At 41.1% G+C, this 130,571-nt stretch overlaps 7 protein-coding genes across 20 annotated transcripts; 5 read left to right on the forward strand and 2 right to left on the reverse strand.

The window, feature by feature from the left end:
* Nucleotides 1-2,793: 2,793 nt before the first annotated feature.
* Nucleotides 2,794-31,126, reverse strand: trip12 (thyroid hormone receptor interactor 12). 7 transcript variants are annotated; one of them, XM_085131231.1, is made up of 42 exons: nt 31,103-31,126; nt 27,435-27,581; nt 26,893-27,018; nt 25,921-26,705; nt 20,745-20,850; nt 18,564-18,700; nt 18,067-18,150; nt 17,887-17,982; nt 17,645-17,796; nt 17,396-17,431; nt 17,176-17,271; nt 16,989-17,081; nt 16,731-16,892; nt 16,514-16,582; nt 16,221-16,386; nt 15,596-15,713; nt 15,167-15,323; nt 14,773-14,926; nt 13,828-14,056; nt 13,542-13,660; nt 12,904-13,111; nt 12,460-12,560; nt 10,462-10,636; nt 10,199-10,340; nt 9,809-10,000; nt 9,472-9,623; nt 9,216-9,373; nt 8,985-9,058; nt 8,677-8,876; nt 7,945-8,072; nt 7,533-7,684; nt 7,200-7,342; nt 6,933-7,089; nt 6,717-6,815; nt 6,517-6,631; nt 6,080-6,234; nt 5,806-5,970; nt 5,425-5,589; nt 5,218-5,331; nt 4,884-4,978; nt 4,505-4,608; nt 2,794-4,341 (listed from the first exon to the last, which is right to left on the reverse strand). In XM_085131231.1, the coding sequence occupies exons 2-42, from the start codon at nt 27,530-27,532 to the stop codon at nt 4,145-4,147; spliced, it is 6,174 nt and encodes a 2,057-aa protein (XP_084987357.1). In that variant the 5' UTR covers nt 27,533-27,581; nt 31,103-31,126; the 3' UTR covers nt 2,794-4,144. The 7 variants fall into 7 exon arrangements, with proteins under 7 accessions (XP_084987357.1, XP_084987352.1, XP_084987353.1 ...); XM_085131226.1 differs by lacking the exon at nt 31,103-31,126 and adding an exon at nt 30,671-30,790; XM_085131227.1 differs by lacking the exon at nt 31,103-31,126 and adding an exon at nt 30,650-30,766.
* A 63-nt stretch (nt 31,127-31,189) lies between these two features.
* Nucleotides 31,190-32,342, forward strand: fbxo36a (F-box protein 36a). Of its 2 annotated transcripts, none has more exons than XM_085131260.1 (4): nt 31,190-31,298; nt 31,603-31,711; nt 31,872-32,056; nt 32,176-32,342. In XM_085131260.1, exons 1-4 carry the CDS (start codon nt 31,203-31,205, stop codon nt 32,320-32,322), a joined length of 537 nt encoding a protein of 178 aa, XP_084987386.1. In that variant the 5' UTR covers nt 31,190-31,202; the 3' UTR covers nt 32,323-32,342. The 2 variants fall into 2 exon arrangements, with proteins under 2 accessions (XP_084987386.1, XP_084987387.1); XM_085131261.1 differs by having other exon boundaries at nt 31,872-32,044.
* A 226-nt stretch (nt 32,343-32,568) lies between these two features.
* zbtb38 (zinc finger and BTB domain containing 38) lies at nt 32,569-44,489 on the forward strand. 3 transcript variants are annotated; one of them, XM_085131237.1, is made up of 3 exons: nt 32,569-33,078; nt 33,620-37,469; nt 40,141-44,489. In XM_085131237.1, exon 3 carries the CDS (start codon nt 40,141-40,143, stop codon nt 43,801-43,803), a length of 3,663 nt encoding a protein of 1,220 aa, XP_084987363.1. In that variant the 5' UTR covers nt 32,569-33,078; nt 33,620-37,469; the 3' UTR covers nt 43,804-44,489. The 3 variants fall into 3 exon arrangements, with proteins under 3 accessions (XP_084987363.1, XP_084987365.1, XP_084987364.1); XM_085131239.1 differs by having other exon boundaries at nt 33,620-33,885; XM_085131238.1 differs by having other exon boundaries at nt 32,569-32,899; nt 32,984-33,078; nt 33,620-44,489.
* Nucleotides 44,490-45,771: 1,282 nt separating this feature from the next.
* Nucleotides 45,772-81,557, forward strand: rasa2 (RAS p21 protein activator 2). 5 transcript variants are annotated; one of them, XM_085131243.1, is made up of 25 exons: nt 45,772-46,730; nt 49,561-49,684; nt 57,884-57,987; nt 58,093-58,187; nt 60,037-60,113; nt 61,927-62,010; nt 64,126-64,198; nt 64,298-64,368; nt 64,943-65,044; nt 68,847-69,000; nt 69,118-69,266; nt 69,570-69,684; nt 70,312-70,386; nt 70,552-70,675; nt 71,147-71,253; nt 71,375-71,458; nt 71,596-71,673; nt 71,755-71,828; nt 72,004-72,110; nt 72,799-72,881; nt 73,194-73,402; nt 74,014-74,117; nt 74,332-74,385; nt 75,728-75,905; nt 76,588-81,557. In XM_085131243.1, the coding sequence occupies exons 1-25, from the start codon at nt 46,673-46,675 to the stop codon at nt 76,616-76,618; spliced, it is 2,514 nt and encodes an 837-aa protein (XP_084987369.1). In that variant the 5' UTR covers nt 45,772-46,672; the 3' UTR covers nt 76,619-81,557. The 5 variants fall into 5 exon arrangements, with proteins under 5 accessions (XP_084987369.1, XP_084987371.1, XP_084987370.1 ...); XM_085131245.1 differs by having other exon boundaries at nt 45,773-46,730; nt 74,332-74,370; XM_085131244.1 differs by having other exon boundaries at nt 45,773-46,730; nt 74,335-74,385.
* A 427-nt stretch (nt 81,558-81,984) lies between these two features.
* LOC146504265 (transmembrane protein 255B) lies at nt 81,985-96,869 on the reverse strand. Its single transcript, XM_085184390.1, has 11 exons — nt 96,032-96,869; nt 93,689-95,985; nt 92,713-92,852; nt 92,327-92,389; nt 90,278-90,367; nt 89,688-89,768; nt 89,457-89,542; nt 88,632-88,791; nt 85,201-85,281; nt 84,927-85,037; nt 81,985-82,107 (listed from the first exon to the last, which is right to left on the reverse strand). Exons 2-11 carry the CDS (start codon nt 93,750-93,752, stop codon nt 81,985-81,987), a joined length of 999 nt encoding a protein of 332 aa, XP_085040516.1. The 5' UTR covers nt 93,753-95,985; nt 96,032-96,869.
* A 68-nt stretch (nt 96,870-96,937) lies between these two features.
* On the forward strand, nt 96,938-98,213 carry rnf7 (ring finger protein 7). The gene is made up of 3 exons (XM_085131263.1): nt 96,938-97,205; nt 97,307-97,354; nt 97,740-98,213. The coding sequence occupies exons 1-3, from the start codon at nt 97,040-97,042 to the stop codon at nt 97,856-97,858; spliced, it is 333 nt and encodes a 110-aa protein (XP_084987389.1). The 5' UTR covers nt 96,938-97,039; the 3' UTR covers nt 97,859-98,213.
* Nucleotides 98,214-98,315: 102 nt separating this feature from the next.
* grk7b (G protein-coupled receptor kinase 7b) lies at nt 98,316-111,586 on the forward strand. The gene is made up of 4 exons (XM_085131252.1): nt 98,316-99,951; nt 100,427-100,864; nt 103,479-103,750; nt 105,347-111,586. Exons 1-4 carry the CDS (start codon nt 99,352-99,354, stop codon nt 105,672-105,674), a joined length of 1,638 nt encoding a protein of 545 aa, XP_084987378.1. The 5' UTR covers nt 98,316-99,351; the 3' UTR covers nt 105,675-111,586.
* The last annotated feature ends 18,985 nt before the right edge of the window (nt 111,587-130,571 follow it).

The following is a 130,571-nucleotide window of genomic DNA, read 5'->3' on the forward strand; positions in this document are numbered from 1 at the left end:
CAGGCGGTATTACCATAAGGGAGATAATGCACTCTGGGCTTGAATACTGCAAAATCATGCTGATCAAGTTTGGCTGGCATGCTCCGAAAACTTAATCCATAAAGTTCTGTAACAAAAAAGTGTGCATAGATAAAACCGAAAGCAAGGGTTATTTAGGCCTCCCAAATCACAACAGCACAGAAATGTTTTGAGCTGTTTTAAAATGAATTCAAATCCCTTGCTTTTTAGCTTTAAGAGCATCAGTGAATTATGCCAAGAAATGTGTTTAAAATGTTGCCATCAGTTCTCTTTTGGGGTAGATTTTCCTTTGAGCAGACATGGTTTTTAATACGATGCAGTTCTTTGTTGTTCAAAATCCTGCAGTAGGCGATTACAGTTGATCACGTTCACGTAGCAGTCGATGTCAAAGCCAATATATTGATTACAGGAAGTATGACAACCTGACAGCTGTGGACATAACAAAAAGATTACCCACGTCACCGCACCTGAGCGAGCTATAGTTAGGGTCAGGACATAGACTGTAAATAAAAAACGGACAGCACCTCAATGACATCACAGTCCAGCTGTTTCCATCTCTTTGAAGACAGACATCGGCGGGTCTCACTGAGACCATTCGTTTCACTTTAAATTAAATTATAAATCGCAGAATCTGAAGCACCTGCTTTAAAAATAAGACTTCAAATGTAAACTCGAAAAAAGGAAAAGTTTACCGAGGTCATCAATCACGTGGAAGCGAGGCGGTCTTCAATTCAATTCAGTGTCCCGAATACCTCTCAATTTGCTCAGGTCCAGTCAAGGTTTACAGGACATGGGGAGCTGCAGTCTCATATGAGACTAAAATAAGAGACTGCAGTCTTCAGAGACAATAGCTGACTGCGACCACAAGATGGCAATAATCTACAGGCTGGACGCTGCGTGCTTAGAGTCAGTGTGCTGTTAGAAGATGAACGTTTGCCCCAGTCCAGAGGTCGAGAGCACTCTGGAGCAAGTTATCGTCAAGGATGTCTCTGTATAATATTGCATTCATCCTTCCCTCGACCCAGTCTAGTCTCTCAGTTTCTCTGCCATCACCATGCCACACTGTAGGGACGGTAATGGTCAGGTGACGATTGGTGCCTGGTTTCCTCCAGATCTGACGCTTGGCATTCAGGCTAAAGAGTTTTTGTTTCTAATGGTCTGAGAGTCCTTCAGGTACCCTTCGGTAAACTCCCTGCAGACTGCCATGTGGCGGCTTCTGTTTGAAGAATCCTGGTGGTTACATAAACTTTAATTTATGGATGATGTTGCCACCGTGCTTATCGGCACCTTCAGTGGTGCAAAAACTTTTCTGTACTCTTCCCCAGATCTGTGCCTCGGTACAATCCTGTCTCTGAGGTTTACACACAACTCATTGGTCCTCTTGTGCTCTTATGGGGATGCTCCAGAGATCCATTTTGAGTGTCATGACAAAGGCTGTGAATACTTATGTACATGTTATATTTTTTATAAATTTGCAAGAATGTTAAGCAAACTTATTTCTACTTTGTTATTACGGGCTCAAGTGTCAAAGTTTGAAGTGAAAAACAAGTTTCATCTATTTTGGAATAAGACTCTAACATGACAGAATATGGAACAAATGAAGCATTGATGCACTGTACATCCAAAACTTTAGTATGAGGAACAAGAGATCGATACCTGCCTTTACCATGTACTCAAACTCTAGACCTTACCAGGGGTGGGCAACTCCAGGCCTCGAGGGCCGGTGTCCCAGCAGGTTTTAGATGTGTCCTTGAACCAACACAGCTGATTTAAATGGCTAAATTAGCTCCTCAACATGTCCTGAAGTTCTCCAGAGGCCTGGTAAGGAACTAATCATGTGATTCAGGTGTGTTGACCCAAGGTGAGATCTAAGACCTGCAGGACACCGGCCCTTGGGGCCTGGAATTGCCCACCCCTGCAACTATACTGGCAACTCAAGTCAGGCTTTGAAAGAGACAAATATCCTAAGTGTCAGGGTTACCTTTAAATTTGAGCAGATCTCTTTTATTTATTACAAATATAAGTATTTTTTATTCAGCAAAACTAATAACATGGAAAGTGTAATTCAGGAGAAATATTAAAGCACACATCCGTTTCCTATGCCGTGAAATCAAAAGTTGTAACAGTCCTTGACCTTGTCCATAATATAAGATTGATGCCCTCAGTCATTTAAAACAGCTGCAGGTTGTTGCAGCATGCTCATTGTGATCAATACAAAACCTTTCTGCTGTCTATGTCATCCTGGCCTCAACCTTCCCCATTTCCATAATGAATGTCCACTGGTGCCACGTGGTGCAGTGTGAAGTGAACATTTTCACCTCACACTGCACCGAGTGGCTCTGAACACTGGCATTGCTGCAGACAGAGCTCGTGAAGCAAGGTTGACGTTTAAACATCAGTCCACGGAGATGTTCGTCAGATGAAACCAACATGTTTTGTTTTTACATTTTTAATCAATGAAACCATTTTCTACAAACAGAGGTCCAAAATGGAAAATGGTTTTGTGTTCCAAACACACATCTTATGCAACGTTAAATCTAAAGCTAAGCTCTTTTCTTGTCAAACCGTGCCCAACGGGCGACCTGTAAATGGTTACCGTCTCCACAGCAAATCATTTCCACCAGGACACCGTGGAGTCCTGTGATCCAGAATGACAGGTGTTGAAAAACATTTCGAGCTTTGGGGGAACCTCTGAAAACTGTTCAAGAACTATGAAATAACCCAGCTGGTTCCAACATGCCAAAACAATGGCAAAGAGCATTAGTCAAACGGTAATATGAGTCAAACAGTTACTTTATTTATGTTCAGGTAAAAACATGAACCTGATGCAGTAAATTATTGCAGATCTTAGAAACCAGCACATGAACGTTGGGGCCAGGAGAGCATACAGTGGCGCCCTCCCCTGGCAACAGACTGCAGGTGCACACCACAGTTTGTTCCAAGCCAGCAGTGCAAAGAAAAAAAAGAAAAAAAAAAACTACAGCAAGAAATAAAGACAATATAGAAAATTAAAAAAAAAAGAAAAAAAAAAAGAGGTAAAGCAGACATTCCCACTTCAAACGGGGTGTGAAACTGCATATATATTTTATTCCAGAAAATGAACTTGAAATGCTAATCTGGCTATGAAACGATAAAAATGAGACCAGCCAAACTTTGTGCCCAGCTACATTATGTGTTGAGGGTTGCTCAGAGCTTGGTCTACCAAGATAACCCTACGCGTCCGGTAGGATCCAACAGAAAGACGCCAACTCTATTAAAATAAGAGCAAAAAAAATTTACCTGGTCAACACATTAGTTACAACTCTTCATTTGAGCTGAAGCTCTCGGAAATGAGGCCAGAACACAATCTCAGAAGGAGCAGAGGGAGAGAGCGCGAGAGGAGAAAAAAAAAAAAAAAGATAATATGAGCTCATCACTACCCGCATTCAACCAACTGCAACTTTCATTTCCACAACTTGAAGCAAAGACACACTGGGGGGAGGGGGAAGCCGAACCAAATCAAAATAAAAAATAATAATAACAATAATGCAACACACGAACTGGGGGCGAATATAATACAGAACAGAATGCGAACAGTCGAACTGAGGGGGAGACGTGAAAACAAAGAGCTATTCTATCAAATGTGTAGAATGAGCAAAGTCTGCAAATTTGTCTGTACAAATGATCTTTGGAGCTAAAGTAAACCTAGCTTGCTCAATGGAACCCGCCCTCCCCGCTCCCCTTCCTCCCCCGTCACCCAGTGATGCTGTCCACCACTCTGGAGAGGAGACATCCCTTTTTTTTTTCTTTTTTGTCTTGTTTAAATATCACATAGCAATTTAAAATGTCACCCAGATGTTTTCATCTTTTTTAACATTACTCAACTACTGATATAAGATTTTACTCTCTTTATATTTTAAGTTCTGCGTCATGGAACACCCTTCCATTTTTCTTTTTTTCCCTCCTTTTTTTGAGAGACAGGGGCAGCAAATATATATTTAGAGTCTTAATTTTTCTGCAAGCTGCTTTCTCTAACAAGAAGGCTGTACATGTAGCCTTAATGTGTGTGATTACAAAAAAACTAAGAAGGAAGTCATGATTTCATCGGTTGCTGTAGAAGGCATTTGAATGTTGAGATGTGGCGAGATCAGGAAAGGTGGAAAGACTGCTGGCCCTCGCGAGCCGCAATCAACAGTTTCTCTCGCATGATCTCTATGCTGGAGTAGTCAGGCAGCTTCAGGTAGTTGACGCATGTCATGACTGAGGGGAGGAAGTCGTCTGGATTCTCCGTCGACTCAAACGTCTTCCTCACAATCGTCAGAGGTGGGTTCAGGCTCCGGAAACCTGGCGTGCAAGGGCAACAGCGGGTGAGCGCGGGGCAGACTTGCAGTACAAACACATCCGAGTTTATTTGATTAAGAGTCACATGTCAGGCTCATTAAATGGTGTGTGTGTGTGTGTGTGTGTGTGTGTGTGTGTGTGTGTGTGTGTGTATGATGCGCCTCACCTCCGACGGGCAGTCTTGGGCTTCCTGTGACAAACTGCAGAAACAGTCTTTGCTGCTCGGCATCGAAGCTGCTCAACACCTCAAACAGGAACCGAACTGCACGGCTGCAAAAACGGGATGAAATGGTTGAGAAACGTTACTGTGTTACTAAAATGATCAAAAATACTCCTCTGCTTTGCAATGATGGTAAAACTGGTGCAACCAGATGACTGCACTGTGGGTTCTGTTTACTAGAAACGAGAGTCACAATATTTCCAGTAAGAGCCAGGAATGTGGAATTGATCATGCTTTGCCACCATCAGCCAAATTCTTCGCATAAATACTGAAGAATGCTGAGATTTACAACGATCTAAAACTTAAGAGCCACAGACTGTCTCACCTGTCATGTGTGTATCCGTGATCCGGTCGACAACACTCCATCAGCGTCTTGACATCCCACGTCTCTGATTTACTGCCACACAGCAACTGGTCAAGCTAAATGTTAAAGTGAGAACGGAAGGAGAAAATCCAAACTATGAGCACAGGATCTACTTGACCAAAAGTGTAAACAACTCATGTCTATATGTGACCCATTTTTGTCTACCCTGCATTCCTAAAAACACACCGAGTGCTGCTGTAAGCAATGCTGACACACTGTTGAAAACTGCTGAATTTCATCATTACAGATAGATTTAAAATGACTACCAGGCAATAAACAAAACAAAGTTTCTTACCTCCTCTGGGTAGAAATACTGCAGGTGATGTAAGGGGAAGACCGACTCAAACCCTTCCCTAAACGACTCAAATTGTCTGGACACTCCTTCATTTAGAGTCCAGTACACCACCAACTACAGGGACAAAGCAAAACATTAACAACAGTGGGGACACGGGGGGGTTGGGGGGATTGATAAAAGCGTGGGTTGTTAGAAAAACTCAAATACCCTGAGGTACTCCTCCAGGTTGTAGATTGTGACTGGGACGTCTTTGCCGCCCTTTTTCAGCTCAATATTTGGGAATCCTGGAAGGGTGAAGTCCAAACCCAGGTCCTCCACTGAGCAGCCATTCATGTTCAGGCTCTCGAGAGCCTGCTGTAGCGTCTCCCTCGTCTGATGGAAACGAACGAGGACAAACAGGTTAGCAGAGAAAAGTGAGGGAGAACTGCTCTGGGTATAAAGTATGACCTAAAGGTAAGAGACACCAATATATGTACAAAGAAGGGGGAGCACTACCAACAGCAGTATCTCAAAGTAAGTTTAGAGGCATCGTTCCACAGAACAATACTCTGGGCTAATTTCATTAAACACAAGCTCTCTGCGCTCTACCTGTGATCGGTCTTGCTCCAGCCTCTTCTTTTGGCGGATAATATCCTCCAAGTGCTGGATTGACTTGGCAACACCAGGATCAATGTTCACCAGGTCGTGGGAGCTTATAGACATCTCATGCCGTAGCATCCACTTATAAAATGGCAGCCCCAAGGGCAGATCCAGCTAAAGACGAGGAGGACAGGATCAGGTCAGAAAGTTTGTTTTAACATGTAAATGTTTACACACCGTTTAGCATGCGGAGGCTGTAAGAGATGAAAATGGAGGCCGTTACCAGTCTGAAGTCCATTATGGCTTTAGCCATTAGCTTTCCTAAGAAACGGAACTTCATTTTGATTTTGGCTATGTGCGCTGGTTTGGTCGTCCTGCCGAAGGGAACGGCAAACAGTCCTCTGGAGCTGAACATGTACTTGGTTCCCTCTTGGTTTCCTGCAAAACAAGAAGGCGGTCACTGAAAGTTAATACAAGATACTGTAACATTAAATATGAATTCCAGACATGTCTTCTTGGGAAAACTGATCAATTAAAATCAGTGGCCCCTAAATAACGACATCCTTCAAAAACCAAACTTAAGCACTTTCATTAACGCCTGACTAATGAGATGAAGACTACCTCGATAATGAGTTTTGTATTAACAGACTCGCGTCATTTAACAACACTTTTCATCATTTCCCGCACGTCTGTTCACAGTTGCAGGATATAAGCTGGTACCTTTAGGATTGGCCAGAGTAACCTCTTCGCCTCTCCAAAGACCAAGATCGGCGCGCTGAAGCTCCTGAGACACCAGAGCGTAGAACTCCTGAGTGGGACCGAGACCTGTGCCCACCTGAAATGAGAGGGAAAACAAAGTCCAAACTTTCCACCTATTTTCTTTCAGAGTTTGAGTATTCAGATACGAGAAACTTAAATACCTCATTCTCATACTGAATCTCGAGCATTGCCCTGGAGCTGCCGAGATCCTGCATCACAGACTCTGCCTGTTTTAGGAGCTCGTCGCGGTTTATTGTCCTCTGAAAACACAGCATAACAGAAGGAATCACATGATCACATTTAGCAGGTCACACGACACAAGATGTGGATTCCAAGATAGAAAAAGTACAGCACAATGCTTCGAAGTAACACTGCACCTTTTTCCTGTCGAGACGTGGTGCAACTCTGCTGTCCTGAGAATCTGACTGGTTGATCTCAGGGTTTGTGTCCAACAAGCGCTGCATTGCTCTGTCACGGTCAAAGGCGGTTACATAGAATAACATCTGCCGAGTGTCAAAGGGGAAGAAGAAGGGGCTGCAGAGGAAAAGAGAGAGAAATGTGTGTTACTACAGCCAGGCAACAACCCCAACAAATGTAATCTTGGCGTTGTAAAACAGATCACAGACTATTCTTGTGAAACTTACCAGGACTTTCCAAGCTCAATGAGCCACGTGGGGATGTTCCCAGTCATGATGACCAGAGGGTCTTGCAGCTGACGATTGGCTTTGGCTGTCAGTTTACTGTTAATGAACTCATTGGTAGAGATAATTTCCTTACACGCAGCGTTCTGTACAACAAAATAAAATATTAAAGTCAATGTTACTGGAATATTTTATGTCACAACACAATGAACAATCCTAATTGTGTAAAGGCCTGTGAAAACATTTTCTTAAGGACGATATTTGGTGTTCAAAACTATCAGAAACAAACACACACTAACTTCCTCACTGTCATAATCCTGTCCAAAGGAGACTTACATCATACAGGTAGAACCAGTATCTACTGATGGAGTGCAGGACCCTCAGCAGCAGGATGACCTCTAAAGAAGGGTCATCAAAAGTTATGGTCTCTGGTGGCTCCGAAGTGAGGTATGTCTCTAAGGGATTGATGACGCTGGGACATACACCATCTGGAAGCAATGGGAATAGTTTTAATCAAAACATACAAATTTAGATTCAGTGGAAACTGAACAATAAGGCCACCGATCCGCTCACTCTCTTTTTGATTTCACAGTTAAACTTTGCAAAGGTGACATCAAACGTCAGATGTACAAGTGTGTGGCCTGTTTGACATTTCAATGTCAGTGACATCAAGTATTTCATAGCCAACAGGTGAAGTTTTAATGTAAAACGAACAAAGCCTTACTCTTGAGATATCCAAAATTCTCACCATGCCACAGCTCATCCTGCTTCTTGGCGTTGCGGGGTGAGGTTTTGGTGGGAGCAGTCTGAGCTCGGCCTCTCTTGCCACCCACAGCATCTTTGCTTCCATCCTCGTCCTCCCTCACAGGCTTATACCTGTTTAAAGGATAAAAGAGAAAATGGTCTCCATGCTTTAAGAAAAACAAAACAAAAACATGTACAGTCCCAGTTTTACTTCTAAAAGGCCACATATTGAATAATAGAGAAGAATACGTCTTTGAAAAGCGGGGCATCCTGGTGTGTTGCAAGTCTCTGTAAAGGATCTTCAATGGTTTTAAGTGGCTGTTTCATGCCTTTTCCCTGTTACTCTGACCTAGAAGATCCTAGAGCAACTAAAGCAATATACTCCAATATTTAAAACAACAAGCGCTTTTCAAGGCACCCAAAGCGCTTTACAATGCCACTATTCATTCACTCTCACATTCACACACTGGTGGAGGCAAGCTACGGTTGTAGCCACAGCTGGCCTGGGGCAGACTGACAGAAGCGAGGCTGCCATATCGCGCCATCGGCCCCTCTGGCCAACACCAGTAGGCGGTAGAGTAAAGTGTCTTGCCCAAGGACACAACGACCAGGACAGAGAGCCCGGGGATCGAACCAGCGACGTTCCAGTTACAGATGCGCTTCCCAACCCCCTGAGCCATGGTCTCCCCCCCCCCCAAACCCTTTAAGAGTTGGTATAAAAAGTGGTTATTTATACCATATTGTGTGCGTTTTGGTCCAGATGCCAGCTCGGCCAAGTGGGTTTGCCTCATCATCTGTTGACTCCCGTTCTTCTTCTGCCTGCAGACTGTACTGCCGCACAGCCTGGTACACCGTCATGTTGTACGGTAGCAGGTGGTCACCAATGTAGAACTGCAGTCTGTGACGTACGCTGCCTGAATTCAAAAACTGAGCCGCCTAAGTAATCAAGAAATCACATAGGAGGGATTAAAAAGATGCATATCTACAGAGGATTATATAGAAGCACACGCACAACCATTATTTGGCATGAATGGAATCGCATACCAGTGATTCGTCTATTTCATCATCTGAGCCATCATCATCACTGTCTTCGTCTTCTTCCCTGATTCGGCCGTATCCTGTAGAGATGAGATTTTAAATTTACAATGCAACCTAACAGCGAGTTCTGAAAAATGGCTAACAGCTGAAAAAAGTTTGGTCTCTTGGACAATGCAAACGGCCCTGCAGTGGGGTTGAAGCACAAGTTGACGTAAACATTCTGCAAATGTCTCTCACCTCTGACGACAAGATACCGCTCAATGGCTTGCACTAGAGCCAGAGGGTCGATCTTTACAGGTCCCCCTTTCCACTGTTTAACATTAGTGCAATCTGGGTGTCTCTGCAGCTGACACTTAAGCTGATGTGTGTTGAAGAACTTGAGTGCCTGAGATCCCCTGAGGAGAGAGTGGGAGATTCATATCAATTAACACGAGTACACCACACCAAAATGTGCACAAACAGCTGGAAACAAAATGTATGTAAAGCCACAGACCTGCTGCCATTGCCGTTGCCACTGGGGAAATCGTGCACCTTGACAGGAAATTGCTCCATTTGGCTCAGACAGCTGTTCATCTTGTGCACCATGGCCAAGTAAGGTGCATTCTCAGCTAGATCCAGGCGACCTATGGGCTCCATTCCTGGAGGCTGAGACAAAATGAGGGAATTAAAAAAAAAAAGAAGTTAGAAACAAACCCAGCAAACATGCTTCCACCATCTTCCTGTAAAACACATTAGAGGAAACTGTTGATTGTAAAAACAGATCACTGCAGAACTTTCAGACTTGAGCAGAATAAGATAATTTAACAATAATATAGGTTTTAGTCTCTCACCGGACAGCCACCGAACACATGGAGGAACCTTTTGAGCCGCACATCACGACTCAGCAATTCTCTGTCTGTGTTGGCGGTCAGGTAGACCAACAGCTGCTTCACCAGCCCACTGTGCTGGATCTCAAAAGACGACACATCAGATTCTGACACAATACTGGAGATCTCCACTAAGCACTCCATACCACCGTCCACCTGTGAAATGCATCAGATGATAAAATATTTCAGGTATGGGGTGTAACTACTGATAGTTACTTTGTACTCAACAAGTACAACTACCATCTTCTTCTTGGAATACATCTTATAACTTTAAAACCTCAAACAAACAAACCTTGTACAAGGTGTTGCTAGCTGTTCAATAACTTCTTTTTCGAGGTAGCGCTCATGTTTTACCTGGAGGTTGAGTTGCTCGGTGGCTGTGCAAAGTCTCTGGAGGACATTCAGTGCAGGGTTGCTGCCATCCACATTTTCAGAGTTGAAGTAGCGCTCCACAAACTTAGTCGCTTGGTCTTTGATCCAGGCCTTAATTTTGTCTCTACAAATGACAAAATAAATAATTCACTTGTTAAGGACGATGGTTCAGCCCACGACGGGAGATTTGGATAATATAGGAGTAAAGACAATGCTAAGCTGTCTTCGTTAACTCACAACCGTACCGGTTATTTGAAATTGAGTCCTTGGGAGGGGCCCTTGCGAGGCCACTCACTCCTGCTGTGCGCGAGGGCTCAGAGTTGGCATTGTTGGTCTGAGCACCCAGCTTGCCCCATGTCTTGGGATTGAGACTGGCCAAGAAGGATGATTTGGGTGACTGAGTACTGGTAGGGCTCTTAGCTGAAAGGAAGAACAGGAGAATTATCAACTAATAACATAAAAAATATTTGATTATTATAGATTTAGATCATTTGGGGTTGGTTTTGGGGTTTTTTTTAAATACAAAAAGAATTATGACTAAACAATTCAGTGTACCACAAGTTACTGTACACCAACAGGTTCTGATCAACACTGTAAATATTAGCTGGCAGGTATTACTTAAACACAGGGATGTCAAACGTACAGCCCTACAATTATATCCGACCCGCTAGATAATTTCATGTGTCAGTTATTAATGGTCCGTTTGTACGTAGGAGCCGAAACTTCAGCCCTGCTGAGAATCCATGCAGGCAGGGAGTGGGACTTTATTTTGATGGGCAATCCAGCCAATCAAATGCAAAGACAGACTGGGATGATCCCATTGAGTGAAAAGGAGGAAGGGAGGTAGATGTTCCAAGACAGCAAGTGTAGTGGTACAGACCAGGTACACAGAGAGACAGGGGAGCCCAATTTAAATGCCAGCGTGTCAGGAAATGAAGAAACGAGCACAGGCTGCATGACATTAGGAGCTGGATAAAGTGATACACGCTTTTATTTTCTGCCATTTTCCATTGTGGAGGACAAAAGGTTTCAACTCTCCAGGAATTAAACCTCATTTGCAGAAGAAAAATCCATAAAAATAAGGCTTTTTGAAAACATGGAACGAAAAAACTTTGCTTTCTTAAAAAGTATTACATTTACAGTTCAGTGTTAATTACATAAAATAAATTATATAAAGTGTCTTTGAATGGATGAGATGCAGAAATGTCTGCATGTGGCACAGAGCCATGGCTCAGTGTTTAAATGAGTCTCACAGCCAAGGAAGTCATTTATAATTCTTAACTTCTACTTGTGCTTGTTTGTGGTGAGCAGTAGATCAAAGAAGTTCTAGACTTGACTTTATTTTCAAAAGTTTTACAACTTTTCCTACTGATAAAAAACCTCCCTCATGGCTATTCATACTATACAAAGTAATTAAGCAATAAACAATTAACCTGTTGAACCCCAATGCCCCCAGAGGTGAAAGGGAGAACATCTGGTTTTACTCCCAGATCTGTAATTTAATACAGACATGTGTGGTAGTCACAGAAAGGTCAGAATCTCAGATAAAAGCCCACAAAACGGATTCAAAACCACTAAACAGCTAAAAAAAACCAAATGATCAAAGAGCAGGTAAACTGATTCCACAAAAAGATGCAAACACAAAGTGGGCTCGTTCACCCGACAGCACGTACACGGATGTGCCCCCAGGAGCTGAAAACCGACATTTCAGAGATTCTGAAACCGCAAGTTTCGCACCCTCTGACAAAAATTCACTGAACCAGCAGCAGAAGAAGACTTTTATTTTTTATCTTACCCTTGTACTAACAGGGGAAAAAAATAAACAAACACAAAAACAACCAATCAAAACAAACAAAAGAAAAATCCACACCACACTTCCTGCACAGCTCTCTTGCTCTCAGTGTGCTTCCAGATCAGTTTCCCATCAAAAATTGATGATGATATTTTTCTGCCTATTTGCTTGCTTGTTACACACCATTCTGCATTGTGTACAGTGTTGACAGCACCTAAGATCAAAGTGAGCTGCATGTGGCCTGCAAATGTTTGACACCCCTGCTTTAACATATGCATCAAAACAGTAACAAATGTACAAAATACACATTCAAATAATATTGTCAATCAGTTGTTAATCTGTATAATATAATTAGTCTCATACTGATCTGAGTTCAAGAGTATGGTTCAGAACTTTTTCAACAAAATTATTATAACATATGTGTGTCTCAAAGTGTGTCTGGGACACTCACCCTGATTGTCTACTTTATCATCATCTCTTGGTGGCGAGTACTTGGGCCTTCTAGGTCCTCTTTTAGGTAGTCGTTTCCTTTTTAAGACATCACTTAACCGCCTATGTACAAGGGAAAGTTATTTATTTCATGCTCTTGTGGTTATTTTTAAAGATATTTGCTCTTCCATTAACTACAGACATACATACATACCCTATAATGCTTTGATAAATAGTAGCATGTATTAATTGCAGACAATATACATTATCTGTGCTCCGTTTACATTTTTTAAGTAGTTGAACAACTATTTGACAACAACATTTGCTCTTAATGACTTAATTATTTTGTGTTTATGAGTTTTTCTTCCAAATACACACTGGATGTTTGGCTTTGCTAAAAAAAAAAAAAAATTTATATCGTTTCCTTAGATAGCCAAACCAAAGCCACATATGGCCTCAAACTCACCCTTGAGGGCTGAGGTCCAGTGAGTCGTCCATGCTGTGCTGGAAGCTGGGTGAGCCCAGGTCAGGAGTTGTATTATTAGCAGATGTGGTGGATGCAGTGCTGATGGTGGTAGTGCAGAGACTGGCGGTGCCACTAGGGCAAGCCTTTGGAGGACTAGTGACCAAAAAGCTCTCAGACTCTGCCAAATTCTTCACTTGGTGCATGACACCTTGAAGACAAAAAGAAAGTATTGCAAAAAAAAAAAAAACCTTAAAAGAAGCACAATACAGAGCTCCATGCCAGCACAGAGCTCTGGCTGAGGACTGTGACTCAATTCACATTTCAGGCAATTCAACGAATAATGCATCAGGGAAAAAAATGCAAAGGAAACCATTAGCATCAATGCACCATTGCAATATAGTAAGGTTTTAGGTAAAGTCAGCCTTAACCGTCACATTTTACTATCTTATTAAAAAAATCTTTGCATTTAAAGCTTTAACAATTTGCATTCACAAACATTAATTTAGCTATGACATCATACAAAAAACTAACACAAAGTGACAGCTTCAGAGCATACTTCTTTTACAAAACGCTTATACTGTCTTAATGCTGTGATGAACAGATAAGAATCCACAGTTCTCCATGGGATCATACACTACCTTCTCTTCTGAAATAAACACTGAAAACATCTGGGAGCTTCTGCATGAGGATCTCAGCCATCTGCAGTGAACCCACTACAATCTTCAAGTCCTGACTAGATAGCATGGAGGCAATGTGACTGTAGAAATAAACACAAGACAAAGGTCATTTTAATTTAAAATCCCAACACTGGCCCTGTTGTTTCTTTAAAATTCTTCCTTTCCAACATCTTTAACCTACTGTAAGACCACAACCAGATTTAATATCAGTGCTAACAGGAGCCAGTAGCCTGGCCTGGACTCTTACCTGGACACAGCATGGTTCCTCAGCACATCCTTCAGCAGCTCTGCATCAGCAAAGTAGATGATCCTGAGGATGGCTCTAAGGCACTTGTGTCTGACAGCTGGGCCAGCTGATGAGCTGTACACCTCATACAAGACCCCGAACAGAGTTTTGATAAAGCACTTTGCCAGCTCAGGGTCCTCCTTCATCAACTGGGCTCGTGCATCTTCACGACGGACCTCTTGGTGGCTGCCTAATGATAGACATGGAACGGGTCAGATTAATGCCATTAACCATATGCACTCAGTAACTGCATAATGATAAAATGAAATATTTCAGGGGTCTGTAGTAGAGAATAGTAGTTGTTTAGTATATACCTCACTGTTTGGGTCATAGTTTAGTTCTCTTTTTGCTGTGGCCAATTAGGAAGCTGTAAAGCTCCCCCCCACACACACTATCCTTAAGCTATAATAACAGCAGTAGCTACAAAATTTAAGTTTAGCTAATGTGTCCGACCATACTAGCATTGGCTGAAATATTGTTATTGCCATTTTTTTGAGTAACTGTTAAGCTTACTGTGTGTACTGAAGCAAACAAATTCAATTTCAATGAAGCATACCAAACAATCTGGGGCAAATGCTCGTGCTGCTGCACCACTAAAACATGGCATTTAACAACGAAGGAATTGTTTCAGGGGATTTTTTTGCTTTTATTTTTTGGGGCCGTTAACCTGTCACTGTTAGAAATATAGCTGTGTGACTCCAAGCTGATTATAGCTACCACCCTCACAAGAAAAAAAGAAAATAAATCTTCATTCATTAGGCACTGAGAGCTTATTTGGATTTTCAAAGGACTTTTCCTTTTACAAGCCTAAAATAAGTCAACCCAAGGAGTTTGTTCCCATTCCATTCTCTGCTAAAATACACTCCTCTTCACACATATCTTTGTCACATATCATTAGTAAAATACCTGTGTTGGGGTTAGCAAGAGGGTTAGGTTTCCTCTGGATACCACGTGCTGTTCCTGTGTCTTCATTGATCTGCTGCATAGAGTTGAAGTCAATTGTGTATACGCGGCCGAGGGTTGACAAGCTGATCTCATCTTCCCCGTTCTGGTGGGCTGTCTGCAGAGCAAGACAACCACACCCAATATCAGTGAGAGATATACAGATCTATACCCACACATGATCCTAACACATTAAATATTCTGACACAGGGTTTAAAAGTCGATCCATTATTCATTCTTTAGTTATCCTTTATTGTAGCATCCTACTAAATCATTATAATATATTACAAAATAAAGAAAATTTCAACAATGACTAAACTGATATGACATAACATAATAATAACACAGTAATGTGTACCTCAATAATGCGGCTGTCAATGCGGTTGTAAGGATGCCACAGTCCGCGGTCATCCCTCCACTGCCAGATTGCTCCCTCTGTTGTCTGGACACTGCCCTTCTTAAGCATTACATCAACTGCAAAGATGCCTTCTCTGGGCAAGCAGGGCATTAGCTCACTGAAAGGGAAAATACAGAGGTTACCCAATGCTACAAAACTGTTATAGACAAAAATGCCACAAAGTAATAAGCTGTTGTTTTAAGGAAGATTCCTTAAATTACATGAGAAAGATATGCACGTTTAGTAACACACACACACACACACACACACACACACACACACACACACACACACAATGTGCAGCAGACAAAATAAAAACATTGCACAGGTGTCTGTATGTCTGCTAGTCTTTAATTTTTGCCACACTGCCCAGTGTGACCTTAACAATACCATATGAGTGAGGTCAGCTCATAGAGCTCCTGGGGGCTCCGGGGTACCAGTTCAATCTGTTCCTGGCAGCTGCCATTTGACGCTCCACACAAAAGGAAACGCAGAGTTTCGGCTATGTCTAATTAGAAGAAGAAAAAAAAAGATAAAAACAAGTGTTAAGTTTCAAGTTCATACACACCATAATAACACTACTGATAAAAATAAATCAATGGGTTGCGCAATGAATAAAATAAATTAATTTCAAGACATGGCAATTCTTTGTAAATCATTTACTGCAAACATTCACAAAAATAGCATTAAGTACATGTTTAGTGTCACATCTGTTTGGTTTGCTGGCAAATAAAGACTGCAAGTTCACAAGATGAGAAACAGCAAATGAAAAGCTTTATCATGTAGGTTGATGTAGCTGTTAGCAGGATCACTATTGACAGGCAGTCATAATTTGGATTTCAGTAATTTGGTGGGGGGGAAACAAGTTACCAGACTGTATCTAGTAACTAGCAACTCTTAAATCTATTAAAAATATCCTATCCCGTAAAGTAAACACACTGTAAAACCAAAAAGGAAAAAGCCAATACTGTCAGAGGGCCTACTAATGTGTGACCTATGTGCAAATGTTACTCACTCTGTTTCATAAGCTGGACCGCCAGGCATGGACAGTTGGAGCACATAAGTGAAAACATGCGCACAACCATGATGAACATCCCTGAGCTGAGCACAGGAGGAGTCACTACCAACAGCTGCTGGATGTTTGTCAACAGGTCCCTTGATGCCACCTCCTGCAACAGGTTCTGTTGATTTGAACGGAGATGCATAAATGTACATTAAGTGGGCATGTGGACTACAAATCTCTAAATGGCAAGAAACAACTGCTGAAACAGCAAACATGGTCTACCAAAAACAAACTGAGGTACAGACCTCTTCATGCTGAAAGTTGTCCACCAGTCTGGCGAAACAGAGACAAGTACTTTCAACTGACTTCTTATCCTAAGAAAGGCAAGGGAATAAACGGTGGATAAGTAACAGATTTACCACATTAAACTAAATAAATTACCTCACTGCTTGACCCAAATCACAGACGTAATGTACCGTTGTTGCTAATGTTAGATCAGTATCCTTTATATGAAAACTGTACCTGATGAGTAAGTCTCTGAGTCAACAGTGGCAGAGAGTCAGCAACAAAGTGGAACTCATCTGGAGTAATGCTCTGGCAGCAGTTGGCTGCAATAGCCAAGGCATTCCTCTGAGCATTAATGCTAAAGAACTCCAGGTACAGGAGGCAGTCAGCAAGCCCACCCTATAAGGGATGACAGGTGAGGATCATTATGACTAAATGCGGCTTGCAGAGAAAAGACAAATTAATGGCACAACAAAAAGACAGCGTATCACTTACGGCCTGCAAAATGGCTTTGCTGTGTCGCCTTGACAACATCTCCAAGGCAGTCAGGGCCTGCTCTGCTACGTCAATGAACTGAATCACCTGAAGCTGCAGACAAGAAAGCCGAACAATCCATTAGCATATGAGAAGGTCGCCGTTATGAATTAACAAGTGATTACTGACAGAAAGTGCCATGCTTTACCTTCTCCAGGAAGACAGGAATGGCATCGACCACCACAGCAGAAGATCGAGGGAGTGCCTCCATCATGTAAGTGAGTGCACGCGAGGCATGGTTCATCTGTGTGCACAGAGCAATGATGTGAATATAATCAGTTGCATGCCCCCCCCCATGAGCCCACCCAGCCAAACAAAAAGTAAATAAACCAATGACATTTACAATAACAGAAGCCAGTCATACTCACAATATCAAAGTTATGCTCCATTTGTAACAGTGTAATCTGCGAAAGAGCAAGCAGTTACATGGAATTAAATAGCATACATGTGAAAAAACAAAAAGTAACTGATTTTCTGTCAACCAATATTTACATTACACATAACTGTGGGAGGAATTTTTCCCTGTAAAATAATGAATAGGTGAGACACTGCTTCAAAACCAGGAAACAGGGCTGTGCAGTACAGGAAGGTAAACAGCCAAAGAAAATAGGACTTACCAAGGCAGGCACCACACTTTTCACAGGAAATCCACCAAGTGTTTCCTCATTGCCCATCACCAGCAACTGGCACATTTCTATTGCGGCTTGGAGTTGCTGAGACTCGTCACCTGTGGCCTGGAGGCCTTGCAGTAGCTGTTGAGCCTTGGAACCTGAAAACAAGGAGGGGATTTTTTCTTTTTTATTAAAATATTTTGAGTGTAACAAGAATGCTGATGTCAGTGTCAGAAGACATTACTCACTGGCTCCACTGCCTATGGTCCTGTGAAAGAGTTGAGACATGCGGGGTCCCAGGGGCCCAAAAAGATGTGGAGGGAGACCTCTAGCCTCTAGTAGAGCTAAAGGACATACAAAGCTTTATGTATTACAAGGTCAAATACTTTTTTGTAATATGAGAAATCTGTAAGGTGGTTTTAACATACCTTGAAGCCTTCCCATTTCAGAATCATCAGACTCACTCTCACCAGAGGTGGTCATGCCCACTGCTCCAGCAACCGAGCTTGACGCTGGAAATAAACCGAAAAATTCATATTTTTATTTTTTTATTGAAGTGAAAACAATCTATCAAATGGCCATAATTGTGTTAACTTTTTCATCTTCACATAAATGAATGGAAATCAGAATCATCTTCCTAATAAAGTTAGGAAGCTTATTTGAATAATGAAGTGAATAATTAACTGACATTTTCAAACTGCAATGTGAGTTATTATAAAAACATGATGAGTATACATTTGTGTTGTTAGTCCGACTTTCCTAGTCTATAATTATGAGAAAGATCGGAGCAGAAATCTTAGTAGTTCACCTTTTACTTTAGAAAAACCTCTTAGTACATGTTCATCTACACCCCAATCACACATAATTCCAACATTTGAGTCATTTCTGGTTGCAATAAGTAATCTTAATTTGTTAGCGAAAGTACCTGAAGCCCCTTGTGACGCATCATCGGTGCGAGCAGCTGATGAGTTGGCCCCATCTTGGTTGTTGTCGGAGTCGGCCATTTTCTCCTGTCGGCGAGCGTCGGCTGCCCCGCGCTTGCCCAGGCCTGAGCCCCGCCGACTGTTACATGCGTACAAAGAGACTGATTATTATACTTTTATAGTGTCAAACTGCAATGCATTCTGTATCATACGAATACACAGCAGTGGTTCCCTTGGCTAGTGATTCTACTATGGTAAATTTGGATCATGCAAAAGCAGGAGAATATAAACTGAAACAGAGGCTTCCATGCATAGTTATTGCCCTTTTATCAAATGCACGTTAGAAGTTTTCAAGTTAAACTCATGGGCATACTGCCAACCATGTACATTGTGCAGGGTTGTTGTGCCACCTCATGTTGTAAAGGGTGGTAAAATCAATTGGGGTCAGTTGGTCTGACCTATAAACACAATGAAATACCAGTTTGTACCTTCTGTGATGGAGACATTTTTCCCCAAAATGCCAATTTGCAGACCTAAATATTGATTATTTAAGGTCACTCAGCTGATACAAGCTGCTAACCCGCTCAGCTTAAATGAACTGGAAACAAACACAATGATAGCATTTGTACAAAATCGTTTCAGCCTTGATGTTTGTTGTTGTTTTGTTTTTTTTACTGAAACCGTAACAGACTTTGAGTAGTTTTTTCTGTTTTGATGAGAAGTGGCTTCACATCCAGTTCAGTCTGGGTGGAGCTCTGCTACTGACAGACACTGGAGCTGATGAGGCGTGTGCTTTAAAATAAAATATCATTAGACCAAGCAGATTTTAAAATGGCAACATTGGTGTAACATCATGAAATAAAGCAAGTGATCTTTAAGTTTTCATCTTTTGTTATTTAAAAGTTTTAATATGCAAACTGATAAAAAGTTTAAACTCAACCTTTTGGCCATCCATCTGAATAAAGCAGTCACACTAGCAACAAGGCATCAGTTAGGTCACAGTAGACTACAACTAAGAGTTTAATATATATAAGCTAAGGTGTTTGGGTGAGTTGAGTCCAATGAATGAAAAAATAGTTTAGCAACTACTTACTATGATTATTCATTACAGTAATATAGTAAACCTTCCAACCTTAAAGAGGACATGAAACACTACACATATAAAGGCTAATTTACATCATGGAGCCCTGCTCTCAAAAACTGAAATAGATACAACGTAGACCTAGCTATAACATAACATAGATACACTGTCTGTGAAACTGTTACCATAGAACTGATTGCATCATCTAGGGGCTGTACAAGTGATTTTTTTTTTTAGTGTCCTTATTCTCACTAAGTTTCTGTCTCTGGTTAGCTAACATAAACTAATAGAAGTCTATTAGCAGCAAACCAGCCAACCAACCACATGACTTAACGTTCTGTCCTGACAGAACATGGTACTACACGTGTTCTCAAATCTTTAAGCGCTTATTTCTTAAATCCAGCTTCACAGACAGCATCACATTTGTCAATTTTTGAGAGCAGGACTCCAGGATGTAAATTAGCTTTTATAATTTTAAGAATTTAATGTCCTATTGGGGAAATAGAAAAGAAACAGGCGGTAGGAGAAATGGCATAAACTAGCAGATGTGTAATTTTTTTTAGTTTTTTTTTTTTAGTAAAGCCTATTCTGAAATGCCAACTACTGTTGGCGTTTGGCACCTTAGCCTCTGTGAGAGTTCTGCAGGTGCAGACAGAGGCACAAAGAGGTCCAAGCAGCAACACAATCCTTGGTCTGCTTTGGGCGATCTACAGGAAGAACTTTCTGTGAAGCTGTGAAGGACCAAAGGTACCAACCAACACTTGACCATAAGTGGACCAGGTGAGGGACCCTCAGAGACAAAGGCACATAAAGGCCACCACTAATGATCTGTCTACAGATAACCTTTATAGACCAACATCTAGACAGATATTCCTGACCAAAAGTCTCTTTTTTTTTTTTTTTATCATTCTGGCTTAAGAGAAAAGACTGACAGCACAGCACTAGGTCTCATTATTAAAGTTAGACTGCAATCATTTTAGATGCTGAATAAATCATGAATATGCATTTCTTAACTTTAGTATAGTTTCAATGATGTCCACATTCCTCAAAAATAAATATCCAGAAGTAACATGCATTTTTGTTTTTTGTCACTGTAGTGTACCTGGTGCTGGCACAGGAGCCCGTGGTCTTCTGGCGTGTGCTCCGCCGAAAGTTGGGGAGCTCTGCTGGAGGAGACTCGCTGCGCTTCTTAGTGGATTTTCTCAAACCTAAAATAGAAAACAGTGATTATAACTTTTGGGCTGGACCCCAACTGTGGCATCAAATTCTTTCAATTAAAAACATATTCTACAGAAGGTGAATCAAATTTTTAATTAATTATTCCATAGTAAAACATGTAAGAAGTTTGGGCTGTGGAAGAAAACAGAAAACATGCCACATCATTATGTTTATGGTTAAAAATCTGTGAAAACACAGTCAACATATAAAAGCAAAGACTGATGCTATAGTAAAGGCCCACTGGTGTTGCCTGTGTAGAGCCCTGCACCACAGACCAGTGAGTATTAATAGCAACACCTATGGCACTATGACAAGACAACCTTCATGCTAGGTCTGTGACTCATAATTCAGTAGTATAAAAATAAATATTAACAGAGTTAAAACCAAATGAATTAAACATTAAAAATTGACTTCTGGACTTCATTTGACCTCATCTTCATGTCCCACTTGCTACTGATTTACAACATGTCAAACAAAAAGGTCCATCAGACTTATTTCAGTAAAAGTCTTCCAGGGGGGGTAATTCACTAAAAGCACATACTTGTCCTATGACACAGGCTGCTGTAACGTGACTAATTTAATATGATCAAAATGTTCTTTCACACTGACAAGCACACAAAAACATGCTGCAGCACTGTACATGCTTACTCACCATTACAGCATAAAGTAACAGAATCTGCGTATTAAAAGGCAGAGACAGACAGATATGGATATGGCAGGAGAGATGAAGTACTTTCCTTTTGACAGAACCAGCTCATGATTCCTTCCCTGCCCTCAAACATAACTCTGGTCAGCTGGTGGGCCAACACACCAAAGCCTACGAAGGAGGGGTCTCTATTTGGGTCATAGCCCATGGAACAGAGCTGACTTCAGTTACTATCCTTTCACCCATCTAGAACAGACTGACCCCACACTGACCCCTCTGAGTTCAAACTCACTTCACCAGACATACCAGATTTTCACTAATACATTTGTGCAAATGGTCTATATAGGCTATCAGACAAGCTGGATACTAGAGCCAATGTCTTCCTAGAAGCAACTCTTGCAACTCTGTGGCCATTTTGGCAACACCTCGAGGCAGTTAAATGAAGTCCTTATATAAATGATTGGAGAGAAAGCCTCAGTATAAATTTTGATGGTCACCGGAACACAAAAACTCACCAAATATAATTACTAGCTAAACCTCATTGAAGTAGTACTTTTACTACATATACACAACATGGTTGTCACGGTACTGGAATTTCAAACTTGTCAATACCCAGAAAGATACGCAAAGCCATTTTTGGTGCCATGGGGGCCGGGGCTGCTCCTGTATCTAAGTACTAGGAAGTTAGATGCCTTTGGTTTGCTAACAAGGTAAAGCTATACCACACCAGCAGCAATAATATGCAAGGCCCATTTATCTTTAGCTTTGAACCACTCCTGCAGCACTTACAGGTAGATTTGTCAGTACTGTATGTGACTCATTAATCGAGTCACAAATACACAACAGTTCACAGGGGTCTAGAATGAGACCAAATTTGTCAATGGTGCAACTAAAAAAAAATAAAAAAAATCTTAGGTCGCACTGGTGCGACCAACTGTTCAAGTAACAAAAAAAAAAAAAAAAAAGTCTTCGCAACTCTGAAAGTCTCCGTGTGGTCAACAGCAGACACACATTATGCCCCTATCGTGGTCTAAACCAATCAGAAATAGTTAGGGGCGGTACCTCTCTGATTGGTTGTGGTCCAGATATTCAAACGTGTGTACGTTTGAAAGTGCAGGGAGATAGAGAGATGTGAGTAGCTTGAATAAAACGATGTCGATTAATTAAATCCTGAATCGACTTTTAAATATAAATGTATTTTGCCAGAATCTCAGGTTAAGGCTCACAAAACTATTTCAAAAACCACCAGCAAATGAGAGCAGGTAAACGGATTCCACGCAAAGACGTAAACGCAGAGCGCGGACCCGACGCATCAGAATCAGCTTTCTCTTTCTTGGCTTTCTCACCCGACGACACGTACATGGCATCGGGGCTGAAAGCCGACAGCTCACTGAGTCTGATGAGTCGGGTCCGTGCTGTGTTTACGTGTTTTTTGCGCTAGATTCTGAGCTGCAGGTTTTATCTCTCTCCAACCAAAATTCACCGAGCCAACAGCAAAAGAAGATCCAAACTACGATTCACATTTGATAAACATCATCATGGACTCTCTGACTTTTGCTATTTTGTTTCCACCATGATTTTTAAAAAAAATAAAAAAAATAAAAAATACTTCATGCACAGCTCTCTCTCTTTTAAGAACAGTTTCCTTCTCAAATCTGTTTTTGGCATTATTCATTCGCTTATTACCCACCAGTCTACCTTTGTTTACAGCACTGTCGGCCGCTGTGGTTTATTTATTTTTTTTACTTACATGTCCTCGGACAGGAAAGCCTAATTTCTGCTGCCCAATACTGAAGAAATTTAAAGAAATTATGCAAAATTGCAGAATATTTTTAAGATTATCTGCTATAAAAAGCCAGGCCAGGAAAATCTCCTTCATGTTTTTCTGAGTTTTATTCTCAGTAAATTTGACACAAAGGCATCTGCTGTGATGCTCACAATTCTGATGAAGTCTCACATGCATCAGTACTGATATAATATTTCTGACTGTCTGAGGCAAAATTGAATTGAATCAAAACCTTGTGAATCGGAATCGTATGGATTATAGAAATCAGTGATGATACCCAGTCCTAGTGAGTAGCCTAGGCCCGACAGAAGTGAATGTAGAGCTATGGGTAATAAGAAAAGAACTATTGATAACTTTTTAAGTTAAGTTAAAGCCTGATCCGTCTGAAATTTATAGCCAGTGCTCTGACACGGAGTCATCAATCTCTGAACGCTGAAAAAGCACAGTGTATCCAGAAAATACATTATATGTCATGATAAATGCACTGCCCAAGTGTCACCTCTAACCCACTGCCTTTCAGCGGCAGGCAGCAGCAAACAGGTCGTCAGAGGAGGCCGCTGGGATCATCAAGTTTAACATTGTCTACAATATTGCCAAAGAGTGCCAAAGCACTTCAAGCACAAGCACAATATTGTTATTTAATCAATTACAAATGAATATTGTCTGTATGGACCGCAATTTACCCCCCCAAAAAGTGCACATGTAAAACTGCGGTGTTAAGCAATGCGGTTGAAAAATTTGGGTGTGCCTTACTTTTGTGCTGGTGCGCCTAAGAAAAAAATTTAGGCACACCAGTGCAATCGTGGCAAAACATTAGTCTAGAGCCCTGGTTCAGGACAGAGTACATGTTTTACAGTTTTACTACACTGCTGCCATGTTGAATTGTTAAGTCAGGATTGACAGGCCTGTTCCAAGTTTCAGAAATATAAATCCAAACTGAGGCAGTATTCCAGCTGAAAATTCAAATTTGGAATACGGGATTTTTGACTTCCCACTTGAAATAAAACGCAGCAAGAAGGGCATCCGTTGTGCCCTTCTTTATCTGGCCTTGTGACCCTCGACTCTTTGTGTCTACCTAACGTTAATGTGTGCGCCAACGTTAGCTCCAATATTCATGATAACCGTTTTTAATACTGTTGTTGAAACTACTGACCTCTTGAAGTGCTGTTCTGTGTTGTGAATGTCAATTGAGGAGAAAAAACTTCATGCAGATTCATGTTATAGATATGATAAGCCACAAAAAGTAAAAAAATAATAACAATACACTGACCTCTCTCTCTCTTCTATGATAACTAAAGACATGTTTGCCACAATATAGCTGAAACTGTTGTGAACTTCTGCAGCACACATGCAAAGGTGGAGCAATGTGTTTCCCATTTCAGATACTTGCTCTTTTGGGGGAGGGGCAAGAGAACCACCATCTCTACAGTTACAAAATTCCTACATAGCTTTCTTAAAAGAATTAACATTAAATTAAAAAAAAAAAAATTATAGAAGAGATTTCTGTCTGGTTTTAGTTTCTAACAGATGTTCTGACATTTAGAAACAATATTTAAATGCTTTGCCTATCAGGAAAAAAATATAGATTTCCTTACAACACAACAACAGTAATTGGCTCAAAATGTGTAGCAGGTGTTGCAGTTGCCCAGGCTCTGCTCCATTTCTACTACACTAAACAGAAAAACAATAAATGCTTAAGTTTCAACACAATTAAAAGCAAATATGCAAAAATAAGCCTTACGATCTGGTGACTAGTATTCCTTACAAAAGCAGAAAATATATTCAGTATGCTACCAACCAGCTTTAGTGTACTGTGCTAAAACTCAAAAAATCTGCATTCATAGTAATTTACAGAGCAGTAACTGACTATACTAAAGTCACAGGACTACCACGATATAGACCATGTTACAAAAAGTGTTGTTTACTGCTGATTGAGCCTGCCATACCTGTGAAATCACTGACAACTGAATGACCAGCAGTATTTATACATCTCCGGTTTCAGGCTACTGGTACTTATGCCTGAAATATGAACCAGCTCTGTGCAGTCCACACTCAACATGTGTACATGAGACATCCTAGTCAAAACACAAACTTTTTTATACACACTGTGTTACAGTGTCACCAACTGTACTTATAAATCATAAATATATGAATTACACTAATGTTTGCATATGGGCCTTTTTGAATGTTTTCTCTGCACAATTTTATCTGAAGTTAAAATCATGTGTATGCTTTACCAGTTATGCTGGAATATGTCTAATACAAAAACAAATACATTTATTCCCAGCAGTTCAGAATAAGGTTTTGTATCTCATGATGTAACACTTAATCCCTGGAATATAACACCTCAATTCAAATATCAAAGACCAATGTGCCAAAAGATAAAAACAAACAAATAAGAAAAATAAACCCACAAGCCAAATCCTAACCCTCTTTATAGTATTAAGTTCAATGGGAAGAAAAATTAAAGGAGAGCTCTATAAAAAAAAAAAAAAATCCCTCCGTGATAGTCAACTATTCTGAACAATAGAAAAAATATAAAAACAAATATGAAAGAAAAATTTCTGAAGTACAAATGCTGTCCTCATAGAGCTAATATTGCAGACGTACACAGTAAATGTAACTTACTTGCTAGCTTAGCTTGTAATCCTGATGGCCCAGGTTTGGAGGTCTCAGTTTTGGATGATCCAGGCAAGGACAGTTTGGGTTTTGGCAGATTGACTTTGGGGTTGAAGCGTGCTGCCCACTCAAATTTTGAAGAGCTGGCAGCTTTGGCCTGCTCTTTGTCACGTGTACTACGGCGTGGAGAGGGGCTAGATGCTGAGCGGGAGCGACGTGCCTTGGACTGGTCTTTTCCTTGTTTGACTCGGGCGCCTTGGGTGGTGGTGCTGTTGGTGCCTGTGGTAGAGGAAGAGGTGGAGGCAGAGGAGGAGGAGGAGTCTGTCACGTTGCTACACCCAGCTTTGGCTGAGGCGGCCGATTTAGACGCCAGCTTGGTGGGTTTTGCAGTTCTGCCCTCGGTACGATTGGGGAGGGACCCAGCGGTGCTACTAAGACCGGGGAGAGAGTCTGCTTTTTTCCGTTTTTGGATTGGCGAGGCCCCAGCGGCCACACTCTTCTTGCTCTGGCCTCGACCTGACGATGCAGGCAATTCTGAAGTAAGTGATCTCTTCTTGGACTTAACTGGGCCTTTCTTGGTCTCTGAGGTATTGTCTCGGGGTGACGGGAGCGATTTCGGCTTCTTGGCAGGGGTTGGGCCAAAGGTACTTATTTGGTCAGGAGCTTCACTTCGCTTCAGCCCTCGGTTGCCTTCACTCTTAGATTGGTGGCCTGGTCGCTCTTGTTCAGATGTTCCTGCAGCCTCTGGGTCGTCTTGCAATACAAATGAAGCCACGGACAGAGTAAGACCGCTTCTGTTAGGGTGGAAAAGACACAGAAGTCCATCTTAGAAGATTTATGAATCCTAAAAAGCAGAGCATTGCAATGCCACATTCACTGCCCTTTTTTTCAGATTTTGATCAAAGTCCAAAAGGACAAAAAAATGCATGACCCTATTTACACACACATACACACTAAGCACCAAGTAGAAAACACGGGTACCTTCTTGAGCTGTGCCCTCTGGACTGGCCAGTGGCTGAGCTGGCTGTGGCTTTGGGAGCCTTAGAATTAGGTCTTCTACTTTCAGGTGGGGAATTTGCTTTATGTTTTACCTGCTCTGACTGCAACCTGTAAGGTTGGAAATTAAAGAGCACGTAACAGTGTGGGTGTCTGTGATTAAGTTACTTATAAAGAGACTTGATCAATCTCCAAATCATTTTGCCTATCTCCATCTGCATATAATCTGGCCATTATCACGTCTGGAGATTCATGAAAAATAAAGCTAAAAGAGGGTTAATCACCGACTATGACAAAAGAACAAAGATAAGCTTTTCCTTTGATTACATAGGACAATTTTACCATTCAGCAAGTTAAAATACCAATTAACTACAAAGAGACACAACCCAAATACAAATTCCCCTCTACGAAACATCATTTCATCTATTGCTCTTTCAAGAAAGGTTCAGCAACTGCTGCCCACAAACTACGGCTGCCTTTTAAATATTCTGATTTTAACTGGACAGCAAGGATGCAGATACACTCACCTTCCAGCGACTGTGTGGTCTTGTGGCTGGGCCGCAGCAGTGTTCCTCTGTGAACGGCGCAGTGACCCCCCTGGATTGGAATTAGGCCGGTTGGACATTGGCACCTCTCTCCTGAAGGGACATACCCTTTCTAGACACTACCATTCACTGTAATAAAGGAAAAAGAGACCACAAAAGAACATTAACAAAATACAAAGACCACCCTTAAACCTGCACAGTCTCACCACCACCAAGTTGTCTGTGGTTTAAAATAAGCTGCCGTCTATTGAGATTGCGTATCACTGAACTACAGGTTCACCACTCTGGCCCCTTTGAGATGATCAGTGGCAAAACATTCTCAAGAGTGTACATGAAGATACAACATCTGGGTGGGGGTTGGCAGCAACACCACATGCTAGTAACTACATCCCCTCATAGCTGAAAATCAAAAACAGGGAACTAAGAACTTTTAAACACTTTATGCTAACTATATTATTATGGCCCAATATGACCCGTTAAAAATAACTAAATCATAGCACAGAGCACAGTTCATGTTCCTAATCTCTCAATAACAGTCACAACAAAATGTATACTTCTCTGAATAACATTCAGTAAAATACAGCAGTGCTGTTAATATTAAACCTTACTGCCAATATCAAATTTTACTGAAATGTTTTAGTTTTTCCCCCTCCCTGTGCACCATGAATATAAAGCTATCACCAAGTACCCTACTTACGCACAGTATAATACATTTTTACACATTGGTACCTTCAAATCTTTGTCAGAAAGCACTACTGGAACCTTTTCACATAATTAAAATCATCAAAAGGATCATTTTACAATTTTCTTACAACAGCGAAAGATTCCTTTGTGTATTATTAACCAAGGTCACAGCCTAATTAAAATAAACATACAATACGGTAGACTATAAATTAATATTTTTTTGGTTTCAGTTTAAGTCCTAAACTAACTGCCAACAGCAATTATGCTTCAAAATGACTACAGCATTGTATAAAATTTATATATCTGATCCAGTGTGCTTAGCGTTAGGGGTGCAGTACAATCTTAACAGTTTAATTGATCAGAATAGTACAGAAGTTTTCTTTTTAACATTAGAAGTGAATGCATGTATCTAACTCACAGGAGTCAATAAAGTGACAGTACTGATAAGACAATTGATTAACTTGATCTAAACACATACAGGAAGATGATTTCATTATTTGCTAGACAAAAACCATTGAATCCCTAAATAAATTTTTTTTACATTTTTTTTCAAAAGCATCTGACTATTTAAGTCACAAGTTTAACTATGATATCACGGATACTGATGATAAAAATACGCCACACTTGCCAAGCTCACTGGGCCATGTTAGGCCTGCACTGACAGTGCATCCTAGTCTTTGTTATTCGTCCATTCTGACAACTGGTGTTCCCCACTAGAGTATAATGGTATTAGTTAAGCTCATCAAATGATTTACAGCCTCACATAGACCATCGACCCAGTTTATTTTACCACATAACTAAAACAAGAACTCAAGTGTCCGATTTTTTATACCCATGATTTACAGAGGCCTATATTTCTGACGTAGTTGTCCACCACCACCGACTAACGCTAGCATGTTTAGCCACTTAATATCCTAGCAAGCCCTGTACATTTTAACAATACCTCCATCGTATCGGTTTATTTATACAGAAAAGCTTCACACATCCAAAAGCGAAGCTTGTGGCGTTTACATCTTGAATCTACAAAAGAGAAAACGCTAGAAGACTTGCTAACTGCAGACCAGCAGTTAGTTAAAGTTACGCTGGCTAACGTAGCAACGGTTACACTGAAATGCGTAGTTGGCGTGCCGGTGTGTCAACCTATTCAGCTAGTACCCTAGCCAAACAAATTGTCACATTTGAGAAGCTAGCTTGTTTGTGTTACGAAACGACATAATGCTTACTAAATGGCAAATACGCCCCTCCAACTGGCGAATAACGATCGGGTTCATCCGAGATTAGCTTCCCGTCGAAAAAAGGCAACATCGACAAGACCCGTCTTTCGACAGCGGTTTAATGTAATAAAGCTAGCAGGCTACAAGTAAACTAACGCAAGCTAAGTTTGCAGTCGGATTGCCAGGACACACAGTTCTGTGTGCGTGTGTGTGTGGTGGGGGGGCTGACAATCAAGTTTAGAGAAAAGAGAAATACGTTTGTGTTTCGTAAGCAAGCTCACCGTCTACGATTGATGGGGGTAAATAAATCCAAAATACACAACTGTCACCTAGACGGGTAACGACGCTGATACAGTTCTACACTCTCCTTGCAATTGTCAGCGCGAATTGTTATGTACAGATAGACTCCAAACTAATATTGGTAAGCTATAAGGATGGCTAACAATATTTTCTGAGCTGACTTAAGGCCAGTGCCTCCCTCTCACTACTACAGCGCTGGCTAGCCTTTTAGCTACTGTTAGCCAGGAAGACAAGTTGACCACTAACAAACAGCGTGCCAACACAGCGCATGGTTCTTGTTAAGACTTGGGTAAATGGGACACATAACGCCAAACATCTCATTCAACTACCGTTAAAGTACCTTGCTCAGAATTCAAAGCGTCACGGCTAGGTTATCATTAGCAAGCTAATACTAGCCTAGCCACAGCGAGGGTTTCTTCAATGACCGTTCTCTCGCAAACAGTAAGCTGACAAAAAAAATAAACAGCCGGCTATTGGCTTTAAAATACCTCGCTGTTTTCAATTAAGCTGGGAGCCGAGGTAACACCACATTACTAACCCCGTCGAGACCGAATTAGCAGCTACAGGACTGTCGCGCAGCTTACGATGTTTAATCAAACAAGAGCGTTATAGCTGTTACCAGCTAACCTTGGCATGCCAGCTAATTGACGTTAGCGAGCCTTGTTGTCGATGGCTAACATTTTGCCAGCTCGACAGGATGGTTAAAAGGATTTGTGTTGAAAACAGCGTTTTTGGCAACACCGCACCAATTCAGTGTTTATGATAAAGTTTTGATCAAAATTTCCCAAACATTAACAAGTTGTCTAGCTAGCAGTTAGCAAGTAAACGCTAACTAGCAAAAAGAAATGGCCCCTGATACCTTTAGACACAAAAAAAACAGGAAAGCAGGACCGGGATTCGAGTTATTTTCGCAACACCCATTCTTCCGATGTATTTCGAGGTTGAATACTGTCAAAATCCCAAAAGACTACAGGTTTAAATGTCAGTGAAAATGTCTACCTTTTGGTATAATGTTGTTACCTATTTGTTCCAGTGTTGTAGTTGTAACAGACAGTGCACCAGCTCCTCTTTTCTCTCTACCACTGCTAGTTTCACATCAGCTGAGGGGCCTACAACCGCAATATACCTCCGCGTGATTCATCCGCTCCGGGACTAGTTTGCTCCTTATTTTCTGTATCTGCTTGCTTTGAGTCAACAAAGCGAGCGCGAGCACTGGATCGGCTGCTCTTTCGAAACAAAGCTACGGGTTTCTAATGAAGACAATTCAACTATTTTTGTAGGCATCCAGAGACAGTCGCTGAATCACTGAAGTCATTGGTAACATTAGCTTGTCACAAATATTAAGTATCAATCCGCTGGGTCGTGACCCCCCCTCCTCCCCCCTTCAACAGACATATATGAAACAAGCATATCTGTAAAATTAATATGCCCCGGATAACTTTTTGTTATTACCCAACATCAATGATAAAGCAATCGGTCCGTTTCATGAGTCGTTGTGCAAAGACAGTTTTAGTTGCTTTTTAGTTGTCATGGCAACATATTTGCGTCCAAAATGGCGTCTTTGCTTGGGGAGAGACTGTTTGAAATTAGTGGTCAGGGTCCGCCGCCTCAAAAGGATTTTTTTCAACTTGTCATTACCAAAAACGAGGTTATGTATTAGGACGTCTTTTTATATAACAGACTTTCGAGGAGTAACTGTATAAAGCGTGCTTATAAAAACAATCCCTCTATTTGAGGCTAGCTTAATTTTCACGTCGTTTAGCTTTAAATATGGCTTTGCTACTATTTTCTAATATTTATGCTTAACAAATAACAAGCTAATAGTAAGATGTTTTAGTAAAATCATTCGCCCTGTTCCAGTAGCATATCGGCATCTTGTAGCTACTACTTCAAGAGAGTCTCCTGGATTAAAGTCTCGAAGTCCCATCTTTGTTTTTTCCCTCTAAATTTAGGTAATACTAACCACATGGAGGATTTCTTTGCGACTTGAATGCAGAGGTCTTCCCCCAAATCAGCAGAAGATATCTCATCAGGACTTCCAAAATGATAAAACTCTACAGTGTAAGTTTTCTTCATCGAAATTATCACTCCCACTTCCATGAAGTTCTTGATAATATTCTTTTCTAACCTATTTCTGAATCTTGTTTGGGTTTATAATTTGACATAGAAACTTTTCAAGGATCTAACCGCAGGGCTGTGTTTGTCGACTTATCATCTGCAGATGAAGTCGGTGCTGTTTTTGGGCAAAGGATCCTGGATTACACAGCAGCACTGTGTCAAGGAAAGTTTGATTACCTGGAGCGTTTACCTGATGACATCATGCTCCGAATCATGTACTGCCTCGAGCTGAAAGACATGGCACTGCTGGCACAGACGTCACGCAGATTCAAAACGGTGAGGACAATGGTAAAGTACTGGATTTGTTCGATGATACAGAAATAATGCTTTAGTGTCTATTGTGTTTTTCTTGTGTTCAAATTCATTTGTATTCACGTGTATGTTGTGCTCTAACCGGATTGTACCAGCTCTTCAGCTCTGAGAAGTTTTGGGAGCAGACTGTGAGGAACTGCGTTGGGTTTAACAGGGACATTGAGGACATAGCCAATGCCATGGGCTGGAAGCGCACCTTTCTAACTTTTTTCCACAACAGTGATGATAAAAAACAGCAGTAAAATATATATTTAAAAACAAACCCTTTTATTATTGTTCCAAAACAAGTAAAATCACACTGGCTCATTAGCAAACTAAAAAAGACTTCAGTAATGAATGATGAGGGCTTTTTGTGTGTGTGTGTGTGTGTGTGTGTGTGTGCGTGTGTGTGTGTGTGTAAAAAATGTTGTGAATATTCTCCAAAGCAAATCAGTACTTTTGCATTACAAAGGAAAATCTTGCTCGCAAGTTTTGTTTTGTTTCAAAGAGTGTGCGTTGTGTAAGATTCCTTGTAAATGACATTAAATTGGCACTTCATGTCTGGATGACAACCTGGTGAAGTTAAAACATAAACAAATACGTAAGCAACTGAAGTCCTGCTGACATCATGTCATACTTCCTGTTTACATTTGCTGGTGAACTGCTGGCTGCGCCCTCTGCTGAAAGCCCTCAACCGGCCTCCGCTGTCTTTGCATACACAAGGCAGCCTGGCTTTCTGTGGGATCACTGAAGCAGCCAGCAGAGGGAGCAATGTCACAATGAAAACATCAAAATGAGTCAGATGACAGGAGGAGGAGGAGGGAACTCAAGTATGTAAAGGTAACGTGTGCAAAACAAGTGCTGTAGTTCTGGTTACCATATCAAGGCCTAAAAGACTCCAACTAACTTATTCTGGATTAAAAGCTTGTGCATATACGTGTGTAAGGACATCTGACACAGCAGTCCTACCTACCTCTCCTGAAACCTGTACCAGCAAGCTACAGTAACATAAGACAAAGGTATGCACTGTTTTTCTCTGTTTACAGGTACTTTAGAATCAGAGCTGGCATGTTATAGTAAATGTTAAAAGAATAACATAATACAGTCCTACTGTCATGTAAGAATGCCAAAAAAAAAGAAACAAAAACTAAGTAAGCCCTTGTGTTATAACAAAAAGAAGAACACGTGTTAAACTGCAGGTAGTTTAACATAAATGACCGTGCCTCCCTGCAATATCAAATATTTCTGTGGCCAAATGATAGCTGTGTGCTGGAGTGATCTGACATGACAGCATACAGCCCTGAATGGTGGGTACCATGACCTATTATTAGCCCCTGACACCGCCTTCTCAGCTGAGTCTGGTCTAGGAAAAATATTCATTACGTAACAATAAAGAATCTGTCTCCCAGACCCACTTCCCGAATACCACAGCAACAGCTAGGCCTCACTCTGAGGCATCAGCCACATCCATTTGATTACTGACGTGGTCTAGGGCTGTGTGGGTTTTTTCATGCTTATCCATCTACTGCACACATTCACAACACCACCCCTCCTTCTCAGTTCCTCTTTGTGGGTCAGTGATGCAGCGGGAGTGACGCAGCAGTAGCAGCAGCCTCCAGAAGGCAACTTCGCACAGCAGGAACCGGGAACCTCTGCCAGAGCCATAGTCCACAGACGGCAGTGACGAAGGGAAAGTGGTAATGGCCTGATCCAGGCTAGAGGAAGAATGGGAGCCGGGTAGTCGCTCTCCTCCTTCTAAACAAACACCAGAGAGGCTTCCACAGCGAAGGGACAGGCCCGGCAAGACCTTCCACACAAACGTTTTGGTAGGCATCTCAAAGTACGAGTGCTTGTTGCGGCAGCAACATAAGTTGTCCAAGGGATGAATGTCTGTGTATGCTAAAGAGTGTGAATGCTTTGAGAATGAGAATGAGGCCTACTCAGCCTTCTGCTGCAGTCTTTCCCTCTCAGCCTTTTCCTCGAAGAGCGTCCCTGCAGGCCGCAGCTGAGCTCACTGAGCATCAGAGGCGAAGAGGCCTGTTAACTTTGTCCTATGGTTTTAAACACATCCTAGCTGTAATGTCAGGGTTATGTTTACAAAATACCAATATGAGCACAGAACTTCCAGTTAGGACAGTTATTTTCTTTCTTATCATTTGCAGGCCTCTTTAAGCTTTAGCTTGAGACCTAACCTCGTAAATCCCAAAGCAACTGTGCCAAGCAATAAAAAAAAATCAGCCTAAATACCCTAATAAGGGTATCTAGGCTGTTCATACAGATGAGTTATTATTTAGGTTAAAACAATAAGAAGACTACAAAATGGGCTTTTTCTCATAAATAAGAAATGATTCGTTTTTCCAGCATCAGAATCTGCTGTCAGGTTTTTACGTTGGAGAAAACCTGAAATTAGACACAGACTACTAATATATACTGAAACCAGGGTTTTAATTTGACTTCTAATATCTCTTTGCTATGAGTTCGAGAACCACACAGGCGCTAACTAAAACAACAGGTGGCTGCTATGATTGGACAGAGCTGTCACACCAGGAAGGAAAATATAAATACATATATGTATATATGTCTTGAAAGTTCAAGGCAATCGTGATCAAGAATGATCTGTTTGATGTACCGCCCACTTTGTGACGTGCAAATCTCGATAAGCTTATTTAAAAAAGCTTATAAACTTGTCTGACTAGTAAAAAATGATGCTGTTCTTCCTCTTTTCAATATCTTGCAGTCTATAAATATTAATTAAATGCAGCTTACTGAAAAAGAGCTCTTAATGGTTTCTGCACACAGTGGAATCACACATGTATTTTTAAAAAAGATGGTGGCAAACAACAACCTAAATGGTCTACATGGATTAGGTTTAATGTTTTACAAAGCAATAAATGTCTAGCCATTCTAATCTCCATCTTTTTATCATCAAGTTATTTCTTACTCTCAGTATGGGGACTTACTGATACACTACAGTGATGCAAAAAATGCCTTCATGGCAGCGATCATTACTCCAGTTTTAGCACGTTATGGGCCGGATTAAACGCTCCTAGCTTTCTTAGTCCAGAAGAAGGCTTAAGTAGTGGTGAGAGTCTAAAAACAAATGTATTAAACCACATTCCCTCCCAGAAATGATGCCAAATGAAAGTGAAATGAGTGTTCACTGCATTTTCATTACACTCTGGTGCTTTCCAAGAGCAGCCTCCGCAAACCGTTAACTTTATTTCATTTTCATTTTTTGTACATGTGTTTTTGTGACCACCTTATTCTGTTTAAATGTTACTTTGACATGTAGTAGTTTTACTGTACGGTGTAAGGCACAGACAATCAAAGCGAAACAAGGTTACTGTGCAGACTTATTTAAATGCATCCATGCACACAAATTAACTTCTTCCAACCAAAGCAGGGTTCTCTCATTCACATGCGTGAGAGCGAGTAGATAAGAACTTCTCACAGAATGGGCGGATATTTTGACGCTGCATGATGAAGGTCAAACGAACCTGTAGGCTGACTCTACTGAGAGTCAGACCAGAGAGTACAAAGTAAACTTTACAGTAACACACGCTGTAATTATGGCGTTTTCACCACAAAGCATTGTTCAAAAGCCTTAAAGGATCAGTCTGATCCAAGCATGAACTAAAAAGTGTCCAACCAATACCACTGTCATGTAGGGTTTTTTTTTTCCTTTTGGTGTCAGGCAGTTTGTGTCTTTATATACATAAACTTTACTTTCTTTGCTTTACAAAGGTTAAAAGAAAACATCATTCCGCTGTCACTCTCAAACTGACTGCTTTTCTCATTTTTACTCTGAATCAAACAACTAATCCAAGTTTTAATGTTTGCTGCTACAGTAAAAATATGTTTAATCTGTCTTTTTGTTGCTTTACACTGTAAGTTCACACAAGCAGATATGTAGATGATGATATTTGAAAAGAAAACTGAACAGCGATGAGCGGAGGGCTGCGTGCCACGCCACCCAGAAATGGTGGCTATTGTGTGCATTCATCAAACCAAATTAATGTCATACAGCAAACACAAAAAAGGGGGCAGCAGTCACAGCTGTTAAGATTTTAAAGTTGGGTCTTTTAAGTGTGGAAAGCACAAACACTTAATGAAGAAAACATTCCCCCCTTCAGGGCGATGAGTAAGTGCATGCATGGTGATATAGCACCTGCCTCATTTCTGTCTTTTGAACTAAATAGTGCCATAAAAATGAAAGCTTTGATGCTTGCTGTTTGTTAAAGTGGATCTCAGTCAGGATGAGGAGGGCACAGTCATATGACTCCACTCTCAGCCACGTAAATAAAACAGTGCTTCCGTCCTTAGAGGCTAGTGAGAAGCTCACAGAGCAATGTCGTGTTTAGCTTCCTCCCCTCCCCCTCCTCGTCTGCATTGCTGACGCATCTGCTGCCGGTGCATCAATCAGCAGCTTCTATGTAGGTATAAGCAGAGTCTCCGCTGAAAGCGGGACTCTCTCTTAGCTTTGCATCCGGTTTGCATGCTCGATGCAACTGTGAGAAAAAGCATTGATGAACATCTGTCCGCTGACTAACAAAGCTACACAAATAGGACAGTGCCATCTTCTCTTAGCTTGTGCATTACCTAACCACAGTGACTGCGTAAGCACAGACGAAAACCTTTGGTGTAATGTATTGCTGCACTGGCAAAGACAGACAGATAGTGTAGCGTCATGCATTTAAGGTGCATGCTCTTTCTAAGTGGGCTGGAGATGATTTTATGTCATGCATTTTTGGTCAACATCGAGCTGCATCGAGATCCCGCTGGTGCGGTGCTGGGGAGATTTAATAGATCGTCTGCTGTACAGCAGAGGAACCCTTCACTCTATGCTGCTAATAGCAATGCAGCTCAGCGTTTTCTCTGGCGGTGCATTCGAGTACAGAGCTGGTGTGTGATGTAGCACCCTGCATCTCTCCGCTCTCCCTACAACCCTCTGCCATGCTTAATAAAAGTTGCCGCTTCCTGCTCAGTGGCTCCAGAACGAAAGCTTCAGTTGCCCAGCCAGCACAAAAGCAGACCAATACTCCGATTTAGCTACACGCTGCTTAAACCGTGAGTTATTCCTATAGCTTGTAGCAGGACAGAAGAGGGACAGCCAGAGGAGGGCAGGGCAGATCTAGCCCAGGACTTGGGCTGCATGGATAGAGGCGAAGGACGTTGGAGCCGGAGTCATCTTCATACAGAGAGGGAGGGAGAGGAAGAAAGACGTCAGAAAAAGCTCTGCTTCTGACAACACCACTGTTCAGCGACCATCATAGAAAAAGAAAACTACTTTCGCCTTGGTCTCACGAAACTGTTTTTCATGTATAGTTTGGTATACACGGGGCTGTAGAAAAGGGATACTGCATGACACTGCTTCCTGTTCGCCCTGCATCACTTTCTCTGATTTACTAAGGTATGTTTTGCATGATTTTTTAACCGTTTTTCTTTCTCTTTTTTTGTTTGGGGTTTTTATTTTTTATTTGCGGAAGTTCGCTTTGCACAGATGAGTGAAGTGTCTTTTGCTTTGATATTTCGCTCTTTGATTGACAATGCTGTCTGTATGCTGTACTGTCATTTCTTGGTTTGTGGTTTAGTGTGTGGGGACTTTTTCATTACAGATGTAACAAAATTAATTTCACTTTGTCTTTGAAGGTAAACTAAAGTTGGGGTGTGGCAAATTCATAAGCCCTGATGAGAAATTCTAATTTCCGCTCAGCATGTGGTGGGAATAAATCCGAGAAAACTGATAGAAAATGTGGAAAAAATGAATGCGGTGAAGTAGAATAACGATGCAGAGGAAAGGATGAAATGCTTCTGATGAAGCACAAAGTACGAAATTAAAACAAATGCGTGGCACATCACTTGCGCTAGGTGAGAAAGTCCATTTTTTTGCTGCAGACAAAGACACACAGACCAATACACAGACACAAAGTACATTCAAGCCGAGACAAAGGCAAACCTCGATTGCTCTGCAGACTGCTGCGCGGTGCAGGTTCTCAGAGAGGGCAGCTTGTTTGTGGGAGAGAGAGGGGACCGAATACTCGGACGGCTAATACAGTCACTTGCCATCCAGCTGAATCCCAATAAGAGCTGCGCCATAGCATGTTGCCATGACAACAGAGGCCTGTCTGAGAAAGACGGCAGCAGGGTGGCTGTGTTTCATCAGTCTGGGATGCTTTAAAGACTGGCGGCCATATTTGTTGCACGAGAATTCAAAAACAAAACAAAACGTAAACACAAAATACCTTCGGTGATAAATCACCTGCAGTCCCGGGAGTAAAGAATACTGGTCGTTCACAACAGCAGGCTGCCAAATGGCGCGCACCACTGGCAGACATTAACAAAACGTGACACAATATCAGATATCAAACTGAACTGTGAATATAAAAGAGAGATAACTGATAAAGATGACTGGCGTGTAGATAAAAACATATTAAACTCCTAAAAAAAAAGGATCTAATGCTAATTTGTACAATCATCACTGCGCAACTTTCAATGCAGCCACGAAGATGAAAATAGCAACAATGTAAAGTGGTGACCTCTGAGCTTGACTTGCAAAAGAACTGATAAAGGCGTGATGATTCAGCACTGGCAAGTGTAAGCTGCGTGTGTTTTAGTAGATACAGTCAGCGCACTGTGTAACACATGCTAAATGCCTCAGTAACGACTCATCCCTAACTGACTCTATATGAGTAGGCCACAGTTAACCCGTCATCCTCTTTCAAAGTCAGAATTAGCTTCATCTAGGGTTTGCAGATTGCGTTAAGTCATTATCAGAATCAAATGAATCCATAAATGCTGGATTGCCAGCATTCAAAAATACCAGTCTGTACAATCAAGGCCGCCATTAGCTCCAGTATGCGGAAACTGAAAGGCATTTCCTCAAGAGTAACTACCGCATTACTATTATCAATGCATTATCAATTTTATATACTAATACATGCAATAAATAAGCTTTTCATAGCATTGTTTATGTTAGTTGCCCTTAAACGAGGTATTGATGAATAGTTAGGAATTAAAAGCAACCTTTGGTGCCTGCACGACAAACTGAAAAACAAAATGGGAGCATATGACTCATAACTCTATGGGTAACATTCATATATTAACTTTAAAACCAAAGCAAAACAAACCAAAATCAACAGGCAGTCATGATGACTGTACAACTGGTCTTTGTGTTGTGCACCCTGTGGCATCACACTGACTGGATTACCATTCAATTTATTCATCGTTAATTACAACTAAAAACAAAAAGGGCCGACTGTTTGAGAATGCCAGGTGCACCAGCTGTCAACCATTAGGTCACTATAATTTCAGGATTTTTTTTAACTGCAGCCATTCCGGTAAATTATTAAGCTGGTCTCTTTGGTTTTAGCTCATATTTAAACGCAGCCTTTGAATAAAAATGCTCGCTCACAGTACTTCTACGCGGTTGCGTGACACACTCCCACCAGAGCACTTTCTAGTACAAACTATAAGCCACAAAGCAGCTACTCTGCAGCCTTTGCTGTAGTAGCTTACATTTGTCACTTAAAGCTCAAATTTCCATTCCTTAAAGTAATTACTCACACCCTCCCTATTGCTGCACCGTCTAATGATTCACAGCCTGAAATATCAAAGTGCATTAACAGTTATGTGTGCCCGACATAAAAAGGGAGATTAACTTTTAAAAATGTGAGATTAAAGAGCTCTTCTACAGACGAGAAGCACATCTGGGATTAAGCAGAAGTGATTTCAGACAGCAACACAGTCTTAAGACAGTTCAGCCACAGTTTATAGGTCTGATATTTCAATGAGCCTACAGTTTGCATTAAAGTCATTGTGTAAGCCATTTTTGAATTGTTAAAAAATTACATTTTATGCAAAATGCAAGTGAAAACATAGTTTCTTGAGTCAGAAGTGTTCACCAGCTTGTTGACATTAGAGCTCATGTGCCAGAACATTACTGCCATCTAGTGTTAAATCACACAAAGAGCTTGATAGCTTCAAATACTACATGTACACACTTCACTCCTGAGTCTTCTTTTGGAATTCAGATTCTCTGTTTCGCAAAACTCTAATGTGATTATTTCTCGTCCTATGTTTAGATGACTGTGGTGTCTCCATGCCCTCACAACCTGATGGATAACGCTCACCCTCAAACTGTGCTTAGCAAGCTTAATGAACAGCGTTTACAGGGCCTCTTCTGTGATGTTACCATTGTGGTGGAGGATGTAAAGTTTCGGGCCCACAAGAACATACTGGCGGCCTGCAGTGGGTACTTCAGGAACGCTCTGACGACTTCTGAGCCATGGAACTCCAGCCAAGTGCTGGAGCTGATGGACCTTAAGTCTGAAGTGTTTGCCTGTATCCTCAACTTCATATACTGCTCGAAGGTGACATCATCTGATGCAGAGGACTCAAAGGGTGTAGTAGCAGCTGGAAAAAGACTCGGAATTCCTTTTTTGGAGAAGCTCGCAGAACAAGAGAGACAGGATGAATGTGTTAAACCAGCAGATTCTTGCACTGCCCCGGTGTCTGAAAAAATAAAGAATGCACCTCTTGGGCTTGAGGAGGTAGACAGCACCAGAGGACCACGCATCACCAATGCCTTCTCAATCACTGAAGTGTGTCCTGGAAACAATCCTTTCACCCCTCTGGATCAAGCAAACAGAGAGAGGCAGTCACCCGACTTGGGTCAGCTCCCATCAAGTTGTTCTACAACATCCTGCTTCAGCGGGAACAATGAGACTACCCACGCCCTCTCCGAGCACTCATATGCAGTATGCAAATCCACTGAAGGCAAAGATAGCAGTCAGTGTGACAGCAAGAAGGTCTGTAAGCCAGCTGTACCACAGCCAAAGCAACTCATTTACAGGAATATAGGACCGCTTAAAAAGCGGCACAAGCTGAGAAGCATTTTGGGTAAAAGCATGCTTCCGACACCAGCCGAACCAGAAATCGACAAACCAAATACAGTGACCCCCACATTTACTGACGGTGCTACTGCAACACCTGCCACAGTTATGACCCCGCCTCCGCTTTTTTCTGAGGCAGAAAAAAGCATAGACACAGGGCCGCCTATGGCCACAGACAATGCTCCAATGGAGCTAGGTCCGCCAACACTTTCCCCTCAGACAGAGGACAGTATATCAATCTATGGATGTGAGCACTGTCCGGAGATATTCACAAATAAAGCTCTTCTCACCATTCACTCAGAGGTACATAAAAAGCGTTTTGTTAGTCATTTGTTTTGCAAGTTTTGCCACAGGAAGTTTATACACCTCAAACGTCTGCGCAACCATGAGCAGGTCTGTCCTAAGGCTTTGAGAGGCCCACCTAAACTAGATGCCAGGGATAGCTCAACCAAAGAGGTGGATCACCATTCCGATGACGGATCAGAAATGGAAACCAACACATCCCAGCCTCCTCCCACCGACCTACCAAGCCCTCATACCCCAGAGCCCCTTCAAGTGGACCAATCAGAGCCTCCACACCATGAGAAGCCAATGAAGATATATGGTGGTCAGAGGAGATATAACTGTAGTGTGTGTAAACGGGTTTACGTCACCCTATCCAGTCTAAAGCGGCATGAGAATGTACATTCTTGGCAGAGGGCCTACCCCTGTCATTACTGTAACAAAGTATTTGCCCTGGCAGAGTATCGCACTAAGCATGAAATCTGGCACACAGGTGAACGCCGCTACCAGTGCATTTTCTGCCTGGAGACATTCATGACATACTATATCCTGAAGAACCATCAGAAGTCCTTTCATGGCATTGATCCCAGTCTGTCTGTTAAGAAAAAGTCTGCAAACGGCGGGCTAAAATCCAACATTTATCCTCTCAAACTCTACAGGCTTCTACCCATGAAGTTTAGAAAAAGACAATACAAGACGTACAGTCACACATATTCAGAGAGAGCTGAAGGAGGTGATCAGTCTGCAACAGACTGTAACAGTAACTCTGTTATCCCTGAAATTGAAGAAAATGGTCTCAACAGCCACCCTGACACCGCTTCATTCCCTCTGACGTTCATGGCAACGACAAAGATGATTTCACCTGTCATGCCTCGCATTAGCTTTGACAAGCCATGTGACCAAGATGGCGACCAAAATCTAAACAGTGAGGTGGAAATTCGAGGGGCCACAAGAAAAGAGGCAGAAAACAGAGGTCCACCCTTCTTTAACTATGACGGTTCCTTTTCTGTGCAACCCCATGCAGAATCTCCTGCAGGTTACAAAGATAATCCATCTCCGTTAATTAACTCAGAGCACATGAGTCATAATATGCCCTTCTTAAAGTCCTTGAACACTGTTAAAAAGCTAGGTGAGCTGTCAGCTTCTGCCAAAAGAGTCGAGGACATGACCAAGGAGATCCTTCAATCGCACACAGAGAATTTGTTGTGTGATAAAACATTGGGGGCAAAAACAGAAACATACATCGCCAAACCCGCATGCCCAGGTCCATCTTTTGACAGCGATGCCATGCCGCTGTGTCAGATAACAGTCAAAATTGGCAACGAAGCCATTATCCGACGCCAAATCAAAGGATCGAAACTATTTCCCAGGAAAAAAAGGAGAATTCGAGAACTGAGTGTGGAGCAGAGCCCAAGCCAGTGCCCTCTAACAAGGGAAGACTCAGAGAGTCCCAGGCTCCGCTTCAGACCAGAAGTTGCTGGCACCAGAGAGACAGAGACATGCGATGACCCGTCTGATTGCGAGGGAGCAGATAAGCTCTGGCGCCCCTACTATTCCTATAAAGCTAAAAAGAAAAGGAAGAAGCTCAGATATAAGCACAGAAAAGCCATGTTTCACCATTTTTCTGAAACATCCGTAGATAGAACTGCTGCTAGCGAGGCCCACCTGGAAAGAAGCAGTTGGCTGAGAGAAGAGAGCGTGTCGGTGAGCAGCACGAGGGGGAAGCACAGCGTTGGCAAGAACTGCAGCCCGAGGGCCACGTACAACTGTGAGATCTGTGATAGCTCTTTTATCACGGAGACCGGTCTGAGGGCTCATGTCATTGGCTCTCACCCCTGTTTCTGTCGAACCTGCGGTAAACAAGGCCCCCCCAGTGAGGCGCCCGCCGGCCGCGATTACATCTGCAGCAGCTGTATGGAAAATGGCTCCTGCTTCGATAACACACCCCAGAGCCCCAACCGAGAGAAAAGGTACCGCTGCTCCTTCTGTCCCCAGCGCTTTCTCTACCTCGCCACGAAGAGAAGCCACGAGAAAAAACACAAGGAAGCGAACGAGGAGGGCTACACTTTTGACGACTTCGCACCGTGTTCGAAATACTCTGCACACCAGAGCGAAGCCAACAGACAGGCAACCGTCAAAACAGAGGACAGTGACAATCACGGGGCGACGAACATAAAACACGAAAGAGTGGAAGGGGAACATTTTTCCGTTGATGAGAATCAGCCTAAAACTGAGGAGAAAACTGACTTAACGACTCTCTATCAAGATGTGTCATATTCCACCATTAAAAGCCCGTTATCACCTTGCACTGACCCACTGTTTTCCCTTGCAGCCTCAAAGCTGAAACACAAAATACCAAAAAAGAGGTTAAACACACAGCATTCAAGTCACCTGGTTTCAAAAAGGCAAGCGTGCGACAGAGACAGTGACAGCAACACGGACGCTGCGATTGGACCAAGAACGAACAGTGACAGTGAACTCTTTAGAAGAAATGACTCTGATTCTAGAGGTCCCCACATTTCCGTGCACAAGCCAGAGAAATGGGTGTGCAAAGAGGAGCCGTTTTTTTAAAGGTCCATGAGGACTGCAACCAGCTACAGGGAAGATTAAGGAGAAAAGGAGAAAAAAAAGCAATTTGGTTAGGGAACATAGGATTTGCAATGTTGTATTTGCAGCTTAAAGTGTTTGAAGGGACAGCAAACAGTAAACATGATGATCTAATTATCCATGTAATCTCTTCCCTCCTAAACCAGACTCAGTAAGCTTTTGTTCACGTTTCTTTTGTTTCTTGCATAATATAGGACCTCTTGACACAGACTGTATTTTGTCCATTGTCTATGCATGTAAGGTAGACTCAGTGACATGACAGAAAGCTCACGGAAACAAAAATAAATAAATACAACTACTGGTGATATTTCTTCAAAACGATGTGCAATATCAAAGCAGAGAGACAAAGTGTTGGAAAATATGTAAAATCCGTCTAGTCTTCACTCAACCATATGAATTTTCTGACTGTCACCTTTCTGAATCTCCCTGTCAGCTAGCTGGACATGGCGAGTTGCACTTTATAGGTAGACTATGCTAATTTGTTCATTTAATACTTTGGATAAGTCGATTTCAATTTGAAGCACCACTGATGTAATTTCAATTTTTGAATTAACTCATTGCACCACTGAGATTAAACTTAATACTTTTGTGTGTTTAATATGTATAAAACATGTAAAATTATTTAAATAAATACTGTTGGATATTCTAAACCGTTACATCCTGTCCTGCTTTGGCCAAAAGTATAATAAAGGCTTCACCATTGTTTCATAGTATAATCTACGCCTAAATGCTAAAACGTGGTGAAACTAATTATAACTGAGGAGCTAGAAAAACATAGTGTTTAAGTGTGGTGGGTGTTTTTAGGCAGAAGGATTTAAGCAGGCTTATTGGTGCAAAGCCTCCTTCCATCAAGCCACGAGATGGTTGTGCACTCCTCATGGGTCCTCGGGGACCTGCACACCATCTGAAAAGTTAATTCCCTGTTTTCTTCCACACAAACTGCATCTGTTTTTAAGAGTTTAGGCTCAAGACACAATTTCCAGATGTGTAAAAGAAATTCCTTTCTTCATTTTCAGGTATAAGGCACTGTTGAACACACCAATAGTAACATTGAGGCAGCCTGTCCTGCCGTAAACTTTAATGAGGGAAAAGCAGCAAATCATGTGATGGCAGCGATGTGACTCCAGATCAGATCCGATTTTTCTTTTCATTTTTAAATCTGTAAGTATTGCTGCATACGGCTTTGGAAATAGACCGGATTTTACTCATGCAGGGTCAAATTATAACATCATATTATATAAGAGCATAACTAAATATTGTGGAGTTATGTGTCCTGAATAGGGATTACAAACGTAAGTTAGAAGTATTTACATTTATAAATTAAGATGCAAGAAAGACAAAGTATGTGAGCTACCTTCAGCTGCTCCCTTGTTCACAAGGGGTCGCTACAGCTGGTAGCTCAGCATGTTTGATTTGGCAATTTGTTTTATTTTTTTCTTACACCGGATGCCCTTCCTGGCAGAACCCCACAGGGACTTGTGTCTCCCCTCGGGACAGAACCAGGGATCTGCCTAGCAAATGTGTAAACCACTATACTATGAAAGGAAAGAAAGAAAGATTATATCTAGGAATAGCTCCAGTGTTCAGGTAAAGAGGGCTCACTATATTGTGCAAAAGCTACACTGAGTACTGTGGTCATTAAAATAAATATGAGCTAAATCTAGTATATACTAAATATGATCATTAGTAATCTTATATATTTTCTGTTTGCGTATCACAAATGCATTTTTATGTTATTTGGAGACAGAAAATTCACATACATGGCCACTCCTGAATTATTATATTAAAAAATACACAAAGTATTTTTACTTTGAATCTTAATCTCCTGTGCAGCTGGGAAACTACTGCCACACCCCTCTGAGTTGAACTCCATGTGCAAAATTAACAAAGGAAAACACTTAGGCTCAGATGTTATAATAACTGTATATGTGTAGTGAGCATATGCAGCATGTGCTGTTTAGAAACCGCATACCTGACAGCTTTTCAGGCTCCATGCTACTACCATCTGACGATGACACCCAACCAAAAAAGCTACACCACCTTGAAAGGGGAAGAGAATAAAACGACAAAAAAACAGATGTGAAATGCACACTGAACTGTGTATCTTACAGTATCTTGTAATCCACACAGAAGATAATAAAACCAGAGTGTATAATATTACATTTTTTTCATCTACCTGTTTTGCTGAAAATAAATAAATGCAAACCAGGTATGACACACCCACAAACTCGAATAAATATTTGCTCAGTAACACACTCATAAAGCAGCTGTGACGTTCGCGGACATTTTTATGTTTTGGTGGAATCATTTAGTGCAGCTTTCCTCTGGTTAATGCTTTCAAAATAAAGTGTTTTAGTCAGTGTGTGTGGCCCCGAGAAATGAGTTTTTATCCGGGGCAGAGGTAGCTAACTCATTCATACCCGGTGACACCTTTATCTATCTGAAATCTAAAAGCGTGCATAAAGCGTACAGGGTTAACTTAAAGCGCTGGCGTCCGAGATTAGCCAAGCTAAGCTAAGCTAGTGCCACAAGTCAAACTATTATCGTGTTATCCGAAAGCGTTATGGTTGCATAATGAATGACACCATACACTCACAGAGAGAGAGGGGGACCTTAAATTCCTTTTAAAACTCCTACTAAGCACACTGCTGCGCCAGCCAAAGGAAGCTCGACTTTAGAGGAAGCTCCAAACATTTCAAGGCTGGAGCGTGTGCGGGACTTGACGTGACGCTATAGTGGGACTGGCTTTTTCTCCACTCTGCCTGCATTCATAAACGGATATGATAAACCAGCTCTGAATGCACCGGAGCAGCGACAAAAGTCAGCTCTGACCATGGCGGAAGACGACGACGCTAAGATACGGATTTTACAGAGCCTGCGGGGTAAAATATGTAAGTGAACCGACGTTTTGAGAGTCTCGCACAGTGTGAGGGGGGAAGGAGGTCGAGAGCTGTGAGACGGAGACCGGGAGGGGTGCGGTGTGCTATCAACAGTCGACAGAGTGAAGGCAGAGACAGGCGAGCTGGTTCGTCTGCTGGCTGGTGCCTAACGTCAAGCTAGCCTAGCATGCTAGTAGAGGCTACTAGCTTGTTGTGAATGCATTCATTCATCGCGCAGAGCCTCGCCGCCATCATTTAATACCGCTGAGCCTATTTTGAAACTGTGACTCTTATTTTTATTCGTATTATTTTTTTTTTGGCAGCTTGAAGCCAAGTTAAATCAGCGTCGGGTTAGCTACTACCACCAGCCTCTTCAGTCAGTCGTCACCAAGCTAGGAGCCCATTCAGCTATTCTCACTGCAGGCATCTACCAGTCAGGCAACTCTAATGCTAAATATTAGACGGCAATAACGTTATTTCCAGCTACAGCACAGACTTTAAACGCACATCGGATTGAAAGGCAGCAAAGCAGTGGCTGATCAACCCTTTAAAGTTTCACGTTAGTTGCTCATTTTTAGCCAGACACCAACCGTAACTTAACTGGGAACCACTAACTTATTTTTGCTAATGAATCCAGTATTGTTTATTGGCGTTAAAATAAAAATAAACCGGTTTCTTGAAGCCATTTCTGCGGTTTGAAATGCATGTGGAGGCTATCGTCATAAAAAAGATTATCGTGTCATGAAGTGCCACTAAATTACTGATTGAAAAACAGATGCTTGTTCCTTAAAAAATAAATACAAATAACATCGTAGTTACTTAAATGCCACAATCATCCCGTTTTTGTCAAACGTCCAAACTGGAAATCCCGACTTTAAAGTAAAATACCTCAGCAGAGCCTCGGTGTCCTCTCCTCGCGGGTCAGCTCCTGTGTGGGGGTATCTGCCTGATGGATTTATCGTTTTGTTTTCTACGGCTTCTCTCTACGAGCGTTTTAACCACCTTTTTAATGTTTTAAACGTTACGCAAGTAGATCCCTTCATCGCAAGTTTTTGGTTTTAGATAACAGGATACTGCATATGGCGCAGTATATTCGCTTATTTTCAGTGTTAATACCCATTCATTAGCCTTCATCCGCTTCCCCACCATCCTGTCTCCGTCTTCAGGTTTCGGTTTGTGTGTGGCACTGCTTCTATTAATCACATGAAATTTAACTGACTGGTTAAATGAATGTATTTGTATTTAATGAGAGCAATATTTATTACTGCTGTATTACTGAAATTATGTCGTGTGTTCATTCTTTTTAATAGCCACTCGAGATGCATTTTCAGTTTCCAAATTGATAGTAGGCACTCATGAGTAATGGGTGAAATGGTGTGTATTTACTGTAAGACGAGTATAGGCCAGCTACCATGTAATGCTTGTATTGCTAGGAACACAATAGGAAGACAAATGTCAGTTTCACTACTATGAATTAATGAAAAAACAGTAAGCAGAACAAAATAGAGGAACTATCATGCCATGTAACTCACTTTGCAGTCTTGCGAAACTCCATTCTTCCTCGTTCACACTTTGTCCTTTTTCCTTTAGCCTACTTCAGTGGAGGTGGCATTGTGTGAAGATGTGTTTATTGTGACAAAAAAAATTCCAGTGTACTTTCATCTGTGTCCTTGTTTGTTTGTTTCTCATATTAAAGGTCCTAGGGCTTACTCACCCTTTAGGTCGTGGTTTCTTTTCACAGGGAGACACGCTTCTGTTGTTGTGAAAATGCTATGAAAGGGCAAAGATGGATCAAGTGATGCCTTATGTGTTTGTCTTTTTTTTTTTCTTCTTTTGCATATGTGCTTCTGTGCCCTACTCCCACCACGACATCCTGGTCCAAGTTTAGTGACAGCTTGACCCTTTTCACTGGCCATTCCTAAGATTAGACACAAACTGCTATTAATAACTTGTTAAAAAGCTGATCTCATTGGCAGCTTTTCTTAATTAGGTCCCTACCTGGGCTTAGGGTACCGGTCAGCAGCTAGAGGGCTAATTTAGACCATCATGACCCCTCCAATCCAATAAATAGCCTAAATATGTTACATTGTGAAGTTATTTATAGTGCTTTATTTTTGGTAACAATTAGCTGTACTGAAAATCAGCTTTACGCTATGTGGCGCAGCTTTTGTGAATTGTTTAGATATGTTGTACTAAAAGTCCATGATATGTAATCTGAGCCTGCCTGCAATGATATGGAAGTAGTGTGTTACAAAGGTGTTTGTCATTTGTGAATCAGCGCTGTGCTGTCACCATTGGTTCTGCTGAGGAAGTCGATGTTTCATGTTTTTAACCACATTTGAGCGTCAAGTCTACTTCAGCTACATCCGCTCTGCAGCCTACCCTGGCAACTGGCAGGAGTCTGTGTCCCCCGAATGAACAGGGGATGATGAACATCAAAGCAGAATTTTAAAAGTGTGCTGAAAACGACTGCAATCATAAATCTTCTATTAATTTAGGATTCCTGTGTGCTAAGTCGAGCAAATCAAATCACTTTAATGTAAACATAACGATTTTTTTGCTTGTTTATTAGAAGTAGCTGCAAAATTAAAAGCTTATTATTAATTATCAGACTGAAGATGTATTATTTAGAGGTCCAAACCTTAAGCTTAATTATATTATCACATACATGGACTTATCACTAAAATTCTGATATACAATTGTAAACCAAAAGAGCTACAGAGGTGAAGAAATATTACTGATATCGCTACTTGTGTTGAAGGCAGTTTTTTTTAATTAATTGATTTTTTATTTTAAATTTTGTTATAATGCTAGGATGCTAATTATGTTCTGTTTGCTGCAGGTGAAGCTAAAAACCTGGGTTCTGTCTCGGGTCCAAATCGACAAAGGGATCTCTGTACTTTTTGCACCATAAGTCTGGATCAAGAGGAGGTGTTCCGCACGAAGGTGTTTGACAAGAGCGTCTGGTAAGCAGGATAATCTTGTACTAATATGCTGATTACAGCTGCACATCCCAATGCCTTTTTGTCTTCTCTTTTTCAGTTAGGGTTGCAGTTTGGCACCTGTTACTGTGCTATCATGTTGTGATTATTTTAAACATTACTTGTATTAGTTTCATAAATATTAGTTACACATAGGCTTCAGTTAAATGCAACTACATAATCATTATGGCTGTGTGAACGCCGAGGTGGGGAGATGGCTAAACATTAAGTTGACTAGATGCAGCTAAAGGAACTTAGGAGACTTTTTTCGGATAGACTGTGCAGATTTTTTGTCTTTGCACTGATGTAGAGTACAGATTAGCTTTTTTTTCTAGTCCGTGGTGCCATTAAATCATTATAGATATTTATTAAACCTTTATTAATATAAACGTAGAATTGAAAGAGATCACAGTAGCTGCATCACAGATTTTGTGGAAGGCCAATAAAAATATGTGAAATGGTAGATGTGAAAAATCTATTCTGACTCACACACATTGATAGACTTGTCACCTATAAAAGAAGGTTATGTTTCCTGATCATTGCAACACTTCGAAATGTCAACTTTTTCTTGAGAAAACAATGCCTTTCTTTTACAAGTAATGCTGGCTATACAAGAAATCCAAACATTATCTGTTTCGGGTTTAGTATTTTAGTTCTGGTGTTTCCGCCTCACTGTAAACATTTTAACATAGAAAAAAATCTTTCTTTGGTTTCCATTTACAGTGGGGCAAAAAAGTATTTAGTCAGCCACCGATTGTGCAAGTTCCCCCACTTAAAATGATGACAGAGGTCAGTAATTTGCACCAGAGGTACACTTCAACTGTGAGAGACAGAATGTGAAAAAAAAATCCATGAATTCACATGGTAGGATTTGTAAAGAATTTATTCGTAAATCAGGGTGGAAAATAAGTATTTGGTTACCTCAAACAAGGAAAATCCCTGGCTCTCACAGACCTGTAACGTCTTCTGTAAGAAGCTTTTCTGTCCCCCACTCGTTACCTGTATGAATGGCACCTGTTTGACCTCATCATCTGTATAAAAGACACCTGTCCACAGCCTCAACCAGTCAGACTCCAAACTCCGCCATGGCCAAGACCAAAGAGCTTTCGAAGGACACCAGGAAAAGAATTGTAGACCTGCACCAGACTGGGAAGAGTGAATCTACAATAGGCAAGCAGCTTGGTGTGAAGAAATCAACTGTGGGAGCAATCATCAGAAAATGGAAGACATACAAGACCACTGATAATCTCCCTCGATCTGGGGCTCCACGCAAGATCTCATCCCGTGGGGTCAAAATGATCATGAGAACGGTGAGCAAAGATCCCAGAACCACACGGGGGGACCTTGTGAATGACCTGCAGAGAGCTGGGACCAAAGTAACAAAGGTCACCATCAGTAACACACTACAATGGCAGGGAATCAAATCCCGCAGTGCCAGACGTGTTCCGCTGCTGAAGCCAGTGCATGTCCAGGCCCGTCTGAAGTTTGCCAGAGAGCACATGGATGATACAGCAGAGGATTGGGAGAATGTCATGTGGTCAGATGAAACCAATGTAGAACTTTTTGGTATAAACTCAACTCGTCGTGTTTGGAGGAAGAAGAATACTGAGTTGCATCCCAAGAACACCATACCTACTGTGAAGCATGTGGGTGGAAACATCATGCTATGGGGCTGTTTTTCTGCCAAGGGGACAGGACGACTGATCCGTGTTAAGGACAGAATGAATGGGGCCAAGTATCGTGAGATTTTGAGCCAAAACCTCCTTCCATCAGTGAGAACTTTGAAGATGAAACGAGGCTGGGTCTTCCAACATGACAATGATCCAAAACACACCGCCCGGGCAACAAAGGAGTGGCTCCGTAAGAAGCATTTGAAAGTCCTGGAGTGGCCTAGCCAGTCTCCAGACCTCAACCCCATAGAAAATCTGTGGCGGGAGTTGAAAGTCCGTGTTGCTCGGCGACAGCCCCAAAACATCACTGCTCTTGAGAAGATCTGCATGGAGGAATGGGCCAAAATACCAGCTACTGTGTGTGCAAACCTGGTAAAGACCTATAGTAAACGTTTGACCTCTGTTATTGCCAACAAAGGTTATGTTACAAAGTATTGAGTTGTATTTTTGTTATTGACCAAATACTTATTTTCCACCCTGATTTACGAATAAATTCTTTACAAATCCTACCATGTGAATTCATGGATTTTTTTTTTTCACATTCTGTCTCTCACAGTTGAAGTGTACCTCTGGTGCAAATTACTGACTTCTGTCATCATTTTAAGTGGGGGAACTTGCACAATCGGTGGCTGACTAAATACTTTTTTGCCCCACTGTATTTGTGGGGTAAAAGTTTGGACTGCTTACCTTGCATGTCTAGAGTCATTAAGAACATTACATCTGGCTGCTGTTACTTGTGTTTTCATATTTTAAGTTTTTTGTTTGTTTGTTTGTTTTTAAAAAAATAATTTCATAAAATAAAAAATCTCCTTTTGATCAGATTTTATATGGACAGAGTCATACTGTCTTTCATGGATGAAATGCAGTCTTTCGAATACTTAGAAGCTGTTGAAACATGACTCAGAGCTGTGTGTGTGTGTTCGGTTCCCTTTAAGCTGGGAAATGTTGTGTGATTCTGAGTGAAATGAGACATTATGCCATAGTTACATGGTCACAGCCAGTTCAGAGAAAGGTGTGGATATTATGAAACCTTTAAGGGTTTTTTTTCTATATTGCTGCACATTTAACTTTAAACATAGTCCTGCCCTCTTTAGGCATTTCATAACTGTTCTTTTTTTTTTTTTCCTCTTTCTCCTGTTTTTTTTAGTGCAGTTCAACAACAGTTTTAGAGGCTTCTTCCTCTGTCACTCTCAGCTGCACGAGTCCACTATTTATCACATCTTAATCTATATGGGTATGCGCTCTGTTTGACTCATGCCTGGTGTGTATGTGCTCCAGCCTTCGGGTTTTAATAACTATGATTGCTCCCTTTTGTGGTCAAGTGGCTTTCTCACTTTACTTGGAAACTAGGATGACAGCAGAGACAAGTGGGTGTATGGGTGGGTTACGGTAAATAGTTCTCTGATGTTAAAGAAGATATGTGGGTGTAAATTGGATTGGCTGGCCAAGCCTAAGGTGGAAATGTTGAGAAAGATTACATCATTCAAGATGCATTAATGGACTGTGTAGCATTTGCATGTTCTCCTTGTGTGTGCCTGGCTTTTCTTGGTACTCCGACTTCCTTCCACAGTCCAATTTTGAAAGTGGCTAAAGTGACTGAGAATGTAAGCCCATGCTAGCTCTATGAAAGACTGGCAATTGTGTATCCTGCGGCTAAGTCCTATGACAGCTGGTATGGGTAGGTGAAAAGATTCCTACTTTTTAGAGGCATCAGACAGATTAAAGAGCTACACATTAATAAATATTGATACATATGTGATTGTTTACAAGTCTTATATTCAGTTCCTTTTTTTAATGAGGAAATATCATTGTAAATTTAATTTATTAAGCCATAAATACACCAACAAGCTCTACACACACTTCTGAGAGCTACTTATTTACAATGTGTTTATAATTGGCCTATCTATACCTAAAGCAAGTGTATATCTACTGAATACACTAAATGCCGGCTGTCAATTAGTGCGCTATTACGTTTGTTTTGTTTTTTTCTCAAAGCGTTGTCAGCTTCAATCTCAGTAAATCTAAAAGAGAAGGACTGCATTTTTACTTGAACATGTGGACAGTTAATCTAGCCAACTACTGTTCAGTCTGTTTAGGGACAGGTGGGCAGGCAGCACATGTTAAGGTAGCGTTTAACCTACAGTCTGCTAGCTGTTTGGCTCAAAGTCTTGGTCACGAGGCAGCTGAGTGGCAGAGATATTCTGACCTTCTCTCCATCCCCCAGTTTCTAAGGGGCAGTCAATCCTGTGGTGAATAAGGCATTTGACTGTAAGAGTGAATATGTTGTCTGTGTGATATCCCAGCAGTGTGCTACAAGGCTCTCCAGGGTGTACTTGGCATTTTGTAATGGGATGACTATTGCAGAATACAGTATTGTGCAGAGGTCCGGAGCCACCCTTCATTTCTTTATATTTTGCTAGGAAAATAGGAAATGGGTGCAGCGTTTTACTGAAATGTGCAAACATGCATTGAAATACAATAAGGCAAAAAAAAAAAAAGTTTGTACAATTCTAACAAGCTTGAAAGTCAATCTTTGGTATGACCACCTTTATTTTTCAACACAGTCTGAACTCTCTTAGGCAGCTTTCTTATAATTTAAGTAGTCTTCAGGAATAGTTTTCAAGGCTTCCTGAAGGACATTCAAAGCTCTTCTTTGGATATTGGCTGACTTGCTCTGTTCTGTCAAGATGATCCCACTTTGCTCTTTGGAGGCCAATCCATGACTGATAGTGTCCCACTGTGTGTGTGTGTTGTTTTGTTTTTTTCTGTCCAGGTATGCTATTACTGCATTGCCAGGGCATTTGGGATCATTGTCATGATGAAAACTGATAAAACTGGTGTCAATGAGATGCTTTGTAGATGGTATTGAATGGTTTACATTTGATGGAACTTTGCTAAGTTCATAATTCCATCAATTTTGACATGGTCCCTTCCTAATTCTGAAAGACATGAATTTCAGATACTGGTTGTCTGTTCTAGATGTTATTTTTTTGTTTTTGTTTAGTTTAAGGCGTGCCACTTCTTTTGTCTTCCACTTGTTGAGATTCCTCAAATTTTTTTAAGGACACTGATGTGCTAAATTTTCAGCTAATAGCTCTGTGGGAATCACCTTTTTGATTCAAAAATACCTTTTAAGTGTGTTAAACTGTGTTGTCTTTTGGTATTTTTCTGTAGACACAACTAAAGAAATGAGAACAAATTATTTGTTTTGTAACAGAGTGCCTAAAGATACAATTTAAAACTGGTTTGTTCAAATTGTCTGTTATGTGTAGACACAACACTGGTTCATTCCTTGAGTTAGGTGCCTTTTTATATAAGTCGTGAGTAGGTTATGATTCATAGGTCAGTGTGAAGTAGGTTTACAAACATTACTCTGAAAGTCATCAGGAAGGAGGACTAGACTGAGAATTTGTGAAAAAGCAGCTAATGTCCAAAGAAAAGCTCTGAAACATCATCAGAGAACCTGGAAAATTAATTCTCAAGACCATTTAAAAAAATAAAAAAAAAAAATATTTGAGAAAGTCTGGCAGCTTGGAAACAGAAATTTAAAAGAAATGAGGGCTGGCTCAAGACTTTTGCACAGTACTGCATTTCTCTGGTTGCAGCATTGGGCATACATGCAGAATTGTATCTAAAATACTCAGTTGACAATGTAACGCATTGTTCAGTGAGCTCAGCTTTTTGCATTTTAGCTCTTTGCATTTTACTCTTATAGCTTACTTGTGTCACAGTTTTTGCATTCATTTTTAAAATGTAATTCAGACACAGGAATATAATGCAAGAGGGGAAAAAAAATACATAGATTTAGATTTTTCTTAATAAAGTTACACTGTATGTTCAGGAAATCAGAAGAAAACTGGTAAAAGTGACAGATTTAAACCTACAAGATATCAAGAACATTCCCCTCAGCCACGATGAGTCATAAGGGCACCCTGTGTCGTCCACCTTCTGCTCAACCAGTTCATTTCCCAGTATTTTAACAAATCCTGGCGGTGTTTATAACAGTCATGTGATATTATTATTATTACGCTTATGTCCTAACACAACACCATGTTACAGGTACTCAATAATTGCCCATTATTAAAATTACTACTTAACCTAGAAAAATAACCCCAACCATGTTTCCACGGCACACACATGCACAGTTGCTAGATAAAGAGATTTATTCTATGGAGGAATAAACTCAATAATCAACACATCTACATGCATGTTTTTTTGCATTGTTGGTGAGCAAAATATAATATTAATAACTAGGAATGCACCAATTTGCCATTTTTATTTTATTTCTTACTCCATGATTGTATGAAGTATGAATCCAATACAGTATAAAATCAATAAAGCTGCAGTTTTTAGACTGTACGTGACAAATGGATGCAAGTAAAAACTGGTTTTTACATTATTAACCAACCTATTGGTTGGTTAATAATGTAATGTTATTGGTGCCCATTTAATAAAAGCTCAGCATAAAAGTCTCTACCACTTTTTTTTTTTCTGTCATTTATGGTGACAGTATTTATTTTTCTTTATCTCATCCTCTGTTCTATTTTAGCGTCCCCCTCCCCACAGCCACCGAGCAGATGAGCGATATATAAAATGATGCTGATGCAATGATAATGTGCAATAAAAGCTTTAAAACCATCTTAACAAACAGGAAATGGAAGAAAGGGAAAGTTGTCAACTGTAGTTAACTGCTGTTTGTCAATAAATCATAAGTAAAACACGAGCTACTACAGCAGTTAGCAGATTTGAAATTGTTCCAAAGTGCTGACTCGTTATTCTTATGTCCATTCATGCCGCTAACTCTTTGTCGATCAAAGTATACCCTCTGGGTTTACTAATGCATTGCCACTGATGTGTGACGTAGTAAACATTAACAATACCCAGAACTCAATAGATCAGCCTGTTGTCACATATACCAGTGCAGCTGTGCACGTCAGCTTTGGTCCTATAGCAACTGTCAGGTTTTGAATGTTTGGTCTTGTTTTAATGTGTAACATTTCTGCGTTCACAGTGATATCAAAGTTTATCTTTAGTTATTTTGAGTCGACACCCATAATGGGATGAATTGCATAAGTGAGAGATTTTTAGACTGAAAAGTGAAACACAAACAGTTTCAGCCATAGAAAAAAGAAAATGCATCCTCTTTAAATTCTTAGATTTTGCATATCAGGGCATAATAAAAATAATCTGGTGCTTGGCAGGTCTTCAAATTGGGTAAATGCAACCTAAAGTCAACTAGAAAACATGACATGTTACACAAACAGATACCTAACAAAACCTAAGCTAAAATGCAGAAACAGTGTGTGTGGGAAAAACACTAAGTACACTCTATGATTCAGTAGCTTCTAGAACCACTTTTAGCAGTAACTTGAAGTCATCATTTTCTGTATGACTTTATCTGTCTTACAGAAAACAATCGCACCCGCTCTTTACGTTGTTGCTTCAGTTCATTGAGGTTTGTGGGCATTTGTTTATGCACAGCTCTCTGTTTCATCCGGGTTGAGGTCTGGACTCTGACTGGGCCATTGCAACACCTCCATTCTTTTCTTTTTCAGCCTTTCTACTGTGCATCTGCTGCTGTGCTTGGATCATTGTCCTGTTGCACAACCCAGTTTCACGACATTATTTCATCTGGGATTAATCAAGAAGTCTGAATCCGAATCAACCAAGCTCTCGCTGTCTGATGGTCTCACATTTGACTCTGGAATACTTTAGTATACAGAGGAGTTCATGGTTGACCCAGTGACCTGTAGCTGTAAAACAAGCTGCAATCATTAGCCCTCCTCCACCATGCTTGACAGTTGTTGTGAGGTGTTAACGCTGATATGCTGTGTTTTCACCTTGCGTGCCAACGTAGTTTTGCCTTGCCACCATCTTCTTTTTAGAAAGAGGAGTCTTTCCCCCGAAAATCTTTCCAAATAAGCTATACTTGTTCATTGTTTTTCCAAATTGTACTGTCACAAACTGTAGCATTTGTCCTGCTGCCTAAGAACTGTAGAGTCTGACATGTAGCTCTTTGGTTTTTTTGCCGTCTCTGAGCATCGCACAGTCTGTTCTTAAGGTGAATTTGCCCAAATGTCCACTCCTAGGAAGACTGGCAACTGCCTTTTATGGTTTCCACATTGAGAAATGATCTTTTAAATGGCAGAATGATGGTCTTGTAACCCTTCCCAGATTGTGGAAGAGAAGTAACAGTTGCTTTGAGACAGTTGCTGATGTCTCTCCTTCTTACATAGAGGTGCTCACACTTGCTGATGATCATTTAATCAAGTGCATTTGATTAAATGATCATCAAGCTGCTACTTGCATAGAAACAGTACTTAATTTTATTTATTTGTTACAAAATACTTCTGCGTTTTGTAATTCCTGTCAAATAAATATTGAAATGGTGCATTGCAGGTCAGTTTACCTCACAGTAGAACCTTTGACCACTGACTATACTCATTTTCGCTTGTTCCCTTTTCTACCAAAAGAGATAACCTTGTTAGCTAATTTGGACCTCTCCCTTTTACAGCCCTTTCTACGGAGAGGACTTCTACTTTGAGATCCCACGCCCATTTCAGTGTTTATCCTTCTATGTTTATGCCAAGAGTGTTTTCCAAAGGGACCTACCTGTTGGTAAGTAACATTTAAGAGGGCAAGCAAGTATATTTTCTCATCTCGATGAATGTGTTGATTTTTAACGTGTGTGTGTGTGTGGGTTTGTGTTGCTTTCTCTTTTAGGCAAGGTGTCCATCCGGAAGGATGACCTATGTAAATACAGTGGGAAGGAGCACTGGTTTAGCCTTCAAACAGTAGATCCTAATTCAGAAGTCCAGGTAATTTCTAGGAAAGCTGATGACTCACAAATGTCTTGTAAAAATTTGACCCTGCTGTACATCTCGCCCTTTTTTTTTTTTTTTTACTGCAAGGTTACTCGTACTGCATAAAGTTCCACTCGCTTGGTCATCAGCACAGCACAGTTAATGATGATAGCCTTTTACAGCTCACAGTACCCCAACATAGCGAGCAGGAAATCTGCTCGCACGTAGTCAGAAATTTGCATGCAGATAAGATCATTTCTATGTCAAAATAAGGCTTAATAACCTTACAAACTCAACTCTTCTCACTAACAGTCCTACGGATGTCACCATCCCCTGCTCAAAGAACACACTGTCCGAGTCTTTTTGCATGGAAATAGAAAAGCAATACGCAAGTGTCAATTTTATTAGTGGCAGACTCTTAATGTCATCGCACGATGGCGGCTGAAAAAAGACAATGTTTGTGACGCAGAAGTAAAAACATTTGTCTAACTGCACATTTAACCTGTTTAATAGACAGCAAGTAGCTTTTTAACCAACACCACCAGAAAAATATAATTGCTTCCATAACTGATACTATTCCCCCCCACTTGTTTTGTTCTAGCCATCTTCATGATTTAGACCAAAAGTCTTAAAATTTGTATTTGAAATGTAAGCACAATTTGAAAAGAGTAATTTCAAGTCTTTTCTCCTGCACATTTATATGATGTATAATTAAGAATGCATGCACACGAGGAGAAAGCTGTTGCTAAAAATGATCCTGGACTAAAATACTTTATCGACTTATCAGGTGTTTTCGGTCCATCGTCTTACATTTTTTGTTTTCCAGCATTTTATTTTTATCATTTTTTTTGTCATGAGTGCAGTTCTAGTTTCTGTCACATATAGGGCATATATGTGGGCTGCTCTGTTTCAACTGTACATCACTATCTTTGATCAGATAGTTTTTGTGGCGTGCTTGTATTGGGTGAAACTATAGCACACTACCACTTCTGTGCTGCTGCAGCTAACATGTTGACTCTAGCTGCCATTAGCCCACGCCAAGACTATTCTGGGTATGTGCCGCTACACTGATTCACTCACAAGTAGACACTTTCAACAGCAAAGTTACATCAGTGAGCGATGGAGGTGTTGTTTCAGTACCTCTCTGGTTTGATTTGCAGCCAAACAGGGGGGCTGTGTGAACACCCTGCGAGCAGTATTAATTTTAGGTAACCAGCTCAGTTAATAGGGGTCACGGCTGGAACGTGAGCGTTAATTTGGTGAGGATGCTGGTTCATTTGGACGTATATTGGCTTAAAGGCCTGTGCTGCATGAGAAAGGAGTACTTGCCATCTCAGCCAAGTGCTGAATTGCAGAGACGGAGTGCAAGTGTGGGGGCGTTTTGTTTAGCTCACCCTCTGTTGCTCACTCTCTCACTCTGTATCTCTCTCTCTCGTTCTCTCTGACACTTCCGAAGGCAAGACCGGCAGCCTTCACCACATCCGACCCCCCCTAAAGATCTTTATGAGTGATTTTGAACATTTTTTTTTCCTTTACATTTTTAAAATTCACAGCTGTTGTGGCTCTTGTCACTCTCCTGGTTCTCCCATTAACGTAAATCAAGATAGAGTATGAGGTGAAGCAGGACTGCAGGTCTTGGAGAATAAGCAGAACCCATTTTGAAATATGACAGCGAGAGAAATGTGCAACTTGGTAACAAATAAACGTGGTGTGCAAAAGTATTGCATATCAGTACTGCAAGCCACATTTTTATCTTGTTTATGGCCTACATAACTTTTGACTTGTGCCTTCACTAAAGACTGTAGACTCATGGCCTGAGTAATGTGTAACTTCTTAGAACGTCTCCTCTCCTCATGGTCAACAGGGCAAGGTTCACCTGGAGATGCGATTGAGTGAAGTGATCACAGAGAACGGATCAACAGGCCAACACATATCAGTCCGGTGAGTTCTACGAGTCACTTGTTTCCTGTCAAGTGTGCTGTGAGTACAGTTAGTTTGAAACTTTGCAGGGAAATCCTGACAGAACTCCAAAGCTTGAGTCAAGTGAGTATTTTCACTGGCTAAAGATCAAACCTTCACATTAAGCCCAGCAAAACAAGTCTCCAACATAAAAGGTGTTACGTGTATGTATATTCACATGCACGGTAAAAGTTTGAGTAATAGCGCACAGCATACACTGACTGTCCACACTTCTCATTCTGAGCAACAACTTGTTTGAGAAAGAAATATGTTTAAAGGTGTTTTAAAAAAAGGGAAAAAAAAGAAGTCATCATTGATAAAAGTTTCAGTATTGCTTGCTAATCTTGGGTCTCGGTAGCTTGTTTTTTGTGTGGTTTTAAGTGTGTCACAATATTCCTTTATCATTCACCTTTACTTCCGAGCTGTACATTTCACATCACACAGTTTTCACAAGCACAAACCGATATAAGGGCAGATAATGACGTGGGAGGATGTTGAGAGAGAGAGAGAGAGGGGGGAAAAAAAAGAAAGCGCCCATTGACAGATTAGGCTGAGCATGTAAATTTACACACACGTATGTGCATGTGTATGCCAGACCTCTTGCTGTTTACGTATGTTGTTTTGCACCCCCACCATTCATGCTTGGAGAGCAGGGTAATGAGAAGGAAGTGATGGCATCTGAGCAGGAAGCGTGCGCTTCTCACTCTGCAACCGCTGTGGTTTTCTGCTGCTGTCATTCAGTGTTTGAATCGGATTGTTTGCTTAAACCGTCGGCCTGCTCACTGTCACCTGTGCGTAATTGCTCTTGTTTTTCTCCATCGGGTCAACCAGACAAGTCCACGAAGGGTGTGAGGCTCATCGTCCCGTTGCAGGAAGATAATCGGAGCAAAGTTGCATCGCGTCGAGTTAAAAATGATGTAAGAGTGAGGCTTTAGGGAATATTGTTATGACAACCTTGAAGATGATACACAAACATCTTTACATTCAGCTCCTTGGCTTCTCCCTCCGGCCCCGCTTAGCATAGCAGGCTGAATTCATTCTTGTTCTCTGCTGACTTGTGCTTAGCAGCCACATCCTGTTTAGACTGCTCACAGTGCCTGTTGTCACCTGAAACACCTGTTTTTTGTTTTTTTTAAAAGATCCTTGTGTGACGCCAGTCAAACGTGAGGTCAGAGTTTCTAATGATATACTGTAATCTAGTTTAATAATCCAGTGCTACATTTAAATATAGTTCACGCTCCATGTTGTTTTTGTTTTTTCCAATACAATACTATATAAACTTGGTTTGTAGTATATGCTTGTCAGTTGAGCCTGATTCCTCTTTTGGTGCAAAGTCATTGACTTGAGTCATCTAACATAACTAAGCAGGTTTGTGAACAATAAATGAGGTGATGCAATGACATTTTTAATGATTATGTCTTTAAGCTTAATGTGCAAAAGCATTTACGGTTTCTGTTTTGAAGAGGGGGTGTTTTTCTTATTGTTCCGGTAGTGCAAACCATACAAGGTTTAACACTAAAAGCATTTCCACTGAGGCGTCTGTTGAACCAACAAGAAATTATTTACCATTCACGCACCCGCGGCACGGCATTAAAAGCTAATCTCTCCCAAGGTCTGGGTCACTTTAGGGCCTGTCAAAGTGTTACTGTGTGAAATATTGACGGTTTTGGTCCAAGGTGAGCAGCTCCTCAGTGTTTAGAAAGGTGGAATCACAAGATGTAACAAGAATGCTATAACGGTATAATATAGTTGCCTTTATTTTATGTTCTTTCTCTTTTCTTGTGTTTTTATTCAGGATAATTGAGTGCAAGGAGCTGCCTTTGATCAGTGGGCAGAACTGTGACCCCTATGCTACCGTGTCACTTGTCGGACCTGCCAGGTAACTCTGAATTTCGCACAGATAACAAAATAAGTTCTTAGTGTGTTACAGAATATAGAATTAGCTTGTTTGTTCCTTTTTATTTTTTAGCTTTGTGTAATCACATAAGTAATGACCAATTTCCTGAAATAAACAGTGCATAGGTTTTCCACACTGCCTTTAAAACTACTGAGGAATATGTGCAGAAATATTGTGCAGTGTGACTTGAAGCGTAAGGTCCCTACATATATTCTCATCTTTAGGAGCACACCCGGTCTAAACCAAGGTTGTTATGGTTAAAGCTAATTGTGGAAAAAGTTTGAAGTAGTTTTTCTTTTTAACTAACTGTAAGAACATCGTGAACTTGCACAGCTGACTTAAAATAAAGTACAAACAGACAACAAATGTGTCTTTCTCAGCCTGCCTGAAGAGGCTTTGTCACACATATTTGAGATGTGGGAGTTATTGTGTTTTTTGTTTTTTGTTTTTTTGTTTCAGTTCATTTCCAGAGTGGATTTCTTTTCAGTTTAGTTTTTATTGTTTGAAAGTTTTTATTGGTTTCACTGTATTAGTCTGTTTTTTGTTTGTTTGTTTGTTTATTTGTTTTTAAACTATCATTGTATGGAGGAAATATTTAGGAAGATTTAGGAAAATCGGTGCAGGTATTAGAACTAAAACAACAAAAACAACAACACATCCATCAAAGCCTCCTTGGGAAATTGTAATTTTTTTTATTTATTTTTTTGAGCCAAACTAAAAAATACTAAGACTAAGGATCTTTCCTCTAAATATTCTTTTGTTATTGAAAGTTCACAAAATCGTTTCATTTAATTTTAGGTAATTCTAATAACCTTCTGTGGGGCATTTTCAGCTTTTACAAGTAATATCTGTTTGGACTTTCTTAAATCTTGCTCCTAGTAAGTACCCTCCATATTATTGGGGTCAGTTTGGCTCTGAAGCTAAAGCGGATCATCTGCTAATCGTAAAGCATAAAGTGCTTAAGTAGAATAGAAAAGCACTTTAAAGGAACCAATCCATTGACCGTTCCATTATAAAGACTAGCACATACCCATGCTACAGCATTGTATGGTGTATTTGTGCTGTTGGCAAACTGGTATATTTAATCTCATTGAGATTTTTTTTCCCAGTAGATGGTAAATAGACTGGTTCTTATGTAGTGCTTTTCTACTACCTGAGCACTCCAGGCTCTTTAAACAGCTTTCCTCATTCACCCATTCATACAAACACCTTTTTCTATGCTTTTTCTAAGTAAGTGCTTTCTATCTAACATTCACACACATTCATGCTCCTGTAGATGCATCGGAGAGCAACTTAGGGTTAGCATTTCGCTCAAGGATATTTGGCATGTTGACTGGAGCAGACAGGAATCGAACCACCAACATGGGGTGGTAGATGTTGTTTTACATGCTGGAAATGGGGCGTTTTTAGCTAGATGCTTCCAAGGCTGTTATTAGGCATCTATAATTCAACTGTTGTGAATATAAAGTTGTTTTATTGAGTTGTTTTTGTCATGAATTAAAGTAACAGGATGCATGTTATAGATGCTAAAAGCAGGTCTTTTTAGTTGCTAGGCATGATGACTTGATTTCTGATATAGTTAGGAACCTCGAGCAGCGTGAGCTGTACCTGTGTGCCAGGTTTAGTTGCTCAACACCTGATCGTGTAGGAGGAGCTCGCAGACAAAGAGCAAACATGAGACAGAGATTTTGTGCTATTGTAAGATTAGAAAGACTGAAACAAATTAAAACTATCTGAAACAAACCACACCTCTCTTGAAATGAATACAATATCAAAATCAAAGACTCAGAACTGGACTCTGGTTTAAACAAATTTTTATTTTATTTTATTTTTTTAATGAATGTCATGAGTGAGCTGACTAAACTTTCCAAGAATACGAAGACTATGAGCTCAACTATGAGCATCCACTTACAGCTTGCCACCATCGTGAACCTTGTTACAGATGGCAAGATTACATTTTAGTCATCTTAAGTCACTCCCTGACAGTGCGATAGGAGTCACATGCTTCTCTTCCCCTTTTCTTCTCAATATATCCATAGCTGAATCCTTAAATTATCGGAGAAAATGGCATTCAGTTTCTGTAATGTCTCCCCTAAGGTCTGATCAGAAGAAAACAAAGGTAAAGAAGAAAACCAGCAACCCTCATTTTGAAGAGACCTTCTTCTTTGAGGTAAATCTTGTAACACATGTTACCACATCATAGGTTTCAAATGGTCTGTTGGTTACAGCAGATAATTGTATATATTAACCATGACATGTTCATCTGCAGGTCACACGGTCCTACTCTAGGAGGACTCAATTCAACGTGGAGGAGGAGGACATCGAGAAACTTGAGATCAAGTGCGTTTTGAAGGTTTTTTCCCCCCCTTTTGTGTGCGCTTTACGCTCTCTCGCTGTCTAACAGACACACACATACATGTACATGCTTCCCCTTTATAGTCTTGACAAAAGAAGAAGAATTTCTTAACGACTTCAGGTTTAAAAAAAAAAAAAAAACCCAAACAAAAAACTATTTTTATTTGGTGTATTCTGACTACTGATGGAGAGCCTTTGATTTCTGGTTAAGGATATGTGGGGCTTCCATCACAGTGGATTCATAGCTCACTGGGTAAGATTAGTCAGAGCTGAAGGTAAACACTCGTGCATGGTGTTGAGGTTTGGATTTGAGGTGGTGTCATTGCACACATTGTATTGGTTTTTATGCACCAAGCAGGTAAGCACCGCTTGGTAGTGATTTTTCTTTTAAGCCCTTTTTGCCATATTTGAAGTGGGTGGTTGTTTTGTGCTGAACACACAGACACAAAGAGCAACATTTATTTTGCCTTGCTACTTGTACATGTAGTTTGTAATAACAGTTGTATATTTGCAGATGAAAAACATTCTTTCAGTCCACATCCTTTCCCCTTTTTTCCAGAGTTGATTTGTGGAACAATGAGAATCTGGCTCAGGATGTTTTTCTGGGGGAAACACGGGTCCCTGTCAAGATCCTACAAAGCGACCACATTCACAAAGCCTGGTAAGGAGCAGACGGAAGTATCTCGCTATCTTTAAACATATTTATGCATACTTATTGAGCATTAGGCTGACAAATTTAGATTTTCTGTCCCCTTGTTTTGAAAATGGGTTTAAAGTGGAATCACCCCCCCTTCAGGCACATGCCTGTAATAAAGACAGAGCATTTTCTTCCCATTTTAAATGGCAATACTGAGATAAAACTGAAATGTTCATGAGCTTTGGTTTACACCCCTATTACCTCCTGTTTACATAACTCCTAAAAGATTTTCCAAAATAGATTCAGAAGGGTCAGTTTTACCTATATGTGCTTGACTAAATCCAGCAGAGTCTGGTGCGTCTGTGCCTTTAAAAATTTACTACGGGGGAAAAAAAACAAAAAACAAAAACGTGATCATTAATCTGTCATGGCCTGATTACCTTCCTCTTTACCAAACAGGGGTTTTTTTTTTTTTTTATTTATTTAAACACTGGAAGGTGGAGCCGCTGCCTTTGGTGTTTCACTGTTCAGGAACCCAGTCTTGCATGTCTGTTGCATTTTCTTGCTTTTACAAGGTGATCTTAAAACTCTTCCTAGATTTCTCATAGTTCAGCAGTTTTTCCACTGTGTGGGTGTTTTCCTTGCTTTGCGTCAGAGTAGGAGATGTGGGATTACGCCAGATAGCAGTTTGTTAGTAGATGAGGGCTTTGAGTCGAGTGCGTGGGTGGCTTATGCATGGTGGCAGTGCCTCATGTCCTGTGTTTATGCTGGAAGTCGTCCATGTTGCATTCATAAAAAGTGTTGGGTACAGGTGATCTGTTAAAGTGTCTCTGTCTGTGTGCAGTGATTACAGATCAAGGGGATTACGGGCAAACCTGCAGTGACTGCAGGCCAACTCGACATGTATAATGTTGTTTTACCCCACCTGTTGGCTTATGGAGAGATGTGCAGGCACTATGGGAGGAAGATTTATTGATCACTAGGCTGACTAATATGTTCTGAATCAAGGGTGGGGGAACTCCAAGCCTTAAGGGCCGTGTCCTGCAGGTTTTAGATATCGCCCTGGGTCAACACACCTGAATCAAATGAATGAACCTGAATTAGTTCATTACCAGGCCTCTGGAGAACTTCAACACATGTTGAGGAAGTAATTTAAAAGCTGTTTTGGATCAAGGACTCCTCTAAAACCTGCAGGACACCAGCCTTTGAGGCCTGGAGTTCCCCCACCCCTCGTCTAAATGGATATTATAAAAAGACTTTTCCTCCCAAGTCCAGATTTTTGGTCATTTTGATCTTTTCTTTCTTAATTTAAATGTCCAAAACCGTCGATTAGCGGTTGAACAGCCTCACAAATTAAGATTTTCTTTCCCCTTGTTTTGAAAAAGGGGTTCAAAGTTAAATCATCCCTTGTTTAGGCACATACCTGTAATAAAGACAGAAGCATTTTCTTAACATTTGAAATGCCTATGTCGAGATAAAGCTGAAATATTTGTGTGCTTTGGTTTACACCCCTATATGCTGTTAAACAAGCCTAATGATTGAATTCCTCTTATTTTAAGTGAAAGCTGTTAGACCAGCAGGAAAGAATTGGCAGTGTAGCAAAGACAGCTGTTTAGTTTATATAGTGTGATAAACAGGTGGGTATATCTGTACTGAGCAGCATTTAGAAACCTCTTTTTTGGTTTTTCTCAGTTGTTGCTGTAAAATATCCTCCAGTTTATCGTCTTGCTTTGCAATCTATTTATCATGGTTTTGTTTTCCATTTCAAGATTTTATGCTCATTGCTTAAAACCTTTGTAAAGTGGACTTAAATCCTTTGTGATGCTGCATATTTACTGCACTATTCCTGATACTCTATTTCATGTTTATAGTATATATATTTTCTAAAGATGCACCTATTGAACTTTTTTTGGCTTATTTTTTTTTTTTTTACTTTTTTTACCGGCATTTGCCACTTTCGATTTTCTTTCTAAAACCAGCACATACAAACTAATCGGCTTTTATTCACTGATTTGTTTTTTTCTTAAATAGTAAAAGAAATTGTAAAACCCTTACAGTTTCTGCAGTTACAGGATCTTCTTTTGCTGAAACAACTGAGTATAAAGTTTTCTGCTACTGCAAAGAGGTGAAAATAATTAAGTGAAAATAGGTTTCTGTACCTGACATGTTTAATCTTTCTAGACAAAAGCAGGGTCTAGTGAATTTATAGAACAAAATAAATGTCAGGTACTTCCATAACTTTCCAATATATTTATAACTTCACTAGATAACCGGAGATCAACTCTCTTCTCTTTTTCTCCCGTCTCCATAATGTTTCTCCTAACTGCTTTAATCGTTCTGCTCATACCGAAGCTGCCGGCTCTTGGCTGGCTCTGACCTCTGGATAGGTTCAACCACTTTTCTTTTGTTGCCTACTTAAACTTGTCCTTGTTCACTTAAGTTGGGTTGATCTAAGTGTAATTAGGTTTGTTGTTAGGATCGTTTTCGTGGTGGTCCCCCCGCAGTTTACTTTGGAGAACTCAGAGCTGAGACCATCTGTGCTAACACCGGTTAAGCTTGTGGCTGTGAATATGCCACTGTGCACATGTTATGTATTTATGAGATATAGTGGCTTGTAATCAGACGTGAGGCTGTCAGAGGGTCACTGGTGCGAGCTGAGTACACTGGGAATCGGCTGATTGCAGTTCCTGGTTGATTCAACGTTGCGTTTTTTTTGTTTGTCTTTCTAATATTTTCCCACTTTGAGGATCTCATGCATCTCTGTTGTTACTTCATCTGCTCTTTAAAGTGGCTGTTACTGATTTATGAATATGGGAGAGTGTGTTAGGTGTTAATTATTAGTGGTCATAAACTGCTTCTTTGCCTGGACCACCCCCACTATAAACAAGCACTTCCACCTCCACCACACCGCACCCTGCCACCCACGCACCCACCAATATCAGTCATGGCCTATGTAACCCTCATCACTTTCTCAACCCTGTCCTCTAATGTGTGACTTTGTATTGTGCCCCTTCCTCCTGTTTTGTGTATATACTCCTCATGTCTGTTATTTATTCCTGCTGTCCTGCTAGTTATATTTTCGTACCATGCTCAGATGGTGTGGAGCTCCCACAATTTTGTAGTACATGTACAACAATCTGGCATCTCTACTAGAAGTTTGTGCATTCAAACAAAGAGCTAAGAAGTCTTAAGTTAACTGGATGGATGCACACCAGATGCAAACTGCTGCGTGCTCAAATAAGCAGCTCTCGATCTTTATCTGCATCAAAGATAATAACATGTCAGCTGTTTTGTTCAAAATTTGTTTCCACTTTCCTCAATTGGCTGTGGAGGGGTGAAAAAAATGTTGCAGGTTTAAACTCTGTGTTTGACTCTAACCTTTTCCAACAACTGTATTCTGCGTGAGTATATATGCACAACTCATCATATATTTAGATAAGACATTGGATAAAAGCACATTTTGACAAATGAAGATGCTTTCTTCTGTCCTGTAAAGTGTTTTTGGAAGCTTCAGTGTTCGTTTTGCTGCTTTTTTCTGGTACAGTTGGTCTGTAATGTGTTAAACAGTTGGTATCAAACAAGCAGGATCAGCTTTTTTTTTTCTTTTCTTTTTTTTTTTTTTAAATTATGTGTAATCTTAGGTGGGTTGTGTTGTAGAGTTAATATTTTATGGAACGTGTCCAGGCTGTCTGTGACTGACACACATGTACTCAGTTATCTGGTTTCTGTCTCGGTTATGTGATAAGTCGCAGGTTCCATGTGTTCAGAGGATGACTCATTAGTCACAGCACAGTAATGTGTTGTTTCTCTTATTGTGACCCATAAGGTATCTCCTTCAGCCAAAAGGGAACGGAAACAAATCCAAGTCTGATGATTTAGGATCCTTGCGTTTGAAGCTGACCTACATAGAAGACACAGTGCTGCCATCTGCCTGCTACACGCCACTCTGCACCCTGCTGCTCAAATCCCCAGATGTGAAGGTGAGACAGACGCTTTAAGTCGAAGCAAATCCTGATGAGAAAATTCCACACTGAGACGATGCAGAGATCGATATTGTTGTCTTTTCTCTTTTCACTTTTTTTCTCACCCTTCTTCAGCCCATCTCAGCATCAGCAGCACACATCCTGGGGGACATTTGCAGAGAGCGATACGAGGTCGTTCTGCCGATGGTCCGACTGCTGCTCCACAACAATCGCTTCGTGCCTTTTGTCTCTGCTGTGGCAGCACTGGAGCTGGACAACACTCAGTGAGTACTCCTCTGGCACATACCTTTTTACACCAAGCCAAGTAGATATACCGGATAGAAACATGCAAACAGATGTTACTGCACTGCAGTCACGCTGTGTTTTCCCTAATAAACAGTTCAACTTTCTGGCTATGACTAATGCAATAAAACAGGAAGCAGCTCTAAAATACAATAGAGCTTCAAGAGTGAATGTGGTTTTAATTACTCGTCTTGACTCAGACGGTTTGATTCTGAAACTTCATAAAAATTCTAGTCATAAAATAAAGTCTAATTGGTGTCTGTGGAATATCTGTGTCCATACAGGGAGGCTAACACTATATTCCGTGGCAACTCGCTGGCAACGCGCTGCATCGATGACATGATGAAGATTGTGGGAAAGAATTACCTATCTGTCACCTTGAAGCCTGTAATAGATGAGGTATGAGTAAAAAGGAGACGCATACACACACACACACACACACACACACACACACACGCCCACACACGCATCCTGTGTCGATGCCAGAATAGTCATGAATCACTGGGGTTAGAATGGAAAAATCCACTTAAACATCTGCCCTTCAGCCTCAGTCTGCAGATGTGCAGATGTAATTGGAGGGTTTGGATAGGCGCAGGGTATTTTCCTTTAAACGGTTTTAAAACTGTAATTTTTTTTTAATCCTGTCTGGCTTGTTGACACTGGTCTAGATGTACAGGTTGAAGGCCACTGTAATTACCACAGTTTCTTGCAACTGTATCTACAGAGTGTGCATTATTGTGTACTTGGTCTTTTCTTTTATCTGTGACTTACAATTGCTAGTTAATTTGAGTTCTTCGACATAAAGCAAAAAGACACAGCTGGGGTTGAAAATGCCTTCAGTCCCTCCTCTCACTCACCGTGTCCAGCTGGTGTTCCTCCAATTTCAAGAAAATCTGAATAAATGTGCAGCTCCACACAGCAGGAAATCTCAGTTCTTGTTCACTTGTAATTTAAAGATTTGGTTTAAACTAATTGTTCTTTGTTTGCTTGCTTGATTTTTGTTTTTTCCCGTCGTATCTTTAACAGATTTGTGAATCCAACAAAACCTGTGAGATAGACCCTATTAAACTAAAGGAAGGTGACAATGTAGAGGTCAACAAGGTAAGTGCACCCATCTCACTAGATTTATCAGTCTTGTAACAGGATTAATTGAAGCTTTGCTTGTCGTAAAACTGCGAAAAAAGTGTTTATCCACTTTTTAGCTTCTGTTTAAAACATTTTAAAGTGATGCTAAGTTGTTGTGTGTTTTTTACTTTACCTGTGCAGGAAAACCTGCAGGTTTACGTCCAGAAAGTTTTCTCCTCCATCACCCAGTCAAGTTCTAACTGCCCACCACTAATGTGTGACGTCTTCAGGTCTCTGAGGCATTTGGCCTGCAAACGCTTTCCAGGTAAAACGTAGAGCCAGTGTTAAAAAGCAAAACTGCTGTGACAAAAGGTTATATGCACACCCACAGCAGGTGTGTAAATTGTGACGCAAATGTCATTTTACTCCAGAAACTGCTGTAAAATTATGCAGGGCTTTTAGCAGATTGCGATGTTGCTGCTGGCTAAATGCCTTAGTAGTCCACAGCAGTATATTAAACCAAATTATATTTGGCATATTTATATATACACTCACCAGTCTTTTCATTGCTTACACCTTGATTTTACTGGGTTGGACCTTTGCTTTGCCTTATGAGCTAACTTAATTCTTCATGGCATAGATTCAGCAAGTTGCTCGATACATTCCTCTGAGGTTTTGGTCTATTTTGACAGTTTTGAGCTTTTCTCATATAAAATATCTCTATTTTATAAGCCATTTTTTTGCTGATTGAATTGAATGTGCTGGTTTCTCAGGTGTTTCTTTCTCCTCTCCACAGGCGACCCACATGTTCAGTACTCAGCCGTCAGCAGCTTTGTGTTTCTGCGCTTTTTTGCTGTTGCTGTTCTCTCTCCTCACTCCTTTCAACTGCGTTCCCATCATCCTGTAAGTACACGTCACCCACTCTCAGCGCTAATGACCAGTGAGCGTTGCGTAGCGTAGCGATGCAGTTTACGTTCTCAGTCGGTTAAACCTCGGTGCCGTTGTACATTTTCTGTAACTGCAGGATCCTGAGATTTCCCGGACGCTCACACTCATCTCAAAAACCATTCAGACTCTCGGCAGCTGGGGTAGCTTGTCAAAAAAGCTGGTAAGATTTATATTGCTGAAATTCTAGTGTGAGCTACGTGTTGTCCACTTTATAGTAATTGACAAACAGAGGCACTTTCCAAATGCATTTTTTTCCTGTTATGCTAATTAAACCCACTTTGTTTTTTCTCTTTCTAGTCCAGTTTTAAAGAAACCTATATGTATGACTTCTTCAAATCATTCCAGGAAGAGAAGTGTATCGAAAAAGTTAAAAAGGTATTTTTTTCCCCCCTCACATACCCAAAGGTCTATAAAAGGATTCATCATTTCTAATGGCTGTTATCATTTTGTTTCCAGTTTCTGGATGAAATCTCCTCCAACGTCAGTAAAGAGTCCAGTGGCCTGGAAGACGCTGTCGTTCTCAAGGAGGGGTGAGTGTTCAGTTCAAGTCTGGGCAGAATTGAGAACTCTCACTTGGTAATAAAGAAACCTTGAGGGGAGCTTTGGCATCAGTTCTGCACTAGGCATAAAACAACAAGTGAATTATGTTTTTTTTGCCTCAAGTAAATCAGCTCAGATTTGAACCTTTAGCCTGTCCTTTTATAGGGAAGTACAGAAACGTGCTCAGGGGAGAAAACCCCCTGGAATGAAAACATTTAAGAAGAGATGGCTCAGACTGACCAACAGGGAGCTCTCCTACCACAAACATAAAGGTGAGACCAGTTTACTGTAATCTCATACTCGAATGTGATGAAAACTAATGAGACAAACACGTATGCACGGGTTACACGCAATGCTAAGTTCCCGATACTAGCACTAGATGGAGCTAAAGTAATTGCTTATATATTACTTATAAAATTAAGAGACTAAATGGACCGGTTCTTTTATATAGTGCATTTCTACTGAGTATTCAAAGCACTTTATACTTGCCTCATTCACCCATTCATGCAAGCACTTTTTTTTCTGTTTATGCCTTTTAAAGTACTGGACAATAAGCATATACAATAACCTGATTTGTTTTTGTAGTTTCCTGTGTTGATTACTTGTGTGTTGACTTTGCATCAGCTGATTAATGCAATGCATCTTTTGAGGGCTTTGCAGAGTAAATACTGCCTTTCTGTGATACTTAAGGAAAGTTTCGAGTGCTCAGTAAATTGTCAGAAAGAGAGGATGTGATAATAAATAAGATTGATCATCAATCATTGGAGCCAGTTGATAGGAATATAAAACTGTCTTCAAGGAATTTCCCAAAAAATATGTTCAAAAAATGCAGCTTTTACTTTCAAGGGAGAAGTTTGAATATTTTATTTTCTTCTGCTCATTATTTAACCTAAACGGTAATGTTGTTGAGACTGGAGGCTGTTTGTGTGTAAACCTAACAGAATGACTTGTTCTCCCCAGGGAAAGATGCCGACCGCACCATTAATGTCAAAAATATCCGGGCGGTGGAGAAAGTGGATGAAAGTGCCTTTAACCGCAAAAATGTAAGCCAGTTCCCCCTCTCACATGGCCCCGTCATCACTTCTCATGTATTACCCGTTTAAAATGGAAACGTCAGTGCCAGTGTCACTTCCTCCTGTTATTATTAACAGTGAAAACGGCGCATTGTTGGTCTCATGGGCACGTTAACTTTCAAATGAAGTACAGAAATGACAATATTGTTGTTGCTGGCATCGCATGCCTCAGTCCTTTCTGTCTTGGCGAAGAGGGGCGCTTTGTTTCTTGCGCTCAGAATGACCTTTATGGGAATGAAACGGTCACATCATAGTTTAACTACTTTGTTTGTCTTGCGTCAGATGTTTCAGGTGGTCCACTCTGAAAAGCCTCTTTACGTCCAGGCTGGAAACTGCGTGGAAGCCAGCGAGTGGCTGGAGGTCCTGAGCCAGGTCAGTCGTTGCAACGAGGGACGCCTGGCCACTTTCCACCCGTCAAACTACACCAGCGGGGCCTGGCAGTGCTGCCAAAGCCTGAGTAGCAACGCTCCAGGCTGCAAGCCCTGCACAACGTGAGTTTTTCCTCCACATCAACACCACAGCGAGGGGCGGAGCGCGGGGAATGGTTTAGTATCCTCGCTGCCATCTGTGGGGCGTGTGTTGCAGATCACAATAAACGCTTAATAAAATGGCCTGCTGGTCTTAAGTTTGACTGACTGTGTAGATGCTCACAAGCAAACCTTAACCTTTTAATCATTATCTCTTGTTATGAGGACATTTCAAATGGAAAATAGAAAACTTCTAAAGCAGGATTTTTCAGGTGTGCTGATTTTTCAGCGTGGCATCAAAGCAGGTTAAGTTTGAAGTTTTCAATAAGGAAGAGGCTTTGTAGGGACTAAACTGAGCTTTAATTGAGAAGTGTTTGATTTCATTTATCAGCTACTGACTTTGAGGACCGTCATTTAGCTGCTCTGATGTTGTCGATCTTCTTCACCGCCTCTGTAGATGTTTAGCAAGTTTACAAAGATGAGTCAGATGGTGCACTTTCATGCTAACGTCTGTAGTGTAGTGATGTGTGTGAGTGGAGAGATGCATGTATTTAAGTTTTTTTTCTTAGTTTGTGAGTTTCCTTTTTTGCTGCTTTTTCCTGATTTCTCTACACTTTTGTTCTCTCCTATTTCAGCACCATGCTGGCCAACCTGCAGCTGGATATAGACTGTGACCGAGAAGCAGAGAGAATTTTCTCACTCCTCTCAGCAAACGATACAAAGCTTCAGAGCATGGAGGGTCAGTATCGTTTTCAGAAATGCTTCATTAGAGAGAGCAGGGTATGATTCATATAAATGCAGCTGACTCACGATATGATGTTCAGTTTAGGGTGTTTAATCGTATAAGACTACAAGCCTTATGTATACATTAGGCCCAGTGTTGTGCAGAGTGAGGTCGGATCAGCTGGTGTTTGTCTCTCAGACATTTGCGAGCTTTTTTTTTTAATCACCAGCAGCTGTACCTTGTGGGATCAGCCATCAAAGCAATCAACGTATGAAGATGTCAGGTTTTAAATTCATTCATTCTCCTCACTATGGTGTGTTTCACACGAACGACTGAGGGCAAAACTTTTAATTTCCAGTGTGGCGGGACAACTCATTTTTCAGCCTTCATTTGGTGATTTAAATGTTAAGTTGGTCCAATTCAGGACCACTAGAGCACCAACATCTTAAATCAAAACCACAGACAGTATAAATGGTCACGTAGCTACTGTGACATCATCTGTTGATGAGCATTTGGTAACCATCCCACAGATAGGTCTGTGAAGGTTCTCAGTCATCCAGGTCATCGTAGTCAAAGAAGCTTGCAAAGAAAAGCGTCTGGACTTCTTTAAGATACTTGAAGTCGTTTCACCTCTCATCCGAGAAGCTACTTCAGTTCTAAGGTCAAATGGTGGAGAGTCCCAGATATAGACCTAGTGGGAGTATCCCCCAACAACTGAAGAAGCTTCTCGGATGAGAGGTGAAACGTCTTCAAGTAACTTAAAGAAGTCCAGACGCTTTTCTTTGCAACATCCCACAGATAATCCTCCTCAAACACAGTATCGCCGAACTTTACAACATAGATTTAATTTATTATTCAGTGTGACCCAAAATGAGTGACTGAGCCCATAAAGTCATCGGGAATCTGTTTGGATATCTCAATAAACATTTTCCCACAGACTTGTATAGTAACAAGTCCTTTTGCAGACACAGCTATCGCCATCTGGTGGCTAATTTGGGGCACTTTTGCACCAGCTTCATTTGTCTGACCTTAAAGTTAAATCTACGGCGGCTCTGAGAGAACAAACGGATTGCAAGATAAGAAAGCAGCAGGAAAATCTCACAAAACACAACAAAGTGTTTCTAGGGAGACAATAACAGGACAGACGAGCTGTGGAAGTGACAGAAACCAAAACATGCACGGGACTGCACTGGGACGCGCTTAAAGAAGGAAAACACTTCCGTTTTGTTTTGTAATTTAATTATTATTATTTTTCTTGTGTTTCATGTGCTTTTGCAGGAGTTTTTCTATGTACTGGTGTTTTCTTGCAGTTTGACCTCTCAGGGCCACCGTTTGCATCCACGTTTCATACAAACTATTAAACACGCCTCCTTTGTTTGTGTCACATGGTTTTCCCCATTGGGCTGAACACCTCGGACACCCAGTCTGCCATCTCAGTTTTTCTACCTTCACTCTGGTGTCTGTGTAAAAGAGCGAGGGTAAACTGTTTTGCACATACTGCTAATGAAGCTGTTACTTCACTATATCGTCACGTAGATAAAAACTTGTTTCCTGCCATCTTCGTGTTCACCATCTCCCTTCCGAGCACTTGAAGTTGCACTTTGTAATGTTTGTCCTCTCCACAGATGCCTGTGCCAGTTTGGCAGTGTATCAGGGCCCCCAGCGAGAGCCGGAGGAATACTCAAAGTTCACCATTCAGGAACCCAAAGAGACCTTTCACACACTGAAACAGCTCCGAAACATCATGGAGGAGCTGCAGCGGCAGCACAATATCAGGAATGACGTACGGCAGTACGGCAGCCTGTAAGTCTCCATGTTACATTATTACGATACACCACTTTTACGCAGTATGAGTATATAATGCAGTGACGGTAAATGATGTGGAAATCTTATTAATAATACTAAAACACATTCTGCAGTGTGGATGCTGAAAGTAGGACTATGTGATCTAAATTGGTAGAGGAAGTGCAGAACATGATGGCAAAGAAAACTGGGAAATTTTCAAAATAAGACGCTTAAGTTGTGATCTAAAGCCCTGCAAAGGACATCACAGGTCCACAGGGCAACATCTGATATCCCCAAGTTGTAGTTGTCCCTGGATCATCATCATCATCAATGTTGGTCCAGGTTTTAATACTGCAAGGGACCATTAATACTGTTGTGATGTCATAGTTTTTCGACATGGAAACACCATCACGTCACACAGCAAACCCTAACCTTAATCCTAACTCTGACTATGGCCCCTCTATCCCTGCCCTATAATGATAATGATGATCCAGGACGAACACCTGGATCTCAGCTACACCTGAGGATCAGTTCAAAAGTTTTGGACACTAAAAGTAAAGCTGGGAAGCTTGCAGAAATAACAAAAGAAAGTTTGACTTAAAGGGACTAACGCCCTAACTTTAATGTTTTATTACAGCTGTGGCACAGGACTCTCAGAAAGATCACTTACTCATTATCTTTGTCTTCCTTCCTGTTTCAGTGACAACCCCATAGTGGGAAAAACCTCATAACTTGGCTGGGGCGATGTGGTCCAAAAGCAGCCACGCCTGCATCACAACAAAGCGCCTACGTTGTCCATTAGAAGCCCCAGAAGCTGTGCCAGTGAGAAAAGGTGCGACCAGGTGAATGATACACCACCTGACCTCCACATGTCATGAGTCCACTACACCAGTGACAGCCCGAGAAGGGGAGCCAGAACAAGCTTGTGAGCTTGACCAGGATCGCACCTTGATCCTCGAAAGGAATGAACCCTTAGGTGTTTTCTTTTGTCTTTTTTTTTCTTTCTTTCTTTTTGGAAGTACGTTGCCTCATCTCCTTCCCGTCCTCTGCAGTGAAGGTCACAGATTCTATCTGTGTCTTAACTTATGTCCCCCTTTTTACGTACAGCTGTGTGAAATGGGCATCATTAGATGGTGTGTGAATAGGCTGCTAATTTTTTCTTTTATTCACCGAGTTTTATACGAACAGCTGTAATGATGCTCTCCTCTCATCTGTGAACATCTGTCTTTACAGTTGATTCCTAATCACCAATCTGGAGGCCCCTCCCCCTGTAAACTTCAGTCTTTTCTCCTCCTCCTGAACAAATGTAAATGTATATTTTCAAAGAACATTTGAACCGGTCTGCCTTACTTTGACGGATGTTTCTTTCACATCAAATGCTGAGGGAATAATGCAGAAGCACTTTAAATATTTGGAGCACTCCAAATAGAAAATGATTGGATACTTGGTATCAGCTTTCCCCATTTTGATCAGTTACATGATCCTTTGTTTCATTCCTGTACAATAACATTTATAGCCTGTAGATTTTAAGATATTTTTCTTGACCAAAGACGATTTCATAGGTTTGAACATGAACTTGAAGAAATTAATGTATTTTGAATACAAATGGTTTAAAAATGGAGATAAATAAGATGAATATATATATAAATATAAATATATATATGTTTGGTTTATGTGTACGTTTTTGCTAACATATCCTTTACTTTTTAGTGACTTAAGGCAAGCAGTTTGCATGCGTTCAGTTTTGAATCCTGATAGCACGACTGTAGTGAAGAGTTGTATTTCCCTGTGATTGTGAATCGTATCGGTACGGTGTGCGTCAGATCTGTGCTGTCGTGTTGAGAGCCTTGAAACCTAACTAACAGTGGCTTATGTAAGAAATGATGTTCGACCTGCAGAGAGGAACCAATTGGAATAACAAAATCGCCCCTGTCTTTCACGCTTTAGTCCAGACAGTCTCCGCCAGTGCGCACGTTATGTCCTCCTTCTTTACTATCGCGGCTCCAGCTGTTCTGTTTCATTGTCTTTAGGGAATTTGCTTGAAATGTGGCACAGCTGTTTGCCACAGCGCTCTGCTGCATTGACCAGTAGAGAAACGTCTGTGTAGTAAAGGGAAAAAAATTATGTTATTACAAACTGTCAGACTCTTAAAGTTACTCATAATCTAGCATGCATGTCCTGCAGGAGTAGGGTTGCATCAGATGAACAAAGCAATAGCAAATAATCAAGATTGATTGCGTAAAATAGAGATTATCCAATTTACTTTGTGGGTCTTACTCCATTTTAATTTAATTCAGTTTATTGTTTGTAACTGACACAAACCAGCTACTCAATTTTATTTTTTAAGTGGTAACCAGCAAAATTTCCCCCCAGTTAGGCTGATTTTGATTATCAGTTGGTGGATTGTTTTTTGTTTGTTTGTTTGTTTGTTTGTTTTTTGTTCATTTTTTTCCCTCTGAAAGAACCAGTGAACAATCACTTTGATTCAGTCTTGATTTTTGACTTCTTTTTTTGTTCCTTCCTGTGGTTTTGAGTCTGCTTCCCATTTGAACGATGAAGTGTTGAATAGAGACAAAATTAATTAAAGTGGACCTGTTATGCTTCTAAATTCTCTCATATACTTACAGGTTTAATTGTGGGTGCTCATATAAACAAGTGTATGCAGAGTTAAAAGTTCACACTGCTCTGCATTCACTGTTTCAGAGGTCGTTTTGTTGTGTTTTTTCTACTCATGCATGGTAATGATGTCAGAGAGTGGATATCCCCTTATATGGTCATCTCAGCTCCATATAGGGGGATATCTAGGGCATCCAATCAGAAGGAAGGATTTCACAAAGCCTTAAAGAGACAAGCGGTCAAACAGGTTATTTTAGGTAGACGATCAAATGAGAAGAAATACAAACATGGAGCAGTGAAAGAGTATAACGGGTCCCCTTTGAACATCTAAAGTTTAAACATTGAATGCTGATATTACAGGGTTAACTGTGTCTTTTCTTTTATTTGTCTGTGATTGTTTTCATGAGTTGTGTCTTTGGTCCATTATCTATTTCTAACTTGCATGTCTTGTACATTTAACAATATATTTTTCTAGGAAAATGTTTTGTACCTTTTTTTTTCTCTCTCTCTTTTAAACACTGATTTTAATGTATTACTCAGCTGGTACTTTTGTTCTCAGTCTGTCGACTTCGTCAAGGCTGGATGCTTTGTTGTTGTTGTTTTTTTGTTTTGTGTGTGTTTTCTATCCCCGTGCGCACTCCTTATTGGCTCCTCGCGGTCATAACTCCCTCTCGTTGAAGCTGATTAACACAGTGTTACTGCGGTGAATGTCGCGTGTTCACGTGCACGTCAGTAGTGAACAACGTGCCTGATCGGAGCCAAAATAAAACTGTAAAGTGATTTCACGCCGATTCGGTTGATGGACTTTGCTTATGATTTGAGTGACGCTGAATAAAAACAAATCTCTGGTACAAACTTCGACATCTGGATCTGAATCGGAAAGCTAGCTTAGAATCAATTGTTGTTGTATCGCATAAGCTTGCATGCTAACTCCATTGCTAGTTTTAATAAGGCCAGTAAATTAGAGGGTGGTGTATGTGTGCTTATTTTCATAAAACGTGAACAGGGATGGGTTGTTTTAATCTATCTGATTTTAATAAGGGAAGTTTCTTCATTTGTTTGTTGTCATAAACGGTCTCTATGTGGAAACGTGACTTTCCTGTTGGACTACAGCCAGCTTCATTTCATAATTACCCAACAGGAAGGGAAATGTCCATATGTGCTTTGATCTATCAGGTGAACACAGGGGAAATTAAGGTATTAGCCAACATGCAGATCTGATATGAGTTTCCGAGCTCTTAAGAAGGACCAAAATCTGATATCACTGCAGTTTGTTTTTGCAGGTGTATCTGAAACAATCTTTTTTTTTTTTTTTCTCCTGCCAATCAGATTGTTCTGTGTCAAAGCAGAGTGTGAGTGCAGATGACTGTCTGAAGGCTTTGTAGAATTTTTCATTCTTTCTCTTTCTTTCTTTCTTTCTTTCTTTTTTTAAGCTAAAGTCTCTTCTTGCCTCTTCTTGTCCAGTAAACGGTGAGCGGTTCGATGTTATCGTCACATCTCCAGCTCGTTTCTTCTAAATGTCTGTTATTTTTATACACATTAAACATTTTATTTTTCCATAAATGGTCTATTCTGTGTCTCTTCATAATAAAAACACTTTGCCAGTGCCTCTTCTGTTTGTTAGGTGTCTGTTTTCCTACTGCGCTCATGTGACCTGCGTACAGTGTCCTCCAAGATTCAGACAAAGAAACAAGTTGTGTAATTTTGCGTATAACTTGCTAAAGGTTTGCAATTGGATTCAGGTCTATAGCAAATTGAGGGCCAGCCAATGGCACCAATGTTTTCAACGTGAAGGAACCACCAACGGACTATCGGCTCGTTAGGCCGGGCACCAGGAGCGACCCAGGGCTCACTGTGCCAACTTAAAGTCTGACAGTCGAGATTATTTTCTCCATAATAACAGCGTCAGGATACTGTTGGCTAGCAAGGAGGGATTGCATAGATGGGCTGCACCAATAGGACAAACTAAATTCTGCTGAATTAATTTCTCATCCCGACTCTAAAATATGTTGGACCCTCTCGCCACCCTGTTTCTAACAGCGTGCTCCTGCTGTTTTTCCTCGCACAAAGGTGCGTTTACCTGTCCTGCTGCTGGGTTGATACCCGTCTAAAGCCCTATGCCACAGCTTGCGCCCTAGTATCTCCTCCACACTCTTGAGACTTTGAGGAAGATGCAGAAAAAACCTTCTTGGACTTCCTGTGCAACCTGAATAGGCTGCAGGTATCATCTCATGCCCTCTAACTGTAGAAAGTTAGTTTTTAGACCGAGGCTAAGCTGGCTTTGTGGCAAACTGTGATGAGCGAGCTTGACGTTTGTACAGTTGGAAATGTAGATCTTAGCTTAGCATAAAAGATGGAAACTAGCTTGGCTGCCTAGAAATACTTTAAAAGTGTTGGTAGCAGGACTTTTATTACTTTGGTCTGAGTCCAGATACCTGTTTAACCTGTTTACCATACAAGTAAGGCACGCTTCAACTGCCTGTGCTCAGCGCACATCTGCGAGATCCTGATAAGCTGGTGTGATTTTGCCAAGGTTGCTAAGGGTAAGAGCTAATAACCAGTAAAAGATAATAAACATCAAACATGAAAGACATGTTTTCGCTCCTCTGGTGGGGAGGGGGCAAGTTTTGAATGTCTCTGGGTGGAAAAATATTTGGGTTTAGAGGATTGAATTTATACCACAGTGTGAGATGTCCTCACCTTACAAAGAGCTCCATCTGTAAAGGTAGACGCACACTCAGACAGGAGTTTAAGGTTAAATACACAGATCATACAGGATGCTGCTTTGTGGTCCCTGAAGTGCGTGTGCAGTCTTTCTATGTGTTGCGCTTACGTGTGCATCTCCTGCTCCAGCTACACCACAGAGAGGGTGAAAACACCCAAATAACGTCTCCCTAACTCTCAGATCCCCCTTTTTTTTACTTCAGAGCTGCTGTAATTCTTCATGGCACAGACTCAACTGCTGGAAACATTCCTCAGAGATTTGAACAGTGTTATAAAAGGCAGTTAACACAAATATCAGACCACCGAGTGTAACAGTGAAGCTGCTATTGGCTATAAAAACCTCACAGATTGTAATAATCATATATTCTATTTAACTATCTGTCACAAACACTCCACCCTCTCACTTTGTCTTCCTGTTAAACCGAGCTGCGGTGAGTAAAACTGTCTGTTGTAATTTAAATAAACCACACTGATCTGTTTCAATCTGTTTATTCATCATCGAGTAATATCAGCAATATATCTTCTATGAGACATTTAGGTCACACAAAGTTTTAACTCTGCCTGGTGTCAGGGGAAAAAAAGAAGCCTTTTACACACAAAGTCCACAATGAAAAGATTTATAGGACAAAGCACTGCATTTGCAAACATTTTACACTCAAGGGCTTTAGATAAGCTGTTTTCTTCTTTGCATACAATGTAAAGCTGCAGACGCTTTCCATTAAACTTCTGCATGTCCACTTTAAGCTGCATCTGCTGTTTAAAATGCACCCAACAATACACACACAGACATGCCGGGGGGTCTGCAAGGCGGCACGCCGGCCAGTGGGGCGAAGGGAGGCGGGTTGGCCTTCTCTGCTGAAGAGCAAAACGACAATCCTCCCTGGGAGAGCAGGACAAGGGAAAAGAGACATTAACCACAGACTTCACGGCGTCTGAGTGAAAACTCACACTTTTCAAATAAATTATTAGTTTTATAACCCGTTATGTTATAAAAAAGAAAACAGCTGAAGCATTGTAGAGCCTACCCGGTCCCTTTTGATGCATTTGAGTTTAAAAACCCCGACTCGAGGCTCCCTTTTTCACGGGCCTTCACAGACAGCTTACTGTTTCAGTCGAACTGTTGTTTAAGATCAAACCTGCAGAAGCCTTGTTAATTGTTCCGATGGAACATTCAGCATTATTGGTTGTAAACACGTGGGTTTATTTTATTAAGATGCAGCCAATAAATTGCTCTGATGTGGGTGGTCAACAGAGCTGCGGTTCGTGGAAAACACTAGGTTTCTGGATTAGAAAGGGCCCGTGAAGATTTAAAACAGAGCTTTGGCTTCCCCTGATTGTTTTCCACCTAAGCACTTGTGTGTGGCCTTCTCAAAAAAAGAAAAATAATGAATTTCCTCATTTATTTTAAACTTATAATCTCCTTCATACTAGCTAACTAACACTTCTCCAAGCACAATTAATAGACCGAAACTCCACGGTACTAAAAAAAACTGAACGCAGTGCTGTGTTTTAAATGTGAACAAACAAGATTTGCAGCTGGGTTTGGATCGATCAGAACCACAAATCATGCAAATCAAAGCACACTTCTTTTTGAAATGTGCTGCTGGAAACGATGTGACATTACTGTGGTTGTCACTAAACACTTGCAGGTTCACCTCTGAGTGTGTTCCTATCAGAACCAGCTGCCCTTGTGTCTTTTCTGCGCCTGCCTCTTATTCCAAATCTAAAATCTCTAAAATCTTGTTGTCTGTGTGACGTCATTATTATGGCTGAAATCAAATCGTTACTAGATGCTATTATTACATCATCTTAGTCATGATCTTCAAGCTCTTTCGGGGTACACTACATTCAAAACAAACTTGTATCTGTAGTGAAAATCACAGCACGACCTTTAAAAAACATTCATACTGAACAGGAATTTATTGCCGTATCCACAATGAACGAATGCCAACATGCAAAGAAACAAGAAACACTACTGCCTGCACTGGGCCTCAGTGAAGGATGCAGATCTGTGAATGACTGTAAGAATAGTTTTTCAGGTAAAAGTTTAAAAGCGGTCTTTGATATCTCAGCAGCCGATCCTTAAAGTCTTCAACTTGTTTTCGTGACACATCTGTCAGATGTTTGGTTGGATTGAGATGTAAAGAATTTTCCTTTTTTCCTCAAAGCAAGCAACACCATTGCTATGATAGGTACGGTCTGCAGAAGTGTTTAGGTGAGTGGTCAGCACCAAGGCATGCAGAATGCTTCTACAAACATTTGTGAAAGGATGCATCGCTCTCAGGAGCTTAGTGAATTCCAACAAGGTACCATGACATCATCCCACCTGTGCAACAAGTCCAGTCTTGGTATTTCCTCAATTAGTGGTATTATAACAAAGTGGAAGTGACTGGGAATGACAGCAACTCAGCTATGAAGTGTTAGACCATGTAAAATCAAAGAGCGTGGTCAAGCAAATGCCAGTACACAGAGCTTGACACCTTTCTGCAAACCTCCAAACTTCACGTGTGTTCAGATTAGCACAGGAACAGTGTGTAGAGAGCTTCATGGAATGGGTTTCCATGGCTGAGCAGCTGCATCCAAGCCTCACATCGCCAATCACAATACAAAGCCAAAGATGCAGAAGTGTAAAGAACTCTACCACTGGACTCCAGAGCAGTGGAGATGTGTTCTCTGGAGTGACGGTTCATGCTTCTCTGCCTGGCAATCTGATGGATGAGCCTGGCTTTGGCAGTGCCATGAGAATGGTCCAAGACATTTTGCAGAATTTTATTTTCCCAAGTTTGTGAGAAAAGTTTGGGGACGGTCCCTTCCTGTTCCAATATGACTGCACACCAGTGCGCAAAGCAAGGTCCATAGAGACGTGGATGAGCGAGTTTGGTGTGGAAGAACATGCACAGAGTCCTGACCTCAACCCAGTAGAGCACGTTTGGGATGAATTAGAGCTTAGACTGCGATCCAGGCCTCCAACATCAGTGTCTGACCTCAAATGGTCAAAAACTCCCACAAACACACTCTGAAACCTTGTGGAAAGTCTTCCCAGAAGAGTTGAAGCTGTTATAGACATCACTCGAGTTCATATGCGTTTGAAGGCAGATAAGCAAATACTTTTGGAAATATAGTGTAACATCCACATGAAGGCCAGGACAAGCATGGTTTCCTGGCAGAATCTGTTTGCCCAGATCATCACACTTCCTCTGATGCCCTCGTTGGTTCACCGGCTGTCCTTCTGGATCCACTTTTGCTCATCATATCCACAATACTCCACAAAGCCTGGAAAAGTCTCTTAGAACCTTACATTTTCCCAATTTTCCAGCTTCTATCACCTCACCTTCTAAATTTCTTCCTTTGCTGACCGATGTATATCTCACCCCCTAACAGGTAGCTACTATCATGACAAGAAAATCACTTCGCCTATGAGTGTTTTAGTATTGTGGCTGATAAGTTACATCATGGTCTTCGAAGTCCATCATAAAGAAACACTGAAAATTTCTGCATGAAATCATTTTGTCTGACACTTTGAAACCACAATTAGCTTTAAAGGATTTTTAATATAGGGAGGAAACAGAGAGGTTTGCTGGCCAGTCGAGAAGTTTACACGAGAAACAGTTTAGACTTCACACAGCCACTATATATTTGTAATTGTATCTGTGTGTGTTGGCGTGTGTGTGTGTGTGAGAGAGACGGTGTTGGCCTCACATTGACTGGGTGGAGCTGGTGTGCTGTGTGTATATTGGCGTCCATCAGCAGAGGAGCTGTTGGGGAAGATGCTGTTTTCTCAGAGGGATCAGCCACAGGGCTGCTGCTCCACTGAGGCAAAGAAAGGGAAACACACGCACACGTGATATTATGTAAGTGCAAAGAAGGGGAAAAAATCTGTTGATATTGGAACACCAAATATTGATATTTTATTAAATAAATTAAAATATACTGGGAATAGTACGAACACGTGCACCATCCTGAGATAACTTACAGTAAATCCACTAAACTGATAAACCATCCAACACTGGGCACACTTATCTTGACTGTGGCGGAGGTGTGGTCCCTGGGTCAGCTGCAGGGGAGGGGTGGTACAGTGAGCTCAAGGAGCAGTGCCAGGGAGGCTGGAGCGACAGGTGGACATGATCTAGCTAATCAGGTTTCTCCCTTTTTATAGTGAGGTTGGAGATCAGAGACGGGATAGTGCGAGACAGCTGGAACGCTAGCGGACGCTTGTGCTGAACCAGGGAAACAGTGTTTGTGTGCAAAATCAATAAAAACCATTAAGCAACACGGGAACAGTGTGTCGGGTCTCTACAAAATCTCTATCTCTGGCTGTCTGGTGACTCTATTGAATTTTTTTCACATTCTGTGTCTGATTGCAACTTTTGACTGGAAGGTGATTGCACCAGTCGCCTGGTAGGAGGCAACGTTTCTCCAGACAGTTGCAGTCTGACTTGCACCGACTACAATCACCCTCAGATTGCTAAAGGTTTGCAAATAACTGCTGTGTGATTTATAAATGCAAACAGATTGCATCAGTCTCTTCTGAACAGTGTAAATGAGTCTTTATCAGTGAGCACAACTCAAGGTTGCTTGACTCAGCGGCCGTATTCTGGTTTCAGGGAAGCAGGACAGCAGCGGATATGTGATTTTTGATGATTTATCTCAGGGAACTGTTCTATTATTGGAAACAGATTGCATATAATTGCCAACTTGACCCCATTCATTAGCAAACTGACATCAGACTGACTGCATCTTATCTTATGCATCAACAATGTCTTCTGTGGAAACTGTCACTGAACATGATATATTAAAGGAAGTGAAAAACATTTGTCTTTGATTTGTTCTTGTTCTTATCTCTCAAAGTGAAAACAACACCGATGTGATAAAGCTGCAACATAACGCTTCTGAAAATTGTTCTTTTCTAAGCTTTGATTTTAGTTTGGTGGGAAAAGTCTTTTGAACTCTGCGTCTGTGACAGTTTGAGTGGAAGCAGCAGGAGGAAAAGTGAAGGTATGTTTCTGATAAACGTTACCGATGGACTGAGGTTTAGTGGATCAGAGACAGCTCTGTTAGCCTCTGCTGATAGAACCGCCTGCCAAGCAGTCTCAGAAACATTGTTATTGCATCACTCTCATTGTATTTAACTTTTATGAGAGACCATTCAAGACATGCATGAGAGGTAAGGGAGAGTTTATTATGCAGACAAATCAGTGCTCTTGTACACCACAGTGTCAATGCAACACGTGGTCTGACTTTTTCTTTTTCTTTTTTCTTTTTTTCTGGCTGCACAGCAATCAGGTGTCCCCTTCATGTGGGACTCAGCACTTTTATTTTTTGCCTCTCATCCCGCACGTCCCAAATTTTGATTGGTTCTAGTTTTCAACAGTTAGCACTGCAATTCAGACACATTTCCTAAGGTTTTACTTTAATCCAGAGGTTGTTAGGCTGTCATCTGGGGTCAGCCTGATCTCACTGCCCACACAACAGGGAAGAGCATGAGTCACCACAAAGCTGGCACGCTCCAGTGGAAACTTCAACAAAGAAAAAGAAATGCAGCTACAATAAGATTAGGAAACTAGGAAAAGCCAGTGTGAGAGTTTTTCTCTTTTAAACAGGAGAGAATGATCTTGAAGCGAGGAGCACATGTGAGTATTACAATGTGCTGCCCGTGATTCAAAATGTGATGGAGTCTGCATGATTTGTGTGATTTTCTTTTTTTAATATTAGAAATACCATAATATCAAACAATTTCATCATTAGTAACATACTTTTTGACACTTATTTATTTTATTGGGATCTTTTTATCCGTGTACAGAAAGTGAGGTAGGGAGGTCAGGAGTGGGAAGGCTGTATTCTGTGGTTGGATGTAATCACTTCAGTCAAGGCATGCAAAGAGATGAGAGACAGACTTTATGGCTGTTTGGCTTGACTTTAAGATGCTGCACTTCATGCAGTCAAAATTATTTTTCCATTTTCACAGTGTTGAGTTTAATCTGACTCAGTGTTGAATGACCAGTATCTAGGGAATTTGTAAAAGTAAGACGATCTTATTTTATATTTGGGAAGGAATCATTTTTGGCCTTTTGAACAACTGCACTAGGCTACTGCATACTGTGCAGCAGGAACGTGAGAGCAGATGGTGCCATGATCCACTCTTGCTTTCCAGTGTTTTCCTTCTCCTGCTATCCTTTTTCCTTTCTGTTTTGCTCTCTCTGCACTGGTGAGGGGTAAAGACGAAACATTAATCTCTCCCCTACAGTATACACGCCCCGGCTCCGCAGTCATTCTAAATCCACTGCCTGCTATCGTGCTATTTACACTAAAGTCTTGCAATTGTTGCTGGCTGTTTTATGTTTCCAAATGGAAAATTTAAAAATTAAACATTTTTAAAAATTTGAGCAGAGCAACTGAAGCGATAGGACAACATTGGCTGAGATACGACAGAGTAATAAACACATTAGAGGGTTACCTCAGCCTGAAATATCTGCTAGCAATCAACTGCCATCTTCAAAGGAGGACATAATGGGCAAATTTCTCCCTGTGTGGACACAGCTTAACTTTATTTAGACACCCCTCCCCACACCTTGCAGGCGACACTTATTTTTAGACGTTTTATTTGAATCAAGGTCTCCTCAATGAATGTAGGTGTCATTATGTGTCCACCTGTAGTTGAAACAACAATCTGTGAGAAAATAGCTGCCAATTCTGATGAAACGACAGCATAAACCTGCATTAAAACTAAAATAAAAGACTGCATAAAATAAATAGTAGAAGCAGGAAGTCATCAGTGTATAACAACAGGTTCAGGTTAGATGGCATAAATTTTGTCATTATCTCTTCTGCTGCAGCTCCTCTGTTTTCTACAGCAGTGGCCCCCAACCCCCAGGCCACGGACTGGTCCATGAGTTGTTTGGTACCGGGCCACGAGAGCTGAGGCTCGGGTGTGAAATTTTCACAGTTATTTTTTTTTTTAAATCGTTTTTATCATTAACTTGGTTTCCCTGGGTCTTTTCCCGTGTGTGATGAATAAATCTTAATGTTTTGGGTACTGGTACTGGCTTTATTTTGTTGTATTTATCCGTGACACCTTAAAGGCCGGTCATGTCGGACATAAACCGGTCCGTGGTGCAAAAAAGGTGAGTTTGATGTCTGATGTCAGTTTGCTACCTGCTCTACAGGTCATAAATCAACTAGTGCAGCTTTAAAATCCACCACATTTTGTGTTGTTGCACTTTTTTGTTCAAGGTAGTTTGTGTAAATACATGCACATGGATCACAATCTACTACAATTAATTGTGGTGTGCCACAGGGTTCAGTCCCGGGACCTCTGCTCTTTATTTTTTTTTCTCCTTCCTCTCTGCAATATTTTCAGGAAATATAACATTTAGGTTCACTGCTATGTAGATGACAATGTCTTACCAACTCTCTAATGCTGCCCAGCACTGCTGTGGTGAGTATTCCTGTGAAGAAGGCCACGAGGTTGAGGCTGGCGAGGGTCCAAATTAAAATGTACACTGTAAAGACTTCCTCACAGCTTTCTACTCCAACAAATTCATAGTAGTTGCTGAGGTAGCCTCCACTGCATAACAAAGCCACAGAGCAGGTTAGTTCCAATGATTTGTAAGACAAAACACATAAAAGTAAAACGGATTATCAGGATATTTGTGACTGAAGTTCAGACTTTCAGCTTTAACTGAAGGGGTTAAAGCCTTATGGTGTTGCTGAGCTGCTCAATCCATTAATTCATTTTAACAATGATTTGGTCACTCCCATTTCTCTGTCTTGTAGGTTTATTTAGTTTTTTAATGATGACCTAACTTATCTCTGCTGACAACTCATTGGATGTCGAGCTCTCCACTGAACAGCAACCAAATGCAATTTCAAGAATTTGAATCAACTTCAGATGTTTGCTGATTTTGTCATGGAGTAATAAGGAAACAGGCTTTACCTGACCATAAACCTGCTCGTCTGACAACTATGTGATTACTTTTGGGCATTTCACAATGAGGACTGTATAAAAACGACTATAATGCATAAAGAGTTTGGTTAAACCCCTTGAATTAAAGCTGCAAATTTAAACTTTAATAGTTTGATTTAAAGTCCACTGTTTGTTTGCAGAGAAACTGCAAAAAAAGGTGTTTTTGCCCCAAAACGTATGGATGTATATGAACGTGTCTATCATTTTGTTCAATCTGTGTTCACATGTGACATAGATTACTGTATACTAATGATTAAATGTCTCACTTGGCGCAGTCATACAGGTCGCAGCAGTAACAGGTTCCACTTCTTACCGTCATGGTACAAGACTCCTTTAGACTCCAACACGACACCTGGGCAGCGAACCACAAGCTCACAAACATACAGACAACACAACTGGAGGTTTATCCTGCACATTCGAATCTATCCGGACTGGTTGTGACTATGTATCCGAATTAGTCACAGGATAATGTTTTCCTTCAGCGTGTCTCTACTCACAGAAGTGTAGAAATTCTCATAGATGTAGCAGTTGCCGCTGCTGTAATACTGACATCTCCCTGCTTTCAGTGGCCGCATGTCCTGGCAAAAGTTAACATGAGAAACAATCCACAACATTTCACCCAGAACCATTCAAATCGATCTTTATTCGGTGCAAACAGTGGTAAGTTGAGTAAAACGGTCTTTTCCAAAATTCACTCAGTCCAATTTGAAACTAACACGAGGTTCAGTTCAGAGTCATCGTGGACGGATTCGGTTCATTATGGTTAGTGGAAAGGAACAAATCACATGGTCAGGAAGGGAAAATAAAGTTGTAGACTTATTCTCAGCACTGACTTTGGTGTAGTGCGTGAGATGAATTTTGGGACCAATGCTGAGTGGAAATATTCACCTCATGGGCCAGATTTACAAAAAGGGGACAAAGTAGCGCGTGAATGTGAAAATTGTCTGTGCCGTCACCAGAATGATGCCGGCAAACACGGCAGTCCAAACGGCTGGTCAGCATGGTCCTTTATTATTGATTTGCTTCACAGTCTTCAGTTAACTGTGCAGCCATCTGCTGAGGTTACAAGCAAGTGTAGGTATCTCACCATATTTAAGGCAATGCAGACGCCGTCGATCACCAAGCACACAGAAGAGACGACGATCCCGAAACTGAGAAAGACGATGGCAGCGGTCAGCTGGAGGAGAAGCAAATGTGAAAACACAAATGAGAGAGCTTTAATGTAAGATTTGTGCCAGATGAAAGGCTGGAGGGAAGCCTGACAGGAATGCAGGGAAAAGCTGAGGAAACGTTTTTTTCTTTCTCTCCAACAGATAAGCGTTTTTTCATGTGGATCATGTATCGTAGGTGTGAAGCTATTAGGTTTCCTCACAAAGCACTTAAAACCGTGTTTTTTGAAAAAACAAACTTTGAGAGGCGTAAAATATTATGAAAGACATTTTTTTAAAGGTGGAACCTGTTAATTATATAAACAGTACTGTGCAAAAGTCTTGAGCCAAACTTAATTTCTTTATATTTTGCCAGGAAAATGGGAAATAGGTGCATCGATTTACTGAAACATTTGGAAACAGACGTGGAAATACAGCATATGAGGCAAAAACAGCATGTGGATAATTCCAATGAGCTTTTGAAGTTGGTCTTTGGTATGAACACCTTTATTCTTAACACAGGCTGAACTCTCTCAGGCAGCTTTCTTGTCATTCAGTAGTCTTTAGGAATAGTTCTCCAGGCTTGTTGAAGGACATTCAAAGCTCTTCTTTGGATGTTGGCTGCCTTTTGTTCTGTTCCCTGTCAAGATGATCCCACTCTGCTTCAATGATGTTGAGCTGCGGGTTCTGTGGAGGCCAGTCCATGACTGATGGTGTTCCACTGTATGCTTTTTCTATCCAAGTATGATTTTACTATTTTCTACCTCTTCTGACTTTTTCTTGAAGATGATTTGGACCAGAAATTTCAAACTTCCACTGAGATCATTCCTGCCAAGGCTTCAGTGAACAGTGGACGGATCAGTTTAAGGTCTCTCAGGTCACGTGTCAGCTCTTTGCTGGATTTTCTTTTCCCTATTTCTTAAAAACACGATTTTCAGATACTGTCAATAGTTGTTTTTAGACCTGGCACTTCTTCTTTTGTCCTCCACTTGTCTATTTTATGCCTGTCAAACTGTGTTTATCTTTGGCATTTTTCACCGATTCAACTCAAAATAGGATCAAATGATGTTTCTGTTTCTGTGGTGGTCTGCTGGTAATAACAAAAAACACGACAAAGAAATGTGAGGTGGCTCAAAACCTCTGCACGGTACTGTACATTTAACAATATATAGCACTTTCAAGTATAAGCAAACAGAGCATGTAACTCTGCAGTATAGCCCTCCTTATTCCAACTATTCATCATACTCTAAACTCACTACACCATGAAAAAATTTGGTGTAGTGAGTTTCGTGTCCTATCTGACCTGTTAAGGTCTCATCAGTAAACTTATCTCACCAGCTAAGATGATATAATCAAAATCCAAAATGGACCAAATCCAAGCAGAGTGAAAGTCGTCAACACCTTTTTTCTCTTTGTTGACAGGATAAGCTGCTGGTTTTCACATAACCTAGAAGTGTTTTGAAAGCTTCCTTTAATATATCGTAAAGTGTGGGCGATGAATACTTAAACTGAAAGAATCCAGAAAAACATCTATTGTCTGTTTCACATTATTTCACATTATTTCTCCTCATTTCACTAGTAAAGTCTAGGTCATGTGACGATATTCACATTATTTTGCCTTTTTTTAAACCAACTTTTGTGCTACACTTTTTAAAAAAAAATTTTTTTGGTGTTTTTCACAGTTTAGGATTTTTTTATATTAGAATTTCTATCAGAGAAACACACACGAGTTCAAATAACTGCAGACAAAACCAGGATTAGCTCACTCTACACCCATTGGATAAAGGCAGATCGGTGCCGCTTTCCTAAAAAAAAAATTTTTTTCTTTTTACTTACTGAAAACAGCCTAATGACAATGTCTTATAATTGGTTACATTGTTACTGTAAAATAATGTGCTGTCACTAGTGAGACGTCTTCAGAGCTTTTTGTTTTAATGTACGTGTTGCATTTATTTCTATTAAAGAGACGCAGGGAGGGCTGAACATACCAGCTGCCTGCGGTTTTCTTCCAGCCAGAGTCCCAGAAGTCCCAGGAAGGATCCAAGGGTGAGCTGAAGAAATCATCCAAAGGACCAAATTTAAAAGCATACCGTTTGTTACAAACCAAACAGATGCTAAGAGTTTAAAATGATCAATCAATATATATAAATCAATACAGCCGTCCATAATTAATTTCACACTCAGGTGAAGGTTACCAAATCTGCACCGAGTGAGGCAAAACCTTTGGCTACTGCAGCTTCAGCTTTATGATGGAAATCACATGAGATGCTTTCCTGTTCCTCCTGACAACTTTTTACATTTTTTTTAGTCGTATCAACCAGATGTCTCACTAAATAAAATCAAATATGATTTTTTTTTTTAAAAAACAGCTTACAATAACTCCAGATACGTAGCCAGTCACGTTCAGGCTCTCTGTTCGGGTCGTTGTGTAGACCCCCAGCACCACCAGCAGCAGGGACAGACTGAGCATGCCCAGCACCAGCCGTAGAGCTCGCCTGACCTTCACCATGATGTCTGTCACCCAGCAAACAAAGAAATAAACACATTTTCAGTCATATTAAAACGTTACAGTGCCGGTTCAAATCCCGACAGCTGCCCAACTTAGTTTATTTTGTTTATCTGGATTTCATTTATTTGACTTTTATTGTGAAAACTATTACCCAACCACATGCACCCATCTTGTTTAGTTCACATGCCATGAAATATTTACAGCTCAATAATATGAGGCATGGAAATGGACTTGAATCCATAGTTTCTGAACACTGGACAAAGAAACCATGAAAGCGTTATGCAAAGAAACAAAATATCAGTGGCAGCCAACCAAGGAAACTTGGTTTCCTTGGTTGGCTGTGCACTTTAAAACACAATTTAGAGAACAATATCAGGGTTACACTGGAGCACAACATTAGATGGTGTAACAATGCAAAATTCAGCATCTTTTAGCTCTTAAAAGGAAGCAGGAAAGATAAACTTTAGTGAAGTTTACTGACAAAAGTTAAAGCTCACACAAACACAGCAGAAAGGGTTCATGTAGCGTCCTGTCTCTTTCCTTGTTTATGTGACATTAAAAGCACAGGAGCAGTGAGATTCATCTCCTCCCGTGACCTTCAGACTTTATGGACATGATTACAACACCACATCAGTTTTACTGACAGCCTTTATCACTGAGCTTCTGTGAAAACCCCAAACTGTGCTGCAACAAATAACACTTCACCTTATCAAAAACTTGATTGGATTAAAAGCAACAATACAATTAAGTAAACTGGATCCAAAGGGATTTGTGTTATTATGATCAGTCAAGTTTAATACTCCTGTCCCATCCAGCTGTGATGCCACCACCGCTCTCTTACCTGTTGCTCGGCTCTGTGGGCTCCGTTTGTCCCGACCCGGTGCTGTTCCCTGGATCCGGACCATAAATCTTCCTTTGAAACACAGATTTCCCTCCGACAGCTTCTGATGAATGCAAACAGCCGTTCACTTGAACAGTCGTTTGAGCTGCACAAGCATCAGCTGCGTGAATGTAACAGCTCAACTTCAGCGAGAGAGGAGAGCTCCTGCGTCCGATGCGTTCAAGCACAGTCGGAACCGTGAACTTCAGCTGGAAAATCACTCGACAGTTAAATCAGGTAATAACACTGGGACCCTTTACTTTACAACCCCGAGTTGTAAATCAAATAAAAGCACGTGGCTGCCCGAGAGCTGGTGCATGTCTAATGTATTAATGTCACATATTTTCTTTGCACGCGTGGGCGTGGTTTTATTAACTATGTGTACATTTTGCGCTCATACAAAACTTTGAGGTGAAGAGGTATTTTGTCATTTTTATAGATCAGAGCAATTATATGTGTTGCTGTATTAAAAAGTCACACATTATTAGTCCTTTAAAATCTAGATCATCTGCTTTTAAATAGCAAGCTAAAGCCATGCGCTGGCTAGCTTGGTGCTGAATGGATGATCGAGCATGCGTCAGGATTTAAAATGAAGAGCAGTTCAGAGTGAGTTTGATATCGATGTGGTTCAGTTTTGTTCTCACGTTTACAGTGGCGTGCTCACTATTGCGCAGGGTACTTGTTGGAAAATCTTGCACAGAAAGACTGCTGGTCTTTTAAAAGATGTGGGGGACTTATGGTCTTTTTTAATCATATCAATCATACAGCCATTTAAATGCAACCACAGAGTGTGGAATCAGTGTTTAAAATTCATGGTTTAAATACAAGGTAATTAATTCGTATTTCTAAATTTATTGATCTCTGTATCTTAAAATATATATATAAAAAAGTTCTACTTAAAATCAGAAGTTACCCGTTTTGAGTCATAGCCCTGGAGGAAAGATTACTTCAATGAACAACAGTTTGTCTTTTAATTAGGCCAGTAAGCTTTTAATACTAGATTTTAACTGGGGATTCCTCTTCAAGACAGGACAGTAGATTTGCTGCTGAGCCAGCAGCAATAAAGAGCCTGACCTGTCTGCTGATGTGGTCCTTTCAGGTTCATAATCCTAAAGTAACTTTCAAAAAATTTTATCACAAACAAGGTGACATCTGACTGACAAATCAAGGAATCTCTGTATGTATATGCACTAATTGTGATTGCAGAGTTTTTACTCGAGCAGCAGTCTCATACTTGGGGTCCTATTGAACCTCACAGATATCACACTCTTCCTTGACCTCATTATGATGTCTTCAGTTCAGATACTTCTGTGTGGAGTTTGCATACTTCCCTCTGTGTCTGCACAGGTTCTCCCCGAGTACCCCGACTTCCAGCCACAGTCTAAAGACATGCATGTTAGGTTAATTGCTGATTATAAGTTGGTCATACTTGTAAGTGTGAGCCTGACTGATTGCCTCTCCTTGTTAGCTCATAATATAATTATCCATTTTTATATCCATTTTTCCTTCTTCCAACACATCAACTTCGAAGACAAAGTGTTTACTCACTGATCTATCCCAACCACTGGCAGGTGCCGTTGAAGTGTAGGATTAGTGTAATTCATGGCAGTGGTCATAATGACCTGATCGGTGTGTATTTAATCTCTTAGTGAAAAACTGACAGTTTCTGCACAAAATGATCCGTGAAATTGTTGCTCTGTGACCTAAGTATACACTTTACTGATCAGTATATGGGTCTAAATGGAAGGTTCAAAGCTCCCTGAATATGTAGGCTACAGATTTTTTATAGTTTCTTCTTGGTTATTGCAGAGATCTATAAAAAAAAAAAAAAAACAATCACAAACACAGTTTAGCAAAAATATCAAACAGCTTTTTGCTTATCCCTTATTTCCCTTTTCCCTTTTATGCCAGTCTGAGTTGACTGAAACTCAGGATGATTCAGTGTTTTGGAATTGCTGGCAGAACTCTTTGACTCCATTATTTATTAAATCTTTTTCTATGTAAGCTCCAACAAATACATATAAACACATTTTTTGAGAGAAAGAGTACACTAAGAGTTTATTTCAGCAATTTTCTGTTTTTTAGTAAACATTTGCCAAACAGTGTCAAGGCAATACATTTGTAAAATATTACTAACAAGATGATTTATGTTCAGTGATGTGCAAAAGTCTCTACTCTTGGTTGTTTATATTTTTCAAAATGGTCTTGAGCAATAGTTTTCCAGGCTTTCTGTGGGTCTGTCAACATTTCATGGGACACTAGCTGCTTTTTCATTTATTTTTAGTCCAATCCTGGTACCTGAACATTTTTAAACACGTCTTTAGTTAAATGTATAAACAATGAAATTCAACCAAGACCTGACAATGGGCCCTTCATCTGATCCTACTGTTCACTGAAGCCTAATCAGGAATGGTCTCAGTTGAAGTGTAGCTGTCAGGAAGCCATTGTTAAGGAAGTGAAACAGGGAGGTCAGGAGAGAGGTATAATAGTGAGTGTTTACAACTGTTGAAGAGGCTCTGTCATGGTTTGGGGTTGCATTTCAGCCAGTAGTGTTGGTAATCTCACCAAAATAGGTGTGATTATGAACTCAGAAAAGTACCATCATGTTTTGATCCACCATTCAGTACCACATGGAAAACATCTAATTGACAAAAAACATATTGGACTCACTCATTGTAAGACCATCAGTCATGGATGGGCCTCCCCAGAGCCCGAGCCTCAACATTATTGAGGCAATGTGGGATCATTTTAACCGAGAACACAATGGCACAATGGCAGCCAACATCCAAAGAAGAGATTTGAATGTCCTTCAAGAAGCCTGCAGAACTATTCCTGAAGACTGCCTAAAGAAATTAAAAGAAAGTTTACCTGAGAGAGTTCAGACTGTGTTGAGAAATAAAGGTTGACTTTTAAACTCGCTAGAACTGTACTAATTCTGTTTTTGTCTTATATGCTGTCTTTTCAAATGTATTTTCTTAGAGAAATATAAAAAATGGGAGAGCCTCAAGACTTTTACACAGTACTTTAAATATACTTCTTAAGATTTAATTATGTTATGTTACCATAAAGTATTGAGGACATTCAGTATTTCAAAGATTAAACTTTTTCCTGCAAAATGAGAAACTGAAGCAGAGACTAGTCGGTGTGCTGTTCCTTTGGGACGTGGATAATTCCTGGTAAACAGTGCCCTCTTCTGTCTCTATGGAGACAAGACACACGCTAAACCTGCTAGCATTGGCGCTAGCATCACCCAGCTGTTTCATCCATTTTGTTTAGCCTAGCTAAGCTGCGTGTATTTACAGTGCGGCAGAGATGGATGACGGCGACGAGCCAGGTTTAGTCCTCTCTCACAATACTTCGTCGGGCTCCAAGTCGGGTGGGGACAAGATGTTTTCCCTGAAGAAGTGGAATGCTGTAGCTATGTGGAGCTGGGACGTTGAGTGTGACACTTGTGCCATTTGCCGAGTACAAGTAATGGGTGAGTCCGAGGAGCTAACGGAGCTAACTTGTCTACTTGTACCTTTAAATCCCGAACGGCCCGGCGTGTGGAGGTACTCTAACATTGTTCTTCATTTTCAGATGCGTGTCTACGATGCCAGGCGGAAAATAAACAGGAGGACTGTGTTGGTAAGACCCTGCCAGCACTGACATATTTATTAGCAGCACAGACACTCGGCAGGTTAATCCACAAAAAAGAAAAGAAAAAGGAAGAAGCTAACAGTAGCTAGTTGGAGCTGTTAGACAAACTCGCTGAGCCAGGCAAAATACAAGATAATAACCTTTTACTTTCTTCTTTCTTCTTTCTGTTAAGATATAAAGCAGCGATTTTATATGACCATTTATTAGCATTTTGATATAAACATAAGGTACCAAAGGGCACCTAATCTAATCCTTGGGGGTGCTATTTTGCATGGTAAATGCCTTTAATGAATAGGACTGTCGTGTTTTGTTTTTAGCTTATTGTAAATGGTTTCTCAATATGTGCCACTCATGCTCTGCCTTTGTGTTTCAGTTGTGTGGGGAGAATGCAACCACTCCTTCCATAACTGCTGCATGTCCCTGTGGGTGAAGCAGAACAACCGCTGCCCCCTCTGCCAGCAGGACTGGGTGGTTCAGAGAATCGGCAAATAAGCTGCACATCCAGGTGGATTACACCTGCGTGCACCCCAAAGCGGTGACAGACTTGGCAGTGATCACTGCAGAGCCTTGTGCGGAGCCGCTGACACCGCAGTTGTCCTCCTGCTTATTGATTGCATGTTTTCAGTAGTCCCGGTACCAGAGGAAGGACAAAATGAAAGCTGCACAGACTGGTTACTCATGGAGTCCTGAAGAAGATGGATGAAATATGTTGAATTGTTTGGTCACTTGTTAGCTTTACATTGGTGTCTGTGGTGGTGTTTGGCACACCCTTAAAGATCTGTAATATGTGGGGGTTTTCAGTAAGAAGTTTGAATAAACTCTGTATGATATGATATGACTCACTGAACACTTTATTAGGTTTAGATGCTTGTTATCATCATCATATCTAGGCATGTAGGTGTAGTCTGTGATCTACAGAAATTCAAACAGCATCAGAATGAGGAAGAAAGGTGAAGTGATTTTGAATTTCTCATGATTATTGGTGGCAAACAAGGTAATCTGAATATTTCACAAAATGCTAATATTCTGGGAAGATTTCTTGATGTCAGAGGAGTTTGGTCAGACTGCAGAATATGCAGAAGAGCATCTCTGAATGCAGGTGCTGAACCTTAAAGCAGATGGGCTACAGCGGCAGAAGACCACCACCTTCTGTCAGCTAAGAACAGGAAGCTGAGGCTCCGGTTCAAACTGGGTGATGACAAAATGTTGGGGGGGAAAAAAGTCCCCTGTTCAGATGAGTCTCAAATTCTGCTACAACATCCAGATGGTAGGGTCAGAATTTGGTATAAATTATAAACTATTCATCCAGTTTTTCATGCTATTCTGTCCATAAAGTAAAAGAGGAAACAGAAAATCCAGTCATTTATCTGAGGTTTTAAAAAAATTATATTCAGAATTAGTACACACGTTGGTTGTTTTAAAACAAGCAAAAATATTAAAGTGAGCCAAGGTGGCGTTTAAGTCTTCAGACGCTTTGTAAGCTGTTGGGAAAAATCAATTCCTGAGCTGCTACTGAGCCAATTATGACTCATTTAGTGAAGACTATAATAACTTTATAATAAACCAAGTGTGCATACCAAATTGCATGCACATATAGCCTTGTCAGTGGCATTATACTCTCATGAAGAGTTCATCAACCCTACAATAACTTGTTAGGGTCCTTATCAGCCACCTCATCGTGTCATACTGGCAGCCCAATTACTGCACACAGTCACTTTGTAACTCCTAAGAATAGACCAGGATAAAGCCTCTTAAGTTCAAACCACATAAGTTGCTTTCCCCGTGTGCCACATACGAATAAACCCTTAGCCACCAACAAATCCCTAAGGACGGTGGTGCTTTTAAGGACTCAAACATGCATGGCCCAAGAAGTGAGGGATGCTCAGGATGCAGGTGCTCAGTTAAGCGTAGAACTTGCAGATGGGTTAACGTCAGCGTTTTAAGTTCATCCGCTGCCCGCTGGTGTGCCACAGGATCCATCCAGCATGGGTGACCTGCTAGGATTGGACAACTTGGTGGCCAACACCACCTACCTGAATGCCCAGCAGATCGATCGCAACGAGCTGAGAAAACGGAGACTCTCTCTGACGCTGCCCAAGCTGAAGAAGACCTCTGCTCTCCAGGCATCAGAGGGAGAGATGTACGAGTCACTCTGCGAGCAACAGCCTATCGGGAGCAAAATGTTCCAGCAGTTTCTCCTGGCCTCTAACGACCAGTACGCGGCTGCTGCTGAGTTTCTGGATGAGCTGAGCAAGTGGAGCTTTGCCGAAGATGAAAAAAGAGAAAAAGCCAAACAGACGATCCTCGCCAAGTTCTGCCAGTCTCAGTCTACGGGATTCCGGTCCTACTTCACCGAAGAAGATGCTGAAACATGCAAGGACTTATCAGACAGTAACTTTGATGAGGTGATTTTGGACCAGCTGAGAGAAGCCACTAGAGAGTTCCTGAAGGGAAGACCTTTCTCAGAGTACCTGAAAAGCCAGTTCTTCTACAGGTTTCTGCAGTGGAAGGAGTACGAGAGGCAAAAGATTACTGACAAATACTTTTATGAGTTCAGGACTCTTGGAAAAGGTGGCTTTGGTGAGGTGAGTGCCAAAAACATTAACGTCAGAATAAAAGTGTTTGGACAGTCAACGGATTTTCCTGCTACAGCCCAATAGCACGACTGTGTGACTCACATTAGTGAGGCAGGCTACTAACTTAAATAATTCCCCTAAATCACCTCTACAGAATAATGTTATGTTGTACAATTTATTATTGTGTATTATATTGTATCCTTTGTCTTGTCTTCCTCACTTTAATCCTAAATGGTGGCCGCCGCTCCCTGAGGCTTGTTCTGGAGGTTTCTTCCTGTTAAGAGGGAGTTTTTCCTTCCCACTGTCTCCAAGTGCTTGCTCATAGGGAATCATCTAATTGTTGGTTTTCTCTATGATATTGTCTTTATCTTACAACATAAAGCACCTTTAGGCTGTTGTGATAGCAACATGGCTAGTTTGTCCTTTAGAGCAGAAAGTAGCTCAAACATGTTTCATATTGATTTGTCATAAATTTGTCCGTCAGGTGTGCGCGGTGCAGGTGAAGCACACGGGCCAGATGTACGCCTGCAAGAAGCTGGATAAGAGGCGTTTGAAGAAGAAAGGCGGTGAGAGAATGGCTCTCGTGGAGAAGCAGATTCTGGAAAAGGTCAACAGCCTTTTTATCGTAAACCTGGCTTATGCTTACAACAGCAGACACCACCTGTGCCTGGTAATGGACCTGATGACTGGAGGAGACCTCAGGTTCCACATATACGACTTAGGGAAGAGAGGCATACGGATAGAACGTGTGGTTTACTACACAGCCCAGATAACCAGTGGCCTCCTGCACTTGCACAACATGGGCATCGTCTACCGTGATATGAAGCCTGAAAATGTGCTGCTGGATGGTAAAGGACAATGTCGCCTGTCAGACCTCGGATTGGCTGTGGAGCTGTCCAAGGGCAAAATGATCTGCCAGAAGGTGAGTGTCTCTAGATTAGCCTTGACTTTCAGTGTCAGATATGTGCAGGATCAGAGGATCTCTGTGGTTTGTGCAAGAGTAAGAAATTCTACTCTCCATACCAGAGAATCTCTTGTTTTATTGTCCTGCATGGCCACCCAATGCTTTGTATTATTTTTCTGCTTCACTAAGAAAATCCTCACTGACATTAACGCTGAATTCTCTCACAGCGTGTTCACCTGCCATTCCAAGGAGCTTACCAGGAATAGATATAGTGACTCCCAGTCCTGCTAAGGCCAACAACGAATAAGTGCACAGCCCTGTGTAACCCAAATGAATCTCATTAAAAAGGTGCCTGACCTCATCCCCGGGTGGACGCTGCGTAGCCTGAGAAATGTAAGGTAGATTGACCAGAGCCTGTTAGCATTCGCTGGCTAATCTTTGCTTTGCCAGATATAGCTTACAGGTGTCTGTCCAGGAACACAGTCAGAGGATTCACAGCAGGTCTCCACTCACTGGATGAGTCTCACAAGTGCCTTTTAAAGCAGCATGGTCACATACAGCCCACTTTGATCTGAGGTGTACAACTTGTGTTGCACAAAATGTAAAATGAAAAAAAGGGAAAGTAATAAGCAAGAAATATATGTTGGCAGGTGCAGGAGGACTCAAATGCCAGTGTGTAAAAAAAGGTTTTAGGTCTAGTTTTAAAGGACTGAGTGGAGGGAGCAGATTTGACTGTGAGGGGAACGCTGTTCCACAGTTTGGGAGCAACCAAAGAGAACACCCGGTCTCGTCTGAGTGGGGTCGTCTGATCAGAAGCATTCGATCTGCTGACCAGAGAGTTAACTACTCGTTTATTTATTTAGTTTCAATAGAAGTAAAGAAGTTCAACTTCAATCACATGTCTTGGTTTTTCTACCTGAAAAAGAAACGCTGCTGTAGGAAATGAAACCTCTCTTTGGGCTTAGATTTGTAAGAAATGTGTAAGATTACAGAAAACTTTGTGGTTGTTTAATTTTTCAGACAGTCTTGTAATTTTAAAATTCAAAGCTTTAGTTAATTTACAAATAAAATCTCATTTTCTTTCTTTGTTTACTGTGGACTGAGTTTAAAAAAACTAAAATCTATAGAGCAGATATTGAAAATCAGCTGTCATTTAATTATTTATCGATTATTTAATTACATTTCTGCAGTAAAGATCGCAAATTTATACCCTTCAAATTTTCCAAAGCCATCCAGTGGGCCAGATTGTAGTGTTTACCAGGCCGATTCTGGTCCTTGGGCCTTACATTTGACACCCCCGCTTTAAAGGATCATCATTTTCTCTTTATCTTGTTTTGGTGCATTCTAGCATCTTCATTTTTATCTTGAGGTTTTATTGTTTTTTGTTATATTCAATTAAACAGAAGCTGTATATCTTATCCAGCCTCTTCTTGTTGCAGATAACTGAAATAATTATTCAAACTATAAATGATTTGTTGGAGTAGATTATCATGTTGGGTCTCAAAAACGTTCATTCTCTGCTCTATAATGGTTTCAGAAAAAGGTCTTTTTTACAGTTGTGCGTTTTGAATCTCGGTCTTTAGTATTTCTGGCTATCAGAGACTGCTGTCTGTCAGCTCCACATAACCAGCTGTTGAGCAAAATAATAAATACTTAAGTGCCCTAAACCTGCATTCTGTTCAATGGCCAGCAGGGGGCAACTCCTCTGTATGCAAAGGAAGTCAGACCCACAGAAGCCTTTGACAAAATTGTAACACCTGACAAGACCGTCAGTGATGCAAATATCTCATTAGCCGATCACACGGCACAAACTTAATGCATTTAGACACAGAGAGAGAGTCAATGTGACCTAGTGAAGTTCAAACTGAGCACCAGAATGAGCAAGAAAGGTGATGTAAATAAATTTGAATGTGGTGTGGTTGTTGGTGCCAAACAGGCTGGTCTGAGTGTTTCAAGGCCTGTTGGATCTGCTGGGATTTTCCCCACACAAACATCTGCAGGGTTTGCAGAGCATGGTCTGAAAAGAGAAAACATCCTGTTCTCAGTTCTCTGGGTGAAAATACCTTGATCCTGTCAGCTGAGACCAGGAAACTGGAGCTACAATTTGCATCAGACGAGAAAAATGTTTCCTGGTCTGATGAGTGTGGATTTCTCCTGCGACAGACTTTGGTGTAAAGGACATGAAGCCTGGATCCATCCTGGCTTGTATCAACCCAGATAGCAAGGAGACGTGGTTTCAATGTTTAGTCAATATCAGGTGATTCCATTGAATCAACGTTGAAATCTGACGTTGACCTAACGTCACTCTTGCACCCTTTTTTAATATTGAAACAACGTTCATGTTTTGATATTGACTCAGTGTTGAACAGCTTGCACACTTTGGGCCTTTAGGCGCCTACTGAGCATCATAAATTGCTAAGGAAGCAGCAACGTTTTGTCGCCTTTTGTTAATTTCCTACCGTGATTATCCATTTCCCCCCATTTCTCCCACCCCATACTACATTCACACACCTCAGCAAATGACTGACAATTCTTTGGAGCTTAATTTAGTTGAATGCCACAAAAAATAACCCAAAAACCTGTAAACAATGAAAACCTAAATTCTCTTCTTGTGCCCTCTGTGTGTGGTCAGGCTGGTACGACTGGCTACATGGCCCCTGAGGTTCTGAAGCAGGAGTACTACCGCTACTCTGTGGACTGGTGGTCCCTGGGATGCAGCATTTATGAGATGGTGGCCGCCCGCTTGCCTTTCAGAGACTTCAGGGAGAAGGTGCAGAACGATGAGGTGACTCGCCGAACCCTGGAGGACGAGTGCAAGTTTGAACACAAATCCTTCGATGCTCCCACCAAAGATATTATCAGCCGCTTCCTCAAGAAGAGGGTGGCGCGTCGCTTTGGGTGCCAGTAAGAAAAACACTGAAAGTTTGAATGGTTTAGATGTAATGGAGCGAAGTCGCCCGGCAGCAGAAAACGTCTCACTTCCTTTTTTTTTACTTATGAAAACATGCTGTGGCTCTTGGTGTGGTTTTTACAAGAAATGGGACCAGGAAGTCTTTAATAAACAGAAATAAATATTTCAGCATTCTCAAATTCAGCCACACGAAATAGTTTTTTACTTCCTTTTTTCCTGTGATATAGAAGCAAAATTCATTCCCATGTTTGTAACGCGCAGTCCCGAGAGAAACATCTCAGTGTAGGTTCTCAGCTCATGTTAGTTTTAAGCGCTTGAAATGAAGGCAGCTGGATTTCTTTTTGCTTTGTCCCCTCTCATCAAACAGGCTTCCTCAGTTCTAAAAACTGTCTGACATATTTAACCCCTGCTTGTGGATTTTCCTGCGCCCGCTTATCCAACACCAAATCCAGTCAGCTTACAGAACTGAGGAAGTCTCTTGAATGAGAGGTGAAACATCTCCACGAAGCAAAAGGGCCTTCATAAGAAGCACTTAAGACAATCCTGAGTAGAGATTGCTCGATTTCGACCACAAATGATAGAAAAAAAGCATCAACATGAACACTGATGAAGTACTACAACCACACCGACACAAGGGGGCGCTAGATTTGTTCAAAAAGTAAATTATTACCTGAGAGAAAACGAAGGCACCGACTTGAATGTGCTGTGATTTTTATTTTGTGACTTTCAAACTTCTCTGAGGAATGCTTCAGTTTATTTTTATATTTTTAACTTGTCATCTTAAGTTCTCTCCAAGCATCACAACAAAGTGAGGGTGTGTCCTCGAAGCCTTTCAGAGGAACTTTGTGACCATCAGCTCTGCTTTTGGTCCTCTCCAGCAGCTCCGTGTCACTTTGTGTGATTCTTTACATTCTCCAATTATAAAAATTTGTAGCCTATGAAACAAATTTCATATGTTTATATTTATATATTGGATGCATAAACGTTCATGGTCAGTCCTGAGTTTCCCAAGGAGCCAATGAGAAAAGTTAACAACAGAGCACGAACAGATTTGTTTGCTTTTCCTGCCAACACAGCTGGCTGATCTGCAGCTGGACTCATTTATTTTTCTACTTTTACTATTTTTAAAGCCATTCGGCTGCTCTGAGTTTTATTTGTTAGCAAAGAAGGCTATTTTTAATTCGCTTCATTTGCACAAACTTACAGAGCCGCTTATAGGTATAGCTTCATAGCGGCTCTGTAATTACATAAATGCAAGAAGAACATGTGTTTATTGTATTGACAGTGAAACTTTAGGTCACTGGAGTTACGTGTTTTCAGTAATTTCAATTATTTAAACTCCTCAGTAATGTGTCACCTTCATTATAACCTCTGAGTCAAGATAAGTGCAGAAAGGTTGAAGCTGGATGGAGTGGTGTAGAATATGGGTGTAAAAATAAAAAAATCAACAGAAGGGGAAGCGAGGCAGATGATTCTGAATGCGTGGCAATAACTTCTCGACACATATTTCTGACATGTTTTGTGTTAATGTACAAGGCATTTCTCTGAATGCCTCAAAGTAACACTTCCTCTTAATCCATCACCTTTAGAGGCGATGACCCACGAAGCCACGAGTTCTTCAACAGCATCAACTTCCACCGCCTGGAGGCGGGCCTGCTGGAGGCCCCCTGGGTGCCAATGCCCAACGTGGTCTACGCCAAAGACGCGGACGAGTTCAAGGACAACTCTGACATCAAGGACGTCACGTTTGACACCAAGGATGAGAAGTTCTTCAGGGAGTTCAGCACGGGCGCAGTGTCCATGCAGTGGCAGAAGGAGATGATTGACAGCGGCATGTTTGACGAGCTAAACAGCGCCACGGTCATCCAATGCGACCGAGAGACTGCGTGGAAAACCAGGCTGTGTGTCCTTTTCTAAGCACACAAACAGGAGGAATTTTGGACACTTGAATATGCACAGATGTCCTTAAATCGAAGTGCCTTCAATTATGTGCCTTGGAAACCTTTTTACGCGTGCCCTTTTTCCTTAACCTCAGTACATTTCCCCACATAAATAATTTCATTATGCAGCCACAGCCAAACATAATAGGACATTAGTAGCTGCAGTAAAATAAACTCGCAGTATTAATGCCCAGATGGAAAACATGCTGACATTGTACTGCAGCTGCGGCTTTATACTTTGCCCTCTGTTCCCGGTGAGACAGCAGATCCCAGCACCTTCATAGTTTCCATTACATCACTCGGCAATTTTTGGCAGGCAGCTGTTTACGTGTGTTTGTAAACAAGCTCCATAATGGCTGCATGTCATCACACTAATGCGCCACCTTTCTATTAGTGACCCACGTTTCACGCGGGCCCTCTGAAGAGCCCATCTTCTTTCCCCCTCTGATGAGCTCCTGCCCAGGGTCGTGCTGATGAAGTCTCTCAGCGCACCACTGAGTGCCGCCAGATGCTCACGGAGCTCGCTCAACCTCCCGCGGCACTCATCATCATCATCCCCATTATCCCGCGCTGCTCTGGTATTTACAAGCACTGGATGACTCGTTCACTAATTTTAACGACCGAGGGAGACAAATTGTCGTACATGCACAAACTTTTTTCCACTTGAGAACATGTTAACATAGATTTTCTGGCACCATCAAGCCAACGCCAAACCCCTTTACAGCCCCCTCAAATCACCCTTTGTTTATGCACAAACCCCTTGTTGCTGTGCTCAGTGCACAGCAACAACAACAACAAAAAGTAGGCTGTTTGAGAAAACCTTTCACACACAAGTTGCCTTTAAGGATCCATAGTTTCTCCTGATTCATGACTGAAGACTCAGGTTACAGTAAATCAACAGACTGTTGCTGCTAATCAATCGTTGCAGACTCTACTGTAGCTTCTGCTTGGAAAACAGCAGATTTCAGGGGGGCAGGTTTGGCCTTTAGGCTACCAGAATCCCCTAGGTGTCTTATTTTTGACTTATTTTTACTTATAAACTTTTAAACAACTGCAACTTAAGAAAAGTGGTGGGCAGCTCGATCCAGATATCGATATTCTAGATACCAACGCTGGTATTGGTATCCGACCGATACTGGGGCTATAGAATCGATACTTTAGTTTTTGAAAATGAAAAAATAAATTCCAAAAATGTCTGTGAATGTAATAACCAACAGAAGTTGACCCAAACTGCTTTAAAGACAGGCACAAGACAGTCTCCAAAAACATTCAGATTTAAAATACATAAAAAGCTAAAAGTTGTGTTTTGTTGTGTAAAATAATTATTGTGGAAAGTAAAAATCACCGTGATTTAGTGGTCATTAAAATGTGCTCAGAATTTCCAAATTGATGCTGATTGTTCTCATTAATAATGGCACGCTGATCCCTTACAGAAGCTGGCTCTATAGGTTAGAAGTATTGGTACTTGGTATTGGTATATACTTAGTATTGGATCAGTACATACTACTACTGCAGTATCACACACCAGCAAATAGAAAAAACATAATAACTAAACAAAAACAAAACAAAGTTTCACAAAGCACAACGGAACAGTTTTTGGGGAGACAATAAGGTGACGGACCAGACACGGATGTGACAAGCTAACAGTAAATAGCTAATACCAAACATGTTTCTACAGTATGTGACTAAAACTGACATGCATCACAGCTCATCTGTCACATTATTCTGTCCCCGAAAACTTTTCCGTTGTGTTTTTCTATCTGCTTCTGTTTTCTTAAGTTGCAGTGTATTTGACCTCTCAGGGCCACCGTACCTTAGTGCCAAACAATGCCAATCATGTTTTGTAATGCATTTCTGAACACAGAAATGTGCTTTTCTTGCAGTTTAGATGATATGCTCTTATACTTTCAACAACATATTTTGGTTTGCAAGGATTTTATGGATCATCTTTTTTGCTACTGATGCTGGCAAACCTTTTTTTTTTTTTAACAAGCTGTGATGAAAGAAAATAAAAGCACATTTCCAAAAACCTCGAGTGAAATAAAGTTATTTCCCTGTCCTCCTGCCGCTGATGATTTCTGCAAACAGGTGAGTCACAAGAGCGATGACATGTGAAGTTACAGGTCGAAAGCTACGCAGTTATTGTGATTATCCTCTTGTTGCTCATCTCACGGTTGCAGATCTCATCTGTCATCATTTATCCAAGCAGCCCGCTGTCGATCTGAAAAACAGAGAGGCGCTTGTGTCTTCAGTTACATCATGTTGCTTCAATATTTGATTCGGATTGCTTCATCTGTCACTGTCAGTGTAACCCTCCAAAACAAAAAACAAACCCCTCAGCACGTTTAGGTAATGAGGGACACATAAACATGTGTTGCGCTAATTCCTGCGCGGGCAGGGGAGAGGCGACCTTACAGGGCGGAGAAGTGGCCCCCCTTCACGCTCCACTGTCACGAGATTAGAGGGTGCTTCAAGATGGAAATCCAAGACGCAACCTGATCATCGTGACTGTGAAGGCAGAGTGGGGAGTCCACTGTGGACGACGTGACGACAAGGCAAACTCGGCAGAAGGTCGCCAGGAACATGTTTTTACCAGGCGCGTACAAGCTGCTGCCAGGGTTTAGTTCCCCACGGCCCAGCGCTGTAATGCTGCCCTCCAATTCACAAACAGCACAAACAACTCTGCAACACACACACGCACACACGACATGTACTATAAAACATTTGTACTCAGGCATGCAAATACACACTGGTGCACGCACCTTTCTGCATCTGTAGCACCGATTGTGCAGAAGAAGATGTGCACAGATCCCACAGAAGACTTTCACGCACTCTCTCTCTGATCCACACACACATACACACACACACACACACACACACAATCTTATTACCTCTGTAGAAGCAGGCGTGGGGTTTTAGAGATCAAAGCAGGACAGGGTGTAATTTGGTATCTGCGTTTGTTACATGCCCATGCTCTGGATTCACATCAAAGGCATGTGCCACACTTCAGTTCTGCCCTGGCATCCTCGGGATGGTATCACACCACTTATATCGCTGCTTTTTCCCCTTTTTTGGCTCTGCGTGCGTATGTGTGCGTGTTCTTCAAAAGGCGTAAACATGAAAATTACACCGAGCGATGTTTATATACGCACTTCTATGTGTGTGTGCGTGTTTGGGATAGGTGAGAAAATGGTTAAATAGCAGAGACAGAGAGGCCATTGTCTGCTGGAGGAAAACGAGAGCCAGCCATGAGGGAGAGAATGAAGGAGGAAGAGAGCTGTTGCACGCTGTCTCGTACTCAAAGCTGGTGTGAGGTCTATATTTTTAGGATTAAAGTCTGTTTTTAAATGGTTGAAATCTTTTCTTTTTCTCCCTTCTAGGCAAATTTCACGCCATTCAGCGTAACAAAAATATAGAAAAATTTGAACACCAATCGAGCACCAGATCAGGTCGGAGATCCTCATTCCGCTCAGCTGCCAGTGTGAGCCTCACTGCTACAGCCCAGAAAGTGCTTTGCTCTTTTGGTTCACGTTCAATTTTCTAAGCTTCATTGCTTGAATTCTTAACATTTCCACAAATAAGTGAATTCGTGCTTGGCGGTCCAACAGAAACAGAGCGTGTGTGTGCATGATGTTCTTCCCCACTGAGGCCCAGTGGGTAGTTTCCATGGTGCCCAGACCTCAGACCCCTTCCAGTGCCAGGGGGGTGGACAACGTCATGGACAAGGCACACACACACACACACACACACACACACACACACACACACACACACACACACACACACACACACACATTTATAAACAGTCTTAGCTGTCATCCTATCTCTGCACCATGTTTGGCCTTTACTGCAAGAATCATCTGTTTATGTGATTTAATCTCATGTTCTGACGTTTTTCTCCAATAACAAACAAAAAAAGCTGCCAGATCAAATGATGGCACCGGTTTCCAAACTCATGACTTGAACCATGACTGCACAGCTATATCGAAAGCAGCGAAAATTACCCCAAGACATCAACCCTGTCAAGCCCATGTGATTACTCCAAAATCTTGTCAACTAGAGGACAAAACAAATAATTATTCTGACTCGTCAAATGCTATTTAAATATTGTCCGCAAAAGTTCTTTTTGCTTTTCCCCAACACATAGAGCTAGGGTTAAGGTTCTGACCTTAAAGGGTTAACATATCAGTGTCAGGTGATTGGAAAAACAACCACTTAAGGCTTAGAAGTGGATAAAAATTACTTACAGGAGCACATATGTAGAAGACTTTACTTGCCCATTGCTGTGTCTGGATCCTAAGCTTCAGTATAGTATGTAAGTCTTACCTAATGTTATATCGGCAGATAAATAGATGGAAAGATGGACGGATTGAGTCTTTGTGTTATTGCTACAGCACAGCAATCATCCTTACCTTCTGACATATCGGCGATACGTAGACATTAGAGCAAGCAGCAAGAGCAAGTGTGTCCCCTCCAGAAGAACTAGAGGATCAAGAGGATATTGGTCCAGAGAGTCTCTGCACTACTACCTCTGCAAGCCCATCCAGGTGGATTGATGGATGGATGGATGGAGGAACAGATGGAGGAACAGATGGATGTACTGAGTCTTCGTGTCATTGCAACAGCACAGAAATTATCCAACAACCATCATTTTGCCATGACAGTGGTGGTGGCATTAAGGCTGGAGGAGTTCCAAAGGTGGTTTTAATGGTTTTCTTTAATGGCTGTAGCTCAGGAGGCAGAGCAGGTCATCTATTAATTGTAAGGTTGATGGTTTGATCCCAGACTGCTCCGGTAAAGTATAGTAAAAAAAACAAAAACCTGCTTGTGTGAATGGAGCATGTTGTAAAGAGTGCTCAGGTAGAGTAGTCCATTTACCATTGGCTGCCTATTTGACAACAAAGGGTTTGGTTTTTTTAAAATAAACGCCAACAATTAATTTCATTTTATTTATATAATGCCAATTGACAATAACAGCTGCCTTAAGGCACTTTATAATGTAAAGAATCTACAATAATACAGAACAAACCTCAACAATCAGACAGTTCCCTACACTCATAAAAAGGAAATTGGGCGGTTGTTGCATTTACAAAAGTATAACTTGTAATTTGAACAAATTATTTCATGTTTCTATGGTGAACGTAATTAAATCATGTAGGATCTGAATAATATTCAACAACTTAATTTGTTCTTGTTGAGATGACATGATAGGATCTAGTAAGAGTGGTTAGTTGCTGGACTGGGTTTATAAGAGGCGGACAACTACACACACACACCACATGTACGCTATCGCTATTTATTGTGGTTTAACCTGTCAAGGACAAAAACATAAAGAAAATTCTGCATGAATCCTTGTAATCATAGCTTTCCTACTTTTGTTAAGCCTGGTTTGACAGTTTGGTGACGTGGTGGTTAACACCGTTGCCTCACGGCAAGAAGGGCGTGCGTTCAAATCCCCAATCTAGATAGTTTGCAGTGGGTTCTCTCTGGGTAGTCTGGTTTCCTCCCACAGTTAAAAGTCATGCAGTTATTCGAGTTAGGTTAATTGGTGATTCAAAATAACCTATAAGTGTGAATGTGAGTGCAAATAGTTGTTGTCTCTCTGTGAGAGACTGGTGACCTGTCCAGGGTGTACCCTGCCTCTTACCCTATCACTTCTGGGTTATGCTCCAGCTCCTCTGCAACCCGAATAAAGATAGTAGGATGGATACAGTGGAAGTTGTTGTGAATCCATTAACTTTTCATGTTATCTAGACTTTGTTGAACATTATGTAATATGAAGACAACATGTAGTATTTACATGTCCAAGTAGTATTTGGGTAAAAGTTATTGAATAGTGTTGGAATAAAGTGACAACTTACTTCATTTAAACATGTTTCAATCACATTTCATCAACACAAAATGCACAGCTTTAGTGAATATGTCCAACATGGACATATTCACTAAAGAATAAATCCAAAGAATAAATCCAACATGCTTGCATGTCTGCATGTCTGCTTCTTAACTTTCACAGTTCAGCCATTTCCTTGATCAGCAGTCTGCCACATCTCTCCAGTCACCTGTCACTAGGAATAAAGTTCTCTCCCACAAGTAGAAAATCCCAAGGAAACAGCTTAAAGTTCAAAAAGTTATAGCATCCTGAAACCGGAGTTGGCCGGAGCGTTAAGCTTTCTGATGTTCCTTCACCCCTCCAGTGCAGGGTGATTGAAGATCAGCACATCAAACGAAGGGAGAGGGATATAATGATACAGAATACGGTATCAGGGAAACACTTTACAACTCCTCATCTTAAACAGTGAAGGAAAGAAACAGTTGTGGTGCATGTGTTAATGTGCTTTAATTGCAGTGCACCGTGCTGCCTCAGGGGTCACCGACTGTGGGGGGGACTGCTGGCATCTGTGTTTGTGTGGACAGATATGCTGCTCGTGTGTATGTGTGTGTGCTCAGGAGCAGGTACAAAAGTCATCACGGCGTTGGGTAATGGTGACAGAGAACCAGAAATGTAATCTGTGAGGCGGTGTTAGTTTCTAAGAGTGTATCCAGTTTGATTTAATTTGCTGGTATTTCTTGCATTCTTTGTTAGCAGTGTAATATGACTGACAGTTGGCGCGACAGACGGTCTGGACTCAGTCCAAGTCTTTTTCTGCTTTAAGTGTGTGTGTGTGTGTGTGTTCCCAGACTCTCTAATCTACCTCTTCCAGTCTGTCAATATCACTTGGCATGTGTGTGTGTGGCTAAATTCGCTCCTCTGCGGCCGTCCTTGGACATCTGGGGTGTGTTGATGCTGCTAACGGATACTGCGACTGTAACAAAGAAAGAGGCCGATGTGTGGATTCTGTTGAAATATGAAGTCTGTTTATATAAAGTACAGAGCTGAAAAAAAAAAAAAAAGATAATTAAACTGCTCCCATACTATTATGACCAAACTCTGTGGAATTTCCTCACAGGTACTTCTCACACAGTGACTCCACACGAGCAGGAAAGAAAGAAGATGAGATACACTCAGATATTTGGTGAAATGTTTAGACTCTTACAGGAATGCACTTTGTACTGACTGGAGATGTCGCTGAGCAGACGAGGTCTGGGGATTGTCCACTTTGAGCTTATCTACATCAAGAACTTGTTCTCTGGCCTCAAACAAACTGGCCCCTAACTTCCTCAGGCCTTCTCATTAGGCAGTTGCTTTAGAAAGTATTCAGATTCACATTCAATCTTGGTGCACAAAAATAGTTCAGTGGCCATTTTATTAGGGTAGTACTTGGTTGGACATCTTTTTGCCTTCAGAGATGCTTTAATTGTTCGTGGCACTGATCCAACAAGGTGCTGGAAACTTTCCTCAGAGTTTTTGGTCCACGTTGACATGACGGCATCAAACAGTTGCTGCAGATTTGTCAGCTCCACATCCATAATGAGAATTTCCCGTTGCACCACATCTTGAAGGTGCTCTGTTGGAGTGAGATCTGGTGACCGTGGAGGCCTTTAAAGTACACTGAACTCATTGTCAAGTTCAAGAAAGCATTTGAGATGATTTAAGCTTTGTGACACGGTGCATTTTATCCTGCTGGAAGCAGCCATCGGTAGGTGGGTACACTGTGGTGATAAAGGAATTGAAGGGGCAGCAATATGCTCAGTTAGACTGTGGTGTTTAAATGTTGGTACTAAAGGTCCTGTGCAAAACTGTATCTCAGTTTCCTGCTCTTAGCTGACCAGAGTGGCACAGTTGTGACCACAGCTGTACCTGATAAACTGTATGATATTTGTAATAAATGCAAATATAATATGTTTGTGTTCTATTTTATATTTTTGAAAAAATGCATTAAGTTTAAAATGCATGTCACATGTATTTTATATGCTCTAATCAATCAATTAACCAAGACTTGCAGGCCTGAATAAGGTCATTGTGCCCACACTGTTTAGTTTATTCCAGCCTTGTTTCTTAGCCTAAAATTTGTTGAGACAGACGGAGCAGTTGTAAACCACACCTTACATTTTTTTTAGCTACAAATAGAAAAGGGGATATCTGTACTAAAGTACACTGCTGACCCACAGAAGGTGTGTGTGACATTCACTCCGGGCTAAATGCTACAGGCCAGACAACCACAAAGGAGTTTGCAGCCTTTAGTACAGATTTATTGAAGCCGTGTTATGTTAGGGTAGCTAAAATCAGTCAACTCTTGGAAAAATTGCCCTTAAACTGACAAAAAAGAAGCTGTTTGCATGCAAAAGAAATAGTTAAAAAAAAAAAAAAAAGATAAATCAGGATTCAGGAATGATCAAAATGTTACAACTATATTGTAGCGGTGTCTTCCACATAAAGGACTACAGTCCAACAGTACCAGAAAAACTAGATATTTATTTATCCTGAAAACTGAAAACTGTGTGTGATAAAAATAATAAAAAAAAAAAGATTGATCTTAGTTCCCACATGAAACATTCAGTTTTAAACACTCTCTGGACGCTGGCGTCCTCGGAGGTTCTACCACTTGTTTTGACTGATGGGCTAATTTAGGAGGTTCTACTTTTGGCTCTTTCTTGTTTGCCAGCAATCTTTTTGGCATTTAAAAGAAAACTGAGCTCGAGTTGCAGGTTCACTAACGCCGACCACAACTTCTGCTGAGAGTGCTTTCAGTGGTGACACGCCTCAAATCTAAAAACTCCACACTGTAACCTTATCGTGCTTATTTTTATCTTCAGTGAATGACGTTTTGTAGTCGCATGTTCGATGGATTAAAGGGCCGGGCTTTATCTTGTGATGATCAGGAGGTTGCGGTCTGCCGACTCCCACACACACACACACACACACACACACACATGCACACCCACACATAAATATGCCAGCATAAATACACGCACACACTCCCCCCAGATGTTTCCCGACATGGTCTGCTGTGACTCTGGTACATTTGTTTATCCCTGCATGCATAGTTAATGCTACATGCCCTGCACACCAGAGCTTACACTGCTTTTTGTTTTCCACTGCAGCTCTTTTCCACTCTCAGAGTGACCAACACAATGGCAGGAACACCTAAAATGGTACTGATGGCTGTTTTTCTTCTATTTGGAAGTCAAAGGATCACAAAGGGCTTAAATTGAGACTGAAACAAGTGACGTCATTTCGGATGGCTGTGTATTGCCAGAACTTGTCACTGTGCTTATATTTCCATAACTGCATTATCAAAAGTGCTGTGGCTAAAGGGCCAAATAAGCATTCAGAAATGTTACATCATTTTGAAGCTTTCTGGAAGTCAGAGTTTTACCTGTTGTATGCCAAACTAGACAGGTCACGCCAGCCGCAACACCAGTGAATTCTCAGGACACAGAAATTATTCATTTTAATGGAAAATTCTGGTTTATTGCGACTTTTTTTAATGACTCATGTAAGTCTGCAGTCCGCATACAATACCAGGTCTTTCAACGTCTGTACAACACAGTGAAAAGGAGAGATGCACGTCTGTACACTCTTCAGCTTTTGTGCTTTACAAGTTCATTTTTTACTAAGTTAATGGTTTGAAGTAGAAAAATACCCCAATCACTTCCCCCAAAATTGGATATGTTTACCCAATTGCCCCATCCTACCCACATAGCAGACAGGTCAGGCCCGGCACTGCTGGCTGACTCCTGGCATGGTAAGTGGTATGTCATCCAGATATGGGCCAGGCCTGGTGTAGATGGCACTGTTTATGTGATGGCATGCCACATCTGGCCAGATTGTAGTTTGGTGTATGTGGCCCAGGCTCATAGAAAACAGGTCTGGCCCGGGTCCAGCATCAATCTGGCACTTCTGACTGACCAGTGTCATGGCGGGGTGTATGTCAACCAGATGTGGGCCATGTCTGGCAATAATGGTGCTATTTATTTTCCTATTTTAGTTAGAAGACCCAAATGCTATGTTACAATACTATACTGCTATAGTAGCCAACGTTTCAAAAGCAGGTTTGACAGGTTTGTGAGTGTACACTTTATGCAAAACCTAGTGACGGTTTACTTATGGTTACCACCCAGTGGCTGTAGCTCAGGAGGTAGCGTGGGTCATCTACTGATCAAAAGGTTGGTGGTTTGATCCCTGCCTCCTCCAGTCTGCATATCAACTGTGTTGATGTGTACGAATGTAGTTAGGAAGTTCTCAGTTTAGAGAAAGTGTGTGATTGGGTGAATGTGTCATGTTGTATGGAGCACTTTGAGTAATCTGGGAGAGTAGAAAAGTGCTATATAAGAATCAGTCTGTTCACTGTCTGAACAGAGTTTTGTCATGTTTCTTTTGCGCTAACATGTTTCGGTACATGTTGTTATTACATGGCTTCACTAGGCTGACATCTGTGCCAGCACCGGGCCAGCAGTGTGTCTGCAACTGGCCCGTGGCTGCACACAACTTACACGTGGCCCACATACCACAAAGAATGACGGCCGTTTGGTGGCCCAGATCTGGTTTGCCAGAGGTAATCCACACATGGGCCAGCACAGGACCACCAGTGTGTCTGCAACTGGTCTTGTGCTGGCCCATGTGTGGGCCACATGTGTGGGCGTGAGCCTGGTTCTGCCAGACTTTTCTTCCTGCTAAAAGCGAGTTTTTCCTTCCTACTGTCACAAAGTCCATACCAAGGTTATTATAGTAAACTAAAACTAACCTAAAAACTAGACTTTTAGAGGAGAAAGGAAAACAATTTTGTGAATTTAGAAAACAAAATGAACATTTTTGAGACTTCTACATCAGTGTCCCCCCTCCCCTGTGATCTGTTCCTCTTCATGTGCTTTAACTCCAGGTCTAGTCCTCACTAGAGATGGACCGATCCGATATTAGGTATCGGTATCGGTCCGATACTGACCCAAATTCCTGGATCGGATATCGGCGAGAAATAAAAAATGTAATCCGATCCATTAAATATCAAAAAAGCACCTCACAAAACTTGCTACAAGGCATAACCCGGCTCATAACCATAGCACTCGCAGCAGTGTGCATCACGTGATAGAGCGGCTGTGTGCTACCAAACCAGCATTTCATCTCCGAGGACGTTTTCCCAGAGAGAAGTAAAGCAAGTGTGTAAGTTCATCTCTGAATGTTTGTAAAGCATTCTCGCGTTAAGATTAACAACCAATATATGGAGCGACTGCCTCTCTGTCTCTCTCTCTCTCCTGCTGCTACTTCAAAGGTGAAACTGATCAATGATCAGCTGATCAGCTTTTCTGTCGCGAGTCTGTCTCTCTTGTTTGTTTTTGGCCCACTTTGCACCAGAAAGAGGAAACCAGCGGCTAAACAACAGCAGCACGTTTAAGCTTGATAAGCTGTTGTTAGAATTTATTTAATATTACTTTCTACACCAGGATCCTTTTCTATGCAGCTGACGGCTGGTAACTGTGCAGGGGCGGATCTAGCAAAGTTTAGCCAGGGGGGCCGATAGGGCATGAACAGGGAAAAGGGGGCACAAAGACATACTTTTCTTTCTTATTCTCATTTAAAATGTCTAGCTTTTAATAAATAATTATCTGCCTCTTACACCCAAAGTTTTAATCTGATGTAAAAAAAAAAATATAAGTCCATTACTGTATATAGTAACTGTTAATTCTAATATACCCTAGTAAGCTATAGTACTTTTTCCTTTGGGAAGGTACCATCTGTGCAGTCTGCAATTTTGTTGAAGAAAGATGTTGAATCTATTTAATTATTCTTGAAAAACAATTTATTTCTGTGCATTTTCCTCCCTGCATCAAATTAAATTTGATTACATCGATTAAGCATCATGAGGTGGAGGGTGGTTCCCTATTTTTTTTTGCTGGGAGTTTGCAACCCTATTAGTGCTTAATATTTCTGCTAAGTACTCTTTAAAATACCAGAATAGGAAGGATGGAGCAGGTTTAAGTTTATTAGATTGGTATTGCTGAACTATGAAATATTTTGGGCGCAGTGTATTTTTTACATACAGGTATAACAGAATAGCTTTAGTGTTGTTATTTATTTAAACTTGAGTATAAACTTATACAAAATGCAGCAAGATATTTAAAAAAAACAGTTTTATTGATTAAAAAACACTATATCGGATTCATATCGGTATCGGCAGATATCCAAATTTATGATATCGGTATCGGTATCGGATATAAAAAAGTGGTATCGTGCCATCTCTAGTCCTCACCATCAAATTTTCACCTCCGAGAAGCATCTACGCGGTGAGGTCTGCTAGTCACTTCACTGAAATGCAACACTAACATGAGATCTCCCCTTCCTGAGAAATGTATTTTGCTTTTAAACCCGCATCACTTACAGCTGCTCTCCTTGCTTAATCACTCCTGCTTGATATTCTGCAGTCACTTCCATCCTCCTGAAGGTGAGACTTTTTCAAACAGCTGCTCTGGGTCGCATGCTTTGTCAGATTGTTAACACATAATAAGCCCACGCACTCTTGTAAACATCAAAGGCACTCCTCTTTCATATATATATATATTTTTCCAGCCGGTGCAATGTCCTTTTCCGTTGTCGCTTTGAACACATATACAATTATTACGGCTGGTGGGAGGAGATACTGCACATGATGCAAATGGGGACGCTCGCACAATGTGCATACTCGCCCGTACACACAAACACAAACGGCCGAGGCCCTGGCATGTCTGAAAAGAACACTTTGATGGTGCGGCCCTCATTTGCCGTTTGAGTTGGCATTGAGTGAGTTCTCCCGTGGTCCCCTGGCCACGGCACGCACACACACACACACACTGACACACACAGAGAGCCATGAAGGCCTCATGGAGCCTGCAGGGAGTCAAACTGCTCTCACCTGTTGTCTCTGGCAGCCTAAGAGGAGACGATTAGCGCCCAGCACTGACAATATGCTCTTTGTTCCCCTCTTTTGCTCCCTCTCCCTCTCATGCTCGCAGTCCGTTGCTTCTGCTCATTCCTCCCTCTAACCCGGCCTTCTGTCTTCCTGTGTTTCTCACTCTCAGTATCTCTCTGTCCCTCTTTGTGTCCTTTTAACTCGCTTGCTATTTCCGTCTCCCTCCCTCATTCTCTCTTGTGCTCTCTGTGTCTCTATCCATCTCTAATGCCCTTGTGCCCATGAGAGCAGCGTGTGGAAAACAGTCGAGCACTTTATCACAGATCATCGATGTAATCCCTCGCAAGTATGCTACGCAAGGTCGCTGAAGCAGTCGCAGTGACTGAAGCCGGAATTAACTCATTTGACTGTGCAGTGATATCAACACATGAAGGTCAAATGTTTTAAACATTAGCTTGGATTAAACCTTAGGAAATACAGCACATGTTCCACCCCGAATGCATTAGCATGTATTAGAGAAGCCTGCCCTGGCATCCATGGGTAAAAGGGTGTAAGTGAGCTGTGCATGTGTCCCACACGCCAGCAAGAGCACACAAGTCACAAACAGCCAAATGTGATATTTCCACGAGCGGGGGCACAGATGTGCAGCAGTATAAAGTGGGCTTTATAGCCAGAGGGAAAGATCTCACATCGAGTGACCCGAGCTAGCATTCCTCAGTATGCTGAAAACATAGTGGACAGCAGTGTAGTGGTAGGAGAGGTGCAAAGAGCAAAAGTCTGTGCTTGCTCACTATCAGCTGTGCTAAAATAGGAAAACAACTTTCTCCCCCACTTTAAGCAAATACAAAACTATACCAAAGTTTAGTAATTGCAAAAAAATGCAGGAAAAAACCTGGCATGTGCAATTCGTTTAATTTGCCAAATATAATATGTAAACATAATGATATCAGATTAAAAAAAAGAAAACAACAGAAATTGCTGCAATCTTTACACAACGTGCTTCAGTCCATTTAGGTTTGTGGGCGTTCATTTGTGCACAGCTCTCTTAAGGATCAGGGTGAGGTCTGACTGGGCCGTTCATATCCAGCAATGCGAGTCTAAGTCATCCTGTCATGTTCTTTTTAGAGAGAAAAGCTTTGTAATGAAAACCTTTCTGAACAAGTCATATTTGTTCAATTGTTTTCTAATTATTATGTCATAAACTTTATCATTTAACATGCTAACTGAGGCCTGTAGAGTCTGAGATGAAGCTCTTTCTGTTTTTTTGCAGTTTATCTGAGCATTGCAGGGTTTGATCTTGGGGTGAATTTACTGGGATGTCCACTGCTAGCTTTATTCCCAAATATAGCATAAAAAGAAAGTCAGGTGATACCAGCGGTAGCATGCAGAATCATAGATATTGACGCAAATAATACTAAATTTTACTTAATGAAGAGATAATCTCTTTCATGTGTGGGAGAGAGATGGTGTTTAGAGCTGGTAACATGAAATCCAGTCACAGTTCACAGGTGGTCTGCTGTTTGCATAAGTGTCTTATCAGACGTGCTAAAATAAAAAAAAAAAGTGTTTCCGTTCACCTGACACAGTGCAAACAAGTCAAGCGTGGCATGCACAGTGCAGGCTACATGTAACTGAACAATAAGTTTACTGTGACCAGGGAGGAGAGGGTAAAACACACACTGGCAGATTTTAGCAGATAGTCTGAGATGTTATAAAGAGTTTTAAAAAGGAGTTTTCAACAGAAACACTTAAACTGAACTAGCTGGCCTCTTGTTTTTGTTCCTCTAAACCTGCAGTGTAGAGTCTTGGTTTGTTTTGGCAGATGAGAGCAGCTGGAGTAAAAACACTACCTGTCCACCATTTGTGGAGGCTTAATGTGATGCAGTGTCCTGGAAAAAGCTGTCTGAGTCTCTGCTTTGCATTTCCTCAGCACTGGTGTATAAATCATACAGTGTAGCACACGGATCCATTAAACGCAGAAAAGACCAATTATGTGTTATTCCCCACCGCTACCTGTAACTGTGATTAAAGCTTTAAATGTACTAACATCTCACTAAGTCTCTGAAATTCATTTTAAATTTTAATGGACAGCAGACGGTCACTCTGTGTTTATACAATTAAAAAAATGAAGAATTACGTTTGAGGATTTGGTTTCCTGAAGTCTCTCTGTACTTTTCAAACAGGAAAACTCTTGTGCAAACTACCTGATGTCTGTAACTGATTGTGTTCATACTGTTTGTACCCTTCACTGCCTTCACTTTTAATACTGTCCTTGGACTGGAGGGCATTTGGACTAAACCCAAATGCCCATTTATAAAGTTTTTGAAACTTTTTAAATGGGTCAGCTAACTCCAACCTGTTTAAAAAGTTTCAAAAACCATAATTTACAACATTAGATATACAAAAAAAGAAAAGAAATTGCTAAAATCACACAAAAATTGAATATGTTGTTATGCGTTGTATCTCCATTCGGCCTGGTGTGGGGCTGTGGCTCAGAAGATAGAGTGGTTGATAAATACAAACATTGGAAAGTTGGTGCTTCTGTAGTCTACATGTCCAAGTATCATTAGGAAAGATACTGAACCCCGATGCATCCGTCGGGCTGCGTGTGTTACATACGTTGCAAGAACTTCAACCAGAAGGATGGTTGTGTGAATGAGGGTTGTAGTAAGAAAGTACTTTGAGTGCTCAAATGGAGCAGGAAAGCACAATGTTAGTACCAGTCCATTCATGTGACCTGCAGTGCACAGTCAGCCACCTACAGCCACCTTCATGAGACAGACTTCATCCAGTATTATCCAGGCAGTAGCAGTTCTGGCCTGCCCAGTAATAAACTCAGGTAACTTCATTACTGTTAGCAACACAGCCATCGCTGTGCTTTAAGGCTGTGCTGACGGGCCATGACAGATTGAGTCCCCCCTATGGACTGGGGCCTCTCCGCTCCCTGACATGCTTTATTAGACTCCCTCTGGACCACATTGCCCAGCCTGACCTGGATCGCTCCACTACATGATTGGCTTAAAAGCCCTGGGTCGGGACTCTCTTAGTTCAGGGTAAACAGTTGAGGCATGTGCTGTAAATCAGCAGGCCAGAACAATAACACCTGAGGAAGCTAAACTCTCCTGATGGTGAACGCGCACCATAACTCACACCTGCTTAACCTGGGAAGACACGAGGTGCTGATCCGAACGGGAGTGAACGCCTGAGCCAAGCTGAGAAGTTTCATTACCTTATATGCACTAACTAACTAAGCCTGTTATGGCCTCAGTATCTCATCGGCAGTGTGAAATATGTTGCATTCAGAATTTATGGCTGAGATTCACATGCAATATTCATGTTTTTTTCTCCTGAACACACAAGGTTCTCCATCCAGCAGCTGTGATAGATGAAGCGTTCTTGTTAACGGGATTTATGAGGAGACGCGAGTACAATCAATATTTCAGCCCATCGTGTAGCCAGTTGTGGAAAATAGACAGTTTTCTATGCTGGCTGGAGCTTTGTAAGATCAGGGCTCCGTAAAGTACATTGTTGAATGTTTACAGGCTAAGCTCTGCTTGATGAATGACCTGCACAGTGGCAGCGCTCCTAAAATCAAATAGGTACACGGGCGTATTTGTACAAAGCAAACACGATGAAGAGGACAGAGTATATATGCACATGCATGCTTGTAGGAGATGTTGTTTAACTGGCACAAATGTATCTATAAATTATTCATTGCCTATTCCCTATTTATGATCCTATTTGTTTCAGTTGGATCAAAAAGCTGGAAAATGGAACTAATCTGGAACCACTCTGATAACTCTTTACTCAGTTATCAGAGTTACTCTTCCCAGTATTGTAGCACAGGAAACTGACTGCAGATCTGACATTAACGAGCCATCAATCACAACCAGACTCCCTGTGCACATAGTCAACAGACCGATCGGGTGCTTGCTTATCACAACCTTCACAAAACTCTCATTGGTACCATTTGTTTGGTTATATTCACACTTAGCCTGGTATAGTGGTAACCATGGATGGAGGAGACTCAGGCCACCTGGATGTGCATCTTGCCCACCCAATCAAAAGAATGCCATATTTAGTGAAGAGGGGAACCCAGATTAAACAAAAACTAACAAGAGTAACTAAAAAACATCAACTAACAGAAACCTAGACTAAGGAAAAGCGCTAGCAACCAGGAGCACTGAAGCTATGCAACACAAGGGGAAGGTGAACAGACACTGTGACAAAGGCAAAGGGGAAGACAGCAACTATATGCACACAAAAGGGTGATTAGGGGAGGAGAGACAGCTGGAGACAGAGAAAAGGACACAGGTGAACCAAATCACAGCGACGAGACCAACGACGTAAAACTAAAAGCAAAGCGTCGGGACTGCAAACTTAGAAAACAGGAAGTGATCATTAAATCAGGAAGACAAAGACATGAATTAATTTAATACGAGAGACTTGAAACAGGAGGGAGGAACACTAGGGAGGAATTTAGAACTGAGACTAAATACACAAAGATAATGAATATAAGAAATAACATAAACATAACACAACACTGGGATCTAGAAAGTCTCCATAAAACTGGGTCAACTGGCCGATGACCATGACAAAGAATAAATTTCTCTACCCAAAGGAAAAATATCAGAAGAAATACTGGAACGATTCCTAACATCTGATTAGATGGAAAACCTAGAGATTACCGCCAATATCGCCCACTGCCCTTCCCCTCTTAAAGAGCTCAATGATGAAGTAAAACTCTCATATTCTCCAAAGGGATTTTGATAATGAGTCATAATCAAGTTACAACCATAGAAAGTAGACCTACTACGAGCTACAACCTGGTGAAATGATGGCAGCTGCTCCTGTTGGAACTCCAAGTCAGTATGATACCAACCTTGTATTGTTTTATACTTTATTATACTATAAATTCTATATGTTGACAATTCACAAGACCCATTTACCCATTAATCATAGTCTTTAAGTTATAAGTTTTTTTGTCCATTTTTGACCAATAAATTACAGAGTTCACCTTGAAGACCTCGGTGGACGTAAGCCCAATTTTAACAGATTTTTAACGACCCCACTCTCCACTACAAAGTTTCCACAGAATTCATTCGAGACTTTTTGAGCTATCGTGTTTACAAGCAGAAGGACATGCACACAAATGCTACCAAAAACATAACCTACTCGGCGGAGGTCACGTCTATCCTCAATCATAAACCCTTTTTTCCAGTTTCTTTTATTTTTGTTAAACCAAGTCAAATATTTTTTAGGATCAGGACTCATCCTGCAGCTGGTTCAAAGCTTAAAACTCTTTTTATACTGATGGTTCAGAACACACGCATATAACGTGCTCTGAACCATCAGTGGATAAAATGAATGGGAAATTCACGGTCACTGCTGAGCTCTGTTGCTGTGTTCAAAGACACTTCCACTGAACGGGATGATGTTTAATGGCTCACAAACTGTCCGACCGCTAATGAAACACTACACACTCAGACACACATAAACTCTGTATGGAATAAATCTGGTGTTTTATGGTATCAAAGCGGAAACAAAATGCCAAGTTTCTGGTCTTAAAATGGCAACTTTCAGGTGACTAATCCACTTCCTAACCTCTGGATTGTGGCTACAGCTACTGCTCAAGTCGTCCAAATATTATTTCTACAAGACCACCCGAGTATAGCAGGCTAACAGTAGCCTTAGCTGGGTTTAAAATATATATTTAGCTATGAGGCTAACCTCCCTTATGACCCAAGCTAATATGAGCAATCATACAAACTATTTCTGTGCAGTTTGTCAGTAAAGGTGTGTGTTAAAGGTACAGTTTCTGTATTTACCATGAGGACAAAAGAAACGTTAATGTGTGATAAATTCACTCTCAGAAATTGAGAAAGATGTCAGAAAGATTTCATACTGTGGGAAGTCTTGACAAACAAATTCAAGTATAATAATTTAGTGGAATTCAAAGGTTGTATGAATAGTAAGAACTTTAGTGCAGGTTTGTTTGTAGTACTGCAACTACGATGCACCGGTGCAGAGAAGCTGTGGCGTTCATGGTCAGTGTTAGCTTTTAAATTTTAGCTAATGATGCTGATTAGAGTCACGCACTGGATGCTAGTTTTATAATGTCTAAGGGTTGCTGCTTATATCTTGTTACTATTCCTGAGCGATTTTTTCCCCCCACGCTGCACCACTACAACCAATCTTAGAGTTCCCCCATGAATGAAGTTCAAACGTCCCATTTTAACCCCTGAGTAATCACCCTTTTCTACCTATCTACAATGCAGGCAACAGCTAATAATGCTTTGTTTTTCTCTGCTGATGTTCTAGCAAACCGATGTACAAGCTGAAGACTTTCATTATAATTATAATTTAAATAAAGATTGTATTCCATTCAAATCTTTTAATGCCATTGACTATTGCATTTCCGTCTTTGTCACTGTACATCTGACAAGATATCTCAAAGAGCCTTTTTTTACTTTCATACTTTTTAAAATTCATTTCAGAGTCTGTATGTTTTTTTTAATTTTACTTTTAATTAAGTAAAGAATTAATACTTCAACTTTTACCAAGGTGCTTTTAACACAAGTATCAGCACTTCTGCTTAAGTTATGAATGTGTGTACTTAGCATGCTACTTAGTGTTTTAGCATTCTAACATTTACTAAGCAGTGACTTACTGTGAACCTAAATATAATATAAATAAATATAATACAATCGCACAGCCAACACCAACAGCAGGAGATTTATTTAAGCATACATAAACAAAAACAAGCAAAAAAGCCTTATATCAAATGTTTGCTCATTCTTTATGGATGACAAGGCCTTTATAAATATCAAGTGATCACATGGGCAAAAAATAAAACTTTAGTAGCTAAAAAGCTGTTCAGACAGTCATGAATCTATTTGTTTAGAGAGATTTGTCTCTATCAAAAAGACAACATAAGATTACAGACGAGTTGCAGTGGAAACACTAAAAGCCTTGTCTGCTTTTCTTCCTGCTATTTTTGCTAATCGTATCTCTCACTCCCCCACACGTCAGATCCATTCAAGGTTTTTCTTTCATGCCCGCTCCAGTGAGGCGGCTCTTATGAGTCAGAATTACCAGGTCGAAACTTCAGCGTTTGAAATCTTTATTATCTCTGAGATCGGTTTTCTAGTCTACAGTTTGGCATAGAGGCACTTTATCTCACATTGTCCTCACCGGATCAAGTCTCCTAATCTCACAGCAAGCCTCCGCTTTGTGGGCGTGGGGTCACGGGGTGAAAAGGTACGATCCTGAGCCAGTTTGTGAGTTTTTAATATACAAACATCAACAGTCCAGAGAAAATAAATGCATGAATGAAGATTTTCTGTAGTTATCTGGTTGGAAATCTAGTTTATCATCCAACTGTGACTGTCAGTAGTTCCCTTTGAACCACGCAAGAGTAATTATAACCATTTGATGTGGACTTTTTAGCCATTCCACAAAAATACAAACTTTCTGACTGGAACGGGTCAAAATGGAAAGGACATGGCCAAATGTAAACTTAATGTGTTGTTTTTCCAGATTTCTGGAGGCTTGAATTTTGAGAGACGGGGGTAAGGTGAGACAGGATTAAAATATCAAATAGGCTTTTGGGCTCATTACAAAAGAAACAGGATTTTTATACGTCCTCTTCAGCAAACCAGAGTAAGCTGTGTCCGTTGGCTGCCGGTGAATGCGCGCTCTATGTCCTGACAGACAGAAGAATGAGCTGCTTTATTACCTCTGCGCAGGGCTGCCAATCATCATACCCTCACACTAGTGCAAAAACAAATGGAGTATAATGTATTAAAATATATATTTCCATTTGAACAGGTATTCAGTGTTTTACTAATATAATGACCTTTACTGCATACAGTGATCCTGCAATGGATACAAAAGCCCCAAACACAGGCGGGATTTCATAATCTTGACCTTACAGCGCACCGCCCTCATTTTATCTCCCATCAAATCACGTCTCTTTCACTTTTTCGGTGAGAATTTCCACACTACGCCGACTCCTGGAGTCACGCTCCCTGCTTCATCCTGCTGATCCCGCTTTATCAGAAGAAACGCACTGCGATGGAGAAAGCTCGTATCTGATGGTTTTAGTTGCGGCCTTCCTTGATTTTCATTGTTGATGAGCATCAAATTTTAAATGTATGTACGCAACAAAACAGGTCGTGAGAGCCAACCAAAATGACCCTGTCATTATCTCTTTGGCCTTATCAGCGGATGGAGTTGCTAAGGTGACTCTAAGATGGATCTGTTAGCGTTCAAGCTCTCTGCTTTGTTAGGATTTCATTCATAGTACTTTTTAAGTACTGGCTTAAGACTATGGTGTCCATCCGGATGCTCACTGAATACTGAGGGCTCAATAAGCGACATACCATTAACCAATACTTCAGTGTATTTAGACAATGGTGAGTGATCAGAGACAGCAGGGTCATGCAGGGTGAATGACTGAATGACATATAGAACTTGCTTATTGTTAAATTATTAAGGTGTGAAGCCATTTTTAAATTCTCTCTTATGCACGTTGATCAGTAGTGTTATTTTGCAGAGCCCGTGGCCCTTTCATTGTCAAAACAAGGTTTGACACAAGGTAGCAAATCCAGACATTTAGATATTTACGCTGTACACTGACTGTAAAAAACACCGTTTACCACAAGCGCACACAAGCTTGTCTGAGGAGGTTATAAATGTGACTCATCAGTAATGAATTTAATCCAGGCACGTCTACACCGCTAGACAATTTTATTTATGGCTCAGTCACTGGAGTAAAAATAGGATGGGATCCTCCTTGCGACTAGGAAACATTTGGTTGGTTGCACAGGCATTGCATTTCAATTTTCTGCATTCGCAAAATGATTGCAAGTAGTTGCTGTGACTGCTTTTGATAACCAGGCGACTGCACAGGTTGCCTGATCGAAGGCGAAACAATCGTCTTTAACCAGCGGCGATTATCTGCAAACATTCGCCAAGGCAGATTGGCAAAGGTTTGCAGATAATTACCATCTGTCTAATTTCTAAATGCAGGCAGTTTGCCAACACACTGCAATCAGTCTGTGCGTATGAGTGCAACTCATCTGCAACCTGTCCCTTTCTAATAGGCTTTGTCTAAGCTGGTTGTAACCTCATTATATTCCTATATAAATGTGAGGCTGCTGAGTGTATATGTCCTTTTGCAGTTAAATTGTTCCCCCTAGAAACTATGTCACTATTTGTGGAGGAATCTCTGAGGTTCTGTTTGGACTCTGACTGTAATGTTATATACGGTAACAGACGTGCGACATGTGGCAACAGAATTGTGTTTTTTTTCTCCAAACTATCACAGGTGATTGCCACTTTATCACAAACAGATTGCATGTAATTGCCAGCTTAACCCCATTCAATCACAAACTGATAGCAGACAGTAGTCTGACTCCATCTTATCCAGCTTTTGTCACCGTCTCATCGCACCAAAGTTGCACTGAAGACAGCAACTGACTGTGATTGGTTGCAGATCTGGTCCCTGTCTTCAGGGGAACCACTGAAAAAGAGATAAAAATGTAGGTTGTGCTGTGGACTCCCACTACTGTTTTCCCAGGTGTGACTGGAGCCAGCTTTCTTCAATCATCGCAGAACAAAACTGCAAACACTGCTGTAAAAGCGGTAGTTTTTAAAAACTCCTTCAAACAAAGCACTTTATTGTTTTTATGTAAAATTACTTCCTGTATAATGACCCTTTACAAATGACTTGCTTTCTAAAACAAACAACAAGCACCTTTAAAATGAAAGCAAAGTTAATCATCCTGATGCTCTTAGTTTCAAACTTTCATTTCTATTTTTTAACTAAGAAACCATAAGTGTAAAAATCTGCTTATTTGAAAATACAATCACCCTCATCTCCTTCTCTGTATTAACGTAATAATGTGTTTAAAGCATCATCGGAGGGTAACGTCACTCTCCTCAGAGGCTTGTACTCGCCCAGCTACAGTGCTGCTGGCACAGGGGCAGTAAGGTGATCCGCAGGCTATCAGCGGGCCATCGGTATCATCTCGGGTATCCGTGTCATTTCTGGCATGTTCCAACCCAGGAGCCAGATTCTCTTTCCATTTCCACTCCTGCATCACGAAATCAAAGATCAAAGATAGCTGCCGGCCTTTCGACAGCTCGCTGTCGGAGAGGAGGGCCTGATCTTCTTAGATTGAGATTTGCAATTACGTCTTTGTTTAATCTCTGGCTCCTCAGTGTTTCCACACGCCACCCGAATTCCATAACAGTGCTGCCTTATGCTGCAGCACACCCTGCCAACACTTATCACATCAGCCGAAGACTGAAGGGAGCCAAACGTTTGTTCAACCTCGCATTTTCAGGCACGTTAAAACACAAACTGCCGTTCACTCCATCAGATGGCATCGGTCTGGTCTTGCATAAAACAAAAACCCCGAAATCTTAGACAAGTATCAGAACAAGGCACAACTTTGTCTAGCCCACCCCGCACACCCTCTATGCACACACACCCCACCCGCTGACCCCCACCACCATGTGCCAAAAATTATCATACAAGTTTCTCTTTGTATCCATATTTAAAACATGATGGAGAAGAATTGAGCCTTTATACGAGGGGCAGCTTGTGTGTTTATCCAGCAGCTCCAGCACCAGGAAACAAGAGAAAGCCCCCATTGGTAGTGGTGGAAGCAGGAAAAGGTTGGAGACTGCGGGGCTGGCGAGAGGAGAGGTGAATGGAGACGGGGGAGAGAGAGAGAAGGAGAAAGAAACTCTTTGAGTGACAGTAATTTGGGAACCTGGACTTTTTATGACTTTCCTCCTTTTGGGAAAACATACAGACTTCGGGGTATAGCACTTGGGACCATATCAAAGGCATCTTTTACCATCAGAAGGTGTGTGTGTGTGTGTGTGTGTGTGTGTGTGTGTGTGTGTGTGTGTGTGTGTGTGTGTGTGTGTGTGTGTGTGTATGTGTGTGGCTACGGTGAACCAATCACCACACAAATGTAAGTTTAAGTTCTTCCGATGTTCCCAAGTAAATATAAAGTTTTTCAGAAGAGGAAAAATGTTTGTTTTATGTCAACAGAAAACCTGTGTGAGGGGGGTTGTTTACCACCACAACACTGGACCGAAATGTGAGAACCAGCATTAACTAATGTGGTAGAACTGTTGGGATTTATTATATAACCATCATCCATTAACCACCGAATGTCAGCTACACTACGTGTCAGCCACACAATCAAGTTTTTTGATAAAGAGGGCATTAAAGTTTTCCTGTGATGGAATTTTGCCATGGAATACCAGATTTTATGGGAATTAATTGACAGAAGGGAAAAAAATAAAGCAATTTGTTAAAACAGCGAATGATCACACACATGTTGCTAAACCAGCCTTAAGTCATCATATAATATTTAGCATTTATCTGAAAATACCTAATAATATGGTGAAATTAGAAAATATATTCCTTTTTTTAAATTGTTACAGTTTGGCAAGTTACTTTTAAAAAAAAACATTTAAGCAGGATTTAAAACATAAATCACAGTACTACCGTACACAAACTAGTCCGTTAATATCGTTCTCTAAAGCCGACGTCACCGCTCGCCGTCCATCTCCACGTACAGATCGTTGGCCTTTTAAAAGTAAGGACACCATGAAGGAAACATCAAAACGTTTACTCTTCACACTGATAATGAAATATTAAACAAGCTGAATTTAACGCACTCTTTAAACCTGAAACATTCAAACTGATTTTTAGGTGTCAGCTTCAAAACACAAGGTAGCGCCTGGAAGGCGTCTAATATATTTGCAGTCCTGTCCGATTATCAATCACCGACTCTCTTAAAGTTGTGAAATGTAAAAATACTCAAACTACAAACTAGCAAATTATTAAGAAATTGTAAATTGTGGAAATGTGAGAGTTGAGAAACATTTCTACTGATGGGTTTGTTTTTGTGGCAAACAGAGCCGGGACTGAACAGGCCTCTTCATGACCCTCTGGCCTCGCTTCCACATTCAGGACGCTCAGGAAGGCCTGCGGCTTGGAGGTTTGAAACCACAACGACCTTCTCACTCCGTTTGCCTCGTTTTAAACTTTTTTATTTCGAAACGAGACAGGGGATAAATTGCGC

The sequence above is a fragment of the Neolamprologus multifasciatus genome, chromosome 14 (assembly GCF_963576455.1).
Source record: "Neolamprologus multifasciatus chromosome 14, fNeoMul1.2, whole genome shotgun sequence".
Taxonomy (NCBI): Eukaryota; Metazoa; Chordata; class Actinopteri; order Cichliformes; family Cichlidae; genus Neolamprologus; species Neolamprologus multifasciatus.

What these genes read in the sequence shown, in the direction of transcription:
- rasa2 (XM_085131243.1), top strand. Translation starts at nt 46,673, where the DNA reads ATGGCGGAAGACGACGACGCTAAGATACGGATTTTACAGAGCCTGCGG. An exon ending in GACCACATTCACAAAGCCTG is followed by an intron (nt 65,045 to 68,846) that starts GTAAGGAGCAGA and finishes GTGACCCATAAG; the next exon opens with GTATCTCCTTCAGCCAAAAG. An exon ending in TGAAGCCTGTAATAGATGAG is followed by an intron (nt 69,685 to 70,311) that starts GTATGAGTAAAA and finishes TATCTTTAACAG; the next exon opens with ATTTGTGAATCCAACAAAAC.
- zbtb38 (XM_085131237.1), top strand. Translation starts at nt 40,141, where the DNA reads ATGACTGTGGTGTCTCCATGCCCTCACAACCTGATGGATAACGCTCAC.
- rnf7 (XM_085131263.1), top strand. Translation starts at nt 97,040, where the DNA reads ATGGATGACGGCGACGAGCCAGGTTTAGTCCTCTCTCACAATACTTCG. An exon ending in TTGCCGAGTACAAGTAATGG is followed by an intron (nt 97,206 to 97,306) that starts GTGAGTCCGAGG and finishes CTTCATTTTCAG; the next exon opens with ATGCGTGTCTACGATGCCAG. An exon ending in TAAACAGGAGGACTGTGTTG is followed by an intron (nt 97,355 to 97,739) that starts GTAAGACCCTGC and finishes TTTGTGTTTCAG; the next exon opens with TTGTGTGGGGAGAATGCAAC.
- trip12 (XM_085131231.1), bottom strand. Translation starts at nt 27,532, where the DNA reads ATGTCCAACCGGCCTAATTCCAATCCAGGGGGGTCACTGCGCCGTTCA. An exon ending in TTCCTGTCTTCCTGGAGAAG is followed by an intron (nt 17,082 to 17,175) that starts GTAAAGCATGGC and finishes TCTTGTCTGCAG; the next exon opens with CTTCAGGTGATTCAGTTCAT. An exon ending in ACAACTTTCAGCATGAAGAG is followed by an intron (nt 16,387 to 16,513) that starts GTCTGTACCTCA and finishes TCAAATCAACAG; the next exon opens with AACCTGTTGCAGGAGGTGGC.
- fbxo36a (XM_085131260.1), top strand. Translation starts at nt 31,203, where the DNA reads ATGGCGTCTTTGCTTGGGGAGAGACTGTTTGAAATTAGTGGTCAGGGT. An exon ending in TTGTCATTACCAAAAACGAG is followed by an intron (nt 31,299 to 31,602) that starts GTTATGTATTAG and finishes CTCTAAATTTAG; the next exon opens with GTAATACTAACCACATGGAG. An exon ending in AAATGATAAAACTCTACAGT is followed by an intron (nt 31,712 to 31,871) that starts GTAAGTTTTCTT and finishes TATCATCTGCAG; the next exon opens with ATGAAGTCGGTGCTGTTTTT.
- LOC146504265 (XM_085184390.1), bottom strand. Translation starts at nt 93,752, where the DNA reads ATGGTCCGGATCCAGGGAACAGCACCGGGTCGGGACAAACGGAGCCCA. An exon ending in GCTACGTATCTGGAGTTATT is followed by an intron (nt 92,390 to 92,712) that starts GTAAGCTGTTTT and finishes TGATTTCTTCAG; the next exon opens with CTCACCCTTGGATCCTTCCT. An exon ending in ACCAGCTCCACCCAGTCAAT is followed by an intron (nt 82,108 to 84,926) that starts GTGAGGCCAACA and finishes CTGCTCTCCCAG; the next exon opens with GGAGGATTGTCGTTTTGCTC.
- grk7b (XM_085131252.1), top strand. Translation starts at nt 99,352, where the DNA reads ATGGGTGACCTGCTAGGATTGGACAACTTGGTGGCCAACACCACCTAC. An exon ending in GAAAAGGTGGCTTTGGTGAG is followed by an intron (nt 99,952 to 100,426) that starts GTGAGTGCCAAA and finishes TTTGTCCGTCAG; the next exon opens with GTGTGCGCGGTGCAGGTGAA. An exon ending in GCAAAATGATCTGCCAGAAG is followed by an intron (nt 100,865 to 103,478) that starts GTGAGTGTCTCT and finishes GTGTGTGGTCAG; the next exon opens with GCTGGTACGACTGGCTACAT.